At 38.1% G+C, this 136,778-nt stretch overlaps 19 protein-coding genes and 1 pseudogene across 22 annotated transcripts in view; 7 read left to right on the top strand and 13 right to left on the bottom strand.

The window, feature by feature from the left end:
• Positions 1 to 67: 67 nt before the first annotated feature.
• On the bottom strand, positions 68 to 16,269 carry LOC114541318 (the record flags this gene model as incomplete). Its single annotated transcript, XM_028561254.1, has 37 exons — positions 16,119 to 16,269; positions 15,046 to 15,112; positions 13,532 to 13,780; positions 13,272 to 13,379; positions 13,088 to 13,168; positions 12,524 to 12,976; positions 12,091 to 12,336; positions 11,670 to 11,920; positions 11,431 to 11,503; positions 10,901 to 11,221; positions 10,323 to 10,631; positions 9,844 to 10,167; positions 9,284 to 9,604; positions 8,730 to 9,065; positions 8,181 to 8,489; positions 7,667 to 7,981; positions 7,170 to 7,502; positions 6,619 to 6,924; positions 6,129 to 6,437; positions 5,922 to 6,047; positions 5,699 to 5,815; positions 5,504 to 5,620; positions 5,313 to 5,429; positions 5,123 to 5,239; positions 3,711 to 3,827; positions 3,518 to 3,634; positions 3,328 to 3,444; positions 3,138 to 3,254; positions 2,938 to 3,054; positions 2,747 to 2,863; positions 1,601 to 1,717; positions 1,413 to 1,529; positions 1,039 to 1,155; positions 846 to 962; positions 657 to 773; positions 257 to 373; positions 68 to 183 (listed from the first exon to the last, which is right to left on the bottom strand). Coding segments are annotated over exons 2-37 (6,816 nt in total), but the record flags the coding sequence as incomplete, so codon positions are not given.
• Positions 16,270 to 18,035: 1,766 nt separating this feature from the next.
• On the bottom strand, positions 18,036 to 19,978 carry LOC114541316 (proteasome subunit beta type-2-like). Its single transcript, XM_028561253.1, is given in 9 exon segments — positions 18,036 to 18,427; positions 18,430 to 18,445; positions 18,525 to 18,574; positions 18,706 to 18,775; positions 18,880 to 18,972; positions 19,045 to 19,079; positions 19,082 to 19,114; positions 19,230 to 19,352; positions 19,799 to 19,978. Coding segments are annotated over 9 exon segments (597 nt in total). The 5' UTR covers positions 19,890 to 19,978; the 3' UTR covers positions 18,036 to 18,341.
• A 54-nt stretch (positions 19,979 to 20,032) lies between these two features.
• Positions 20,033 to 26,140, top strand: LOC114541315 (probable DNA double-strand break repair Rad50 ATPase). 2 transcript variants are annotated; one of them, XM_028561251.1, is made up of 14 exons: positions 20,033 to 20,812; positions 21,546 to 21,924; positions 22,128 to 22,373; positions 22,445 to 22,672; positions 22,838 to 22,979; positions 23,092 to 23,396; positions 23,477 to 23,639; positions 23,741 to 23,878; positions 23,950 to 24,185; positions 24,280 to 24,439; positions 24,586 to 24,815; positions 25,063 to 25,263; positions 25,427 to 25,507; positions 25,743 to 26,140. In XM_028561251.1, the coding sequence occupies exons 1-14, from the start codon at positions 20,523 to 20,525 to the stop codon at positions 25,881 to 25,883; spliced, it is 2,940 nt and encodes a 979-aa protein (XP_028417052.1). In that variant the 5' UTR covers positions 20,033 to 20,522; the 3' UTR covers positions 25,884 to 26,140. The 2 variants fall into 2 exon arrangements, with proteins under 2 accessions (XP_028417052.1, XP_028417053.1); XM_028561252.1 differs by having other exon boundaries at positions 21,549 to 21,924.
• A 277-nt stretch (positions 26,141 to 26,417) lies between these two features.
• On the top strand, positions 26,418 to 30,515 carry LOC114541333. Its single transcript, XM_028561269.1, has 15 exons — positions 26,418 to 26,628; positions 26,797 to 26,836; positions 27,024 to 27,095; positions 27,214 to 27,322; positions 27,395 to 27,458; positions 27,640 to 27,733; positions 27,898 to 27,954; positions 28,026 to 28,068; positions 28,151 to 28,224; positions 28,318 to 28,691; positions 28,780 to 28,950; positions 29,101 to 29,534; positions 29,644 to 29,825; positions 29,940 to 30,169; positions 30,287 to 30,515. Exons 1-15 carry the CDS (start codon positions 26,486 to 26,488, stop codon positions 30,513 to 30,515), a joined length of 2,316 nt encoding a protein of 771 aa, XP_028417070.1. The 5' UTR covers positions 26,418 to 26,485.
• A 6,770-nt stretch (positions 30,516 to 37,285) lies between these two features.
• LOC114541341 (poly(U)-specific endoribonuclease-B-like) lies at positions 37,286 to 39,414 on the bottom strand. The gene is made up of 5 exons (XM_028561277.1): positions 39,383 to 39,414; positions 38,588 to 38,781; positions 38,267 to 38,501; positions 37,916 to 38,069; positions 37,286 to 37,659 (listed from the first exon to the last, which is right to left on the bottom strand). The coding sequence occupies exons 1-5, from the start codon at positions 39,391 to 39,393 to the stop codon at positions 37,396 to 37,398; spliced, it is 858 nt and encodes a 285-aa protein (XP_028417078.1). The 5' UTR covers positions 39,394 to 39,414; the 3' UTR covers positions 37,286 to 37,395.
• Positions 39,415 to 41,472: 2,058 nt separating this feature from the next.
• Positions 41,473 to 43,993, top strand: LOC114541340. Its single transcript, XM_028561276.1, has 7 exons — positions 41,473 to 41,520; positions 41,705 to 42,007; positions 42,139 to 42,214; positions 42,298 to 42,601; positions 42,694 to 42,748; positions 43,004 to 43,294; positions 43,393 to 43,993. Exons 2-7 carry the CDS (start codon positions 41,764 to 41,766, stop codon positions 43,686 to 43,688), a joined length of 1,266 nt encoding a protein of 421 aa, XP_028417077.1. The 5' UTR covers positions 41,473 to 41,520; positions 41,705 to 41,763; the 3' UTR covers positions 43,689 to 43,993.
• Positions 43,994 to 50,743: 6,750 nt separating this feature from the next.
• On the bottom strand, positions 50,744 to 57,057 carry LOC114541342 (mediator of DNA damage checkpoint protein 1-like). Of its 2 annotated transcripts, none has more exons than XM_028561279.1 (24): positions 56,982 to 57,057; positions 56,834 to 56,897; positions 56,690 to 56,739; positions 56,456 to 56,548; positions 56,283 to 56,384; positions 56,046 to 56,129; positions 55,859 to 55,937; positions 55,652 to 55,759; positions 55,281 to 55,563; positions 55,047 to 55,144; positions 54,321 to 54,938; positions 54,129 to 54,230; positions 53,874 to 53,920; positions 53,668 to 53,781; positions 52,764 to 53,468; positions 52,557 to 52,697; positions 52,381 to 52,446; positions 52,127 to 52,195; positions 51,901 to 52,000; positions 51,752 to 51,815; positions 51,514 to 51,605; positions 51,372 to 51,397; positions 51,131 to 51,294; positions 50,744 to 51,022 (listed from the first exon to the last, which is right to left on the bottom strand). In XM_028561279.1, exons 1-24 carry the CDS (start codon positions 57,048 to 57,050, stop codon positions 50,959 to 50,961), a joined length of 3,402 nt encoding a protein of 1,133 aa, XP_028417080.1. In that variant the 5' UTR covers positions 57,051 to 57,057; the 3' UTR covers positions 50,744 to 50,958. The 2 variants fall into 2 exon arrangements, with proteins under 2 accessions (XP_028417080.1, XP_028417079.1); XM_028561278.1 differs by having other exon boundaries at positions 52,548 to 52,697.
• Positions 57,058 to 59,634: 2,577 nt separating this feature from the next.
• LOC114541334 lies at positions 59,635 to 66,088 on the bottom strand. The gene is given in 4 exon segments (XM_028561270.1): positions 59,635 to 59,840; positions 59,843 to 60,168; positions 60,245 to 62,789; positions 62,891 to 66,088. Coding segments are annotated over 4 exon segments (6,156 nt in total). The 5' UTR covers positions 65,970 to 66,088.
• A 2,059-nt stretch (positions 66,089 to 68,147) lies between these two features.
• On the bottom strand, positions 68,148 to 72,548 carry LOC114541320 (zinc metalloproteinase nas-14-like). Its single transcript, XM_028561256.1, has 14 exons — positions 72,312 to 72,548; positions 72,121 to 72,198; positions 71,691 to 71,828; positions 71,446 to 71,566; positions 71,163 to 71,347; positions 70,851 to 71,069; positions 70,491 to 70,661; positions 70,226 to 70,405; positions 69,829 to 69,975; positions 69,294 to 69,550; positions 69,083 to 69,176; positions 68,783 to 68,922; positions 68,496 to 68,635; positions 68,148 to 68,318 (listed from the first exon to the last, which is right to left on the bottom strand). Exons 1-13 carry the CDS (start codon positions 72,388 to 72,390, stop codon positions 68,498 to 68,500), a joined length of 1,947 nt encoding a protein of 648 aa, XP_028417057.1. The 5' UTR covers positions 72,391 to 72,548; the 3' UTR covers positions 68,148 to 68,318; positions 68,496 to 68,497.
• Positions 72,549 to 78,859: 6,311 nt separating this feature from the next.
• Positions 78,860 to 84,031, bottom strand: LOC114541319 (nucleolar protein 10-like). Its single transcript, XM_028561255.1, has 23 exons — positions 83,873 to 84,031; positions 83,638 to 83,683; positions 83,431 to 83,529; positions 83,130 to 83,207; positions 83,010 to 83,047; positions 82,887 to 82,931; positions 82,702 to 82,793; positions 82,546 to 82,611; positions 82,396 to 82,456; positions 82,146 to 82,228; positions 81,956 to 82,037; positions 81,603 to 81,752; positions 81,431 to 81,497; positions 81,267 to 81,319; positions 81,100 to 81,178; positions 80,747 to 80,874; positions 80,539 to 80,637; positions 80,379 to 80,453; positions 80,179 to 80,262; positions 79,999 to 80,100; positions 79,718 to 79,911; positions 79,548 to 79,650; positions 78,860 to 79,305 (listed from the first exon to the last, which is right to left on the bottom strand). The coding sequence occupies exons 1-23, from the start codon at positions 83,936 to 83,938 to the stop codon at positions 79,171 to 79,173; spliced, it is 2,025 nt and encodes a 674-aa protein (XP_028417056.1). The 5' UTR covers positions 83,939 to 84,031; the 3' UTR covers positions 78,860 to 79,170.
• A 199-nt stretch (positions 84,032 to 84,230) lies between these two features.
• LOC114541338 (Krueppel-like factor 10) lies at positions 84,231 to 87,191 on the bottom strand. The gene is made up of 4 exons (XM_028561273.1): positions 86,951 to 87,191; positions 86,586 to 86,789; positions 85,949 to 86,336; positions 84,231 to 85,058 (listed from the first exon to the last, which is right to left on the bottom strand). Exons 1-4 carry the CDS (start codon positions 87,008 to 87,010, stop codon positions 84,631 to 84,633), a joined length of 1,080 nt encoding a protein of 359 aa, XP_028417074.1. The 5' UTR covers positions 87,011 to 87,191; the 3' UTR covers positions 84,231 to 84,630.
• A 1,593-nt stretch (positions 87,192 to 88,784) lies between these two features.
• LOC114541322 lies at positions 88,785 to 90,949 on the bottom strand. The gene is made up of 4 exons (XM_028561258.1): positions 90,824 to 90,949; positions 90,247 to 90,322; positions 89,957 to 90,137; positions 88,785 to 89,551 (listed from the first exon to the last, which is right to left on the bottom strand). The coding sequence occupies exons 1-4, from the start codon at positions 90,876 to 90,878 to the stop codon at positions 89,486 to 89,488; spliced, it is 378 nt and encodes a 125-aa protein (XP_028417059.1). The 5' UTR covers positions 90,879 to 90,949; the 3' UTR covers positions 88,785 to 89,485.
• A 753-nt stretch (positions 90,950 to 91,702) lies between these two features.
• On the bottom strand, positions 91,703 to 96,868 carry LOC114541336 (low choriolytic enzyme-like). The gene is made up of 14 exons (XM_028561271.1): positions 96,673 to 96,868; positions 96,290 to 96,343; positions 96,131 to 96,190; positions 95,891 to 95,986; positions 95,501 to 95,680; positions 95,142 to 95,180; positions 94,872 to 94,916; positions 94,525 to 94,692; positions 94,073 to 94,217; positions 93,667 to 93,860; positions 92,598 to 92,711; positions 92,190 to 92,306; positions 91,873 to 92,010; positions 91,703 to 91,719 (listed from the first exon to the last, which is right to left on the bottom strand). The coding sequence occupies exons 1-14, from the start codon at positions 96,752 to 96,754 to the stop codon at positions 91,703 to 91,705; spliced, it is 1,449 nt and encodes a 482-aa protein (XP_028417072.1). The 5' UTR covers positions 96,755 to 96,868.
• A 1,668-nt stretch (positions 96,869 to 98,536) lies between these two features.
• Positions 98,537 to 101,989, top strand: LOC114541321 (sister chromatid cohesion protein DCC1-like). The gene is made up of 12 exons (XM_028561257.1): positions 98,537 to 98,605; positions 99,037 to 99,167; positions 99,264 to 99,298; positions 99,432 to 99,569; positions 99,714 to 99,804; positions 100,035 to 100,173; positions 100,297 to 100,358; positions 100,538 to 100,620; positions 100,705 to 100,782; positions 101,128 to 101,213; positions 101,347 to 101,409; positions 101,559 to 101,989. Exons 2-12 carry the CDS (start codon positions 99,116 to 99,118, stop codon positions 101,668 to 101,670), a joined length of 939 nt encoding a protein of 312 aa, XP_028417058.1. The 5' UTR covers positions 98,537 to 98,605; positions 99,037 to 99,115; the 3' UTR covers positions 101,671 to 101,989.
• A 471-nt stretch (positions 101,990 to 102,460) lies between these two features.
• On the bottom strand, positions 102,461 to 104,573 carry LOC114541326 (eukaryotic translation initiation factor 3 subunit H-like). Its single transcript, XM_028561260.1, has 7 exons — positions 104,495 to 104,573; positions 104,008 to 104,161; positions 103,607 to 103,774; positions 103,414 to 103,513; positions 103,186 to 103,335; positions 102,966 to 103,101; positions 102,461 to 102,848 (listed from the first exon to the last, which is right to left on the bottom strand). The coding sequence occupies exons 1-7, from the start codon at positions 104,570 to 104,572 to the stop codon at positions 102,633 to 102,635; spliced, it is 1,002 nt and encodes a 333-aa protein (XP_028417061.1). The 5' UTR covers position 104,573; the 3' UTR covers positions 102,461 to 102,632.
• A 577-nt stretch (positions 104,574 to 105,150) lies between these two features.
• On the top strand, positions 105,151 to 108,074 carry LOC114541323 (annotated as a pseudogene).
• Positions 108,075 to 108,360: 286 nt separating this feature from the next.
• LOC114541324 lies at positions 108,361 to 110,162 on the bottom strand. The gene is made up of 2 exons (XM_028561259.1): positions 109,419 to 110,162; positions 108,361 to 108,881 (listed from the first exon to the last, which is right to left on the bottom strand). The coding sequence occupies exons 1-2, from the start codon at positions 109,527 to 109,529 to the stop codon at positions 108,411 to 108,413; spliced, it is 582 nt and encodes a 193-aa protein (XP_028417060.1). The 5' UTR covers positions 109,530 to 110,162; the 3' UTR covers positions 108,361 to 108,410.
• A 9,598-nt stretch (positions 110,163 to 119,760) lies between these two features.
• Positions 119,761 to 124,900, bottom strand: LOC114541339. The gene is made up of 2 exons (XM_028561275.1): positions 124,111 to 124,900; positions 119,761 to 121,957 (listed from the first exon to the last, which is right to left on the bottom strand). The coding sequence occupies exons 1-2, from the start codon at positions 124,609 to 124,611 to the stop codon at positions 121,052 to 121,054; spliced, it is 1,407 nt and encodes a 468-aa protein (XP_028417076.1). The 5' UTR covers positions 124,612 to 124,900; the 3' UTR covers positions 119,761 to 121,051.
• A 145-nt stretch (positions 124,901 to 125,045) lies between these two features.
• LOC114541329 (paired amphipathic helix protein Sin3a-like) lies at positions 125,046 to 134,625 on the top strand. 2 transcript variants are annotated; one of them, XM_028561264.1, is made up of 33 exons: positions 125,046 to 125,193; positions 125,673 to 125,838; positions 126,826 to 127,038; positions 127,194 to 127,251; positions 127,348 to 127,428; positions 127,532 to 127,638; positions 127,738 to 127,936; positions 128,086 to 128,379; positions 128,495 to 128,548; positions 128,713 to 128,799; positions 128,872 to 128,904; positions 129,030 to 129,053; positions 129,148 to 129,282; positions 129,361 to 129,439; positions 129,530 to 129,597; positions 129,713 to 129,802; positions 129,868 to 129,986; positions 130,061 to 130,179; positions 130,363 to 130,816; positions 130,986 to 131,073; positions 131,151 to 131,246; positions 131,330 to 131,395; positions 131,538 to 131,674; positions 131,833 to 131,882; positions 131,989 to 132,029; positions 132,176 to 132,238; positions 132,332 to 132,515; positions 132,733 to 132,839; positions 132,957 to 133,139; positions 133,220 to 133,303; positions 133,502 to 133,674; positions 133,839 to 133,992; positions 134,085 to 134,625. In XM_028561264.1, exons 3-33 carry the CDS (start codon positions 126,860 to 126,862, stop codon positions 134,331 to 134,333), a joined length of 3,855 nt encoding a protein of 1,284 aa, XP_028417065.1. In that variant the 5' UTR covers positions 125,046 to 125,193; positions 125,673 to 125,838; positions 126,826 to 126,859; the 3' UTR covers positions 134,334 to 134,625. The 2 variants fall into 2 exon arrangements, with proteins under 2 accessions (XP_028417065.1, XP_028417066.1); XM_028561265.1 differs by lacking the exons at positions 125,046 to 125,193; positions 125,673 to 125,838 and adding an exon at positions 126,301 to 126,403.
• Positions 134,626 to 134,927: 302 nt separating this feature from the next.
• LOC114541328 (centrosomal protein POC5-like) overlaps positions 134,928 to 136,778 on the top strand; it is a 2,744-nt gene continuing 893 nt past the window's right edge. Inside the window, exons 1-8 of the mRNA XM_028561262.1 lie at positions 134,928 to 135,259; positions 135,393 to 135,568; positions 135,658 to 135,728; positions 135,820 to 135,949; positions 136,135 to 136,203; positions 136,276 to 136,395; positions 136,526 to 136,585; positions 136,665 to 136,778. The exon at positions 136,665 to 136,778 is cut by the window's right edge and continues 103 nt beyond it. Coding sequence (XP_028417063.1) covers positions 134,959 to 135,259; positions 135,393 to 135,568; positions 135,658 to 135,728; positions 135,820 to 135,949; positions 136,135 to 136,203; positions 136,276 to 136,395; positions 136,526 to 136,585; positions 136,665 to 136,778 — 1,041 coding nt within the window. The 5' untranslated portion in view covers positions 134,928 to 134,958. The remainder of the gene's footprint in view (positions 135,260 to 135,392; positions 135,569 to 135,657; positions 135,729 to 135,819; positions 135,950 to 136,134; positions 136,204 to 136,275; positions 136,396 to 136,525; positions 136,586 to 136,664) is intronic.

The raw sequence follows: 136,778 nt of genomic DNA on the forward strand, positions 1-136,778 counted from the left end.
AACATAGTTTTAAGAGTAAGAAACGATATTTGATGTTGGAAACATTTTAGTTAAAGATTGTTCTTACTGGAACAGTTGAATCCATTTCCTGAAATCCACCATTGCATTGACACTGATAAGAACCCTCGTTGTCAGTACAAGTGGCATTTGCATCGCATGGGTTAGTCAAACATTCATTCATGTCTTAAAAATACAGTTTTAAGAGTAAGAACAGGATATTTGATGTTGGAGATATGTTAATAACGCTTGTTCTTACTGGAACAATTGAATCCACTTCCTGAAAATCCACCATTGCATTGACACTGATAAGAACCCTCGTTGTCAGTACAAGTGGCATTTGCATCGCACGGGTTAGTCATACACTCATCAATGTCTTTAAAACAAAGTTTTAAGAGTAAGAATAGGATATTTGATGTTGGAAACGAATTATTTGATGTTAGTAAAGATTCTTCTTACTGGAACAGTTGAATCCATTTCCTGAAAATCCACCATTGCATTGACACTGATAAGAACCCTCGTTGTCAGTACAAGTGGCATTTGCATCGCATGGGTTAGTCAACATTCATTCAATGTCTTTAAAACAAAGTTTTAAGAGTAAGAATAGGATATTTGATGTTGGAAACGAATTATTTGATGTTAGTAAAGATTCTTCTTACTGGAACAGTTGAATCCATTTCCTGAAAATCCACCATTGCATTGACACTGATAAGAACCCTCGTTGTCAGTACAAGTGGCATTTGCATCGCATGGGTTAGTCAAACATTCATTCATGTCTTAAAAAACAGTTTTAAGTAAGAACAGGATATTTGATGTTGGAAAGACATTGTTATAAAGATTGTTCTTACTGGAACAGTTGAATCCATTTCCTGAAAATCCACCATTGCATTGACACTGATAAGAACCCTCGTTGTCAGTACAAGTGGCATTTGCATCGCATGGGTTAGTCAAACATTCATCAATGTCTTAAAAAACATTTTAACAGTAAGAACAGGATATTTGATGTTGGAAACGATTGATGTTAGTAAAGATTCTTCTTACTGGAACAGTTGAATCCATTTCCTGAAAATCCACCATTGCATTGACACTGATAAGAACCCTCGTTGTCAGTACAAGTGGCATTTGCATCGCATGGGTTAGTCAAACATTCATTGATGTCTTAAAAAACAGTTTTAACAGTAAGACAGGATATTTGATGTTGGAAAGATGTTAGTAAAGATTCTTCTTACTGGAACAGTTGAATCCATTTCCTGAAAATCCACCATTGCATTGACACTGATAAGAACCCTCGTTGTCAGTACAAGTGGCATTTGCATCGCATGGGTTAGTCAAACATTCATCATGTCTTAAAACAAAGTTTTAAGAGTAAGAACAGGATATTTGATGTTGGAGAATGTTAGTAAGATTCTTCTTACTGGAACAGTTGAATCCATTTCCTGAAAATCCACCATTGCATTGACACTGATAAGAACCCTCGTTGTCAGTACAAGTTGCATTTGCATCGCATGGGTTAGTCAAACATTCATTCATGTCTTAAAAATACAGTTTTAAGAGTAAGAAAGGATATTTGATGTTGGAAGACATGTAATAAGCTTGTTCTTACTGGAACAGTTGAATCCATTTCCTGAAAATCCACCATTGCATTGACACTGATAAGAACCCTCGTTGTCAGTACAAGTGGCATTTGCATCGCATGGGTTAGTCATACATTCATCAATGTCTTTAAAACAAATTTTTAAAAGTAAGAATATGATATTTGATGTTGGAAACGGATTATTTGATGTTAGTAAAGCTTGTTCTTACTGGAACAGTTGAATCCATTTCCTGAAAATCCACCATTGCATTGACACTGATAAGAACCCTCGTTGTCAGTACAAGTGGCATTTGCATCGATGGGTTAGTCAATTCATCAATGTCTTTAAAAACAGTTTTAACAGTAAGAAGGATATTTGATGTTGGAAACGATTGTTATGTAAAGATTCTTCTTACTGGAACAGTTGAATCCATTTCCTGTAAAACCAGCATTGCATTGACACTGATAAGAACCCTCGTTGTCAGTACAAGTGGCATTTGCATAGCATGGGTTAGTCAAACATTCATCAATGTCTTTAAAACACAGTTTTAAGAGTAAGAATAGGATATTTGATGTTGGAGAAATGTTAATAAAGATTGTTCTTACTGGAACAGTTGAATCCATTTCCTGAAATCCACCATTGCATTGACACTGATAAGAACCCTCGTTGTCAGTACAAGTGCATTTGCATCGCATGGGTTAGTCAACATTCATCATGTCTTTAAAACAAAGTTTTAAGAGTAAGAATAGGATATTTGATGTTGGAAACGATTATATGTTAGTAAAGATTGTTCTTACTGGAACAGTTGAATCCATTTCCTGAAAATCCACCATTGCATTGACACTGATAAGAACCCTCGTTGTCAGTACAAGTGCATTTGCATCGCATGGGTTAGTCAAACATTCATCATGTCTTAAAAAAACAGTTTTAAAGTAAGAACAGGATATTTGATGTTGGAGACATTGTTAGTAAAGATTGTTCTTACTGGAACAGTTGACTCCATTTCCTGAAAATCCACCATTGCATTGACACTGATAAGAACCCTCGTTGTCAGTACAAGTGGCATTTGCATCGCATGGGTTAGTCAAACATTCATTGATGTCTTAAAAAACAGTTTTAACAGTAAGAACAGGATATTTGATGTTGGAAAGATTGTTAGTAAAGATTGTTCTTACTGGAACAGTTGAATCCATTTCCTGTAAATCCACCAATGCATTGACACTGATAAGAACCCTCGTTGTCAGTACAAGTTGCATTTGCATCGCATGGGTTAGTCAAACATTCATTCATGTCTTAAAAATACAGTTTTAAGAGTAAGAACAGGATATTTGATGTTGGAAAGATTGTTAGTAAAGATTGTTCTTACTGGAACAGTTGACTCCATTTCCTGAAAATCCACCATTGCATTGACACTGATAAGAACCCTCGTTGTCAGTACAAGTGGCATTTGCATCGCATGGGTTAGTCATACATTCATCAATGTCTTTAAAACAAAGTTTTAAGAGTAAGAATAGGATATTTGATGTTGGAAACGAATTATTTGATGTTAGTAAAGATTCTTCTTACTGGAACAGTTGAATCCATTTCCTGAAAATCCACCATTGCATTGACACTGATAAGAACCCTCGTTGTCAGTACAAGTTGCATTTGCATCGCATGGGTTAGTCAAACATTCATTCATGTCTTAAAAATATAGTTTTAAGAGTAAGAACAGGATATTTGATGTTGGAGACATGTTAATAACGCTTGTTCTTACTGGAACAGTTGACTCCATTTCCTGAAAATCCACCATCGCATTGACACTGATAAGAACCCTCGTTGTCAGTACAAGTGGCATTTGCATCGCATGGGTCAGTCAAACATTCATTGATGTCTTAAAAACACAGTTTTAAGAGTAAGAATAGGATATTTGATGTTGGAAACATTGTTGTAAAGATTGTTCTTACTGAAACAGTTGAATCCATTTCCTGAAAATCCACCATTGCATTCACACTGATAAGAACCCTCGTTGTCAGTACAAGTGGCATTTGCATCGCATGGGTCAGTCAAACATTCATTGATGTCTTAAAAACACAGTTTTAAGAGTAAGAATAGGATATTTGATGTTGGAACATTGTCAGTAAAGAAGATTGCGCTTACTGGAACAGTTTAATCCATTTCCATAAAATCCATCATTGCATTGACACTTATAAGAACCCTCGTTGTCTGTACAACTGGCATTTGCATCGCATGGGTTGTTTAAACATTCATCGATGTCTTAAAAATACAGTTTTGAAGAGTAACGCCGGTATTCTAAGACCTCACTCACACTCTCTCTCATTGAGTGGATGCTCAATCTCAATTAGTGCAACTCACCACTCAATGAGTGTCCACTCGCACTCACATAGTAAATGCTACACTCACACTCCAGCTATTCAAAGACACCACTCACACTCAAATAAGGCTCAGATTTTGAGTGAAGTGTGAGTGAGAGGAATACGTCCCTCGAGCTCCACTCAGTTATTCTAAGTTGTACTTTGTGACTCAAATATAATGATTCAAATATTGCGGAAATGTGGTCGCATCAAACACTTCATAGTTAAGCTGTTTATTTGCGCCGGAATTGTAAAAGCAAAAACGGCAGCTTCATCGTCTTGTTTCGATGATGAAGAACCACCACCATTTAACTTTCTCTCTCTTCTCCATCGCCTGTTTCGTTTTTTGGTGCGGGTCTTTAAATTTTCCCAACACGTTTTTTAACCGTTTTTAATCCCTGTTTTTTCACACCTCATCGGGAAGTGATTTGGTCGAATAAAGCTTCCTCGTTTTATTTTTCTCTTGCATGGTTTTGTAATCGTTCTTTTTACTTTCTGAAAGATCTTTTTGCTGCCGCACTAATTTGGTTGACAGCGACCTTTCCAATTGCAAGAAATATTGTCTACTATTGCCTACTATATCAGTAACGTCATACGAACGCATTGTGAAGTCTAACTACAGGATTACATGGTGTCTTTTCAGCCGGGGCTGAGTTTCAGCCCGGCAAACTGGGGCCAAAGTATTTTTCAATTACATGACAAGTTTCAGCCCGGGCTGTGTTTATGACACGTCAGAATTATTTTAAAACCAGGCTGAAATTTCAGCCCGGGCTCAGTTTGTAAAGGCTGGTAGTAGAACTATTTCAATTCTTCGAGCGCTTCAAAATCCCGAATGACAATAACTTGACCTTTAAGACACTATGACAGCACATGCATAAAAGTGCAATAAACAAACGAAAAAGCATTGTCAAGGCGAATTCTTTTGTCCGGGTTTAAGTTTATTTACGATTACATGACAACAACACTATGTTTCAGCCCAGGCTGAAGTTTCAGCCTGGGTAACTCAAGCCGGGCTGAAATTCTTGTCATGTAATCGCGTGCGCGATTTCGTTAAGATTTTATAACAACCCCGGGCTCCATGTAAAAACACTCCATGTAATCAGCCTCTTAAAGGCATTCGTCAATGTCTTAAAAATTATAGCGTTAAGACATCTGTGAGAATAGGCATAAAACATATCAGGTGAAGATTGTTCTTACCGGAACAGTTAAATCCATTTCCTGAAAATCCATCATTGCATCGACACTCATAAGAGCCCTCGTTGTCAGTACAATTGGCATTTGCATCGCATGGGTTAGTCAAACATTCATTGATGTCTTAAAAATATAGTTTTAAGAGTAAGAATAGGATATACAATGTTGGAAATATGTTAGTAAAGATTGTTCTTACTGGAACAGTTGAATCCATTTCCTGAAAATCCACCATTGCATTGACACTTATAAGAACCCTCGTTGTCAGTACAATTGGCATTTGCATCGCATGGGTTAGTCAAACATTCATTGATGTCTTAAAAATACAATTTTAACTGTAAGAATAGGATATTTGATGTTGGAAACATTGTTAGTAAAGATTGTTCTTACTGGAACAGTTAAACCCATTTCCTGAAAATCCATCATTACATCGGCACTCATAAGAACTTTCTTTGTCAGTACAAGTGGCATTTGCATGACAAGGTTTCGTTAAACATTCATCAGTGTCTAGTAATTATAATCACAAATTATTAGCCAGAAGACAGCATCTTAATTTACATGGTGTTTAAAACAATTTTGACTTACTTGTACAATTTACTCCATTGCCAGAAAATCCCGGATTACAAATGCATTCAAAAGAACCTTCGTTGTCAGAACAGTTAGCATTGGTATGACATGGGTTGTTTAAACATTCATTAATATCTACAAATTACCACAAATAAACAGAACAATAAGCTACAAAGCTGTCTATTTGAACTAAATTACAGTTGCAAATTCAACGGCTTGCAATGGAAAAAATCCAGCTTACTTGAACACGAAAGCCGGCCATCACCGGAAAATCCTGGTTTACATCGACAATCATAGGAACCGATTTTATCTATGCATTCTGCATTGACATCGCAAGAACTATTTTGCAGGCATTCATTAATAGTATCTAGAGATATAGAAGTAGATAGGATTGCGATTACAAGTATTTTAACTCTCTACAGCAGAGACTACGTGCTGGAAAACTTACCAACAACAACGGCTTCAAACAGTGGACTTGGTTGACTTGTGGCTTCATCAGAACCTTCACCATATATAACACTGACATTCCAATAATAGGTTTCATTCGCTATAACTGTAATATTCTCTACAATCTGATAACCAACTCCAGTTTCGTTATCCCAATTAGTTGAATTGAATGAGAGGACCACGCCACTTCCCGCTTGCTCGATTCTTATTTTCTTAACGCCAGCGAAGTTGCATCGTTTTGCTTTCCACGTAATTTTTGCACGAGTTGAAGAAAGATACTCGACTGATACGATAGACGGTGGATCAGGATCTAAGTGTAAATGGAATTGCTGTTGATGAAGTTATGAAAATCGTGTGGTGGAATGAAATGATTGCACTAGAACCTGTCCGGCTTGTGGTTAGTCAGATGCTAAACACTGGATGCCTTGACATGTCAATGTAATAGCAAATAAACCAACTAAGATACTATTGAAATTTTCTTCAGTGCATACCTATCAATGGTGTACGGTCCACCAAGTTTACAAAATGTTTCACATTCTCATCCAAAACAACAAGACGGAGAAGACCAGTATCCGCACATGTCAGGTTACGTTCAACCTTAACCCTCCAATAAACATCTTCACTCATCACTCCTAGATAATCCGTATAGTTCATCCATGAACTGTCTGGGTGATCCAATCTTTCAGCGTAAATTTGTGGTCTGGGATAGCCAAGAAATAGAACCTTGATTGTTTTTAGTCTTCCACGTCGTACTTTTGACCTCAAATTATTCTCTACATGTTGCACAACAATAGGCGCTGAAATTTAGGAGAAAATTAGAATCTATAAAGCTTTTCGAATATCAGTGCTCAATTGGAAATGACTTGGCTAAACTATTTAATTAGAATATTCAATGAAAGGTTTTCTGAAGGAAACGCATGTCAGTGGTCATAATAAAGTAGAAAACCTTCATAATAAGATTTAATAAACTTCTACAATAAAACTATGCATCTATGCTTGAAAACGCCTACTTGATGTGTATAAATATACTGGCGCTCAATACCTTCCACAGTCAGAGGGATTTTTCCTTCTTGAAACATCCCACCAGAGTTTATTTGACAAGTGTACACGCCACAATCGTGATAGTCGAAGTTATATAAAGTTATGGAACCATACAGATATTCTCCTTCAATCCAAGACCGTTTGTTACTGTTGTTCAAATGCGATGGTTCTCCTATCGTTTTCTTGTACCATAAGAAGGTGGATGACGTTTCCGTAGCCAAGATTTGACAGGTGATGGTCACTGTCTCATTCCTTTTCAAAAGATAACCAACTGGACGTCTCTCAGTTGCTGTACTTGACGAAGTATTTGACTTAAAACTGATGGTTATGTTATCTGAAAATATCCAAATTAATTACACTGAAAATTCAGGAAGGTAATGAAGTGGATTTTCAACTCAACAATTAATCGACTACGTTCATTGACTAATCATTTGTTGGTGCATAGATTTGAATACCATGCAAGTGTCTTCTCAATTGCAATAAAGAATCTTTACATACCAGATAAAACAGCATTATAAGAAAGCGAATCTTGACTCCATACGGGATATGACACCCGTATGATCCACTGTGTTTTGAATGTTGTGCTGAACTCAGGTCCTTTTTCAACCATCGTAATACCGACACCAGATTCGGTGTTATAACTATTGTTGGCACTCGAAGTGTTTTGATAGAGAGTAGTTCCACTTATTACATCCGTCACAGTGATGTAGATTTGTTGAGGAGGGAACATATTGCATAGACCAGCGCTCCACGTCAGTTTTATCTTTGACTGTGACTCGCTCGTCACAGAAATAATTTTTGGAGGGTCAGGATCTAAAAGTAGTTAGGATCATATACGATGCTATACGATACAATGTATCAACACCACATGCAAGTTATATCAAATACACAAAACATAACATAAATTGGGTTGCAACGTCTATAAAGGTGATCCAAAAAAAGACCACAGAGTCTAGCTGACCTTGGATTACAGTTTTTTGAAAATTCTATGAACCAGGAGGTTATACAGTACCTGTAATAATAAATGGTGAGGAGAATGAAAACCTTGACCGTGAGTAATCTGCTTGTTCCACAACAACGAGATGAGGTCCAGTATTTGAACACATGAAAGAGGGATACTGGGCAGACAGTTTTAAGTAACCATCTGCAGTAAACTCGGATTTTCTTCCTCTGAAGTTGATGTAGTTTCCTGTCCTCACATTAAGTATTTGAATTTCGGCGTTATAGATCGGAAAACCTTGAAGAATCATTGCTGCTATGTATGTGGAATTGTAAGCCGCTCCAAGAGGCATCAAAGATTGTTGTACAACCTTGACGCTTGCTAAAATTGTAGAGAATGCTCGTGTAAATATAAATATAAATGCTTGAAAGGACCTGTGGAAGAAAAGAGGCAGAATAGTAATATCACTAAATATAAAGAAAATGAAAAGAGAATTGAAGGGCTGCCATTAAAAAAGCTGTGCCAAACACACGAAGGGAAGAACGATTCACATCAGGAAATGAACAGGAATCGGAATTGAAGAAGGAAAGAAGATAGAGGAATGAAAGAAATAAGACTCACCATGCACATATAATGTTGCGTGGTCAGCTCCTTGATTATTTCCCGCAGAACCAAAGCAACTGTAAGTGCCTGAGTCCGCGTAGTCAAACTTGGAAATATTTATCACACTTGTCCATCCAAAGCCAGATGATGAAAATTCTGGATGAAATTCCTCGCTTATAACTGATTCATTTCCTCGATATGTACGCTTATTCCATGTTCTCTGAGGTGGGGTATTGGAGATTACTGTGCAAGTAAGTATTATACTTTGTTCGAGTTGAATATGGTATGCACCATCATTTCCAGGCAGCACGTAAGAATTGCCATCTTGTATTGATATTTTGACAGCAAATTCGTCTGTTGATAAAATGGAAATATATTAATTTCTCCTGCAGTTCTCTCCATTGTGATTTAGCTTGTTCGAAATGCACACTGATGATAATGAATTATGGCACAACCTATGCTGTTTTATTAGAGAATTGCAGATGTGAAGAGATTTGCATGATAAAATGAATGATAATATTTTCCGTCAATTACCAAATATATCAACTCTCGGCACTCAGTTTTCTACTCACCTGAGATCTTTGTCGAGACAGCGGCACTTTCCTGACTCCAAATCGTCCCATCTCCATCATCATAGAGAACAGCGACTGTCCACTTATACTCAGCATTCAGAGCAAACCCATTTTGAGGGACAATGAAAGAACCTTTACCAGTGCTTGCGTTCCAGGACGGGTTATTTGTTTCAAAGAGGGTCGGAGTATTTGAAGCATTAGGGTAGAATGAAACACGAACTGCTCTTACTGGTCCCCCATTACATCCGGGGGAGTACCACTCCACCAGAGCTCGGCTGGTACCGTTGTATGTTACTGTAACAGACGTGGGAGGATCTGGGTCTGAAATTATAGAATATCCTCGTATTTATTTGCCCTAAAGCAGCAACAGAGTGAAATAGCAAAAAAGGCTGATAAAACATCCCAAATGAAATTCAGTTTTATCCCAAAAACACATCCTGTCGAGAATACCCTATGTCCGTTTATGGAGTGAAAGTCCAAACATTTCATATATCTGTCTGACGGTAGTGGCCTTCAACACTGAGGTTGTGTTTACATGTTTAAACTCCGTCCTCGCTCACCTCGCAATCGCAGTGGTTTCGAAAATGGGTGCTCAGTGGTGGTGCCATTAACCGTGACCCTAAAACGATGTTCCCCAGTTTGAGCACATCTGCATCTATCATAAATTCCAGACAAAGCGATGTACTGAACTGTTGGAGAACTTGCCAGCCCGGTCCCAGTCCGTGCTGAGCTGCGTACGTACTGCCCAGTCAACCAATCTTTTCTTTCAAATATAAACTCGTCATACTCTTCGCCATGACCAAGCAAGTAAAACCCGGCGGATGAATCAAAGTTGACGATATTATCACTTAACGTAATATGGACAAGTACGGCTTCAAAATAACCTAACATAACAGAACGAAGATTAGAAAAACAAATTAAAGGGAAAATTAAGTGGGCTTTGAGATGTAAAAAATTGAAAATAGGGCATGATGGAGTTTACCACAATTAATTTATTAAAACAAGTGTATAACACGGTTGTAGAAAACTCACTGGTTACCTTGTACATTGAGTGTCACTTCCCGCTTTAGAACAACATTTCGAATTTTTGTCTCGCAGATGTATTTACCAGCCGCGTTCTTGCTGAATGGAGGAAGAATCATGGGAACATGCCAAAGATTTGCGCCTTCCGAGGAAGCATCCTCAGGAGTAGGTGATGAATAGGGTGTTGTAATTGTCATTGTTGGTTTTTCTACGGAAGTAACTAGACATGTAAGTTTGACATTTTCCCCTCGCTTCACCAACAAACCACGATTCGAATTTGGCAACCCTGAGGGTTCAACTTGGATGACGGAAGATATGAAAGAATCTGAAATTAACATAGAAACACGCTTGCTAACTATGATACGTTCACGTGCCTTTCGTCTATATGGCAGTGTAATTCAGTTGTTAGAAGACATGGTTAAATGGTTTGATACATTTGAGTGGGATGAAAAGTACAATATTGTGTGTGATCATGCAGTAAACACTACCACACTAAACTAGAGATGTAGAAATAAATCGTGGCAGCATTTTACAGAGTACTGCCTACCTAAAAACACGACTTTTGAAAGATATTTGTCTGCTTAAACCGTTTACCTGGAATGGGAAAATCGAACACCGCGCTATCATCACTGATTATAACCTCACCATTCACAACGTAGCGTGTATTTAGTTTGATTCTGAGGACCGTATTAGGGTAAAGTAGAATTGAATAAGTTACATGAGAGCTGCTCTCTGTGTTGGTTAGTAGAGTCCAGTTTGTTGAACCGTTCACGGTCCTGTCTGTTGATTCTGTTTGGTAATATACCATGGTTGTAAAAGGAAAGATGTGAGAACAACCACCATGTGACCACGTGATCTTCACGCCACCATTATCCTCGGCAGTTACATTAGAGACGTTCGGCTGAACATAAGGATCTATGTGGATAAATTGTGAATGTATGGGTAATTTTTCTTGGTTTGAAAGCAGTAAACGGAGGGTCTGTTCGTCTGACTTTTTTTGATTAACTCTAGATAGTTTGGTCAAACTGCTGCTAAATGGTTGTTCTTAGAGCCATGCTTAGATTTATTCCATTTTGGTTTATACTTCTATTGTCATATTGGGCAAAAAAGTTAAAAATTCCTACCACAAACTTGAAGACTAAGATCATCCAAAGCGATCGCCAGATTTGGTCCAGCGAAAAACGCCACTAAATTTGCCTAGAAGAAGTTAACTCGATGAAATCACTGCACGACTTGTTGTAGAAGAATACACGCTACCATACTGTGCATGCGATATATTCTCTATTGCTGTCCAAGGGAGGGGCTGAAGTCATGCATGAAGGTAACATGTCATGAAATAACTATGAAAATCAAACCAACCTACCGAGAAAGATGAATTCACTTTCATTTCAAATTGTTTATATTGCCAGTTCCTTACACCACGTGAAGTTGTGTTCCAGATTGATAAAGTTTCAGAAGCATGTTTAATAGAAGCGGACAAAACTCCTTCGTCCTGTCCGTAGATGAAAAACCAGAATCGTAAACGGAACAATTGTCCTCCAGAAAACTGAGAAATAGAAGAGGAGAGGCTGCCTCCAGGCAGTTGTCTGAATGTCAAAAATTTCGCAGTGGGATCTGAAATCATCAAAAGGAAATTGAAATTTATAGAGATTATTATACTCGGACTTGCTGATCGTGGTAGGCTTCAATGTCGTGATTGGGATCGAGCAAAGTTAAAATGAAATTCTTAAGAGGAAATAACGTCGGGCTATGTCATTTGTCTCGTAGTAATAATAATTAATTACCTTCACATTTTCCAGAAGTATGATCATAATAGGGCATATTCCCCATAAATACATTCTGATTACCAGTACTAGTTATCGCAGCACTGACATCTCCAAAACCATTACACACACTATTCTCAAAAGAACAATCTTGGCTTGTGGGCTGCACACACGTGCGTGTATTAGCGGAGTAGTCTTGAGCACACCAGGATCCTGAGGCACATGATGATGACAGACATGATGCACGACCAACACTAGATGAGGTTCCTTATGAAAGAAAGAATAAAAAAGATGAAACAGATGTTTAACCACCGACAAATGAAAGCAACAACCATTTGTTCAACTCCTCGATATTAAAAGGTACAGCATTTATCATTTATCCTTTGTTCTAACATCATTTTCTATCATTTTATAAAAAGAAGAGGAAAATCTTGTAGTTTAACAGCGAGCCTACCATTCTTATGCAGTTGTTCGACTTCTGAAGAATTAAGTGCTCGTTTCCATATCATCAGGTCATCGATGAGCAAACTTGAAAAGCTTTCACCGCTGGAAGTTTTCTCATAGCCGACTGTGATGACATCATCAAAATATCCAGGAGTTTGACTCGCATCAGAAATATTGGTTGAGACGACAAGTTTCCCGTTTTCGTAATACTCCAATCCGTCTGCCTCTTTCCACGTGGCTGTCACGAGAAAGACACCCATAGGGATGCAGCTACGTTCAATAGTCCAGCTCTTGTCCACACCTTGGTAAGTGATGAAGAATTTCCCTGCTTTAACAAAGACGTGAAAACCCGCATTGCCCATGCGCAATACGATCTCTCCTGATAAATACTGCAGCCAAAATGATACGGTTAATCCCTCTGTGCAATGTACTGGGTTTACCAAGCAAGGATCTTTAATTGTCGCTATGAAACAGAACGTTTACTGTCAAGATTATTTACATATGGAAAAATGCAAAGGATTGCCTGTGGTTGCAACCCTACGAAAACGGAACAGTAAGCACTTGCAAGGATTACCTGAAATCAGTGCTCCTGAGCCATCACGATCTAATTTTGCAACATTACCAAGGTCAACAGATTTGTAAATACGCGCATCTCCTAAAGAAGTCACAGATAAAGTTGGATTGAAGTGGATGTTATCTTGATAAAGCTAGTGATACGAAGTATACCTAAATATAATGCACACATGCCCGAGACGTACCATATCTGGTAAAATGAATACGGCTAACTTTGTCGATAAAGCGATTTCCGAATAGAATTCTGTTAAATCCCCAGTAATGTAGTAATCCATTCGTTGAGACTGTGAGATCTAGAGAAAATGGAAAACTGTATTAAAAAACAAGGAATAAAGGAATATACTTGTCGAGTGATAAACTTTATTTATTATTTATTAATTTTCTCCGCACCATTCAGCTAGTGTGCCACCCCCCGTAACCAATTATGTATTGAAATATATCTCACCTTTGCTGACACTCATATTGCAGTAAAAACCAGTTGCATCGTCACCACAATCACAATATCTCTGGCCATTATACTCTTGACAAGTCTTATTCCCAAAGCACTGATTATCATCGTTGCACTCTATAGCTTGAGAACAGTCAACTCCGATGTAACTGGCTGGACAGTTACACCTGCTCTCTCCACTCCCATCATCAGTAACACAAGAACCTCCGTTGAGACAGGCGGAAGAACACGTTGCTGACGTTGTAACTGTTGACAAGAGCGAAAAAAGAATTATAAAGAGAGGTTGATTCTGCCTCCTCCGCAGGCCCTCGTTCTTCCCATGAGGCAACTGAACGAGGGTCTGCGGAGGAGGCAGAGGTTGACTGGGGATGGCGGGTGACATTTTAGTTTAACCCTCAGTTTTCACACCTGTGTGCGCGGGTGAACTCGTAGGTCTTTGCCAATCAAGTCACTTCTTATCATTTGAAGTTATCAATTTCTATCATAGCTCCCCCAGTAAAAATACTCTCAATTTCAATCAAAGTTCATTCATTGAAGCGGGGCTGTCAAATGTGTTACATAATCGTCGCGTAAATACCAAAAATTATTAAGAGAATTCAACAATGAAATGGGTGGTTGAAATGCGTGGAAGCCCTCCTTCGAGTGCGATCTAATATGTCCCTCAAGGTCTCAAAGATATATGCCTCACACCCGCCTTAGTATAGAACGTGACGGTTGGTTACTCCAGGCATAACAAACTAGACGAATAAGATCTAGATGGATTAGTCTCTCGGTGGCAATTTCACAGCAGCATGCTCAAGCATTGAAATATCACATTAGGTGGGATGAATAGACAAGCAGAACATATATTTTATATCCTTGCTGGCGTCAGCTGTTTTTAAGTTTGGTCGATAAGAGTTTTGCTTTTCGTTTCTGCAAGAGTTCAGTTTTTAAACGATGTGGCAACAATGGCCTTGAGGGATTTTCGGTTAGGTTTATTTAGCGAACTGATTCAAACGAAGAAACAAAATTTAGGAAATAATAAATTGCTCGGCATTTTGAGTGCGTGGGAGAGTGACCGGCAGCTTTGACGTGCCTTTAGAAAACGGTAAAATCATTCAAATCCTCCGCATTGTGTTCAATTAGCTGTAAAACATGGCCAAATTGTTGCTGTTGCAAAATTTCAAAACGTCGACTTTACATATATCAGGCTAGCCACGTAGAGATATGAAAAAACTCAATTTTTGAGCATCTTAAGTATTTGTATGTCGCATTAATTCTACCTTAAAACAGCAGTTAATGTTAACACAGGGAATGTAAATATTGTTAATTCAGGATCAAGCAAAGTTCAATGACCTTCTGACAGAATATGACTTGCTATGTCACATTAAATTACACTTTACCTTTGTGACGATTCTCACTGCTTTTCCCTATTATTTGTGTTTCTTTGTAGCTGCACTTTCCCGTGCGAACATTACAATTATATATTACAAGCAGAGAAAAGAATATAAAAAATTAGCAGTCTTGCTTACCAATTATATTTGAGGATGACCACACTAGGAATAACCAGTAAAGGTTGGGCACAATCATTGCCCCGACCTGTAGAAAATATGAAGAAATTAGGTTTAATTGAGGAGATTGCAAAGTGAATGTTCAAAATTTTGTTAAAAAATGTTGTGGGATGGCGATTATCAGTTTGATTGCCGTATTACTGGATGAATGAGCGAAAGAAATTCCACTATCCCAGACCTTTCATCACACTTCGTCTTCAAGAAACTGGTAATTGGGTTACATACCAACCAGGCAAGCTAAAAATTAGCCTCACCACGGTAGGATCGAACCTGCGACCTTTGGTTTACCATGGACAAGTCTGATGCTCGACGAATGAAAGTTCCGAAATAACACCGAACCGTCTAAACCTAGTGGCCGCTCAGTTGGAGTAATCGATTGACCTGAGTAATACAATCATTGTCAATAATTGTTAGTCTTAATTTCTCCTTATACTTCAGTGAAAGAGGTTTCTCAGTGCATGATGACAGCGCGTGATAAGGAAACGACAACATATATTTCTTTACTTCTGGTCGGCTCGAAAATATACCGAAGCACTCGCAGGCTAAGTTTGAATAAAAATCATTACACATTACTTTGCAAAAGGCTATGAAGTTTCCTGAGAAGACAAAAAACAAGATTTGAAGTGCGGAAAGCATGTACGTATAGATTAAACACTCACTGTCGACAGCATTGGATATATTTAATATGTCTTATATGATCATTCTTCATTCAAATCAGTTCCCTTCACTCATATATTAAGATGATTTCAAATTCTTTCGATTGCTTTTTATCCTGAGAAGTCCTCAGACATAGAATCAGTATTTGGCAAGCAATCATGTTTACCAAATCTAGTAAATATTTACCTAACCCTATTAGTTGATGTCGAGAATTTTCAGTATCAACAAATCTTTGCTGATGGCAAAACAGTTGAAAAATAATTGGTTAAGCCTATAAAAGTCGAGTATCATCCAGAAAAGGTGGTATTTCTTCTCCAATATTGCTAAATGAATATTAGAGACGCGAGTACTTGTCGAATACTGTATGATGTACTTACAGTGAAGTTTTTAACCGATCATAATATACAATGCGGCCATTGGTAAAACTCATTGTGTCGTTTAATGAGGAATCAATTTGTACATTAAGAGGTTAATGACCACAACTGTTTTGTCAACTATAAGAGGTCGGCTGCCGCATGCCTAACACTTACTTACCAGTATTCCAGTGTCCTGAGGCTCAGTCGAGTTTAGTCGCCGAAATCGACAAGCAAGGCAAGTTTACGCTGAAAATACAAACTGTCAAGTATACAGATACAAGAACAAACAATACCGGTGATCTTCTGTGTTGTCACTCCAAGAAGTACGATTATAATATTTCGATACAACGTACCTTGGTTAAAAACGAAAATAAAAACAAAATAAGCTACCCACAACGCAATATGAAATTCGTATCGATAATCTTTAGATTGATTAAATATCGTAAGATAGATATCCTGTTGAGTAAGACAATGCCGGCTGTGAATAAATGAAATTCTCGGTCATAATAGAAACCTTGAAATACTCTCGTGATATGCTTGAAAGAACACCTGGACAAAAGAACGCTTACATCGGAATAATAAAATTGAGAAATCACGCTGTGCACAGCGATTATGTAGGTTGGAAATGATGGATAACGCAAAGTCTCTTTGTATAAACAGATTCCTAAATTCTATCTCTCATGTATGTGGTATATCCCGGTATTATACACAACGCAGGTTAGTCAGGTTTTGAAAATAGACAAGCTTGTTTATTTATTTCATTTCCAGGATTCGAAAGAGTTGTTTTTATACGTCTGCCCAATTGCATCCATGCTTATCAATCTTATACCTTCATCCAGGGTTTTTCTGCAAGGAATCTTTAATAAAATCTACTGCAAGTAAGGTGTTCTGAGGAAATGAAAAAGCCTCGATCATATAAACAAGTCCTCGCCTGCCGTACACGAAATGTCTGAGCAATATGTAATTACCGTGGGCGGCATTTGACTCAGTTGGTTCAATTCCAACCTCCAAAATGATATGACGTCATTTTCTCTTGATCAAGGCATTGAAATTATATGCTCTCAAATTAGCCCTAAAACTGAAGCTAACCCCGACCCCAGTCCTTTACCCAGAGGTTTATTATTATAATGTATAGCGCCATGTCATATTGGCGGATGGAAACAAGTGAAAATCCGGCTAAGAAGGAAAAGCATAAACTATTTCGCAGCAAAAATTCTCTCCAAACGTGATACCCGATTGAGCTGTTCGTTGTCATATTAGCCCAGATCAGAAAAAATATTGTTACATCTTCAGCAAGCTTAAATCACTAGTGAGATATCAAAATACCTCAGTCGAATTGTGCGATAAAAATCTACGTAAATGATTTACCTAAATATAGATGGCCTTGTAATAAACTTTCCACCCACTGTCCACAGATAGCATCAGTTTAAAAGAGTGGATAATTATACCTCATTATTGCGTAAAATCCATTAGTATCATTGACTGCGTAAAATAGTCAGGTTTTGGTTTTAGATGCGAGCAGAAAGATCACGACGTTATGGCCGACTGCCATTTGTTAACCGTGTTTAATACCCCACTGGTTTACGCAGAAGTCTAGGTCTAGCCTTGCTTTGAACTATATTTTCGTACTAGATTTCAACCCAATTCAGCGTAGTCTTAATCAAATAATCATGATTGTATTTCCTTGAAAGGAGGCTCCCTAAAATCCAGTTGTCAATGTCTGTGTGTGTTCAGGCTCTAGGATTGATCTAGCCCAGCATTAGCCGTAGTGTAAAGTACGGCTTATGGTCCCCTCTTTAAATCATTATACCAGATGATTTAATTAATGAAATGCAGAAATTCTTTTGAATACATCCTGACTGCAATTTTTTATAACATGTGGGCGAAGTATAAGAAGAAAATGGGTGTTATAAGTGCCAAATTAAAAAAAATACATCACACGCTAATACTTTTGATTTTATTTGTCATACAAATATGCTAACCAGTAACCATGCAACTGAAGTAGCTCTACTCAGCAATATGTGCACACAGTGTCGTTTTCAATCGTTTTAAACTATTTGAACTCTTATCCTTCATCACAGTCCAACATTAAAGACATACATTATTGTTTTTATCCATTTTGTTTTGTAAGAACACAAATTCGAATCAGAAATAGAAAGGAAACAGCATAGTGTGTACATATTCTCAGCTACAGTTATCATAAATCCGTCAGAGTGGTGAAGAACGTTTGCATCAATATTTCTATTACAATGGATCAACAGTTGATGGTTTTTCAAGATCATGAATGCCATCTCCGTCAACGTAGCGAATTATAAAACTTGGCATGTTATAAGGAATCTTTTTTGGATCTAAATGGTGTAAAAAACAAGGTTTTCAATTACTTAACATGTGTTTGGCATAAACAGACAAACAAACAATCTCTCATACCTCTGCAATGCACTTTTTAATGACATTTTGAGCTTCTTCAATCGACATATCTTCAATAAAAAGATTAATTAAGTATCAAATAAGTAAACAACTATAATAGATGAAATTTTTAAATAACTGTTTGGTAGTGTAAATACTTCATTTAAACGAAGAAATACTCAGTTTGCATGTACATAGATACCTTTCTTATAATATCTGTCTAAAATTCCCATGATGAAAAATGCCCCATAACCATGAGCAGCAAATGGTACCTGATTGAAAATAACAAATTAGCATGAAGACTAGTCAGCGGTGCTTTGCAGCCCATCACCAGTAAATCCCCTAAAGTTCATGTAATTTCCTGGCTTTCACCTACTTTTTGTTGCGATGCCAAATAATCCATGAAATATAATTCAGGTCCTGAATGCTTGTCATAACCAGCCAACAGTAAGTTTACTTGATACGGAGTCTAAGATAAGAATGACTTTAGTGATTATCTTCTTATGATGAAAATCACGTAACTAAACGCAATATATTGTACCATGCTACGGAGGTAATCTGCAAGCTCTTTTCTGTGAAATTAGCTGCTGCATGTGGTGATAATTCATATCCTAAATCAGAGAGAAATAACACTTGTTGCTTTGTAAACTAGATGGGTTAGAACTGTGACTACCACAAATTAAAAACTGGTCATGGGACAACCAAATTAATCCAACCAAGGCTTACCATTCCTCATCTTATACAGTTGAATTTTCTTCTTCATGTGCTCTGCAAACTGTACTGTATCACCTGATTCTCCAGTTACCAACATCACCAACTGATCACTTAGTTTAAACATCTTATCATAATCTAAAAGGGTTGACAATTCAAACATGCTGTAAAGATCAGTTCACACAATCCAATTTTGTTGGATCCAATAAACTTTTGATGGATGTTTTATAGTCTGTTAATGTGTAATATATACGGGCAGCAAATCAACTGCAAGCCAATGCCGTACTGCTCTATTAATACCAGACTACATTCCATACGTCAGAAGTGAATTGGACCCAACTGACCAACGAAATTGAATGGTGTGAACAAACCTTAAAAAGATGTGGGCACAATAACGCATGCAATACTAACATGCTATTTTAACAACGTTAACAACCATATATATTAATTTACAAAATATAGCTGAGTAATAGTGTTATGTCATGAGGCAGAACAATTTGTGAAAGAATATGATTTGCATACGCGTGCACACCCATTTGACACGAGAAAAGGACAACAGGTGATGATGTCTGAGTTATACTTACCATCTTTCATACGAACAATACTTCGTCCTTGATTACAATCGCTTGCAATCATCACAAAATCTTTTCCTTGAACTCCGAGTAGAAACTCCATTTTGAAATTATCTCACAACCGAGCATGCGGTCTTTGAGCCAGCGCCGCAGAACACCTGCCGTCCGGGGGGGGGAGAGCTTTGCTTCTGAGAAGTCAAGTTACTTTATATTACAAAAACATCGATATTTTCTGCAACTAAATAAAAGTGTTTGGTATGAAAAAGATTCATTTTATCATGCTGAATAATGTTTTCAGATTTCCCATCCACCGTGCACAAAACTCTGTGCAGACTGTAGGGTATTACGTTGCATCATTTTTGGTACTGAGATTCAATCTATATAATCCAAAGACCATTAATAGCTCTTCTGCAAAAGCAAAACTTATTTTGTTAAGGGAAAAGCTCGGAGAAAACTAAAATATTCGTACTTTTAGTGGTTTTAAAATAAACTTCATAGAAATGCTGCCTGAATTTTGGGTGAGCCTGCACGCCCGCAATTTAAAGTTGACTTTACCTTCGTGATCAAAGTGTAAACAAACGTGAATCCATGGAGTTGAAACGAAGCTAAAAACAAATAATTTCAGAGTCATTTATCAAACAACGGCGGGCTAAGCGCATTCGTTTATCCGCGGATAGAAACGTACGTCTGAGAAAGTTTTTTCTCGCAAAAACGCGAAATATACAGGTGGCCGAAAATGGGAGTACAACATTTAGAGATGCGAAGAATGATCGATTCTGCCTTGGGACATCCCGAGAAAGGAATTGTCAATTTAAACATTCTCCACTCACTTCTTCACGAAATACTTAATCATCTGGACAAAAAGACATCGAATAACGACGCTGCAGGTTCTGGAAAAGACGAAATCGATTTTTTATCGGAAAGGAAACCGTATCAATCGGACGCAAATATAGACCCCGCGAAGAACGGTGAAGAGACCTCAAACGGGAGTATTGGGATGACAGGAAGCAAAGAAAATCTTTCGAGGTAATGGTACAGTTGTATGATTTATTAAAGAAATATCGTTAGTGCATGGTTACAGGTTTAAGGTATTTGTAGCGCTGCGATGTAAAAATGCGCGCCTAAATGTAGATGAATATAAACAACGATAAAGTTAATTGAATCCTAATTGCGTATTACTATCTACACTCTAATTGTCAGAGTATTTCTTATCATTTTGTTTTGGTAAAAGTTGAGATATTTCGCAGTGTTGGGGGTGGCTGGAAAAAGCTTTAAATAAAACCCCTTAGTGTCTTAACGACATTAAATATTTACAACTAAGTACTGCCATTTGCATTAGTTTAAAACTTCTTTCCTCAAACGGCTTATTTACGAATAATTAGGTTTATTAAGCGATGTCTTTTGCAATTTTAAGTGCCATCTTTATTGACTTGTGGCTTAAGTTTGGATATTTCGGCGTGCTGAAGGATTTGCAACACAAAAGATAGTGCATTCTGTAATAAATTTTTAATGATATGTTTTATTAAGCATGCATGGTTTAATAATCGTTGTTTATGCCAGGTGAAATTGAACCATCTGTAAGCTATTGTGTCTGCAATAACCAGACAGTCACATGCAATCACAGTGCAACATGTTTTTGTTGTATTCTGTTGTCTGTACTGTTTTTACATTCCTCTACGCATGACACTTTAATAATTTAGTTATAGCTGTTAATATCATGCACAAGATGTTATATATAACCCCCTTTTAATCCACACAGCAGTGAATCATTGAATGAGTTTGAAGCAAGACTGGCCTCCATTGAAGCAAAGCTTAGTACCTTAGAAAATCTGTCAGTAGACAAATCCTTTCTTGCGCAAAGTGCAAACTCAGATGATAGCCATACTACAGCTCAGGATAAAAAAGAAAATGCATTAGCTATGATGTGGAAATACATGAAAATACAGAAAAGAGTTCAAGCGACTGAAGAAGCAGTTGAGAAAGTCATGAACATTCTGAATGATGTGATTGAGGATGTTGGGCAACTAAAGAATGTTAAGTCCAATCTTGAGGAGTTACGCAAGGAACAAATGAAAATGTCAGGAGCGTTCGACACTTTAAAAAGTGGTGGAGAGTTGACATCAAATTCAAAAAGGAAGGTTGGTGAACTGTATTCTTAGGAATACTTTCCAGTCCATTATCATCACGATAACATATAATCAAGCCTTAATTAGATCTTAATTAATGCCACCCAAGGAGCACTAAAATGATGGTTTGCAAGGTCACCATAAATCCGTCCAATTTTCAACATAGATACACGAGATATCACTTGTGTAATTTCATCTCTCAATCTTTTCAAAAGTTGGATCATTCGGACGAGGTTGCATTCAAGAGTGATCTTGCACCGTTTGTCACATGGACAGCTCTGGAACAAGCTTTGAACAAAAGAGAAGTTGAAGCAAAAGGGGTTGTAACAGCAGATGATGGTGGAGAAGAACATGTGATGCTGGAGAGACCAGACACTGAACCCGTAACACCGAGTTCACGCGATGTTCCTGTGGATCATGAACCCCCGACGACTGCAATGAGTCCAAAGGAGGATACCAAGGTAAAGACGGTGAATCAGGCAAACAAGAATCTTCCAAAAATATCTGACAGGTAAATAATTTCTTGTCTTAGCATACAGGTGAAAACCCCGATGAATCAAAGCCGTTCGTTGCAAAAGAGGCACCGTTGTCGTCGAAAGAAAACAGTCTTAGTGAAATATCCTTAAATCTTGATGAGAATATGATCTCGCAGGAAGAAACCAAGGACGCTATCACAACTGATAAACCTTCACCGGAATTGCTGAACCAGTTAAACAGGATTGGTGAACTGCCGAAACAGTACGATGATGTAGCCGTCCAGGTCAGCTTCATCTTTTGAAATGTGTTTTGTAAAAGAACATTTTGTCCCTTGTATAGTCTAAGAAGTTTACGGCGACTTATTTTAAGTGGCCGGCTATTTTTGCTGCCCAGAGACGCTTTTAACTTACTCAGTAAATCCAACAATGGACTTAATATTTCATTATAGGTATCCATGATGTCTGAATTACAAACAAAGCTTGCTAGTGATGTGCATAAAGTTGAAGTAGATATTCTGCCAAGAAAAGTCGACAAGGAAGACCTACAGTTACCCGAAAATCTGGTCGAGCAAATTAGCATGCTAAAACAAGGTTGGTTTTATCTCGACGTCGCATGAAAGCCCATGCAGAAACGTAGTAGTCAAACGATTAGAAATCAACTTTTCAAAAGGATCACAAAAGCATGAATTCGCTTCTATTTCAGGTCTTGATATGTTAAACACAAACCAAGATCTGAAGATGTTGGCAACTATCAAAGAAACTTCAATAAAAAATAAAGAAAACATCGACAACATAAGAGGTGAACTGTCAATGCTCTCGCAGCATCTCAAAAGACTTGACCAGCTCCGTGAAGTTAAGCCACAGGAAGATAACGTTCCCAGCTATGATCGGGAGGTATTGAATTCTGTCCGGGAGAAGTTGAACAGCGTTGAACAAGACCAAGAGAAAATGGTTTTGAAGAGTAAAGAAGATATTGATAAGATTCTCGAGAATTTAGATGAAAAACAAGTACGTTGTTTGAGCGTGTACTGAGTTAATTGATATCAAAATTATGAGTTTTATGATGCAGTTGTCAATCGTTTTTACAGCGAACAATTGATGGTTTATTCCAATATGTTGAGCGACTACAAGAGAGGAAAGCAGATCGTGAAAACGTGGCCAACGAGATGGACATCAAAGCTGACAAGCACGCTTTGGAAGGCAAAGTCAACCAAAGCACTTTTGATGAAACTTTCCAAATGTTCGATAGAGGTACGTTGAGAGCTGAGAAGCAAGATTATCGAGTGACGATGTGATAAACCGCAAGTGTTGAATGATTTACGAGATGATTGACCATAGATTTTCTTCACCAGGTTTACAGGAAGCGTTGCAAAAGATGGAAGATTATATGAACGAAGAAATGGCGCTCAAAGACACTCTTTCGAGGATTTCGCGGGAGATGGAAGGAAAGATCGACAATGATTCTCTACAAATGATGAAAAATTACTTTGGTAGGTCTTCTAAAAGCATCAGTATGTGCCGAAGCTTGGAAAGAATACGAAAATCTCATTTTTCTTTTCAGAGAAACAAATCAAAGATGTTCAGGATTCACGTGATAAGATTGTGCGCGAAACACGCGTGGACGCAACCGCAAATGCTGCCGGAGTCCGCCGTAAACTTCCGATTCATTATCATTGCATCTCATGCAACAGGCCGGTGGAGTTGGCGGTTCGTGATTCGGAACCAACTTTACCTGAGAGCGAGAGTTTGCCTCTTAGAAGAATGAAAATTCCTTTTACCTCGTACGACGTAGAACAGGTATGAAGAATGTCAACGTGCAAGCCGATTAGCATCTCGTGATAATTACATGTATAATTTGCCAAACAAGAATACAATATATATGATATTTTAGTTACGTCAAAAGTCAATGAAGAATGGTCAAAATGCAGAGGAAAGCACCGCAGCTATACGAGATCTTGTATCAGGAAGACCTTGTGGTGGTAGTCATACTCTCATCAACTCCCACCTCAGAAAGTCCACGAAAGTTCATCAGTATAATCAAGCTATGTCAGGTACATGAGTTATATATACCATACAGTTCTTACAGTACTATACCCATGCCACTGTATACTGTCTCATGCCCGACTATCGCCTAGCATACCACATAACACCATAGTGTTTTCTAGACTCACTAAATTAATTTATCATCTTACCGCAGTTCGAGAAGATTCACGCTATGTTCCAAAACTTGTGCGTGAAGTCTCCGTACTTGACTTTTTGCGTGGTTCTGATGGTCATTATTACAAAGGACGTTCAAAACAGCTGCTGCCTGCAATCCCGAGACGTGCTAAGTATCCTAGTAACGCTGACGTGAGCCCGGACACGGGCTCATATGTAGCCAGCGGCCCGTTACAAGACGAGCCATCTCAAACAACTGACAGAGAGAAGGTACATGCTGTACTGCTGAACATTGACTTTAGTAAATCGTCGAAAAAATACTTGAATGATCTTGCACTTGAATTAGATCAAACTTCCGGATAATTCCTTCCCTCAATGGGTAAAAGGCTGACTAGAAACCCAAAGATATACTGTACACAATTCATTGTATATATTTACATCACCGAACAACGATTCCCAGCTTGTCGTACTCTTCATACAAACATATTCTATTTCTTTATTTGACTGAATTTCATAGACAGGAACACATTATTTTGAACGTACGCCGTCACCCCCCGTTCAGGACAATCTGTCGTCATCCTATCCTGAAATATCGGATCCAAAGTCCACTCATATCCAGGGTCAACGTTACAGCTCGGACGACATCAACTTGCCCTCAAATACTGCGCTTAACAGAGAGTCGTTGAAGATATTTCGTCGAAAACGTGGACAAGAAAAGGTACGGAAAAAGCGAAGTAAATCCGCTTTGTTTTGAATGGAAAAAAGTGTTTATTGAGTCGCTATGTTAGGGCATGAGTGACGTAGGTTTCTCGAGAACGCAAGTAGGGAAAACAGAATTAGATTATCTGGATTAAGAGTTAAACCAAAATGCATGTTTACAGGATTCGAGACGAGAGCGTTGCTGGGATGGTCAGTTGACAAAAGAAGAAGGCACTGAATCAAACGAGTCAACGAGTCCAAAGGTAGAATATTATTGTAAAGTTGGATTTTGTCTCTCTAAAGGTGTACAAAATGATGCAGAAATACGCCATTAAATATCGCGTCCTCTGAATTGGATTAAAGTTGGTTGGGTAATTTAAGTGTGGATTGGGATCGGGATTATGGATCTGGATTATGGATCTGGAATACTTTGATTCACAGTAGAGCGATGAAAGGATCTCACTTGATTGTTCAACGATTTCTTTCGTATCATTTTAGAGTATGAAAAGAACAACACCGCTTGGAGAAGAACAGCCTCGAATATCTTCGCCTGCAGGATCACCTCAAAAACCGCAAGGCATACACAACGATACAACAGGGGATATATCTAGGGTAAAAGACAGTGACAAGGAGCATTAAGCGACGTCTGTTTTAAGCTGACTGCGTCACGCTGCTGTGCCTGACGACAGTAGAAAATAAACGCAAAAAAAGTGGTTTATTTAAGTTATTTAAGGTTGTAACATGGCTACCCTGTATTTCAGGCAGTTTCTGTGTTGTCAACGACAGTGTAAATATAAAAGTATTAAACATCTTCATAGTTCAAGCGATAACATTTGCCAAAAGTTGTGAGACTGTAGCATTGAACTAAAATAGATATATAGTTCAATGGACTGTTAACAAACAAGTTGTATATTATAGATGTTTGTTAATATATTCAAAGTATTTATCAGCATTCCGCATCTTGAATCGTGGTTTTTATGTTTAACTGCTAGAAATCAAAGTGTCCCTTAAGGACCGGCAAACAGAAATAGAAAAAAGAAAGTGAATATGGTGTAATAATAGGATGGGAAACGGGTGACGGGAGTTCTGAATTTGTGCTTGTATCCGCCTGTATGCAGGTTTAATCACCTGAGCTTCGTTGCTATGCAACAACTCTAAAAACAATATGGCGGCCTTATTTGTCAACATTTTGCGATAATTCGAATATTTTTATGGAAAATTACATTTAAAACCATCCAATAATGCCGATAAATCGTGTACCAGTTGTCCACAAGTTTGGAATCATTTCTCAAACGCAAAGAGTGGATTTAGAGAAGCGGATTGCAAAGAAAGCCTACATCGAAACACGACGAAAGTTCGAAGCTCAGCAACGTCCGGAACAGAAGTACTATCATTTTATACCTTTAAGATGTTATGCTTGTATTTTCGTTTATTGAGCATTGAGATGCAAGCCACTATAATATTCGAGAAGATGGGATACTCACAGAGCTCCTTACTGCTTTTATCTTTAGCTTTGTCACGATTAGAAACTTCTTTCTTTATTTTTTACCAGACCTCTTCCATTCGAGGTGACGGAAGAGTTTGTCTACAAGGTAGGAGTTAAAAAACATGCGTATCATACAATGTGGTGTCAGATCTCGTTCCATATATGCGCGAGTTTGTCCATACTTGCATGATGAGTTCAAATCAGCCAAAACTGTATATCCATCTGGACTATGCAGTGACGTATTGTATAGCATGAGCAGTAATAATTCCTCTATGCTGCTGTTTTGGATTTAGTTTAATGACAGTAATCAAGAGGAGAGAGAAAAGCTCGAGGATACAGCTATGAAAATGCTAAAACGATTGCAGGTAGTTTATAGTAAATATCGCTGGTTTACGGCCGGTGCGATGAAACGTTGTCCTATGGAAATATGACGTACTGAGCCAAATCCTTCACATCTGAAAGTGAACAATTCTCATTCTCTAGAGATTGGCTGGCCTTAGACAAGCTGGCGAAGCTGATCACGTTGATCTTCCAAGAGCCTGGGTTGATTTGGCATTGCTTTCGCAATGTCGCAGCTCCAAACTAGAGGAAGGTCTGCATTTCTGTGTTGTAAAAGCATCACGACGTAAAACAGCAATCTCTGACTTCTAACTCTTTCCTTTAGCGTGTATAGAAAGTCTTATAGCTTCGCTTGATCAGGCCGTAATGAACGAGGAACAGATTTTGAGGTGAATAAGGTTGCGTTAATTTGATTCAGGCATGTAAGTTTTCAAATCCATTGCCATCCAGATAACGCAAGTGCTCATGTTAACTGTACGGCGGTGGAATCATGGAATGCACGTATAATAACATAGCAATAATAAATTTTAACTTCTGATCTCTCTGTCTTTTCTGCATTTTATTGAACAGTTTATTTTACCTCGCTAAAAGTGGCGTGCATTGGCTAAAGAAGAATACAGGAAATTCATCCGTATTACGAAGCAACGAAATTTTACTTCTCAAGGTAGTCAATCATAAAATACACCCGTGACTATTCTTAAGTTATATTCACCTCCACTTTATTATGTTATTTCGCTCTCAACTTGATCAACTGCAAACCTTCCTAAGCTCAAGAGAGAGCGTGCAATCAAATTCAATTTTCCTACTGATACATATTTCAAATTCCAGATGACTAGATTGGTATTCATCCGACTCTACTGTCACTATCTCCTGGATCAGTTACAGGTGAAACTCTTGATTGTCAATTTAAGAAACACCAAAATTTCTGTAGTTTTTAATGTGTTTTCTATTTACAGGGATACGAAGATCAACAAACGTCTCTGGCACAATATTTAAGAGGTAGATCGATTACAAAATATTTGTGAAAAAATCACGTTATTTAAGAATGCACTAAGCTTGTATACAATTCTCTGATTCTCAGGTTTCTCGGAAAAAGCTTTAGCGTTTGACCAGTTTCCAGGAGCATATCTTTCAGTTCGCATAATTGACGAGGCCGTAAGTTAATTAATTTGGAAGCTTTGTATTTATGTGACATAATTTGTCCTTCAACACGATTTAAAAGTAAAACAATTAAACAATTTTCCCCAGGGTCGTATCATATGCAGTATGATCAAAAATTCTAAGAAAGAGGGTTTATCTCAAGACGAATCAAGGATTGATCCGGCTCGGAAAGGAGACCCACAAGACGCGACGATGAAAATGAATGATAGTAGTCAAATGAACAGAGAGAGCATGACTAAAACAAAGTTTGATAAAGTTTCTAATCACGGTGTTTCTGCAGAAGAACCAGTTTCTGTAGCGGAAGATCTGAAAGATGATGAAACTGACTATGATAAAGGCATCTCTATTTTTCTTCAGTGCACTCTTAATGTTTGGCACGTTGTCAATCATGATGTCAGTTCACTTAGTGAGGTTTTGTGCGACTTACTTGAGAGTGCCACGCGATTACTTCAGGAAGAATGGTTAGTTTTACTCAGCAATGTCGTTTAGACAAGCATTCATCACAAGATGATCCTAATATATACCTAAATCCACTTTATTAAAATCTAGGTTGGAAGTAGTCTTGGCATTTTATTTTCTCGCGGACGCCAGTTGTAAAAACGTGCGTGTTCTGAAAGCCTTCCAATGCCTCATGTCACAGGAATTCTCACCGGTGATAATACCGTTTGAAAAAGCCCCTCATTTATGTGAAACCTGTTACTCCAGTTTACCCACCAGTCCGTAAGTAATCACTCGACTGTTTGCATGCTATAAACGGAAGTGTAAAAATTTGCAGCTTCTGATATTGCTCTCGTTTGGCTGTGGAATGAAATGGACGAGACAGCTCTCAACCCTTTTAACTTTATCAATCAAAGCTTTTCTCCATTGTAGAGATAAAAAGGCACGTAATTCAACTGCATTTCGGGATAGTCTTCTAAGGAATGAACGCGTGTCAGATGAAGAACAAAACACAAGATCGAGTTTGGTGGAAACCTTGCAAGAATTTGTTGGTTTAGATTTAACTCAGGAACAGTTTACGACAGAAAACATTGAGTCATATAAAACTCACGACTCGGCACTTTACAGCAGGCATCGGGGAAGTGCTGGCAAAGATATTCCTGTTTCCTCTTTCACAATGGCTACCCGACCAAAAAGACGTCATGGCTGGCCTTGGGAACTGGTTTACACATTTTGTGAATGTCTGACAACAGTTTGTTTGAACGGAAAATGCGCAGAAGTACAGAAAATCTCGATTGTAGGCACAGAGGAGAGAAATAGACGTGAAGTGAAACCAAACTGCGGCTTGATTGGATTTCTACAATATGGTAAGTGACTTTGGGAAGGTTTCCCGGTTTCCCAATGAACACAAACCACACACATTTTGACCCAAACTCATGGCTTAAGAGGAAAATAAATATATTTTTATCATTTTAGATGACAACAAGGAGAGCTGGAAAGTCCGTTACGGGGCCGTGAAGAGCCTGGTACAGATATGTCGTTACTATAGAAATGACGCCACTAAGGATGGCGTGACCAACGCTGCTTGGTCTTCACTAATGCAACGTCAAACTACTGAGAGCGAACTGCGTGTTCTTGAGGCAATGAAAATAGCAAAGGTAATGTATGTTGCCTTCCGACACGTATGAAACTGGGCTGTTCTGTTGCCACTGTTGTGTTTTTGGACATGACAAATCAAGAATATAAAATTTACCAGCATATGTTGACTACAGGCTGAAACGGAGCTTGCAAGAAAGTTTACCAAAGATGACATACCTTCATCACTGTGGACCACCCGACTTGCATCAGCTTTAACACAGATCCCTCAATATCAAGTTATTCCCGCTCAAACACATACACCACACGTTCATCCGACACGCTCGCAGCAACGTCGAACTGAGACAACAAGCAGAAAGATCCAACCACCAGGTCATCCTGAGGGACATAAAAAACCGACATTGAGGTAACGAAAAATGAAAATCTTTAAGTGTGCATCATATGCCAACATTGAAAGGCTATTGTATAGCAGAAACAGTGAAAAGTGAAACACTATGTGTTATATTTTCTCCATTTTTTATAGGCAAGACATAAATCTTTCGAACGCCTGTTTTGAGCCCAGAGCAGATTACAACACCCGGCAGAATCTTGAACTACGAGCGGTGATCGAGGAACAATGGAAAAAGAAACTTCTGGAAGATATAGAGAATGAAACTAAAACAAATATTGAACAGTTAGATAAAGAACGAGAACAAGAACTCGAATCAAAACGAACTAAAAACCAAGAAAAAATAGGGATTACAAATAAATAAACTGAATATAAAATCAATCTATCTCTCTTTTGTCTATGGTATATTGTCGAAGACCATGCATATGTCAATGCGTGCTGCTACTCGTGCCCTCTCCTACTCAACGCCCCCCCTGACTACTCACCCCCCCCCCCGCTGACTGTTTGAAAACTCGCAGGGAATGCCAGGTGATTTATCCAGACTGTTGATCGACAGTTCTCGGGCTGAAGGCACTAACGAGAATGCAGAGTTGACTGTCTGAATGTCTTTGTTGCTGTTTTACTGCTGTAAGGTTGATGAAAATGCTGATAATAAATGTTTGATGTTTATGAATGGTCTCTGCTATTGTTTCTTTCAGAGATTCAGCGATGCAGAGACTGGGGAGAGTATTCAGGGGTAATTAAGGTGGTTTTTAGTTGTTATAATTTTTTTTTCGAACCATATCCGGTCCATACATGTTTAATACCAGTATTTGTTTTGTTTGTAAAAGAAAAATTTGGAAAGCACGCCAAAAAAAAAAGTTGGAAAGAACGTAAAAACACGCAAAAGAGATCATCCAGCTCTATGCCACAATCTAACCGGTGATATTACAACCAGCTGCGATATACCAGCATAGATTACAACTACGAAAGGTGCAAGGACAGTTGCTATAGGAAGAACTCCCCCCCATAACTCACATCTTAACGGCCGCCTAAGGGGGAGATGCACTACGGCCCCCAGACCATGATGTATGTGCACCTAACCGTTACGTCTCAGTGAGAAACAGAGTGGGCTGTATGCCACACGCCTAGCGCGTCATAGACGAATCAGCTACAGTGGCAAGCCTTGAGAGCGAAGATAAATTTAACGTATTTAAGCTTTTCCTGGTCTCGGGAGGCGGTCTCTAACAAGTATATGTATAGAAAACGACTAATAATGCACATGCTTGGAAATGTCAAGATTTAAACGCCTGAACGTTTTTGAAGTGATTTTAGCGAGAAATTTGATATTCTTTTAGAAATTTTAGTGTTTTCCGGCGGACTCAACCATGGTCGAATACGTCATTTTCCGGCGAACTCGACCATGGTCGATTAACTTTCGAATGAAATAATTAGTTGGTTGTTTTTGTTTTACAAAATATTTAATGAAATATTCATCGTTTCCGAAGAAAAACAATAATTGTTTAGAAATTGCTAGTGCTTCGTTGTTCTCATTCCAAGGAGAACAAAGCAAAAACATGGGATTATTAGGAGGACTAACACTGTGAAGATCACTCGACCATGGTCGAATACGCCATTTTCCGGCGAACTCAACCATGGTCGAATACGCCATTTTCCGACGAACTCGACCATGGTTGAATTACTTGAATACGCTATTTTCCGGCGGACTCGACCATGGTCGAAAAAGACGTTTTCGGGCGGACTTGACCAAAAACGCCGGAAAACAGCGTACAGGCACTAACGAAAAGGCACTAACGAGAAGGCACTAACGAAAAGGCACTAACGAGAATGCAGAGTTGACTATCTGAATGTCTTTTTTGCTGTTTTACTGCTTCAAGGTTCATGAAAATGCTGATAATAAATGTTTGATGTTTATGAATGATCTCTGCTATTGTTTCTTTCAGAGATTCAGCGATGCAGAGACTGTGGAGAGTATTCAGGGGTAATTAAGGTGGTTTTTAGTCGTTATAATTTTTTTTTCGAACCATATCCGGTTCATATATGTTTAATACCAGTATTTGTTTTGTTTGTAAAAGAAAAATTTGGAAAGCACGGCAAAAAAAAAAGTTGGAAAGAACGTAAAAACACGCAAAAGAGATCATCCAGCTCTATGCCACAATCTAACCGGTGATATTACAACCAGCTGCGATATACCAGCATAGATTACAACTACGAAAGGTGCAAGGACAGTTGCTATAGGAAGAACTCCCCCCCATAACTCACATCTTAACGGCCGTCTAAGGGGGAGATGCACTACGGCCCCCAGACCATGATGTATGTGCACCTAACCGTTACGTCTCAGTGAGAAACAGAGTGGGCTGTATGCCACACGCCTAGCGTCATAGACGAATCAGCTACAGTGGCAAGCCTTGAGAGCGAAGATAAATTTAACGTATTTAAGCTTTTCCTGGTCTCGGGAGGCGGTCCCTAACAAGTAAATGCATAGAAAACGACTAATAAAGCACACGCTTGGAAATGACAAGATTTAAACGCCTAAACGTTTTTTAAGTGTTTTTAGCGAGAAATTTTAGTGTTTTGATATTCTTTTAGGGTTTTGAAACAATCCCTGTCTCAGTCACAGTTGATATAATTTGTGCATCTAAAATAAATACGAGTAAGTTTCTGACGAATTATAGTCATGTCCACACATACATTTAATTAACAACAAGTTTAGTACAAACTAAGTCATCAATAATGATCGTCTTCTTACAACCAACTGATTAACAAACTGGAGATGTCCAAATTCATTTGAGTCGATGACTGAAATCACACGTCATTAAATTTAAGTGTGATAAATATTAACTGTAGCATGATTGGTTGTGGAGCCAGTGCACTTGCAAACAAACCGTAACGTGACGGAACACACAGGAACATGGAGAGTAAATTCGTCATAATCATGATGACTCATTTCTTGCCAAACCGCCTTGCCTCCAACGCCAACCCCCAGCTTATTCTTCCCTGAGGTCGGATTGCTGAAAGCAAACGTAATGGTTGTACCATTGATGTCATAACTGGTGTAGCCACTGCAGCCAGCCAGGGAGTTGTCTCTTTCGTAACTTAAGATATCCATATGTCTGCCATCTGCTACATTCTGAGGCCATTTATACGTGTCTGCTAAGCGACCACTATCAAACCAATCACCCTTAAATTTCATTGCAAAACCAGACTGATTTTCAACAGTCAACCGCACAGTATGTTGCTTTACCATTATAAAAACCCGAGCTTTTTATTTTTCGCAGCAAAGTGAAGCAATTTTATTATAAAACTGATATTTCAATAAACAAAGCCAGCTTCGAATTTGTTTGTGTGGACTTTAGAAGTCACTCGAGTCAGTCAACCGTAAGCCTCGTGTTACACGTTTCTCGGTAAAACCGGATGTGAACTACAATTAGCATTAGGAGAATTTCAGAGACGAGTCTGCTACTCTGCTTAGTAGCTAGTACACAGTGAACTGTACTAATGTGAGCATCTCTTGCAGACAATATAAGCAGACAATATAAGCTGAATCTATAAAACCTTGGGAAAACCCAATGTAATCTAAATTTAAAGTTTGGCCAAGGTTTACAGCATGTCAGAATTGCTCATTTTTACAGGCGATGTTTTGCTTGTAGTAATATCCCCACATATGTTTGCATTCTTCTAAACAGTGGCAGTCTGTGGCACCATTCAGAACTGCCCTCGGTTTCGTAAACAGTTCATGGTTATCGACAACTGAACCTCGCATCATTGAATCATACTCAAAGAAGCTCGCAAATATTGCTTTTAAGATCATGCATTATAAGTGCACAAACAACGATAATTTACATAACCACAACAGGTACCATAGGCATAGCTATATCTGCCAGCCTGTAGTGTCAAAGTAGCATTCATGAAACACCAGTCTGTCAAGCGCTATTAACAAGACTGCAGTTTAAAACAATAATTTTAAAACTAATTTTTGTTTCAATTGCAATATAGTTTGAGCCTTGAGGGGAAACAGGACAACAAGGTTTTTGTCGTACTGCATCAATGGTTTTACTGGAGATCGCGATATTTGGAGCACTTACTTCTGTGTATGTTGCCGTGCAAGCGTACTTCTGTCGACAACCAGAGATACCAAACGGAGTTCAGAATATCTTCCACGAAGACGGGGAGGAGGCATGGCAATACGCCATGTACAACAAATACACAATCTGGTGAATAACTTCACGAACTAGAATACGTTTTTGCTTTGGCTCCCTGAGAGTTTGGGGAGCTTTAATTACTCCTTTAGAATTGGGATTAAATAAACCACCCGTCTGTTTTCAGACGCTTTAAGAGCTGAGTTCAGTATTTGAATATTTGAACACAGAGAAAAGTTGTGAAACATTTTCGTGTGCAATGATATAGTTGCTAATCATAGTTCAATAATTATAATATTATGTAGTTCAGTTCTTATAATAATATTATCATATTCGTGTATAATGATTTATACTATCTATGCAAAGTGCACATCTTCAGTACAATGGCTATTGTGAGTATTGTCGGTGATCATTGATGAATAACGTGTGCTTTGTTATTTTGAATAGCTTTGAATAAATTTTCTTCGTCATTTAAAATAACAAATGAATAATACATCGCGGATGTCGGAACCAGGCTTAAGATCTACTTGTCAGTGATGTGTAAGTTTGTACAGGGGAGATTTTTCAGTGTTATAGTTGCCATGAGAACACTTCGAAAGGATCTTTCCAGGAATGTCTTCCTGTGTAGATATTCTCGTATTCTCATTCAGGAATTACGGGATGTCGGACTTTGCATTGAGACTCATTGCACAGTCCGACATTCGAAAGTCCTCTAATTTCACCGTCACTTCTTCATTTTTATGGCGAGTTGCGGCCAAAAAGCTCAGAGCGAAATACCCTATTGGTAAAACTGTATATGATAGGATTTATGGCAGAATTAGCGAGGATCAGCGAGACAGCAATGATTTCATACTCTGGATAATTTAAAGCCTTAAAACCATGTGCGATTGCTCGGATCCACAGAGGAGTGTAGCAAGCGTATAAACTTATCATAACACAGAAGAACATCTTAGCCACTTTCTTCTGCACGCCATGGTGCCACATTCTGTGATTGACCGCGGCGGTGCCGACTCTCTTTCTTATTTTACGTAGCTCATAATAGATCGCGATCCAACTGCAGATGATAGCACAGGCCACGCCGAAGCCAACAAATGCGCGAATCATTATAATGTATTTGCCAAAAACACCTGGAAACGTACATTAATGATTAACATGACAATAATGATCATCGTTTTAGTTTTATGCAGTAGACTCAAACGACACCGGCTCAGTATATTAAGATACTTATGGTCTGAGATTCGCGGTCTACTGATCATTCCTGACTTCCTGTCGTGTCCAAATAATCACGATAACTCTAAAGGCTAGTTTCCATTCAGGAAAAATCTCCTTTGGATCGGAACGGACAGGAAAATTTCCTTTGTCGGTAAGTTCTCAGGCGTCGTTTACACAAAGGAAACTTTCCTGTCCTGTCCGATCCAAAGGAGAATTTTCCTGAATGGAAACTAACCTTAACTGAACATAAATTGGACCCCAAGAATGAATTTAATGATGCAAGATACAGAATGTAGACTGATACTTTTCTCTCTCGATGAATCCTAAAATTACCATATGATCTGAATAGCACAGGAGTAATTAAGCATTTAAAAAATAATCAGTGCGAATGAATTAGTTATTTGCATTATGAAATATATAAAGTAGAAATATGATACAGGCGAGGTGATACTCGATGAATAACATAATTATTTAAATCATTCAAATGCTTAATCCTAAAATTATACTTTGGCAGAAACCAGAGCTAGAGTAACTAAGAGAGAGAGCTAGAATAACTAAGAGAGAGAGCTAGAATAACTAAGAGAGAGAGCTAGAATAACTAAGAGAGAGAGCTAGAATAACTAAGAGAGAGAGCTAGAATAACTAAGAGAGAGAGCTAGAATAACTAAGAGAGAGAGCTAGAATAACTAAGAGAGAGAGCTAGAATAACTAAGAGAGAGAGCTAGAATAACTAAGAGAGAGAGCTAGAATAACTAAGAGAGAGAGCTAGAATAACTAAGAGAGAGAGCTAGAATAACTAAGAGAGAGAGCTAGAATAACTAAGAGAGAGAGCTAGAGTAAATGAGTAATTTTTATTTTCTGCGGCATGCGAACATGAATATATTAATATCCCCACCCCAAAGAATCAGAAGTGTCAGAAGATCTGAAAACCATCTACATGTAATTCTTTTGAAAAACTGTGAAATCAAATAATATAAGTAGCGAAATGGTTTGTTCCATTACCTGGAAGAAATGGAAACCAGATCCATGTTGAGGCATAGATCCAGGTAAAACAGATCCACTTGTACACTCGTGTACGGTATAGGGTAGTTTTATAACTCTGCGGCCATTTTATCGAAATAAAACGATCCACACTCGCTCCTAGCACGGTCCATATCGAGACTGTGGAGAGAAGTGGCATAAACAGAGATTCCAATACAGCACGAAGGAATAAAACGTGGCCCAGTGCAATAAAAATATCTGTTACGATCATAAGAGGAAGAAGAAACAAGCCAACAGCCACATCTGAAACGGCCAGATTTGCAACGAGCAAATCCGGTGGTCTCCGCGTCTCACGGCCGTGAAGACGTTTTCCATAGACCAGTAGAACTAGCAAATTACCGCTGATTGATATCACTCCACAAACAACGTGGAAAAGTATTGAAATAATGAGTACAGTGTACGTGTTTTGACTCAGAGGCAGCGCGAACTTCTCGTATATGTTTGTAGAGAACATACCGAGAAAATGGTTTGTTCTACTTCAAAACAGGTGCTATTATAATGTCTGAGGGCCCAGGGATGGGGCTTGGCCTGGCTCGTTAAGAATGATGCAGATGTATTGGGATAAAACACGTGATTTAAATCTTCCGGCGACCCCTTCATTTGCCGATTACTGAATTTTAGAGTATCGAAAATTGGAGGAAACACAAAGAAGTTTCATTTTAATTTTATATTAAATATTCTTAGATTGATATAAAAACACATTTTCATTGCCACGTTGCCATTTATTAAAATATGTAATAAAATACAAACTGCGTTGATTCGACGAAGATAAAAATATGAATATCGCGCATTTATTTGAAATTTCTGTATTCTGAACTTCCACAGAAGCATTGAACGGAATATTGCATCATTTCACATAGCTTTTGGAAACGAAGAAGCGATGAAATGTTTTTCTCTGTTATTCGATCCTCGTCCAATGAAGCGATGAGTGGTTATCGTAAGATCCATGTCTTCCATCTCAAGGCTCGTACTGCCAGACGAGTCCATCAACAAACAAACTGTATACAATGCAACCTCGAATTCCGGGCTGGTTCCTATGAATGAACTCCCCATTGGTTTAACTTGATCTTTCCATTGAAACTGAATCGTAATCAAATGAGTATCCTCACTTGGTTTCTACAAAGAAAACGAAGTGAAGTTGTTAGAGAGATACTTGTCAGTCTTCACTTTTATACTGCATGTCATCATTCTGAAAAATAACACTGTCAATGCCATTGCGCGACCAAACAAAAGATCGTACTTTTAGAATACACATCTATAGATAAAATTGGGAAAAATCACCGACGTAAGTTACCAAGGTCCAAGTGGACGTACATGTATTGGTGGTGCACATCAGTATAAAGATTTCTAGAAAACAAACTATCAATCTTACCCCACGACATCCTCGACCTCTAATATAGCCCTGGTAATCAACATTTCCTCGCTTCTCTTGAAGATAAAACTGAATCCAGTTATGAAAGCCGATTACTTCCTTCGCTCGACTTTCCCCAACAAAAACGTGTTCAAATCCAGATGAATCTTTATTTCTAACCACATAAAATGATGAAAAATAATACAATTAACATACTCTACAATGATCTACATGGCCAAAAATGCAAAAAAATCCTTCACAGTTTAATAATTAATACTGTTGATAAAAAACATCATGTTGTGTACTTTTTTAATTGCCTATTTCAATCACATATGTATTTCTGTGTTTTTGCTGAATAATCTGTATGATTACCTATTTCCTTTGGTTCTTGAGTACAGCTCAAACCAGATCTGATAAAGCTGATGCTTAAAACCTGGAACATCTGGTGGAGATTTTTTATACTTGGCTAATACTTCATGGGCAATTTTCATTGGTTCAGTTTGCATGATGAGATCAATAAACCTTCGATTCTCATTGATTTCCTCCTGGGTGACAATTTCTGCAAGGCCTGTGTCACGTTCATAGTTATCCAGTAATGCAATAAAGGCTGTGTAAAAGTAATATTTCATCTTTTCAGTTATACACATAGTGTTTTTATTCACGTACAAATTCATGATAAATAGATTAGATCACCTTTATATGTAGGCCTTTCAAAAACATCAGGTTTCACCCAGCTAAAAAGTGGGTTTTCAGCTCGATCTGTTCTTTGGTAACTCTTAGTGTACCCCTGAAGGTCAAGGTCATAATCAACACCCGGGGTCAGTCTATTTTTATCAGCATTCCAGAGTCTGGTGGCAATTTGGGAAGCCTGTGGATGTGGTTTGAATCTAAAGTATTTGGGATATTTGAGGATATTTATTTTTGAAATGGCTTACAAGCATATGTGCACACAAAAGCAATGCATAGACAGCAAATATCAATTGTTCCAGTATTCTAAGCTATCATACACATATGTCACCTAGATTAGGATCAAAGATTAGATAAAATCAAGGTTTTAATTTGGGTCAAAGTGTTAAGTACATCATGTGTAAAGTGATAGAACTTAGAAGACCATATAGCAAACAATATATGATTTATATAAAGAAAAATTTTCCACAGTATTAAATTAATATATAATATATGTGATTAATACAGAAGGTTCTATCTAAAATCATAAAATCTAGATCATTCCAAACATTTATAAAGCAATGTTTAAAACAATCGCTAGTACAAACTAAAATATTATCAGAATATACTATAAAATAAACAAAACTACAGATGCAACGTGTCACTATAGATATTAAAATTTATGAAAGATGTCATTGTAATCTTTATATGCACTCGGTAGACTAATAATTAATATTCTTACAACAATCAACACAATATTATAGTAACAATTCATTTCTAACGATTTATATGGAAAATAAACCGTTTCACAATCGTACTTACTCTGAAGCCATTCCGTAGTGGTTTATATTGATACTAAATTTGGAGAAAATGGTAGTTATTTGATCAGTGCACAATCAGTGTAATCAGACACACGAATTGACACAAATGTGGCAAATCACTGAGTGTAGCAAATTAGGCGAATCCAAAGACCAAACAACGCCTGTTGTCGAGCCTGCGATATATTGCAAGTTCCAGTGAGATACGTCGTATAAGGTGCTTGAATGCAATATTTCGTTTCAATTAACTACGTAGGGGTGTGGCATATACGACATCACCAGTGACTAACCACCTCATCAGAGATTGAAAAAATGTTTCAAGTTCACACGTTAGTATCATTAATTAAATGTTAAATTGCCTGTGATCATTTTTTCCATAGAGCGCAGGCAGATACCTGGACGTAGAATATCGCCGATTAATACTTCCATACGTGGAAGTCTCACAAACGTTGAAACCGGAATAAAGCCTTTGTCACAACCGGTAACTCATTACAGACACCGCCGCCTATTGCCTAATATATTGTTTCACCATGAACCTATGACGTCACATGAAACTCATAAGCAAATATAATTGTATTACAATATTTCTCACTCTTTAGCGAGTTTTTTTTCACATTTTTATTGGGATTTATATATAGTTGCATAAGTTGAAAGATGTTTTCGCGTTGTTGCAGATGGTACTCAACATGGATGGTTGTAATATACTTGATCACCTATATCCAAGGTAGTTAGTAGACTGTTAGTTTACTTCGTACGCTAGAGCGAAGTATATGAATATCCGCTTTCTTTGGATGAGATAATGCTATATACAAAATTTACTTCAAATATAAAAGATATCTAATTGTAATGTCCTTACATAATATCAATTACAAACACAATAAAAGTGGAACTGTGATAACATAGAAAAAAAAACGTTACAATGCATGTATGATTAATGGTAAATAATTTCTTGACAATATGTTGACCAATATATTAGTCAAGTGCTCGAGAATTCGTCTCTGTGAATGAATCCGACTGGAGATTCGTAATAAAAGAGCTTGTCACAACAAAGCTTCATGGAAGTCGGAATTCGTTCGAGGTCGAAAAAAAAATACAAGATCGTTTATCAACCTATTGCTACACTATAACAATCTAATTAATCAACATGGGTTTTGCTGCACTTCCGTTATCATGCTTGTTAGGTTTGGAACAAATATTAAATAAATTTCACTATTAAGCATCGCTGCTATACATTTGCAAAACTACCAATGACATGGGATTAATCGCTATAGACTCTTGTCTAAAACTAACGCATCGGCTTAATACCCGAAAGTATGGTAAATTTACCCGCTAGCGCTTTGAAATGTTGCGATAGGTATCTATACCACCTGTAGTCTGGTATACTATAGATGCTGGTTGATTAATGTTTATCGTTCTGTCTGTTCACCTCGTTAAAACTATCTTGAGAAAAGTAACCACATTTGTTGCTAAAGCGAGTACGTAACACAGATTAACCCCCACCAAATTGAAGGTAAATTCAAAACTCTTTATCAAGATTTTCCAATATTTGCAACCTTTTCAAGTTTTTAGTTGAAATCACAGGAAAAAGTTTCGTTAAATATTAAGGTTGAAACTCCAGCTTGCTAATTATTTTTCACGAAAATAATGAATGAAAACAGAAATGAGATATTTTTCTGTACTACAGTACTGTTTTTTGGTATTACTTTTTATGCTGTGTTTCAGGTGTTGCTGGTTTCTTTGTGAAACATGTGAAGACAGGAAAGTGTATCTATGACACAGCACAAATACATTCAAACCGCTCGAGCTGGGGCAGCGTATCTTTTCTTGAACTCTCCCACAACTGTCTGGATCCAGCTGCTCAGTTTCGGTTTCGTGATAATGGCGCTATGTTGAATTTGAAACGACAAGGATGTCTTGCTATATATAATAAGGATCATGAAGATGAAATGTTTTACGTCTACGTTCCGCCAAACAAAGGAGCTATAGAATCATCTGCCTGTGCTGACCACCGGGTTATAAAACAAACCTCTTGGGGAGGTTTACGTGGGAAATTTAATTCTGCAGACAGGTGTGCAGACCCTGATGGATACCTAAAAACGACCACAAGCTGTGAAGACGGGAAGAATAAACGTTTTAATTTTGGTAAATTTCTTTCCTGCCGGTACGATCTTTCTGCTTGATAGAGTTGTCTGAGAAATGTATTCAACAGTAAAGAGAAGAAGTGCTCAGAACCTAATTATATATTCTCAAACCAAGTGGACATGCAAACTCACTGCATCTTTTTAAGTTTCGATCGCGATTAACATTTCGTGTTATCCTTATCAAGGTTCAGTGACATGTTATGGAAAAACAACAGAGAATGTCACTTGTCCTAAAGATCAGTTCATGGTGGTCAAGACTGCATCTTACCGTGGATTGTCTGACTCAAAGACATGTGGTTTGAGTGATGATTATAGTTGTACAGTTGATGTAACATGTCTTGTTAAGAAACAATGTGATGGTCAACATGAGTGTAAAATAACTGTGGATGAAACCTTGTTCTCTGATGATCTGTGTCTTGGATGGAGAAAATATCTTTACTTTGAATATCAATGTGATTACACTGTCAGGTCTTTTACGAAGCCGTGTGGTAAGAGATAACAATCATAACATTCACGTTCATAATTCTATTGTGTAATTCATTGTATGTTGATGAAGAGTTTTATCAGAAGATATTACACCGGGTAAACTGTTCTAATTGTAATTTTTATTCATATTTAGAACAACCAGAGGTGACCACAACTCGAACATCCACAACATTAACTTTCACATTGCAGATTCCTCCTGGAAATTTTTCGTACGTTTTTGCTTTGTCAGTCTTTGAAAAGTACGGTCGAAATAGTAGTTTTAATTTCAATGCTGCACTGGATTTGTTTGTAGATATTTTTACGTGGTAGCCCTGAAATTTAAGGACGAAGATCAAGAACGACGATCAACTGATAGTTATGACAACAATGAACTAGTGACGTACGCTGAGGCAAGAAGATCACCTGACCATAAACCTTATATTGCTGCTGTATTTTCATCCAGCAGTGTTGTTGAAAACAAATTCATACTTGGTGATGGTAGGAATAGAAGTGATGCAACATTAGGAAGTTCAACTACCTCTAGTAATTATTACAATGGTCCGTTGGAACCTGGTACTAGTTATAGGATCTTTCAAAGGATTATTCTGAATAAAAAGGTGTGAAAACTGAAAACTTGCAGCATTCAAAAGGATAGTAACACACATAAAACGAGACATGAACTAAACAATCCTTATCTAATTTATCACAGGACGATGTTTACTCCACAGACTGGAGTCTTGCTTTAAAAACAAATGAATACGCAGGTGAATATCTTATTAATTTATCGTCAAAAAGATTATAATTCTTACAGCGATATTATGACTCAATTGATTTTATATTAACATCTCTGAAAATACTACGAATTTTTAGTAAAAATGTATGTACTGTTATTATTATTCAGAGAATAAGGCATGACTATTCCTACTGAAAGAGAAAGCATTGAGTTTGTCTTTATTGCACTTTTTTATGAGGCGTTTTGAAACGTTTTTATATCAATTTTCCCGTGTTCGTTTTCCAAGGCGGTCCTCGTGAGTTAACCAACATGTCCAGTGGTGACGTAATGGCAAAGGAAGGTGATCTTGTCAACTTGTTGTGTTCTGCTCAAGGTGAACCACCGATTACTCTCAGTTGGGAAAAAGATCAGAAGCCACTGAAAAGTTTTGTGGAGAAAGACGTGCCTTATCGTAGTTCTCTGCTCGTTGCATCAATGAAAGACCAATCAAGTTTTGGAAAATACATTTGTCATATCAAAGATCGATTTCAAAGCACTGCCACTTATACAATTTCAGTCGAAAAATTAAAAGAAACAGGTAAACTATACATGAATAGAAAAATATGTTTATATTCATTTTGCGAAAATAATTAAACTTTTTTTCCTCTAACACAATAATCACGGCTTGCATTTCAGGAAATTATGTTGCTGGAATTATAGTGTTATCAATCCTGCTTTTCATTTCACTTTTAATCATTGCTTTTCTGATTTATTGTAATCGCGCCAAATCATTAAACTCTGAGACAAACGTGGAGAAGAAACCAACCAACGACGAAAACGTAATCGATGATCCAGGGAATTATGATGAGATAAATGATGAGCAGGCGACTTACACTTCTCTCAAGTGGACTGGGAAGGAAGAAAATGACGATGCTCAATACACTCATCTAAATGAAGTACCCATGAGTACTATCAATGTAAAAACTGAATGAAGGGGAAACTGGAAGCTCTCAGGACTCTGAGCTCCCAGGTTTTCAATTATACGCTATGTGTTTTTGAGTTTAGAAACTAGAAATAAAATACAGTTAGTGTTCTTAGCTTTCAACTCCTACTCGTAGGGAGTGGTGGTAATTGAAAGAACTCTGCGACAATGGTTGCTAAAGTTCTAACAGCTTAAATAACTTTTAAAGATAAACAGTTTAACACCGAGAAAATTTCTTTTAATTTGAATATCTGTAATTGTACAGACCTATACATTTTTATACAGTCGACAGGATATAATAAACTGAGTGGTAACACTCGTCTTATTCAATCATTATTAGATGTCGTCTTCATTGAGAGATCGTGGATCTTAAGTTGTCCACTGACACAATGGTGTTATCTTAATAATTACACTGTAATTCTACATCATTGCTATTAATAGGCGTATTCATAATAAACCATTACTTTGACTATGGCCACTTTGACTTCAAGAACTATGCATTTAAGTATATTGTTATTTTCATCTGTATAGGACGGAAAATGGAGTTTCACTGCTTTATTCTTAACGAAATACTGTATTTTAATTCAAAATACGACCGGTTTCCCATTTTAGCCGCTCAGTCCCTTTAAAGGAAAGCGCTCTTAGCCTTAGACCACTTGAATGTATGACGTTATATGAAATACAATAATACGAGTTAATATTGTAGCTACGCCTATAATATAATCCACGCTTAAGCGAGTTTTTATTTTCACATTCCTATTGGGATTTTTATGTGGATTGCATTAGTTGAAAAATGTTTTCGCATTGTTGCAGATGGTACTCGACATGTATGGTCGTAGTGTACCTGATCACCTGCATTCAAGGTAGGACTGCTAGTTTACCTTGTATAAACTTAGCTTAACTTCGTAACTTATCGATTTTCTTTCGCTGCGACAGTGCTTCATGCAAAATATACTTTTATGGATAATTTCCTTACAAAATTATTAAGTGATATTTGTGAAAAAATGTGTAAAATATAACTCGGAATTAAAAGAAACGGCACAGTATTTATGTTGACTTATATATGGTCAATACCAATGTATTATATGGTAGTTAGGTATAGCTTGCTAGTTGCTTCCGCGCTAAATGCTCAAGGATTCGTCCCTGTGACGTGCTGTGAATCACGGCCGCCGATGATTCGTGATTAAAGAGCTGATTGTCACAACAAAGCTTCAGTTGGTTTGGGAATTTATAGAAATCGGAATTCATACGAGGTCAAGAAAAAAACAAGATCGTCTATTGATCTATCGCGACACTAACAAAATTTATTTAATCAAGATGGTGATTTCTCATTTCTGCAGCACTTCCGTTATCACGTTTGTTTTGTTTTTTTTACTGAATTTCACTACGTGGATTTTACTTGCAGCTGTAAATTTGCAAAACTATGAATGGCAATGATTTATTCAATCTCGTCAAAACCAATGTTTCTTAAAACCCGGAAGTATGGTAAAATACTTCCGGGTTTTAAGAAGTTGCGATTGGTAGGCTAGTAGCTTTGCCACCTCGGTACTGTTTTTTCTTTTGTATAACTACAATCGTAGCTAAAGTGAGTTGCTTAAACTAAATTTACCACTCGTCCACTCCCAAATTGAATGTAAATAAAAAATTTTAATCGATATTTTCCAATATTTCCCACCTTTTCAAGAATTCTTCAAGGAAATTAATGTCCAGCAAATAATCCAGCAATCAAGTTTATGAAATTCCCCCGTGTTAATTAGTTCTCATAAAGCCATGATGAAAGTGATGAATGATAACAGAAATTAGGTATTTAGTTTGAAAAACTGAACCGCATACACAATTATTTACTCAATAAAACGAAATCTGCATAAAGTATATTTTGTTTTGCTTCAAATTAGGTTGTACAAAACATATAAACTCCCAGAAGTTCAGAAATGTCAAGGTCATCAAACTAATGTTAATAATAATAACTAACAATCATAATAAATAATAATATTATAGTGATTAGTGAATGATGATTTCATCTGTTGTTTTTTGGGGGGAGGGCACATTGTGTTTTATATTTATCTGTACGAGTCACTTTCTTTTTTATATAGTTCTACCTTTTTGTGCTGTGTTTCAGGTGTTGCTGGTTTTTTTGTGAAACATGTCAAGACAAGACAGTGTATCTATACAGCACGAATACAATCAGACGGCTCGGACTGGGGCAGCATATCTTTTCTTGAACTCTCCAACAACTGTCTGGATCCAGCTGCTCAGTTTCGGTTTCGTGATAATGGCGCCATGTTGAATTTGAAAAGACAAGGATGTCTTGCTATCTATAAGAAGTATAGGTTTCCTGAAATGTTTTACGTCTACGTTCCTAATACCCCAGGAGCTATAGAAGTATCTGCCTGTGCTGACCGCCGGGTTATAAAACAAACCTCTTGGGGAGGTTTACGTGGATTTTATAATTCTGCAGCCAGGTGTGCAGACCCTGATGGATACATAAAAACAGTCAGAAGCTGTGTAGACGAGGAGAATAAACGTTTTATTTTTGGTAAGTTTCTTTTCCGCCGGTACGATTTTTCTGCCTGATAGGGGTTGTCTGAGACTGAGAAGAATATTTGAAAGTATACATGTTAGAGAGAATAATAAGCGGTCTCATAGAGAACCACACACAGTCACTGCATTCTTTACTTTAAGGTTCAGTGACATGTTATGGAAAAACGACAGAGAATGTCACTTGTCCTAAAGATCAGTTCATGGTGGTCAAGACTGCATCTTACCGTGGATTGTCTGACTCAAAGACATGTGGTTTGAGTGATGATTATAGTTGTACAGTTGATGTAACATGTCTTGTTAAGAAACAATGTGATGGTCAACATGAGTGTAAAATAACTGTGGATGAAACCTTGTTCTCTGATGATCTGTGTCCTGGGTTGAACAAATATCTTTACTTTGAATATCAATGTATTGATACTTCCACGTCTTTTACGAAACCGTGTGGTAAGAGCTAAAAAAACATCATGATTCTATTGTTTAGGCTTGGTTCACACTATGTCTTAAGAATGGAGGATCCATTGTATTATTTTCCGATAGACAAAGTATTTTGAATTCAAACAAAAGGTCGCCGATTCTTAAGACAAGTGTGAGCCAGGCTTTAATCTATCGTATGCTGAATAAACATTTTTATTTCATATCGTTCTACAATAGTTGAATCTGTCTCATTGACTTCGTCAACTTCACCAAACGAAGGCTTTCTGACCGTCACTATCGATAATAAGGACGAAATTGTCTGCAGCGAAGTTTTAAAATCTCAGGCCAAGAATATCGTGTGCCATCAGCTGGGCTACTGGAAAACACTTAAAGAAGTTTCGACTGTTTCGGGGAAGAGTAAAGAAGACGTGTTTCAAGGAAGTATTGACTGTAATGGAGGAGAAGCAGCTTTATCACAATGTCAAACAACAAGAAGTTCTGCCAACGATTGCAAGGAACTGTCATACGTGACATGTAGGTTGATGTAGCATAGATAACGAAACAGACAACTTTTTCGACAACAGAAAACGTTGTTTATTGGGTCTTGTTTTAACGCTTTGAAAACGCAGTGATCTTTTGCACACACAAATCTTATTCTTGGCAATTCCTGATTTCCAGGTGCAGTTTGCGAGAATCCTCTGTTAGAATACAAAGATTATTTTCCCGACTCCTGCTTCACTGCATCAGGTTCACTGAGCGGTCACAATCCAGCTAAAGCACGGATATCTAGTGGTAGTTCTTGGTGTGCTCCAGTGGCAAATACAAACATTATCTTCAAGTTGACTTAGGAAGACTTTATGTTGTATATTATGTGGCGACATTTGGTGATAGAACTAACAGCAAGTGGGTGACTTCGTATCATCTGAATTACTCGGTTGATATGATACAATGGAAACAAGCTTCAAACCAAACTGAAAAAGTAAGCTCTAAAAATCACTACATTTTATGTTTAAAACTGATTCCGAATACGTCCAGATTTCAGCTTCAATTTCTATTGTTGTTAATTAATAATCCTTTTACTTTATAAACTGTGAAGTAGTTAGCGGAATCTAGCTCTCAGTCTGTTGCTCTACTAAAATTGCGACGCCGATTATTTTTTATTTTCTTGCAGATATTTCGTGGCAATAGAAATGCTAATAATCATGTTGTCAGACAATCTGTGGACGATAATATTGAACTAAAAGCCTTGAGATTTATTCCGCTTGATTCAGTGGTTCAGCCGTGTATGAGAGTGCAGATTTGTGGAAAGTGTAAGCCAATTTTTGCAACTGTACTTATATCATAATTCATAAACACAGATCAATAATGGCTGATCTTAATTAACCTTAACTCTCACCAGGGCTGCTCTCACCCTACCATTTGTTTGTTAAAGTTTTCTTGATTTATATTTTAGCCATAAAGCCAGGAAGACCATACAACTTGACAGTCAACAAGATCACGTCCAGAAGCGCAGAAGTGTCTTGGTTGGATCCCGTGGTTTCTTCCAAGAATCCTGTTACCAGGTTTTGGATAATACTGAAACATGGCGGTGCTCGAGTCATAAACAAGGTTATAACATTTAGTGGTGAAAACAAGTTCTCAATGAAGGATCTGACTCCATTTAAGAACTATGAGGTTTCAGTGGCTCTTGAAAACAGTAAAGGATCTGGTGAACGTGTTAAGATAGCTTTTAGGACTGGTGAAGAAGGTAAGATCATAATACATCATTAGCATCCCACCTTCTTTATTATTGCCGCCTTTATCACTGTCAATATATTTAGACAGTATTGTTCATGCGTATATATTGTTCGTGCTTAGCTCCAGAAGGTCCTCCACTGAACGTCAAAGTCACTGCAGAAAGTTCATCCTCATTATCAGTCACGTGGGATCCTCCTGAAGAAGAGAAAAGAAATGGCATCATTATCGGTTACACTGTGTGTGTTTTACAGTCAAGAAATGAGCCCTGCCTTCAAACATTCACGACAAGTGCAGGAAAATGGGTCATAAGCAATTTAAATCCATTAACCAAATATTACGTTCGTGTCCTCGCTATTACCAGTGTCGGTCAGGGAAGTTACAGCAAGAGTGAAGAAACGTTTACAAATGGAAGTAAGTGTTCATTGTTCGATTATTTCTGCTTATTTATCAGAAGATATTACACTCAATTGACAGGTTCTTTGCAAATAGTTCTTCAGGGTAAATTGTTCTAATTGTCATTTTTATTCGTATTTAGAACAACCAGAGGTGACCACAACTCGAACATCCACAACATTAACTTCCACATTGCAGATTCCTCCTGGAAATTTTTCGTACGTTTTTGCTTTTTCAGTCTTAGCTCAAAGTACTCAAAGTACGGTCGAATTAGTGGTTTTAATTTCAATGCTGTACTGGATTTGTTTGTAGATATTTTTACGTGGTGGCTTTGAAATTAAAGGATGAAGGCCAAGAACTAAGATCAACTGGTAGTTATGACAACAATGAACTAGTGACGTATGCTGAGGCAAGAAGATCACCTGACCATAAACCTTATATTGCTGCTGTATTTTCATCCAGCAGTGTTGTTGAAAACAAATTCATACTTGGTGATGGTAGGAATAGAAGTGATGCAACATTAGGAAGTTCAACTACCTCTAGTAATTATTACAATGGTCCGTTGGAACCTGGTACTAGTTATAGGATCTTTCAAAGGATTATTCTGAATAAAAAGGTGTGAAAACTTGCAGCATTCAAAAGGATAGTAGCACACATAAAACGGAACATGAACTAAACAATCCTTATCTAATTTATCACAGGACGATGTTTACTCCACAGACTGGAGTCTTGCTTTAAAAACAAATGAATACGCAGGTGAATACCTTATTAATTTATCCTACCGATTATAATTCCTACTGAGCATTGAGTTTCTCCTTATTGCGCTTTTTTATGACAGAAACGTTTTGTGTTAATTTCCCCGTGTTCTTTTTCCCCAGGCAGTCCTCGTGTGTTAACCAACATGTCCAGTGGTGACGAAATGGCAAAGGAAGGTGATCTTGTCAACCTGCTGTGTTCTGCTCAAGGTGAACCACCAATTACTTTCAGCTGGGAAAAAGATCAGAAGCCACTGAAAAGTTTTGTGGAGAAAGACGTGCCTCATCGTAGTTCTTTGCTGGTTGCATCAATGAAGGACCAATCAAGTTTTGGAAAATACATTTGTCATATCAAAGATCGATTTCAAGGCACTACCACTTATACAATTTCAGTCGAAAAATTAAAAGAAACAGGTAAACTACATGAATAGAAAAATATGTTTATATTCATTTTGCGGAAAGAATTAAACTTTTTTTTCTCTAACACAATAATCACGGCTTTATACATTTCAGGAAATTATGTTGCTGGAATTATAGTGTTATCAATCCTGCTTTTTATTTCACTTTTGATCATCGCTTTTCTGATTTATCGATATCGCGCCAAATCATTAAACTCTGAGACAAACGTGGAGAACAAACCAACCAACGAGAAAAATTATTGATGATGGGAATTATGAACAGATAAATGACGGCAGGCCGCGGCGACTTACACTTCTCTCAAGTGGACTGGGAAGGAAGAAAATGACGATGCTCAATATACTCATCTAAATGAAGTACCCATGAGTACTATCAATGTAAAAACTGAATGAAGGGGAAACTGGAATGTGATGCTCTGAGCTCCCAGGTTTTCAACTATACAGCGCTATGTGTTTTTGAGTTTAGAAACTAGAAATCAAATATAGTTAGTGTTCTTAGCTTTCAACTCCTACTCGTAGGGAGTGGTGGTAATTGAAAGAACACTGCGACAATGCTTGCTAAAGTTATAACAACTTAAATAACTTCTAAAGATGAACAGTTTAACACCGAGAAAATTTCATTTTATTTGAATATGTGTAATTGTACAGACCTATACATTTTTATACAGTCGACAGGATATAATAAACTGAGAGGTAACACTCTTCTTATTCAATCATTATTAGATGTCGTCTTCATTGAGACGTTGTGGATCTTAAGTTGTTCACTGACACAATGGTGTTACCTTAATAATTACACCGTAATTCTACATCATTGCTATTAATAGGCGTATTCATAATAAACCATTACTTTGACTATGGCCACTTTGACTTCAACACCATATCAGTGACAGCAAAGCCAATTTTGCCAGAAAACGACCCCTAGCCACGAAGGTATCCGGGTAAAAACTCCTACGAATTCTTCACCTCCTTGACAGAATCAATGACAGCATCTATACTGTATTGTCTGATCTGATTTGATACGAGTTCACTTTAGAGACTTCTGTCTTCGTTTTGACGGCTTTGTTTCTGTATTCAACGGTAATTCATATCTGATATCGCTTGAGTGAACGAAAACATGATTTAAGCGATAGGATTCTTTGATAACCCACCTGTACGTCAACTTGAAAAGAATTAAAATATACAGACAAAAAGGATACGGTTCTAGATCAAGCTGCTGTTTAAGAATGCCAGTCAGAAGCAGCTCAGCAGTGTATGCCTTCCTTATTTTCGCTTTTATACATAAGTTTTTATCCTCCTCACATGACAACACGATGACGTTGTCATTCTTAGCGTCACGTGTCGTTGGCATCCTTGTTAAAACCTGAAGTCGAGGCATTATTTGCATGTTCAAATAAAGACACAAAAATAGCAAAATACGTGCATAAGTAGTTTCCTCACCTCCCCTTTGGCACTTTTAATTATTTCTGCAAAAATGATTTACGAAAATCAAGTTACATTTCCTGTTATGAAAACGTTTTAGCGCTGAGCTACTTTGAGCTGTCGCTTGCTTCAGGTTTACAAGGTTATTTAGTTCTCGTACCTTTCATTTCCGGAGGGGATGGACGAACATTGGGAGTGACATGAATTTTGTAACCATCCAGAAGTGAATCATCCCGGGCGAGTTTAAGAGATCTGAAACACGGGAACACATCAGTAACTTTAGGAGTTTCTTTAAGGATTTCTTTTACGTTTTAGAAACGGAAGAAAACACCTCCTGATGATGGAAATATTTCACATGTATGATAGCGTAAGATTAATATTCTAGGTACAAAACGAACCTTTCCATAGAAAAACTAAATTTTTGCTGGGCATCGTCGTCTTTTAAGATGTAGCTTTCGGAATCTATAAGATGAAACACAGTACTTCAGATGAAGTGGCTCAATGCTTCAAAACATTTTACCAGAACAAAAAAGTGCCCGGCGATTACCAGCAAACGACTTTCTTTTCTTCGAAGCCTCCAACCAACACATATCCACGACTGGTATTCCTCGTGATATTGCACACAAGAGTTTCACTGTACGTCGAACCTAGAAATGAATCTCTATTAGCCTTTCTCACGATAACGAATGTGCCGCCATTTTTGGGGTTTATTTACGGTACAGGGAAGGGTAGAAGCGCTAACATGTTTGTAAGAAGCAGCTTTGTTGAATTACCTTATCAGTGACCAAATGCGTACAGTCCTCAAGATGTTCAACAACTTTCCCGCCAAGTGCTTGTACAATCTAAACAAACCGAATTCACGAACGGCTGTGGATCATTCAAGGAAAGAATAACGCATAATTTTATAGCAGCATTTCCACTAAACGTTTCTGCCTAAACTAGTATGTCCTAGATATTACGAGAGAGATATTAGCTATTCCAAGGGTCATCCTGAACAATTCAGTTATTAAAAATTATTGTTATTTACCTTGTTCGCCTTGTTGAATGCACTATCTTGCAATCCCGTGAAAACAATTTTCACATCAGCGGAATCCTGTATCGAAATAAAACTTGGTCACTAAAAGATGTCCCTCCTTTCACGAGTAAATATCTCAGAAAAACCGTCCGCTTCCTACACGATGTAAAGCTACCTACATCAAGTACCTCGCTGTTTTCTTTCATTTGTTTCTTTCCTTTTCTTCCCGAACGAGAAACTTTACTGCTCGCGTTGGACGAAGTTGACGCGGTCGATGATGAACGTTTCACTAAAGAACTCGTTGGCGGTAAAATATCTTCTGTATCGAACTGATAAAAAAAAACTATTAGAACGATTAAAAACAAGAAAAATATGAACAAAAACAGTCTAGCTACCTTCATTCCGTCATTCTCGGGCGAGATGACCTCTGTTCTGGTATTTCTACGACTCTTCTTTGCAGTTCCTTTCTTTTGCTGTTCGTTTTCCGACGACTTTCTTTTTCTCGCAGGTGTCCGAGGCTGTATCTTTTTAGGTTCATCAACCACAATGTCTTCATTGACATCTACACCCTGAACATCTTCAAATTTCGACCCAACTTTCCTTCTTGAGGTCTTCGCTGTAGCTTGTCTTCCTTTCTTACCACTTGTTTTGCTTTCACTTGCTTCAGGAGTCCCAGTATCTGTCAAATCCTGCCCTAGTGATGTCCTTTCTTCCGAGGCGTGTTGACCCGGCGTATCTTTGTTACTAACTTTTCTCTCATCCTTTTCGATATCTTTGATTTCTTTACCTCGACCTTTCTTGGTGTGTTTTACCCCAGTGTCCTCTTTCTCACTCACTGTATGTTTCTCATCATCAATAGTTTCATCTCTTTCATCTTCCTCAATGTCTAACTCTTGTTTTTTCCTGCTTCTTCCTTTTCTCACAGGCTTCGCATCTTCCTTCTTACTATCACTTTTACCCTCTGATCCATCGTTGCTCTCAAGTTCTCCCTTACGTCCCTTTCTACTGCGTCGTGCCACCCCTTTTCCCTCCCTCATTATTTTACACTTCGGGACGAAATCGTCATTTTCCGCCGACGGGTCAAGTAACGAAGTCTGCAGCTATAAATTGAAAAGCATACAACATAGCTTTAGTTTATTTGTATTGATGATTGATTGATTTCCTAAAGGTTTATCTGTTAATTTAGACTGGAAGCATTCCTTTATTGCATGGAAATAGTTTGTGTTTGTAAAAAAACTTTTAGTTTTAACACATGACGATAAGGAATCAGGTTTTAACACATATTCAGGTTAGACAGACCTTTACATCGCTTATTTCATCTTCCGGGAGTTCAACGCGGCATCGTTTTCCTGTACTCAAGGTTTTCCCCCCCTCGATTACGACGGATGATTTTCTAACTGCTGGCGTCGACGTCTAAAGTTGGAGAATATCTATAAACATGGTTGTAAATGTGGCCTAATATTCTGGTCATTGCTGTATAGGAGATCATAGCAATCATAACTTACTTCTGGTTTGACCACCTCTTTCGTTGACATAAAATCACTGTCACTTTCTGTAAATACGAAAACAGTTACAGTAAAAAAGAAAATGAAACGTTAAAGTACCATAAATAAGACACCATATGTCTTTGTCCAGTGGCCACAACTCTCCCACAATATTAAATAGATGTACATACTGCAACTAAGCAGTCGTCCATTGCCGTCACAGTTTGGGTCAGTATCAACGAGTGACACTCTCTACAAGTGCCTTGATGGTCATACCTGATAGTAATCCCAGGAAACGAGACACATTTAATGAATTGTCAGGGTCGGAAGACTCGCTCGTTTCTTCTACGTACTTCTGTGTCGGCTGAAAATCCATCTCTGTCAAACAATCATTTCAATTTTAACGTAAGTTTCAGGACATACATTACTAGCACTTGGACATAACTCAATCGTTCAAATAATCCCTACCATCGTTATACTCTTCCTTTGCACCACCACCATCGCAAATGTCTTTATGCAAATCCTGCGTATTCATTGCACCAGGCACCTTAAAGACACTCTTGGTTGGAGCAGCCAGTTTGGGAATTTCCAAATCACTTTCAACTCCATAGGCCTGCGTTTCCGCCATCTCGTCTTCAGTACCGGCCGTGTCGGTATCAAGCAACCCGTAGGCCTGGGTTGGCATATCATCATATTCATCTTGAGGTAAAACATACGCTTGAGTCTCTTCCAGCGTACTACAATTCGGTATTGTGTCCTCAGATGTCACATTACCGGAATCCCTACCATACGACTTTTTATCATCAGAGACTTTATTCTCCGGATTTCCGCCTTCCGAGATTTTATCCTCGGAGAATTTGTTCTCAGGTCCTTGATTTTTACAGTTCGGTATTGTATCCTCTGGTGTTTCCCTCGCCGTTGTTTTCGGCGTATTTTCTGTGGTGAGTTTTTCGTCATTCTTGTCTGATTCTAAATACTCAGGAGACTCTGGTATCTCCATCGGCTCATAAAGTTGTGTCGCCAAAAGATCGTCAAATGCTTCGTCTTGTTTTGGAAGTGGACATGAAGGTCTTGGGCTTTCTTTATCTGTAATAATATACGTACAACACTTTTGTCAAGATTCAAAATCATGCAATCGAGTTTTAAAGTGGATGACGTACAATTTCGAGTATCGATTTCGGCTATACACTGTACCTGGAGTGTTGTCAAACAAAAGTTTGTTCCTCACTTTTTCACATTCACCAGACGTTTCTGACTTTGCGCTGTCGTTTTGGGAAACGTCAATCGACTCCCTAAAGAAAAAGATTATTATAGCCAATACCCAGGCAGGATTTACAACGAGAGATCAGAGAATATCAGCAATCAAAATGAAAACATAATATACGATAACAAAGAGTTTCACCACACAACTTAATAAGATCACTTTACCGTGTAGTATCGGCCGGACTCTCCAAGGTCGACAGACCATAAGCTAGTGTGTTTCCTGCAGACACTCGTCTTGAAGTGTCAACTTTTACATCCACAGATCTTTTTAGTTTAAATGGCGACTCAGTGCTGTTGGTTTGAGGAAAAGGTGTCTCAGGAATGACGTCTGGTTCCTGCGTGTTTGGTATGGTATTGTAAGGCATCGTAGTTTCTAAAGTTGAGTCATTTGCAGTGGCCTCAGCGGAATATTCGACTGTCTTTTCTTTACTGAATAATGGCTTGGTATCTACTCAATAAGGAATCATAAAACAATTAGCTTACCCAGATTATTACTCCGCACAAGCCAATAAAAAGGAAACCATGTGTTTACTCACTACATGAAGTGTTATTGCTATTATCATTAGTTTCACTTTCATCATCTGTTTTATCATCATCTGTCTCATCATCATCTGTTTCCGCACAGAAAAGTGTAGAATGTTCACCTGAAGTTTAAAAGAGGAATGATGATGATGACATTTGAACATTTCTACCTTTTCATCTCATTTATTCATATACTTATATTCATATTTAAGGTACAGTACCTGGATTTTCATAATCGTACTCTAGTGTAGGTTGGTCAAGATATTTCTCCAAGGATTCTTTCCGTGGTTCTTCCTTGAGCTAAATCATTAATACATTATACGTGACGAATATAAACTTTTTAGCAGCCATCATAGTAAGGCAAAGCTTGCATAAATTTAGATGATTAAAAAGTATAAAAGAACGAACCTCTTCATCTTCATCTTCTATGGATTCTGGCATCATTGACTCAGATGCAGTTTCTGATCCAGAATCAGCAATTTCCTTTTCAACCTATCAATTAAGAATCATTACTTGACATTCAACAGTACCAACGTCACAGGTCTGACAACTAATAACTAACAGTGGACCTAAAATTTGCAAGTAAAATGCAGTTGCAGTGAATTCAATAAACAGTGGTATATGTTAGATAGACTATAAACATACCACATCCTCAGTCTGTGCAAGTAAATACTGACATTTAACATCAGCAAACATCAGTTCAACTTCATTAACCAGTTCATAGAATGCTTGAGGCTTTAGGAACATCTGTGAAGACAAAGATTAAGATATGGTGAGGATGTTGGTGTTTCCTCTGGACAAACATAAGGTTTACTAACCTGATTTCGCCGTGTTTTGTTGCGACTATTATAGTCACATATCAAGTGGTTCTTTCCATGCACATCAATACAAGCATGTTTCTTTGACACAGCCTGTTAAATATCACAATGATTACGTGCAGATATATTAATTATCATTGGGTAATCAATAAAGTAAGTAGTAGAACTTTACGTAAGAGAGTCAGAGAGAATCAGATGTTAGGTAAAGCTGTGTCAGTTATTTTACTTATTTACCTGCAGTGGTAATGTGATATCACAATTGTGCCTTCCAACTACGTTTTCACCTGCATTGAAAATGCAAATTATGTTATATTAAAGAGAACATGCACGTCTTTCCTCTAATTCTCTTCTACAAAGTCTAAAGAGTCTGCACTCTACCTTCATAAACTGGAAACAGGGTCTCTGGAAAACTCCCCACAGCAAAAACTTTTAAAAATGCAACCTATTAAGAATTTGAGAAGAGGATGGTTTGTTGGTGGTCAACTTTCTAATCGCCTCCTGCCCGATCCATTCATTCAATACACACCGTTTTCTTCGTTCCACTGTGATTAATGTCTTCCTCATCCAAATCTTCAAGAATCTGAGTAGCATCCATTCAAAAATCAAACAGAAAATATAGTTTTTCGACGTAAATATTGTAAAGTGTAAACAAATTGAAAATTGTCACATGGACTACAGTTAGAGATACGTCATGTAAATTTTTTGAATTGGCGAAATATGTGTAATTTATGCCGCGCGAAAAGCCTGAAGATCGGTGGCAAAATAAATTCTACATAAAATTATTAAAATATATTTGATGAAAATAGCTAAATACAATGCCTTAACAAGCATTTGATCCTTGGTAGACTATAATATATTATGCAAGAGAGTTCATGCAACATTGAACGTTAAAAATCTCTATTTTCTGTTAAGGTATGATTCCAAGTATTTATCCATATCTTTTCTTCTATCTAACTCTCTATTAACTGTCTCTCGTAACTGACCCAAAACTTCATGCAAGTCATTTGACCTAGGCTCATTAGTTGGCCCTTGCTGTCTGTGGTCAATATACGGCACCCGGTTCTGCAGGAGCGGAAACCCGAGAGGACTTTGAATCCCTAGTTGAGTTCTTTCCCGTATAGGGGTTCCGTAAGATATAGGACTTTGTATTCCCAGTTGTGATCGTTCCCGCATTGGGGTTCCGTATGGGTATTCGGTGTATGCTGGTGGATTGGCGTAGCTATTTGGGGATGCTGTAGGTACTTCCGATGGGGTGAGAGTGTGTCTGACATTATACGTATTATTGACTGTGGTCTGTGAATAATTTGGGGTTTGTAACGGAGTTGAATAAGCACTCGGAGATGGGCTGTTTGGTGTGTTGTTTGATGGTGAAGAAGGAGAGTTACCAAGTGAAGAAGCTGGAGTATTGTTTAAAGGTTTAGGAACCGGAGGTAACCGAAGTGTACCAACTTCGGGCGGTGTCGGAAGTCGTAATCTGTTACGACGTGGTATCGGGTCATCTTCTTCATCAAACGCACCCCATGTGTCGTTAGGTACCGAGAGAGGCGATGGTTTACGAGTCGCTTGAATCATTTCCACCGGTGGTCGTCCGTCTACTTCCGATTGATGATCCGGAATAGCTTCACTGGACGGCGCAACTTCACGTTTGATCACGGGTATCTCGTGCATTTCAATAGCAGAATTTGCTAGCTGTCTCTCCCTAGGCTTCCGATCAGGTTTGGCTGCCAAGTGTACCGCGGCATCGCTGTACAGCGGCGGTGTAGGAACTAATACAGGCTCAGGCTCGACAACATCGCGCGTCGAAGTTGGCTTATCGCTCTGAATTGGACCCGAGGACAGGTCAGCTGTCAGGCTTGATTTTGAAGGCGAGACTCTCTTATCAAGGAAGATCTCGGGTAGGTCGATTGCGTGATTGCTTCCATGGTAACCGTCGTTTATGATTGTTGTTGATGCGCTGTTGTACAGAGAAGCATTGCTGCGGCTTATCCTTTCAGTGACATGAATCTCATTGTCTGGTGAGTCGGCTAAAATAACTTCCTGCTTTTTGCTCTCGTACGGAAATACAACACAACGACAAATGAAGAATATAAATGAAAACAACAAAAATATCAAAAGAACGACTATAGGAACAATGTACAGTTTCCATCTATCCTTTTCACCACCTTTCACCACATTTACAAGAACTCCGGGTTTTGCCTGGCATTTTTCTTCAGATATATTCACTAACACGAACGTAGGTAAAAGTACGGCCTTGAATCCTGTTAAGGCGCTGCCATTGCTGTGCGTCATTTTCTCGGAAAGCGACTGAAGCGTCGCATTCACTTTGAAGCAAACACCACAGGTTCTTGCATGGCTCCAAACAATACTAAACGAATTGTTGCCTTCTGATGTCGTAGAAAGATCGTAAAAGTTTGTGTCAGTTAACCAAGTTTGAAAATACATTTCCAATTTTTGAAGAAATCTTTGATTTATATCCTCTTTATTCCCTGCGTAAACAACTTCAGAGAAAACTTTATAACTGAGCAGGTTTGGGCGGCATCTTTGTTCTAGGAATACCTCGAAAATATCAACGGCTTCGTTACCATGTTGATCACGGGCAACCAATCGAAACGAGTTTTCCAAGCGTTTTCCACCAATAAGACACCTGATATAACCAGACTGACGTTATCACATTTCAACCAATAAGAAGCTGGAACGGTGACTTTGTTAGTAAGCTGCATTTTCAACGAGAGATTCAAGGCGTTGCCATCTTCGCTATCCACAAATGCATCCTTCAGAAGGGCATATGTCAATAAGCCACCAGAGTAAGCGAATATTCTACCAATTGGTCTAAGAAGTCTAGGGGCGATTTCTCTGCCTCGATTCTACACAGACCATACTTTTCCAAGGTAATAAAATTGGGAACAAAATATGGAAGCATAGATTGAGAAAAGGTCCGATCCACATCGCCTGTGTTCAAGTTAAACTTCTCGCTAATTATCCTAATTTGGTTTGAATCGCACGAATTCGCAGCAACCGAGCAGTTTGTCCATGTCACAGATAACCTCGAATTACTGGCTGAAGTCTTTCTGCAATACTTAGTCACCATTATCGATCTCATCTCGGCTTTTAAGAATAACGCAAGCTTCTCAACGAAGTGCTTCAAGTGATACACATCAGCAATGCTTTCTGCGACATAACTAGACATTTATCAACACTCCGTAATGGACATCTGGAGTTCTATCACCAAAGATAATCTCCAGCCTCATTGTCGCAAACTTTCCCTGTGAATCCCCTGCTATCAAGATGTACACCTCCCTGGTCGTAGTACTTGAATTACTGGAATTGCTCATAGCAGGAAACCCGTACAAGGTCTGGTTTTCCTGCTTCAGTTGAATCCACGAATCGGTGTGATTTCAAGCGAGTGGATTGTTTTTAACGAAAGTGTCAGGTTTCTTGTTCCGCCATCTTCAGTGTCATGAAAGAAATCAGACGGTATTTGAAACTGCCACACTCCGCAAAAGTTTTTAATCGTTAGCTGGTAAAGAGAGTGTTTAGCTTTAGGCTGATGGTTAGTATCATCCACACACGATCCAAATCTTTGCTCAAACACAAATTGCACGTCGAAGTTTGGGCGGAAAGCTTCCCTAAGTTGTTCTGATATCTTTCCATCGTTCCTTAAACGCTTTGAAATCTCTGTGATTCCTAATATGTCACAGCCGCTGGGGTCCAGACTGCAGTTATTCCAAGTGAAGAAAGATGTTGTAGAATTTACACCAGAGCGTAGAAACGAATGTCGCGAATTAATGCTCAGTTCCACCCATGAAACCTGCTAGAGCTGGCAATATAATCCTCATTTGATCAACAGAACGGCTCATATTTCCAAACTTTGCTTGTAATACCAACGTGACTTCGTATGTACTCTGTGGTATCTCACCTTTGTGGAAAATCTTTATTGGTAAATTCGTGCTCAACCCGTATTTGTCCCTGGCGTTTATTAAAAACTCGTACCCAGATTTCGGTTGGGATTTGAAAGCATCCACATTCGGGTACGCTACGATAGTTTGAGAATGGTCCAGTGTAATCCAGTAGTTGTCGCTCAGAGGAGTAGATGTTGAGGACAATAAAGATAGAGTCAAGTTTGGAGTGTACCCGTCTTCTTTATCAAAGAATGTGTTGTAGGGAATGGGGTATTTTAAAAGGCTGCTACACAGGGTTATATTGAGTCGTTCCAACTGATGCAACACCGTAGGTCGTTGGTTCAAACACGGTCCACGCATCTCGTCTTCCACGCTATCCACGATTAACGCCGGCGCAAGAGATTGGATGAATCTTGGATGTGGTAAGGTTCCGCTATGAATCGTCGCTTGTCGGATTCTTTCGATGTTCTGATAATCACACGGCGAGTAACGAAGAGAGCAGTATGACCACACAACTTTCAACAATGATTGTGAAATCTTGGTAAACTCTGCAACACGAATTTCATTTCTCATTGAGCCATCAAGATAGCGCTCAGTTGCCTCGACAAATTCGATTGTTTTTAAAACTAGATTTTCTTTCGAGAGAGCCAATGAAGGGACTTGAACAATAGCACTTGTCCTGTAGCTGTCCCGAAGAATTGTATCCTTCACTGACACAATCAAATCTATGGATGCGTTTCTTCCATGCGAGTCTACCGCAGTCAGCTTAAAGATTGATCCACCATCAGGCTGGTTTGCAACAGCATTTAATGTTGGAACAGCATAAATTATTTGCGAGAGATAATCGAAATATACCCACTCTGAATTTTGAGGTAAAACACTTTCCAAATTCAGACTCAAGTTTCTGGTGTTGCCGTCTTCGTCATGAAACGTATCCTCCGGTATTTGAAATTTCAATATTTCACAAATTGTTATGTCAATAGTAGGAATCACCTTGGTGACTCTTGGCGGGTTATTTGGAGGATTCAGACAAGGCCCGTGTCTTTGAATGTACGATTCTTGAACAACGAATTCCGGTAGGAATCTTGCAGTAAACTCGCTTTTGAGGTTCTTTAAAGAATCTTCAAATGTATTTGTTACTCCAGAAATTACCGAGAAATCACAGACACTTTGACTGACATTTGAGGTCGAGTTAATAAAACCAGCCTGGAATTTCGCAGGATAACCTGAGGATCTCACATAGCTCGCAACTTGCATCCCACGAAAGGCTCCAAAACCATTTAATTTCTCCTGGAAATTTATAAGATGTTTGACGTCAGGTGAGGATGAGCTAAGATAACTCGTGAAGGTCAAATATAATTCAAAGTTTTGTGATATAATATTGTTTTCAAGATTTATATTAAAGAGACTACTGGCTGTCTTTCCACCACTATCTGTTGCTAGTAAGACAAATCTCATGGAAATTGAACTAGGACTTATGTCCCTTTTCACGACACGAGAATTTGTCCTCAAATCACTCTCTGTGAAAATCCCATACAACACTTGCAGGGATTGGTCGAGCTGTAAAGATGAGTTTCTTAGAACCACTTTGTTATCCTCATCCAACAATGTCAGAGTTAGGTTCCTGGTGTCCCCATCTTCTGCGTCTGAAAACACATTTCTTGGAACTTCGTAATGAAAAACTGTTGGAATTGTGGTGACGTTTAAACTCAGAGTTGGAACGACCACCATTGGTAAAGAGTTTAGTGCATCTGCGCAAGATCCCAGCCTCTGTTCAAACACCATCAATATTTCAAACTCCGGAAGCAATGCCCGTCCGAATTCGGCATTTGGATGATTATTGTCGGAGCGCGCCTTCTCGGAAATTTCGTGCAGACGCGGCAGATCACAATTCTCGTAATCCAGTTCTGAAACACTCCAGGATAGGATATCAGTAGATGGTACACCAGAACCTCGTTCGTATGATAAGACGTCAAGGCTGATATTTCCACCAAAATAACTTGCTGCTTTAAAAAGAAAAAGTCTCATGATATCGACATGAAAAACGATGGACGAGAAATTACTTCTAAATATTACGTTCATTTTAAAACCAATGTTTTGAAGCCTCGAAGTGAGCTCTACAGTGAAACTTGCGTTCGCTTTCAAGCCATAGCTGTCTTCAGCTTTCAGAAGGAATGTGTAGTTCTCGTTTGACTTTATTTTATTTGTAACAACTCCGTATAGTTCGTCCGTGGTGTCATTAAATTGCAACCAACTTTCCGGTGGTAGAATATTCCCAGATGAACTGAACATGGTAAGACTGAGGTTAGATGTGAATCCGTCTTCTGCATCATAAAATGTTCTTACTGGTAGAACGATGGAAAAGAATCCGTGTGTTGGAATGACAAAATGTGGGATTGGATGAAGAAGAATCGGCGGTGTGTTGGAACAAGATCCTAAAACGATGAAATAAATTAGTCTTTTTAACCAAATCCATGTAAATAAGTCACAATTGTTATGAAGTCATAAGTGTTATGAAGTTACTTGCAATATTTACCTGTTTTGTATTCCGTTACACCTAATATTAGAAAATCTGGCTCCATCGCTCTGGTAAAGTTTTTACTTGGTTGAAAGTTATGGCGAGGCTTCGTAGAATTCATTCTCTCTCCTACAATTTCACTGCTGTTTTCTTGGATCAACAAATGGCGCCTGATTTCCTGGAGTTCTGCGAAATTACATTCAAGTCCACGAAAGACCATTTCTGATATTCCAACCTTTAAAGTCGTATTGCCCTTGAAGTAACTCGTGACAATAATATGAGAGTTTCCTAAGAAAGCCTTTACCTTGTCTAGAAATTTTAATACTAAGTCAATATCTTGATGTTTCTGGCTGGTATTGTAAGCCATATTGAATTCCATCACGAAATTCACAGCATCAAAGGTGTCATTAACAATGATACGTATGGTAGCATTTGCCGTGTTGGAGTGGCTATCCATAGCAACGATGTTTATGTCGTAGCCGTCGGTTGGTTGTTCCTTAGCAACAATTGACGTTGGCAAGGCATAGAGCTGTTGAGTCGTTGCGTCAAATTGAATCCATGAAGACCTGTTAAACGGTTTGAAAAACTGATCTAGAGCAGTCACCGAGAGATTCTTTGTATACCCGTCTTCTTTGTCATAAAACAAGTTAGCTGGCAGCTGGAATCGTAGTGCTTGATAGAGAAGGATATTTAGAGATTTCACAGGTGATAACAGGACTGGTGGAGTATTTGAGAATATATGACTACACGTTTCCAGGAATTCTAATCTGATCTCTTGCACAAGAAAATATGGTAGCAAAGCTTCGGAAAACGATTGAGTCACTCCACCTTCGGGATTGGTAATTTGCTTGAATCTGTCTCGGATCATTTTGTGATCACATGTGTTAAAATTAGCGCTTTGATTGGTCCAAGAAACGGTGACGTCAGCTGGATACGTCTTTGAAATATTGTAGGAGATTACTCGAATACGATCTGTATCTTCACCGAGAAATAGACTTAGTTTTTTCAGAAATTCAATAACGTGGTTCACGCACGGCAGTGAGGCGTCAATATAACTGCGGAGATTTGCGGAAATACGATAATTATAAGGTTGAGCTGTCGCTGGAAGATAAACAACTACAACAGAACTTGCAATTCTTCCGCCACTGTCTTGACCAACAAGCACGTAACGGTACCCGTCACTGGGCTGTGCCTGAAGGGCAGCTTCATCAGGCAATCCATATATGGCTTGTCTACCAGTGTCAAACACGATCCACGAGTCAGCAGAGAGCGGTTCAAGCGAAGACAACAACAAAGACAATTTCAGGTTTCTTGTATTTCCATCTTCAAGATCATTGAAAGTGAGCACTGGAACTTTATATTCAAAATACGTCAGATTTAAACGTAAATTATGCACAGGAATAAGAACATTTGGTGGTTCATTGGCGCCTTCCTTGCAATGTCCTTGTCTTTCCTCAAAGATGAATTGAACCTCAAACTCTGGCATCATGATCATCTCAAATTCATCCTTAACCTGGCCATCGGCAGCTTTCAGTTTCTGTGATATGTTTGCAATAGCGAGCGAGTCGCATGGCTTGAGTCGTAGTCCTGCTAGAGACCACTTAAATACAGTGACGGTATTTTCTCGGGAATACGACAAAACACGAACCTCATCCGATGTCACGCCGTCAAAGTATAAACTCAATTTTTGAATAATGTTGAGTATTTCTTCGATTTGGGTTGAAAACGAGTGAAGACGCTTTAGAAAAAGTGAGATTTGGTAGTTGGAGGTAGGCAATGGTTGCAAGACAGTTATTGTGACGGAAGCATTGGCTTCAAGTCTACCAGAATCAGTAGCGATAATGTAAAATTGTTCAAAGACAAGGCCAGAGTGTTTACGTGCTTCGTCGAGAACAATTACACCCTCTATGGTTTTCGCAGTGTCGTTCAGCATGATCCAAGTTTCTGAAGGTGATCGTGAAGCACTCGTGTAACGAATGCTAAGCGAAAGATTTCGAGCATCCCCGTCTTCTTTGTCGTGGAAAAGATCACGTGGGATGGCGTAACTGAACCTCTCACAACAAGTGATATTCAGACGTATATCCTCCCCTCTGGCCACTGGTGCTTCGTTTAAACACATTCCTAACTTTTTAGCACGAGCATCGAGCAAGACATTAGGAACTAGGGCGATAACAAAATGTGGATTTAGGAAGCTCTCATCAATTCTGATTAAATTTAAAGTTTTCTCTACTCGTCTGACATCACACACGTCTGTAACGGCTTTACAATCACTCCATGTTAGCTGTGTTTTTGTTGAAGTTTGGTTAAGATTTAAAATTTTCATAGTTGACTTGTCACCATTGTACAAATACCCGATGATATCTTCAAAAAGCCGCACGAGATTGAACTGGGTCAAAGCGTCTCTAACTTCTATTGAAATTTCTTGACCCGATGGGGTGTGGTCATCGTGTACCGTCAAAGTTAGACTTGCGTTTACCTCACGACCGCTGCTGTCAACTGCTGACAATATGTATTCGAAATCAACTCGCGTAAGGTTATTGGCAAAAATTTCCGGAGAGACTGGTATACCGTACACAATATTACGAGTGGGATCGAAGCTGACCCAGGAGTCAATCGAGAGTTCACGGAAACTCTCCGTAAGCAGCCGTAAGGTCAGGTTGTTGCCATCTTCTTTATCCCAAAACGTATCCTTTGGGATCTTGTAGTACAAGTATTGACAAGAGGTGATGTTGAGTGTTGCTAAGGGACGCTGTACGACTGGATCAGTATTTACAGCCAGAGAAGTTGAGTGGGTAGTTTTTAGAACAACTTCGCTTTTTGATGGTGATATATTAATATGAACCAGGCTGGTTCTTGTAGATATACGATATAGAGTAGAAGAGATGGACATCCCGTGTAGCGGATTTGTTGAATTGAAGCGTGGAGTGGTATTAATAACAACTGGGTGTGGAGACGCTGCGTTTATTGAAGTGGAAATTCCCAGAGATGAAACAAAGGATGGTTTCTCTTGGTCAATTGCTGATAGCACAGACGATGATGGCGTTGTAGTTGTGACGTTAGTTATTTGAACTGATAGTGAACTAGCTCTTACCAACATGCTATGATGAATAAGGGAGGCAGTAGTACTTCGGTGTGCATCAAAATAAGCGGAAGATGCAACGATACTTCTGTGTACACCCAACAAACATGAAGTGCTGTCGTTTCCATTTAAAACTCTCCAAGAAAACACGGGATAGTCAAGGACAGTTGTATTGAGTCTCGCAGTTATATCTGACGTCGTAGTAAACACATTCAAATCACATCCTTCAAGCCACGAGATTTTGAACAGAGGCCCGGAATAACTCGTATTTGCTTCAAACTTTTCCAATATATCACAGCCATTATGACTGATGTTTTTTGGTTCATATTCATGCTTGAAATAAAGCGAGGCAGTGCGATTAGCAGAAAGATCAAATTCTGTTACAAACCACTGAAAAAGTTCAATCCTTTGTGTCGAATTCAATTGGGTCGCGTTCACAGAAAGAGATACTTGTGTCGCAATGAAATTTGCGTTGTTATTACAGTAGGAGAGGTTTTGGCTTCGTACAACATTGATTTGAAAATTCTGTGCGCCAAGTAGTTCGTTTTCATTGGTCGATGTTTTATTGCATCGCATTGCAACAACAAATAACTGGTAGGAACCAACATCAGAAGACAATGGTATTCCCGTTAATGAATAATCTTCATCGTCGTAGGTGAGCCATTTGGGAAGGTTCTGAGAGCCAACTGCAGATACCTTAAAACAATTTAGAAAACGCGACGTTAACTAGGAGACTTTACACATGACATGGAAGAAATAGACTTTTCCAACAACTAGGGACCAGAAATTTTTAAGAAAACTATTCACAGTTTTCTTATTTTCACCGTAGTGAGAAAATCTTATTTTTTTGCGTGCATGGTCGTTTAAAATGAATTAAACTACAAGTACATGGATGATAAAAAACAAGATTTATGCGTAATTAAATTGAAAGCAAAAATTGAAATGCCACGTTACATATTTAACGACGACCAAACTACACTGATATAGTTAACCAGAAATCATGTTAATCAACTTGGCAGGTAGTCCCAGGTACCGGTCACTTTGACAGTCCTTTTACTACGATTTACAACGCGAGTCTACACATTTTTGCTTTAAAACAGAGGAAAAACTGAATGGATTATAATAAAAAATAGATAGACAGTTGTCAGAATGTTTGCATACATAGCTATCGCATGTACGAAACCCATACTCCAAAAGCGTAACTATATAAGTATTGAATGTTTCTGTTTAATCAGATAGCTTGTAAACAATATACCTGATTCAGCGTCTACACTTTAGGAAATAAAGTTAATTCTGAAGTTGCTTGTTGCTTCAGCTCAATTCAATAAAAATTGCAAAACATTATAAAGAAGTTGTATATTTCTTGTCTTTTCTGTGCTTTATCTCATAAAATGTTTTAGCATATTCTTGAATCGAAAATTATGCAAAAGGTGCGAAATAACAGAGAAACTTGATTTGAGCAGAATACGAGTTCAATTCCTAAGTCCATTTCATTTTTATCTATCTAAAAAATACGTCGGTCATTTCATATATGGCATAATTACTTACATCGTTATACAAATTGGTTAAATTACTTATATTATACAACGTACGATTAGAATGACATGTCCTGACTTACCAAGAATCGTATATTGTAATCACGTAGACTTGACGATGCAATAGTAGTTCGATAGAACTGGCCTGTGTATGCATTAGGAACCTTCACCTCTGGCCAGATACTCGAGAATTGCTGTCCTTCAATTTTGCCATTATCCAAATAATATCCTGTGGTTGGGCGATTGCATTCTTGCCAATACAGTACGATGAAAATAGACAATATATTCCGGAAACTGATCATTGCGGATAAACAATTAAATTCACTTCGGAAAACGAGAAGTCAGCCTGCATTTTAAGAAGCAAAGCCACAGGGAAGCTTAGAACATACTTCCGTAGACTGTGTTTAATACGATATTGGCTCTCATTGCTGGCAATCAAACTTTTATTTCGTCGATTCAATTTTTGTTGATTAATATGTAGCGGTATTGAAAAGCGTCAATATATTTTGCATACTCATTTGCAAATCAGTGAAGATGTAGTATTCACTATATTTAGAAATGCCATCATATATACCTGTCAAAGAAAAATATTTTGCAGTCGTACGAAGAATATGTAATATATATAAATCACATGCGATATTTGTGAGAATATTCTAACATATTTATTGAAGTTTTTCACACCTACAATTCCATATTTATCTATATTCTATTATATCTGTATTTTATTTTTTAGAATTAAATCATTTTTACTTGGAATAAACTATTAAACAATGAAATTTATACTTTTCATGATTCATCTTTTTCGAGTGTTCAACTGCATGACAAGACGTTTCTAAAACGAATAAATAAAGGAAACATTATACAAAGGCTATTTCATTTTCTCAATAGTTGTGTAAATTCTAGATTATTCCGGCAAAAAATATATTAAGCATTTACTTAATTTCTTCTACTACAAGAAGTTAAGAAAAGAGTTTTACTCCAGCAACAAACTTGGGACTTATCCACTTACGTCTACAGCAGTTCATATGCTTGAAATGCCCATTCTTTTCCAACACCATGCCAACATTCATTACTACGGCCATCCCTGTTGTAAATATCTTTAGCTTTATCCGAGGACCAGCATTCGCCATAAAACTCCACACCAAATACCTTTTAGGACATAATTTGTTTGAAAAAAAAATGATAAAGAAAAATATACTTGTCGTGGACGTCATTGAGCTCCATCGCGCAATGGACGAATATCACTCAGACTTATTGTTGATGCCGAATTTTTCCATTGCAACTATAAACACAAACCTTGTAGCCATTCTCCTTAGCTGCTTTCGCACAGTCTACGATAGTCTTACTCATATCAAACCAATCTATATTACTCCGAATGTTTTTAAAATGATCATCAAGAGGTCGTGTATCATCACGATAGCAACCAAGATTCCTCACTGAAAAATACGGTTGAATTGATTACCATTTTCCGGCCGACTCGACCATGGTCGAATACGCCATTTTCCGGCCGACTCGACCATGGTCGAATACGCCATTTTCCGGCGGACTCGAACATAGTCGAATACGCCATTTTCCGGCTTATATAATATGACTTACTCGGAGTATCGCTGCATGAATCATGTATAAAAGTAATGTCATCAATGGCTATATCACTACGGAAGTTCATACCACGAACACCTTCGATAATCACCTGTGAAGAGCGGTAAAAGAAATATGAAAAAGTGGCGTAATGGAGCGAGACTTTGACACTCGAGTTCACCGCCCAGAGGACTGTCTCTCCTGTATAAATTACGTTAGTTTTACATACATGATAGTCACTGGTGCTACTCAAATCTAAATGAACTGTTTGCCACTGTTTCCCTTGATCTCCTACTTTAGAAAACACCAACTTCTTTCCTTCAGCGTTACTTAGGTAGATATTCAGGGATCCCATACCACTTCCGTACATATTATAGGAGAGTATAAAGCAAATTGATTGGTTGGATCCTGAGAATGTTTTACTGATCAAGCGTGCCTTGTGCCCCGTCCTGGCTGGCGAAGATGATTCGATGAATAAATAGTGGCCTAGAAAATTTATATTTGCTGTGTTGATGGTGGATAAACACTAATGCATTTCGACTCTGGTATTAATCAGTTTCACTGCGTGTTTTGGGGGAATCAGAAGAAAGTTAGCTTAGGGAGAAGTTAAGAAGAAATATTGGCGAAATAAAACTGACTTATACGAATTACAGGAACGACTAAAACTATTTGCATATTTTATTAATTCAATAAGTGCGGTTGAAAAACGTTATAAAAGTCTTCTATGAAGAAAGGAAATGCAAGTAAATAGAGCAGTTCCTCACCCCCACCACTTGTGTGATCTGCCACAGGTCCAGTTTGTGAGCTGGGTGTCGGCCCTTGACTACGTTTCCAGTCCAAGTTATCACTGACATCTTGCGTCCAACCGCAAAAACCATTTGCATCCACTTCAAACTCACAATCATCGGGTCCTTCCACAGAACAAAAATAATTTTTCTATTTTAAAACACCTTTAATTTTTCTTACCCACCCTTCCCCTGGCAAATGTAGAAAACGCTTCCTTCTTCAAGGGAAAAGCAGATTTATTATTGCTATTCGAGACCAACAACCTCCATTGATAGTAATCTTTGTCAATAGTGATGAAGTCCAACTCAAGGAAAGCTCAGGTGAAACTTATTGAAATCCGCAATTAAACAACAAAACAGGTGTCCAGGATCCTACCTAAGCCACAAGACTGGAATACGCACGGATTCTCCTCCTTCCCATCGCCGACGCAATTTTTTCCGCCATTCCTTGGCACGGGATCATCACATGTGCGCGCACGTGACCTGGTCCCAGGTCCACATCGCGTGCTACATGAACTCCACGATGACCATCTTCCCCAGTGTCCAGCAATCGGAGCTGTCAAACGTTTGAACGTGGAATGAGGTGACTTCATGGGAAAACATTAAGCTATCCATTAACTCAAATACAACCTACTACCCACCATTACACTCCACCACGCTACACACGACAATCTCCTCTTCCACTCCATGAGAAATTGTACCAGGGCAATCTTTAGAAGGATTTGACGAGGTACAAAACCTCTCTCGTTTCTTCTTACAGCCGGCATCACAAGGGGTGAACGTTGACCAGGAACTCCAGCCGACATTCGTCGCTACAAGGAAAGAGAAAATGCAACTGCAGCTATCTCTTCTGATTACAAAAAAATTAAACCATCAACAACAAGAATTGCTTTGTGTAGAAAATGAAAAATGAAATGGGCAAAACGTGTCTGAAGTTTGCAATTGTTAAAGTGCAGCTGTAGTTTAGAACATGAATATCATCATGCAAGAGAGATACGCACAGTTACAATCATACAAGTCATTAACTTCGTCAATATCTAGTTGAGAAAAACCATTTCTTTGCCCCAATTTGAGATCCGTTTGTACTATCGAGCGAATGGTGTCCATGCCGTTCTTCGAGAAATACGAGTTTCCATAATGCATCAAGGACTGAAAGTCGTACGGTTTGTCTTGATGGTCGACTGTGAAATAATTTTCCTTCATAAAATTGTGCTCCTTTCCTAATAAAACAATGTCGTTGATCAAACAAATAGAGAAAACGTAAAGTTTCGCACCCAAAATGCCAAATGACGCAGAGAATGTAATAAAAAAACCTTCTCGGATGTTTTCCCAAAAAATTTCGACGTAATTATTCCGATCAGCTCTCGATTGTTCGTGCCAGAAACCCAGGGCATGAAGTAACTCATGCATAACAGTAGCTGTCATGTTACAGCCAGCACCAAGAGACAGTTTCTGGGGACCTGACATCCAGTAATTTTGACCAACCGATGACCAGCAACTAAACAATGTAAAAATGTTTCAATATTCATATTCCCCTCTTTAACTTTCTACGAGATTGTTAAAGATTGTCTCAAGTGCAGGCAAGAATGCACGTACCCTTTTTCTTTAACAAATTGGATCCAGTTTTTTTCATTCGTATGAGAAACAAACTGGACACAAGTGTGCCGGTGAAATTCATCAATAGCTTTTAAAATTGTCGGTCCGTACCAACTGTCAACTGAAGAGAAGAATAATTTCAGTAGAGCATGCAGCTATCTTGATGTGGCCACATGTACCCGTTCAGACAAAAATAAAAATTAGGTTTTAGAAGAACTTGGCTCGATTTTGAGAAGTTGACGTACTTAACTCCTGGGTTATCTCATACGGTACTTTTTTGTTTTGCCATAAAAACTTCCTTGACCTGCGAGCATTCCTTTTTGTTACCGTATTTTCCTCTTTATGGAGGACGATGTCACTTTCAAAAAGATCAAGATCATTTTCTACAAAATAAGTTTCGAAATCAATCTTTTAAAAAAGATTTAGAAACTCTTGTTGGTTTTGGCTACCATAGCAAGGTCCATGGACATGCGACAAATCCCAATAAAAACACGTTAAAATTAATCATTAATTACTAATTATCTGAGATATACACTTTTTATTATATTTTATTAAATATTTTTAAAACGCAACCTGGTTGGCAAGGCAGTTAAGACGGTGATGTAACTGTTTCATTCTCTAGATCTCGTAGCACAATATCTTAGTGAGATTACAATTTTACACTGGAAACCAAACCTTCATTAACGATCGCTATTTCAGTCATGACATCCGTTCCACCATCATCTTCGAAAGTATTGGAGTTGGAATTGCTACCTACACGATTCGAAAAAAAAAATTCTGACCGTTTATTGATACAGGTCAAACACTAACCTTTTGAATTCAGAAATATAAAAACGGAAACAGTTAATCGTGTGTGAACAACGTACTTGCATCGGGCAATGGTCCGCCAATTGATAACGGGGAAAACACGAGGAATAATAAAACCACAAATATAATTTTAGCCATTTTTGTGGAACCAATTAAGCAGAGCGACTTTTCTTCAACCCAACAGACTAACTATGCTTTAGTAAAAGCCGCTAAACCAGCCGCACTTTTAAAGGACACACTATATATAGGGAAATTTCCTTTTTAATTACAAGAACAAATAATACTTTCGAAACATGCTAATGTTGACTTACAAATTCAAGGATTTCTGTTATAGTTCCCACGGTATGACATCTGATATATTACAAAGGATGTACAATAGAACATTAATTACTAAGATAAACGACTTAATACATACTTCAAGAGTCAACGGCTAACTACGTTTCATGTATATATATGAGAAAAACAAACACGTTTGAAAATCATATTTCTTAAATTGCCATGTTCTTAAATTGTGAATTGGCGGTAAGAAAAGACGAAACTGATGCCGTTTACAAAACCAGAGAGATGTATAAAAGAAAGAATTGTCGGGATATTTCTATTCATCAAATTGCATGCCATTGTTTCGTTTAATTAGTGGAAGAACTAGGCACAAATTATTCGTTCAACAGAGACAAACCGCAGTGGGTTGTAATATGCCGCGAACTGCCTCCTGGCGCTATAAATGTTATCCGACTCGCTGGAACTTCGCTGGATGATTCAAGTCAAACGACCGTCGCTAAATATTCTTCATCCTTCGGCATGGCCATGATTAAACTTCAAAATTTTAAAGTTAAAATAGCTCCCAATAATTCTAAATTTGATATATCGTCGTTTTAGCTTTTTAAATAATTTTTCGATGTATAAAAAGATAACTCTCTGGGCCAGTTGATAACTTTTACCGCCTTTCAAAAACAAGATTTAAGTTTTCGTTGATTTTTACTCAGTGTTCTGGGAATTGAACCCAGAGGCCAGGAGATGTAAATATGATGGATTTGTCGCATCCAAGCTACTAGAATGAATTCAAGTTAACATGAAACCGTAAAATCATAAAGCTATAGCATGCATTAACGATCACTTTGGCCCCAAACATGGACACTGTTTTTTTAAGGAGGGAAACCGGAGTACCCGGAGAAAAACCCTCCACCGAAATCGAAAAGCCGGAGTTCCGAAACCTACGGGGACCCCCCTGTACTCAATTATTTACAGAAGTTTACATGTTTTATTATTTTATTACTAATTAGATATCTATTTACACACTACAGCCTGAAAAAAGAAGAAACAATATGTTATTAAAAAAAGCCGCTGCATTGAAGATTTTAAACCGCCATATTTGAAGGTTGAAATGGGAATTACGCGCGCAATGTCCGTCGTGTGTCAGATAAAACCCAGATGTGGATTCTCAATCATGCGCTTAACCTAACTTAACCTATGGTGCATCCTATATCGCACCCTGGTGATCCTCCACAAACTGGGTTGTCATGCGCCTATACAATTGTTCAAAGTAAAGTCAAACTCCCATCCAACCTTCCCAGAACCAACATTTTAAATCTAAAAATGTCGTTCTTTTTGCATGATAGCGCGTCGCGCATACTTTAACGAACTTTCATCTCAACGTTAACACAAAGCCTCGTATACTCCGGTTGAAATTTTTTTTCGTTAAAGTATTCAAGTACCATGTATCGACACATTGTGATTTTCATTTTTTTATTTCATTTCATTTTTCGCCGCGAGCGCTGCATTTTAACGGTCTGAATGAATCCGGATCATGCACGAATGTCGTTGTCGGCCGAAACAGATTACGAATTGCGTCAATTGTTTTAATCGTCTCGTCAGTAGTTCCTAAGTCAGACCGTGCGAACTCCACTTACTCCGGCGAGGATTTAAAGACAAAAATCTTCATCCGAAAGTGCGCAGCGTGCAGCTGAAAACACTCCGTTCCATATTATTAAAGAACACTACAGAACAGGTGCCTCAGCGCGAGAGATCATTACAACATGGTACTTAGCGCCAACACAACAGTTTTTCTAATAGAAAAACGCTGCTAACGGCGCTTATAACGTGTACGCCATAAGCTAGTTTTCACTTTTTAAATTTCAAGCGAAAAATATCTCGGAGCATAAACGTTAACCGAACGCGTGCACTACGATACCGCTCGTCTGACTGAAAATCAAGAACAACCATGCAACCTGGATTTTTGCAAACCAGTTTTCAAACGATTGCAGCTGTGCTTGGTCTTCCTCAGGCGTTCCTGGTGGTTTGAAAAGACTGCGCTGCGCGCGCTGCTTTTAAAGAGTCGTCGCTGATTGCCAAATTGGAATCAGAATTTGCCAACTCTTTTTGCGCGAACGAAATTCAAAGTTGCATCATCAAATTTTGTAGTTTTGCACATTTTTATTTTTTTAAATTTTTGAAAATTGCCATCATTACGATGGTCATATACTGAAATACATGCAGCTTATGTTTTTTAATCAATTATGCCAAACTTAGTTGAGGTATAACATGCAACTAATTCAAACCTCGTGCATGCAACCGAGGAACCATGCAACCTAACGATTAGTCCTCAACTTTTAGTGTGAATGGTCGTTATTATTCATTCACTTCACTTGAGAGATTTTATTTTGAAATATCATGCACAAAGAAATTTCCTGATAGCCATTTGACTATCCCTTAGCAATGCGCCATCAATTGCATCTACGCACGAGTGGATATTTTACAAACGAACAACTGTACAATTCAACTGTACTTGTTATAACTGAAAAGCCGCGTTCAGTTTCCGAATAGTAATCAAACGGACAGTTCAAAATTTATCATGCAATGCCAAAGAGTGAGGATCGGTCATTCAAGTGCGTAAAATACATTTGACTAAAACCACCAGGAGATCTCGAACCCAGACTCAATAAAAGCCTATTTGATAGCATGCACAATGCAAACTTAACTGGAATTTCTGGATTCGAGATTGAACTACAGTAGCTATAGTATGCAACATAATATGAACCTGAAAGCAGACATCATCTTTATCTGTCGTCGCAGGCGTCTTTGGCGTCGTCGTACGGAGGTGGTCGTCGTCATCGGTGTAGTCGTCACATCGGTGCTCGTTTATCGGTCGTCGCCACGAGATCTTCGTCGGTCGTCGTCAACACATCAGTCATCAACATCAGTTTCGTCTTTACAATCCAATGAACACTCGAAGCGTGGACAAATCATGTACAGTTTGTTCTTATGAACCAGCTACCGTTCTGTCGTTTTCAGAGGAACCCCTCAGCTCGTTTTTGAAAGTTCAGTTCGTGTTTCAAGCTTCGGTTCGTTCTCAGGACCATATTTCGTGTATACCAGATATCAGTTTTGGATCTTTAGTTCATTTCTTTTCAAACAGAATATGATAATGTCTATCAACAGCCACTCTGGCGTAGGAAGGCGATCCAGTCGCGGCTCGGTGCGGTTTTTTGCTGGACCTGTTTTTCTCTTTCATCATGACTTGGTACGTGATATGTTAAGATTGGATTTAAAGGCAATCACAATTCGCACGCAAATGCATAATTTAGCCTACATTTTTGTTGAAAATGTTAATCGAAATATCGTATACTCAAGATTTAATTCTTTTCAACTTTCATGTTTGTTGAAGAGACACAGACATTCCCACATATAGTCTGGGAACAACTCCAAATTCTACAATCGTTGCTCAAGATTTTAAACATTTTTTATGCAAGCTTTATCATGTATACTTGCGATTTTTTTCATTTTAAACCGATGCAGACTAAAGCATTATATACTGTAAACTCCTTGCAAAGATCATTTTTCATGCCCCTAAGTTTAGGCGCTCACGAGAGCGGAAGGTTTTGCCTATAGCTTCAACACAGAAATACGAATGAGGGGCCCCTTTCATCCGTATTTCCTTTGTTAGAAGCGACCAGTTAAATCCAACTGGTTGGAAAGCTTATACTGTATGTTTGAAAATTGAAACTCAAGGAAAGCAGACAGAATATTACGCGATAGTCTAGCATCACATTTCATGCATGTTCGTATCAAAATGCCAAACAAGAAGTGAAAATGTTCCCGTTAGAAACGACTCGCGTTTTGAGTGAGATCCAACCCTTAGCATATAGCAAAGTGTGAAAATAAACTGCACGATATGACCGTGAGCATATAGCAAGGTCTGGAAGCAAGTGTATAACACGACCGTGAGCATATAGCAAGGTCTGGAAGCAAGTGTACAACACGACCGTGAGCATATAGCAAGGTCTGAAAACAAGTCCATAACACGACTGTAATTATTACGAAAGACCTGAAAACAAGTTTGAAATTTGACCATATGCATATAGCTTGGTCCTACAGCGAGTCTAAAACGTGACCATGACCAGAGCATATAGCAAAGGTCTGGGAACGATGCCAATCAAAAGGACATCTCCAAAGACTCAAACAAGCAAGACTTCAATTTGGCAAGTTTATGAAAATCATTTCATCGGTGTACACTGAAGACCTTCTGCTCAAATAACAAATACTTTCGAGGTTCCAGATGTGCTCCTGAAGTACGAACCTTCGTAAACACTCCAGTGACTTCACAGTTCAGTTGCTTGCACCAAAACACGCTCCGGACGCTCGGCTGAGCTGCCGACTCTCCCCAAATGGCAATCGGGCCCGCAGGCCTCCCGAAAGATGCACACACGAAGGGCGGCGCCTCCCCCCACATGAACACAACTGACACCCGGGGAAAATCAACATCACAGTCGGACATTCAAAGCATACTCCGGTGCAGGCGACTAAACTGTGAAGTCACTCGAATATTCACAAAAATTCCTACTTCAAGAGCACAACTGAAACCTTAAAAACATTTAGAATTTGCACAAAAGGCCAACAATGCACACAAATAAAATAATCTCCATGCCCTCACCCCAATGAAGTCCCAACATGCTATCGTCTATTTCTTTGCCCTTCAAAATGGCTCATGCAATTTTTTAATCAGAAACGTTTTCCGCATTTGCGCGCACTTAGGGATTGCCTTTAGTCACCTTTCTTTCTTTCTTTTTTCCTTCCTTTTCTTTCTTTTGAAGATAGCGAACGTTTCTTTCTAAAATTAACAAATGAGACTTCGATGAGTGAAGAAATTTGGAAGCCAACTGATTTTAAATATATTAAACATCATCATGAAAGGCCAGCGTTAGACCATGCAATACGAGATTTCTAGACAAACACTAATTACAGGGAGCTTACAGTGGCAAAACAGTGAGAAAATCTGTCTATGTGGTGATGTGCTGGTAACCAGCAAAGCTGTTGTTTGTTCACAGAGAGCTACATGGTAAAATCATTTGCATAAACTCACCTTACACGTGGTCACATTCCCTCAAAATTTTTCGCTTTTTTTCCAGGATTTTGATCTAAAATGATACGAAATACAAACATGAGTTACAGGAAGCTTAGGGTGGCAAAACTCGTTCAATATTTAGAAGATTTAGCTGCCGAAAAAGCGGACAAAATCCGTCCATATGGTGGCTATTGTTTGCCGTTTGAAATTCAACAAAGCGCATTGGTACATTTAGAAATTGGTTGCTTTAAATAATTACCTGTAAAGGCGTAGTCATCAACGGCGCTAACAAGATAGACGACTTGTTAGTTGACCATGAAACGTTCGCACGTAGACTTTTTTCAGACTTTAGATTTTTTCAAAAAACGTTGGGCAAAGCGTCTTACCGCAACAAGAAGATGTTTAAGAATGACGTTTGGTTTGGCGTGAAAGCACACCCATCTCGATGCTCCAAATTTCCTTCAACAGACGTCATCAAATTCCCTGGGTTCTGATTGGTTGGTGAAGTCGAAGAATGCATGCTATTGTTTTCAACAGGAAAAGCATTTGAGTGATTTGCATATTTTGAAAAGATTTCAAAAGAAGGAATTCGAGATTCGTTTCTGTTAAGCTGTCAACAAGGTCGTGCAGATAAGGCCACTATTTCATATACGAAAAAATCGTTTTCGTTTGGGTAACTTCGAACCTAGTTTCGCTTGCTAACTAGTTTTATTATTCCTCGCACGATCAGAATGAATTTTAACCCCCGATTTATGTTTTAGGATTCATTAACTCTATGCAAATCAGTCTGTCAAATTACAGCCGTTGTATTAAGGTAAATTTGCATATGAATGATATAAGTTTTTTACTCACATGCATTACGCAGCGTTTAACGCTACACTGACTTTGGCCACGTACACGTAATTCACCTCACCAAAACCAAGCTTCGTTTACACTACGCAAACTCAAACCAGGGTCGACCGTCGATTTGATTGCCTTATCGTTCTATCTAACCCGGGTTCGAACAAGAACGAATGCACCTTTAAAGCAGGGCTTAAACTAACCTGGGTAAAGTGTGCTTAAACCTAAACTGAAAACTAACCCAGGCTTGAGTTAACTAGGGCTCGTTTGCGTCGTGTAGAGGGGGCTTAAATGTTGGACAGTTCTAACACATATACCCATTCCCATGTAATCATGTACACACTCGCACTGCCTCAAACGGACATTTTGATCAGAAAAAACACACACATTAAAACAATATGTTTCATTCTTTCATTATATTCTTCGGCTGTACAAATAAATTAGTACACAGGCTTTCCATCTGTGCTAATATAAGCTACTCCGACAGTAAAAATGAGAAGAAATTTACAATGTAAAACATTTCTTTAAATTTAAAACGTTTCATTTTTAGTCCTTGCAATAAGAACGTTACTTCAAACCAGTCCAAACTATTAAAAATAATATATTTTTCGGCTACAAAGTGTTCCTTCACTTCGAACAAAGTCGGCTTGGTAATGTTCCTCGTACTTCTTCATACATGCAATGACGTTATGTCATGACGTAATGTTCTCTGGCGTTGTATGACGTCACACAGCACGTGATCACCTCACTCTCTTTCCTCTCCAGTAGACAGCACGTTTCTCTTTCGGCAAAATAGATTTGGCTGAGCGACGAAGTTTTTGCCTCTCGTTCCTGTGAGCCTTTGCGACGTTTTCCTCCGCAATCTCTTGTTGGTTCTGATGGAAAGAATGTTTTAATCAAGAAACAGACTGAAAAATCTGATTAATGATAGACATTGAAGATAGATGTGAACGAGCGAGTAGTTATGAAAGGTCCACGGTACAAGTGCTCTCATTTGAACATCCGTAATTTATCTACTCGTTCACATCTATCAAAAGGATAGAATCGCAAGAGCGAATTATTCGCATCGTTAAAAGTACTGAAAACAAGACAAAACATCACAATTCAAAGTCTCTACCTTGCCAATTTTGAATACGATTTCTTTGCCACCAAACGAGGAACCGCTGGATTTTATAATGCTCGTGTCCAATCCCTCATTCAATCGATCTCCTAGGGAAACACTGAAAGATAAAAATAAGATGTGACACTTGTGATGCAGTTTAATCATCGTAGCAGCACGATACTAACTTTTTCTTTCGCTTGTCATCCTCTGGTTGTTTCACGGATGTGAATTCCTCGCCAGATTTCAGTTCATAAAACTTAGGCTTCCTGTTGGAGCCCTGTTTATCTCTCTGCTGTTTCTTGTACTCCAGTCTCCATTCATAATCATCATCAGAACTAGACTCATCCACGTCGCTTGCAACACCTTCAACTTCACCATCCTAAAACGAAGTATTCAAGTACACGTACTTACGAAAGGCAAACAAAGTTTTTCAAAAATTTAAATGTACAAATCTTGTAATATTTACCGAAATCTCGTTGAAATCTTCCAACCTTTTGTCCAGTTCGTTCTTCTTCTCTTTCCTTTCTTTATCTCGTTTTGAAATTATAGGATGAAGTAGTTGGTATTGCTGAAATGAATCCAGTTGATACAGAGGTCAACGTGATGAGTTGAAAAAAACGCGAAAAAATTCACTGACATGACGTACCTCACTGTCCTCATCCACTTCGAAATCTGGGTTGGTAAATATGGCGGCAAAACGTTCATCGCCAAGAGGATTGCTGACGTCAACCTATTTCACGAGGCAGAAAAAAAGTCGTTCAAACTCAGAGATGATTAACTCGTGTTACATAAAGTAGCTAGAGAAACAATAGTGAAGGTGCCACTATCTGATATATCTCGCCTTACTTTTCCAACGATTTTTTTCTCTGACACTTCGTCCAATAGCTTCTCTGCGAGTTGACGATTGACTTTTGGCAACTTCTAAATAGATGAACAAGAAAAATATTGCAATACAGTACGTAGATGGTCCTCGTTTTGACACGTTTTACTTGACATACAACACTACCTTAGCAACAACCCTGTTTTCTCGTTCCTCGTCGATTTTCTTCTTTATCAAATTCTTGCGGTAGTCCTCGTAAGCGAACGGCTCTGCAATGGCCTTGGCCTGAAAGTTTACGCACATAATAAACATTCACGGGTGCCTCAATAAAGGAAAATATTCTTTCAAAACTGACAAAAAATGCGAGCAAATGAATAATATGAAACTAGGTTACCTTATGGTACAATCGTATATCAATGAAGAAGCCATGCATATAAGCTCGAAGAAGATTTGTACCAACTAAATGTGACAATCCTAGACTTGTCAAGTCTTGCTTCGTTACAAATTTGTAATCGTCATACACTAAAACGTTTAATTGAAGAAACGTATACGTTAGTCTACCAGCATATAGACCATATTATGAGGCTTTGGTTATTGCAAGCGCAGGAAAAAGAAGAATCGTATAGATATCGATTTATTTAACGTCAGCGGATTAGATTAAAAGGTTAGAAATAAAGTTAAAACTGGGGTGAGTTAGGATTATTTTTAGGATTAACTATATTAATAAATCCATATTCAATACGATACCCGCAGGCTGAGAATCTTCCTCTAACTCTTCAGTTAAACTGTCAAGAAATGAGCACCATCTTGGGGCTGGGCCCAGAGACTGGAACAAAAACCATTACATGAACGATGCAAGTGGTCGAGGAACAAACAAATGATACAATAAACTACATTATGAACTGATCACATACCGGAACATAATAGACGAGCATTTTTGGAGCTTCCGTTGCCATAAATATCAAACCTGTATTTAGATTTGGAGTCAATAGATTAGAATGACTATCTTTGCTGATAGTTTTACTTCAGATCTTTCAGCAAGATCTCTCAGCACATTCCATTCAAAAAGCAAACCCACCTGAGTTTGGGTATGAACACAAATTATTTATGTTAGTGCCAGGTTCAATAGCTGTGAATGGTTTCCCCTAAAAAAATAAGCGCTCTCTTAGTACGCCGATTCTCCTAACGTTCTAAAAAAGACACATGTATGTCATGTAGCTTATTTTGATTCTTCTAACATCACAACTTACTGAGTCTCTGTGCCAAATTTTAAGAATTTTAGAGTCAGTTGAAAGGACCATATTCACATCATTTTGAAATGCCAAACTGTTGATTGGCAGACCATATTGATGGTCCTTTACCAGAACAGGTTTATCAGAACGTATGTCATACAATAATACCTGGAAATGGATGAACTCTGGAATTTAATAGCAGCCAAAAGAATGATTTGTACATGAACATATGATGAGTTATTTTTAATGATAGAATTTGGAAAGATTTGGTCAGGGTGAGCAAGTGGGTAGAGCATTTCATTGAGCAAGGTCTTGAATAGCCCAAAGCTTAAAGCTTAGTAGATAACAAATAGTATCTGATTTAAACCTACATGTCCAGTGCTGGTACCCACGCCAAGAAGAAGACCATTACAGTATTTCATACTTGTTACTTCTGGTATCCGAGTTGAACCACTAGAAACAATTCAAATAATTTTTGCAGAAGGTGTTTAATAGAGAGGTTGGTTTGGCATTTATCCTCTTGAGAGAGAGATGCAGAATGACATGGGAGAATAAACACACCTTTCTAATCCTAAGTTATTTGTGGCGACATCAACTTTACCGACCCGAGTCCTTGAACGTGGGTCCCAACATTCCACATGGCCCTTGGAAGGAAACAAAAGGCTTATGCAATCAGAATTCGTAATAATACCTGTACATATTGAACAATAGGAAAACCCTAACAACAACAGATTGACTAAAAAAAACACTAAAAAATTGAATTAACTACTGCTGGTTCTCTGATGGTGCTTTTTTATTTGTTTAAACTTACTTGAGCAGTACCGACTGCAAGCAGTTGATGGGCAGGGTTAATGTCACAACAGTTGATGGATCTATACAGAAGTTTCACATTGCATTTTTCTAACTTTTGAATAAAATATGAAAACACTATTAATCCACAAAACAGCTGTATGTAACTTACTCTGATTCTGTTTGCAATGAATTTAAGAATCTTCCTTGTTCCAAATTTAGTCGATAGACTTCTGAACTGAAAATTCCAGATTTTATCAATAGATATAAATTATATACTCACAGATACAATTTTGTTATTAACTCAACTATATCATTGGATTCGTACCTTTCTCCAACTAAATATAAATCACATGAAGGATAATGGTACACAAGATCCCTGCCAAACTTTGGAATTCTTGTTCTGTAGTAACGTCCATACTAATACAAATTATATTTATTAGATATATCAAATGATATGTCAAATGATCAGGTTATAAATGTAACCAAACTGTTATAACTGAAACCACATACCTGTGCATGAAACTCAACATATCTGTCACAATTCAGAAATGCAATCTAATGGAGAATAAAATATTAAAAATTTGAGGCACATTTACCACAAGCTCATGGATCAAAAATCATTTTGATTTTTACCTTGGAGTAGTCATCTGACAAGACTTGAAATCTAACAACTATAAGAAAATATTTTGCTCAATTATGTATGCAACAAATAGATGTTAGATGTAGAATTTTTAAACCATTTGTTATACATACTATCAGAGTCCAAACAACGCTCAAACTTCATGGACATTTGAGATAAATCATAGCACCTAACACGTGGTTTATAGCAGCCTTAAAGAAATTAGAAGATTACATAAGCTGACAGGATAAGAATTACATCCTTGCAATTTTGCATGTCAAGATCAGTTTGTATACACCACAAACTCATTGCAAAACCTTTGGTCTTTTAAACCAATCTTTGCACCAATAAAGGCCGTACTTATGACATACTAGCTCACAATACAATATTGTATATGTGTAAATAGGTTTGAACATGTGTGGTTGTAGTAGTTACCAGATGCAAGAATATAATTTCCATCTTGTGATATTTCTATATTGGTTGAAGCTGTGGGCATTTCAAAATCCTGAATGAGTTCAATTCGTCTCCGTATATCTAAATAGAAGAAAATAAGAAATCATTAATTGTAAATAATATGTCTAAATAATAATATAAATAATGGCTGTATAAAATTATATATAATTACAGCCATTTGCAACTGACCTACATCTTCCTTTTGGAGAAGCCTTCTCCGTCTTTCAGACAGCCACTACAGAGAGAAAAAAGGGCACAACTATAGAATACCGAATACCCTGCACTTGAGGAGAAGCAGATGGTGGGCCAGCTTTTTCTTTCAAGCATAAAGCATTCCGCGCACATAAAGGTTTAAACTGAGGTTAAAAAAGTTTTAAACTGTGGAAATGTGTTGCCTGCCTGGCAGTAAAAAACGACATCTTACCTCTGGTAGACTTTTTCCAGCAGAGAGATTATAGATCTTGACATCGTTAGGTTGGGAAACCTGCATTTTCCAAAAAACAAAAACCTAAACAAAACAGTTTCACATCAAACCAAAAGCAATATTGCAGAACACTTGGTTTTCACCACTTGGGCCGCCATATTGAATTCCAACCCGTAGAAGTCTGGGACCGGGCCTACTTAGCTATATAAAGGACAGGACAAATAAAGGGTGACAAAAGGGCATCTGAAGGGTATCAGAAGGCCAACTAAAGGGTGACAAAAAAGCATCTGAAGGGTATCAGAAAGACACGTGGACAACAAGAAAAAGACAACTAAAGGATGAAGGACAAAGTCCTATGTTTTGCATTTCTACACATTTTTTCTCCAACATGTATTGTCATGCCAATATATTCAATAAATATGAGTATTTATCACAAAAAGATATCCTATACTACAATAGCAAGTCTAGACTATCAAAATCTATCTAAATACACAGGCTTGGAGCTATATAATGCTTAAAATAGATGAATTTACACTGTTAAATTATATAACCTTTGTATAACAACTCGAAGCTCCAAAGGATTTTAAAACCACAGCATTATGAACTATATTTATGTTCTCTCAGCAAACCACATTAGTAGTTTCTAAATGCTGTACTTGATATGTTTATTCCATCGCAACCTTGAATGTCAAAGTTCTGTTTGACCGGACAAAACTGCTTAGAAAAGACACTCCTTTTCAACACCCACAACTGTCATTCTACGTGGATGCTGAAACTGTACTTGATGTCACAGAGGTGGACGATTGTCCTCCGAATTCAGAAGAACTTGCCATCACTGCGTCCAAAGATGAATTTGGTGACGTCAATGAATATACTGGCTGACATGTTGGTGGTAAGATTGGCTGTAACATGCCATCGTCTGTTCGGGGAAGGTTGCCAGGCAACAATGAAGCTGCAGCAACTTGATTAAGTTTATTTATTTCAACTTGCCAACCTGGGAGTTTCTTTGCCGCTAAATGACGTCTTGCATGTTTTGTGAGATGATCTGACCTCATGAAGCGCCGTCGACACAGCGGACATTCAAATTTCTTTTCACCTGTGTGCGTTCTTCTGTGACGAGTAAGCTCATCTGACCTTGCAAACTTTCGATCACACGACTCCCAAGTGCAAACAAATGGTTTCTCACCTAAAACAAGCATCAAAATAATTATTATTGTGACTAAATTAGTCAATAACAACACAGGATGGTGAAAATCATCCTATTTCAGTACTAAGAATGACATTGGGGCCTTCAGCTCAAATGAAACTCAAGAACCTGATTATGCAATCAAATATGTTTATTGTTAATTTGAATGGTGAAACTGACACATCCGATGAGACATTTAATCCATAAGTATTATAAGTATTTAATATATAAGCATTCATTAGGCATTAATTTAAGATTTTTTCATGAAAGTGTAATGCAATTTAAGAAGGTCGACCAATGCTATTACAATAATAATACTCAAACACGCAAACGAAAGACTTTACGTACGTAATTCTTTTACGTAGATGTTGAAAGCAGATTTATTTAGAAGTTATTAATAAACATGTGACTCTTGAGAGGGTACAAGGTTCAATCGCTAAGGTCAAGGTGCGTGACGACAAAAACACTGAACACTACATGGGCACGTGAAAGGCAAGATTAGGGGCGTGCATTAGGCGTAAAACAGAGGTAAAAAGTAGGCGGAAAATGCATAAAAAACGGCCGCGAAACCTTCAAAAAGTATGCTACACGTTCTTTTCGTTCAAACCTGAAGTATTGACTGCAATTCATGAGCATAATTGCCATAAATAGAGACTAACGAAGGTTATTAATACATGGACAAAGCATGCAAATTTAACGCCCTGTAATTATTGAAACGCGCCGGGGAATGCTGCAATTTTCTACGAAATACTTTTACCGTTCGGTATTTTCATGGCTAAATAGAGATATGTCAATTTCAGAAACGGACAATGTTCGAAAAGAGCAAAAAATCGGTTTTCGAATATTGTCAATTTCAGACACAGTATTATTCTATCATTTTAATTATATACCTGTGTGGGTTCGTAAATGCGCTTTGAGATGGGAACTTTTGAAATACGTTTTGTCGCAGTTTTCATAGGTACAGACGTAGTTACGTTTTCTGCTATCGTTGTTTTCAGGAGTGGTTTTTTGGGCGGCGTTTGGGACGACGGATGGAGCAATATTTCTTTCACCAGCGCTCGTTGTTGCCGCGGATGTTACATTTATATTTGCGTTACTTGTCGGGACAGCAATAGGACAAATAATCATGATTGGCCCTTGGTTTCCAGTATTAGGTAAATTAAGACGATTCCCCGATAAAAGCTTGCTAAAATCGACCAAACTTTGTGGCGGCAGCCCGAAAACACCAACAGGATTTGGCAGAGTATTTTGACTTGGAAGAACCGACGAATTTTCGACCTAAAAAGATAAAGTCAAGGTTTGCTTTACTATTGAAATAAAAAAAGAAAAAGAGGGTAAACTTTTTTTAGGGATTTGCATATTTTAGCTTTTAAAATCGACCACTCGGCAAGCGCCCGAAGATTTTGAGTATTATGTAAAGGGAACTTCGGGCTGACCGAGGTTGGATTATATTTGAGTAAACGGAGGCGTTTATTGAGTTCATTTGTTGAGAACTTTGTTAAAAAAAAATGAGCAAAATTAGAATACCTGGTCGTGGTTGAGTTGAGTGTTGTTTATAGGTTGAATTGGTTCCAGAACGGAGAATAGAGGGTCGTTTATTGTGGGAGATATAGAATGGTCGGGACTCGGAGGCGACCACTGACTCATCGCTAGTAAAGATTGAACAGCCGTAATATCCCTCTCAGTTTTCACTTGAACTTTTCTTGCTTCAGACTCGGTCACAGCTTCATTCTGTTTGAAGAAAATATAGTAAATCGTCGGTAGTACACAAAACGCAATAGGCATTTTAGAATTCGATATGCAAGCGCAGATTTTTGCAATTTAAGCGAAGTTTTTCGTCAGGAAAGCCGTCGAACACGAGAGCGATAAAATTCAGTATCCTGTCTACTTACTTCGCTGTCTCGGTTAGAAGAAGTCGGTGTCGAAGGCGGAGAGAGAGGCAGAGCATCCATTCTCGAAGGGAGTTTAGCATGAAAATATACAACTTTGACAAGGTAGTCAAAAATAGCACGAATTCATTGTTATGATCACGTTGTGCCATCTTTCTGTCCATGCACTCTGTGGGCGGGTACGGGGACGGGCCAATCAACATCGAGAATTTAAATGCTCGGCCAATCAGCGCGCAGAGAGTACATGTGAAGAACGCGTGAAGGGGAAATTATATGTAAGATGCTAGTTACGGACTTTGATCGCATATAGTGCAAGTTATTTCCGTTCATGATCTGAGCACGCGTATTAGACTCAGGCCCAAAATTAATAAAACAGATCAAATTTCACATAATAAACAGATGTTTTTTATATTAGCACCTGCCCATCGACTCAATTTTGCAAAGTGCCGTAGTTTTCGCACAACGATTCAACTTAAAAAGAAATAGCATTTCGTTTTTATAAATTTCAAAATTCTAAACTGTTGCAAAATAGGTCGCAAAGGTGGTATTTAGCGTCAAAATGTCTCTATTCTGTTGCAAATGTTGCAAGAATTCATTCATAAACCGTCTCAAGAGTATTCTAGTAAAATTGCGTGCTAAAATGTCACGAAACATTCAGAAATGTTGCAGAAATGTACAAAAAGGTTTCTCAAAAGCCGCAAACTCCCTAAGGACAAAATGATACGAAAAATACACGCAAGACGCGCGCGCGAGTAGTTTATTTAGTCATAATTCAGCGTTCACTAAATCCTAAATACAAAAATTGAATCTCTGCGATTAAGTTAGGATTAGTTACCCCTAATCATAAATTTAATCAAAGATCCAATCCAATTTTAACCCTAATCATAACCTAATCTCTGGCCCATTTCCTCTACTTCGTAGAGGGCCATTTCATCATAAAGCCTGCTTTTATATCCTCTGAGTCAACTCAAAATTGAAAAACATTAGAAAAAAGGCACAAGACTTTCCTTGTTCACTTGGCATACCTAAGTTACCGAGAAAATACAAATAAATACTAAAATTTATAAAAAAAATGTGAATCTCGACAACCACAAGTGCCTTAAATATTGCTATTAGGAATCATAAATGCTTGTTGCTGTACGGCACAGAACATAGAAACAGATACAATTATAATTTGATTAATAATCACCAAAGCACTGTACTGTACAGACAACATATGTTTTATATTTGTTCATGACATGTCATCGTCTTTGACGATTGTTTTTAGATTAAATACATTCATTTTTAATAACGAACACTTTAAACAAATTTATACAAATAAAACTGATCGATACACTGATAGATTTTGTATCAAGTTTTAAGATAACAAAGATACCTACAAATACTCTAAAAACATGCAAACTAGCACGTGTCAAATGAATAATAACATTGTTGTGTTTAGTACAAGTTAGTATGAAATTTTTATCGATTTCAGACCGGTTTAGTGTGCTGTTCCAGTTTTGAAATCGCGCTATTCGTTGTAATATAGTTTTCAAGTATTCACATACCTGTGAATGTACAAACAATCGTCGTACCTTCCCCTTAAAAATCTGATGCAATTCGACTGAATGTTTTGAAACTAAAGTTAAATTCAAAATGGTGGGCGAAGCAACGTGTAGGGATTTATTTCCGGCCGGCTAGTCACACCCTTTCCCTTGCCCAGGCCGTGCCTGGTGCCCATCCCTCGACGAAACACGGAAATAAATAAAAGGAATGGACCGAGATTGCAACATGACACTGGATTGCAAATCATTATGACGTTTCACAACTTTATTTAACCATTAAACTAAGGTATTACTTTGCAATTAGCCCTAATTATACTAGTCCACGTATAGGACCCAAGTGCCTCATTGGAATCTGCATTCAGCTACTTATTGAAGTCAAAACCACCCCAAGCACCCCCGCGCGTTGTCTTTTTCTAGTTGATCTGTATATAGCGCCTGAATGCGATGTTAATTTCCAGTACAGAACGTGGGTACGAGGCCGGATTGTAGATATAACGCACTTTACAGACAACGGCAGGACAGAATCATAGGCTAACCACCAACTATAATATAACCACCATTTCTTGAGATAGGAAAATAAAAATAACTCTGTGCCCTCCTTAATCTACTGTACACAAGGCTCTTCCCAATATTTGTTAAACAACAGACTCAGAAAGTACAGATAATACTAATTTAATTACGGAATAACTGAACTTATGATGTAACTCTGATTACTGATCTACAACCCGTTATAGGGTACGATCTGGACATTCAACTTGTGAACCAGGGTATCAGTTTCGCTATGGTTTACAGCTGAGGCATGTAGGTGCATATAGTTGCAGGCATAAAATATATGATACATGCATGTTAGTTCTGAACACTACTCTTGTTGTGGTGATTACATCACAATGTGCTGGTAATTTATCTACGATCACACTTGCCAATTCAGTTTATGTGTGCGTATGTGCTTCTTGTGCAGTAATTACGATATATAGGAGTATTCATTCAGAATCCTTCATGCCAATGGGAAATAAATTTTCCTCGAAATGACACTTGGTCCTCTTCTGGCATTTGTATAAACCTAGTAAATAAGAATACATTATATTGTTAATAAAAGGATTTCAGGGAGATTTTGGCCACGTTCAATTCGCCAGTCTAATTTGGGACCGTACTCGAAATCAGTTCAGGGGGCGGTTGTATCAAGCCCGTTTAACTTACACGGTGGTTAAGTTCACTGAAATAGAAAGCAAGTCTATCGTTCTATTTAAGAGGCAAACTAAGCATTTTTTAACCTTAATACAAAGATACTGTTTACAACTATATATTCAGGGCAAAAAATTCAAGTTGACTCATTCAAGAGTGATGTAAGAGTGTTATCTAATTTTGACTTATCCGCCTTTTAAGCCAAACAAGCTTGATACAACCGGTCCCATGCATGTGTTTACATGGTAAAACGGATAAACCGATAATAAAGATGATTTCTTACTCCTCTAGTGACGCTGACTCTTCCCGGGCCAGACCATCCAATAAAAGCAAATGATGCGTTGCGGAAGTAAACTCGTCGTCCAAAAACACGAAGCCTGTACAAATAACGGCGAAGAATGCGTAAAGAGCGACGATCTCTTGGCGTGGACCACGTTCCTTTTACTGTTCCGAGGATCAATTTCCTGTGAACACAACAACAATCGTGATGCTATAGAATCACCTTACTTTCTCAAATAGTTGTGTACTACTGGGCCACTTCTCTTCATACGCAAAATAAAATCGGCAACTTACTTAGGTTTGCTCGATAACATGGGTAGATAGTCTACCAAGTTTGTTGACATCTCGTTTATTGTTTCTTCTATTTCCCCTGAAAGTAGCAGTTTAATCATTCTATTTTAAAGTATTCAGCAATGTGATTTATAACGAGTTGTCCGGCTACCTTTGATGATTGATGGCAAGAAGGTTGTCATAGAAGAGTTTTATACAACCGGCCCCAGCTCATTCACGTTAGCTTTGGCACACGAAAAGTTCGACATCTAAAACGGGCCTTACGCCTGTATTCTAAAAGCTCACTCACACTCAAACTCATTGAGTGGGAGATCTTAATCTTCTCATAATGTTTCAATGGCGGTATTTCAAGCCGAATAGGAGCTTGATTTTCAGTGATTAACCTTATATCTTTCCATCTATTCAGAGAAAACTTTCTCATTGACCAGCATTAACAAAATTTATATGTCACGCTCAATGAGTGTGAGTGTGAGTGAGCTTTTTGAATACAGGCGTTAGATTACATTTGACAAACTTAGTTATTCTAGTCAAAGAGATTTTGCGAGAAAGTGTATGTGACGTCTTTGTTTAAATGTTCTACCTGTAACTCCGTCAAGAATTGTTAAACAGGCGCCTTTAGGATTCGGACATGACATTACAGCATCGTTAACTTTGATTACTGCTTCCGTTGTGTCGCAATTTGTCACCCCTGGATCATAGCAACCTACACTTTTGATGAACACACGAACACCTTAAAAAAGAACGAGACAAATAATGACTGATCTGTACCGTGCATATAGCGCATAACTTATAGTATATGAGAGCGACATTCAGCGATGTATTTCTTCTTGATCATTGAGGGGTCATTCTAAAACTCACAAGTACAAATGTCCCTAAATTTCAGCAAAACATTTTCTAAATTTCGGTACAATTCGTCTATATTTTCCGGATTCAAATTTTTCTGGATGTGCAGTTCTCCCCCTGCCTCCCCTTGCCTCCCCTTGCCTCCCCGGCTCCCCAATGGCTCCCTTCCCGCCCCACACGCTTCTTTCTGTCACATATGTTTAGGAACGTACTTTACTGAAAATGGCCCGAATGGCCGTTCCGGTAAAAAAGGCAGAAAATTATTTATATCCGGTAGCTGGAGTAGACAAAGAAAAAAGACAAATGATTTTGCCCATCAACTAAAAAGAAGTGAAGGTTGGCAAATAGCGATTGAGTTTGTCGTCTGATGTGTAAATATCATGCAGGATCTAACGATTATCTAGTACGACTGCAAGATTTTTTCAGTTTATTATCCGCCACTGCAGGTATTTTTTGGTCTTTGTCTTGCATACGAAACCTTCATTCGCAACATTTGTATTTTACTGTGACTATTATCTCGTATTCTTACTAGCTTTTGTTGCGGTGGCAGCATAGTATTATTCAGGTTAGTACAGGACTTCTACATTCCTTTTTTAGTGAAACTGATTCCTACAGCTCAAGGAACGGCAAGATCTATTGCAAGGTCATAGATAAAAGATGGACGAATGGAAAGTGTCCCAAGGCAGCCATTTTACCACCGATGAGCTGTATAGCTCAACTGTGATCTTACTGGCAAGTGTTTATTGCGTGATATTCGTCATTTCTGCTGTAGAAAAAGCGAAGTACCTGATTCAATCTCGATAGTTGGTGGAGGTGAGGTTGAGGGTGTTGTCGGAGGTGAGGTTGAGGGTGTTGTCGGAGGTGTGGTTGAGGGTGTTGTCGGAGGTGAGGTTGAGGGTGTTGTCGGAGGTGGCGCTGTTGTTCCTATAATGGAACAAACATAAATTATTAGATTTATTCATTATAAGTATATATAGCAAGTAGCAGACCAATTTGGGAGAAGGAGGGGGTTTGTTACCTGTAGTTCTTTTTGTTATTTCATGCCATATTGCCTGTATGCCATGATAATGCATGTATGCCATGATTTTGCTTGTAGCACTTACCTGGAGTTTTACAGCCATAAAAAATGTTAATTTCTTCGGCATCTTTAGCAGACAATCCGCCGTAAACCAGTTGGCCAAGTTGACCTTCAGGATCATTTTTCCTTATAATAGTGGGTTCTGAAAAGGATTTATGCTGCATTTTAAATTTTTAAACTGGACTTAAAAAGATCAAATACTTGAATCTGGATTCCTGGGGCTGGTTGTAAAAAACTCTTAACTACATTTTAAGTAGCTAAATCGTAGTTAACTAGAAAATACATGATTCTGATTGGCCAATTCTGCCACCGCTAACTATAGTTAAAAGTTAACTACCTTTTTATACAACCGGCTCCTGCTATATTTATAAACTATATTTTTTCTAATTATTTGAAATAAGTATTTTTTTTGTTACGATTAATCTTTCCTTACGTCCGTTTACGCTGAATGCTGTCTTCCCATAGTGCATCACGCTTTCATAATCATATTCCACACCAAGGTTTGTAGTTTTTTCTGAACCATGTTTCTGAAAGTTATTCTCTACACCTAAGTAATTTTGATAAAAGTTTCATTATCTTTGCTATTTAACTGTTTGTGTGAAAGTTGATATTAGAGCAAGACGCTATATTGTTTTTCTTATGGATCATTGATGACGGTAGCTAACCTCAGGCATATTTAACTGATATGAGCTAGCTTATAGCCACATGCATCTTTGACAAGAGGGAAGGGCTGTATGATAATTGAGAAATTGGAAACATTTTCCGTGTTTCTATACAGTCATAGAAACACGCGTGGGAGTTTGAGAGAACGATTTCAATTACAAATTCTCATGGATTTCATCGCTTCGCTCGTCAACAAAACCCCCGTGTTTCTACACAGTTATAGAAACACGCTTCTTGACCAATCAGCATGCGCGTACTATGAACGTTATATTATAACAGTATATGTTGTACTGATAAAAAATCTCACTGCCGGCTGCTTTGTTGAGAGATTACTACTTCTGTGTTGACGTCATGAGTTATCCTAAGAGACTAGAGATAATAGAGACCTTTTGATTTGACTAGGCCCAGGCTCCCGGTCGTCCTCCTCCTCCTCGTCTGGTCTGCTAAACCTCGGCGATCTCAACAGTAAACGCGTGTTTATTCTGTCAAATTTTCGGAAATATCCACGCGGCGCCTATCATGATCATTTCAGCCGAAAAATATACATAGTCAAAGCCAGGATCGTGAAAAACAATCCTCTCTATTACTTTCCCAAATAACGCGAGAAAAAGCGACTCATATTGCTTTTCAAATCACGTAATAAGGACTGAGGACTGAGGAGTGAACAACTACGACGTTTTCTCAAAATACCGAACCCCGGGAAAGGAATCAAATTCATCAATGCATTTAAATGTAGAAAAAGATGTTACAGAAAATATACTGGAGATAAGAGGCTTCGCATGCAGCTTTTAAATTCTTCAAAGAATAAATAAAAAGCATAAATCAATAACTGGTTTTACCTCGCCTGATGTTTTGCCACAAAATTGTAACATAGTCATCCCGATCTGGTCTGCTCTGTTCATGCCAAAATCCTAATGCATGGAGAAATTCGTGAACAATTGTTGATTTGAAGTTGCAACCTATACCAATGGAGATATCTTGACTTTGGCTAAAGCCACTTATGCCGGATAGTCGTCCAATGTATGAATAGCACCTGGTAATCAAAATTTTATCCATTAGTAATTAGTATTGTATTATCGTATACTGATTAGGCGGGAGTATTGCTAATGATATCCACATTTCGACTAATTTAAGCCTGGATTTAGGATTAGTCATAATTGTGGCCGCCTAAATATCTATGAAAACAACCGCAGAACACTTCATTCAATGCAATATCAGTTTTAACTGATTCATGATGCAGCTTACCCACTATCGCTGATAAGATTGACATGATAACTCTGTCTTCCCGGCGGTAGTTCTTCAAGTTTAATGCATGTTTTTGAGGCATACTCAGCTTTAGCAGCCTCGAGCTGTTGAGTATTAGATTTATGATCCCTCAGGAAAGTAGAATCTACAAAAGGAATGTAAATAATAACTGATTATTGACCTCGCTTGTTCGGTCTGTACTGTGAAATATCAGACCGAGGTTTTTTAGCATGGAATGAGTGACGAATGAGCGAGGTTCATGTAAAATACCTCGTTCTGATATTTCACAGTACAAGATCGAGCAAGTGAGGTGAATAATCTGTTTATTATATGGCTGAGCGGCATAAGACATCCGGGATACTGGTCCAGATACGGAATATACGGACATTGACTGCTTGTCAACCAATCAGAATAGAGGATTTTGAAAAGCCAAATGATAATCACGATCTTACCAATCTTATAGGGCACCAGTCCACCCGGCCATCTGTACTCCCGATTATTTACCGAGGTCGGCATGCGTTTAGTGATGTCATTTTCGGCCCCCCATGAGGCCACTTCCTGCACTCGAGAGGGATCGATAAGTATGTCTTCTTCGAAAGTGTTATGCATCAAACCAGCATCTGTAGGATATGTGAAGTATAAAGTAGGATAGGGTGAGTGATGAGCTGATGTAAAATAACTAAGGGTAATTTAAAATGGTTAATGTAAAATTTTTATCTAATATTATTGACAAATTCATTTCTACTGCGAGAAGACCTAATGATCATCATCCATTACATTAAATAACTTCTAAGCTTACTCGAATTGACTTGATATATAATATCGGACGCGGATATGTCTGGATCTAGAAAACAAAAAATATCTGTTGGATGGAAACGTCGCGCTTTTTATCTCCCCCCCCCGGCCCCCCAGGACATTACTGGACTCTAATCTCGCATAGAAAGTACTTTCCATTTAGAATGGATAACACATTAGCATAACATGTCATGATTTAGGGAAATTATGAAGCAGTGAAAATTTAAGCAGTTATCATTCTGATCCAAATAAAAAGCATGGCTATTATACTCACTATCCTCAAAATTGAAGGGATGTGGACCGTCCTTGTTAACTAAGAAAAAGACGGGAAATGTGATATTAGATGCTCATCTTTGAAATAAACTTCATAATCACCATCATCTTCACCTTGATCATCATCTTCATAATCACCATCATCTATACCCTGATCATCATCCTTATAATCACCATCATCTTCACCCTGATCATCATCTTCATAATCACCATCATCTTCACCCTGATCATCATCCTCATAATCACCATCAGCTTCACCCTGATCATCATCTTTATAATCACCATCATCACCTTGATCATCATTTTCATAATCACCATCATCTTCGCCCTGATCATCATCTTCATAATTCCCATCTTCACCTTGATCATCATCTTCATAATCACCATCAGCTTCACCCTGATTTTCATCTTCATAATCACCATCTTCACCTTGATCATCTTCATAATCACCATCATCTTCACCCTGATCGTCATTATCATCACCTCCTTGATCATCATCTTCATAATCACCATCAACTTTACCCTCATAGTCATAATCATCTAATACAAATTTGAAATATCTTAACCTAGAGCGGTACGTAGTAGAGATGCGCTGTTCTACCTAATCCTGAATCCGCCATATGCCCCTGTATGTCCCTGTATGTTACTCTATGTCACTTTACGTCACTTTATGTCACTGTATGTTATTGTATGGCTTTTGTTATAAGTCCTGAGAATGTCCTATGTAAAATGCATGTTGCAAGATTTTACCATTCTTCTTATCATCATTTGTAATGACGATGTTTCCAGGTGGATTATCACTCAATGACGCTCCACCATCATCAACGTTAACGACATGATCAGAATCTAAACGAAAAATGGAAAAATGTGATATTGCTTCCAAACGACCTGAGTTTCTTTCATTTAATGTTCTTGAGTCTCTTTCAATCTGATTTGCACAAAAATCTTTCTGAAAAGTCTATTCAAAATGTCTAACAATCCTTAGATAACCTTCGTTGTTGCTGCCGTGTTCCCTGGTCACCCATTCTTGAAATGCTTTGCTTTCATCATCTGAAAATAAATTAGAATCATTTATGTGGCGATACTCTAATCATTTTTTTAGCATTGCCGTTTCCCGTCTTCAATAAGGAGTAGAGGCTTTAAACTTACTTGCATCACGCTCGCTTAGCTCGTGATTAAAAAGACTTTTGAAGAAATTCGAATCTGGAAAAGATTAAAGATGACTGCTTGCGTAGCTATTGATTTGTCATTAATTATTTATCCAAAAACAGCTTGTGAAGACCATTTGTCATTTACAACTGACGATTCGTGCACATTCTGTATTTTAGTCAAATATATTCAAGTTTACCAAACAAGCTATGTTTTTTAAACGTTCCAATTCATGCGATTTCTGTGCATCTAAAAAACCTTTACCCTTTTTCGCAGTTAAACAAGCATCTAACAATCATTTAATTAAACACATTAATTTATGGTATAATATGATATATGTTTGCAAAAAAATGAATGCAACTGTTGAAAAACAGAAATCATACCTTTAGATGGCCTCGCCTGAACTCCGATGGAAAGAAGAACGGAGATTTGGCATAAAGCATAAAGCTTTGAAATTACTCTCATATTGCTGCAGTTCTCCTCACCAAGATGACTTGGGAATACCAGCAACCTCACTGTGTCTGTGCATTTTTATTTGTCAAAAATGTACCGGCTTGTTCAACCCACGCGAACCCTGGTGTGCCGATTGAGTTTTGAAATAAGAACCCGCACGGATTTGTAGGTCCAGAAGTGTATACACCTGTACAACCCATCTTCCATGATTTCGCTCTCCACGGTACTTTATCAGCAATGAACAAACACAAATTTGTGTAAAAAAGTACGAATTATGATATTGATGAAAACTATTCATACTTCATGTGGAAATCATAAAACATGGCTTACTCCAAGCTCTGCCGAGCTCAGGTACACCGTAATTAACAACCAAAATTTCAATAAACAATGATATCGATCATTTTTTGCGGAGGCTGCCGTCTGTTGGAGCAGGGATGCTGCTGAGTTTATTGAAAACTGTTATCAAATGCTCTTTTTTTTACTGACAAATTACGAAAGGATGAAAATGTGTTGTTAAAAGCGGTGTACGTTTTGAATATTAAACGTCGGAGTTTAATGATGCATTTATGAAAGACACGCGATGGTCGTTACTTGGGCGAAAAACGAAGTGATTTGTATTAGATGAAGTTTTGGTTTTTCATCCCCATTTTTGGACTCCAGCTAATAACCGTGATTACTGTCGCACTGACGGAGAATATCGCCTGAATAAAGAAAAGATCTTCTCAGTAAAACATTAAAAATTGGACAGGGTTTAGATCAAACCTGACCACCCTTGATTATGGTTACCCGATTTCTGGTATAAGTCGTGCTAAATTAAAACATCTCTGGAGGCAAGGTCACCCATCACCACCCCCCAAGAGCCCCACCCTGCTCCGCTTCACCTCCTCGCTCCAAATTCCGCTCTATCTAGCGCTGAATTCCGCTTGGAATACTTAGCGTCTGGTGAACTGCAAGACAATGCCTTGTGAACAGGTGATCGATGACTTACAAACAGTATGACCCAGCGTGAGTTAATTAAGATCGTGTGTTATGTTCAACAAAATTCACCCATATAGGTTAGTAGGTCACAAATTCATTCCGTAATTAGCACAAATTCCGCCCAATGCCTCAGTAAGGATTTTTTTTCATTATATGAACCGGGTTGTTCAACATATATAAATGCAAAAATGCAAATATATATATTACAATCATAACGATGCACCCATGCTGTTTACATTACAATAAAGTCGCCCACACAGTCACAAACACATAAGGATCACGTAATGTCAAGTTTTTATCAGCGTTTTTATACAAATTTATACAGTATCACGTGTACCTCGAAGCATTGATTTGGTCCCTCTGATCTTGGGTCTGCTGTGCGCAGTTAGGCATGCGCAGTTTCGGCCCAGACATCCGCTGCTCTCTGACTACTCTGGATCCAAACGCGGGAAAATGACGTATTTTTATTGGCTGATGTGCATTTGCATAAACGGTTTCCTATTGGTCAATCAGGCCAGTCACTATCAAATTTGCGCGATAATATGTTATTATATGTATTTATATATTTTGAAAATTTATCCAAGATGGCTGCGACAAGGTGCGGGGTTTTTGAATTTTTAAATGAAACTTTTTACTTACGTTGGCCTTCACATTATCACCTATGAACGAAGTAATTTCTAATCAAAATTTACCGGTGTACATTACTGTTGTACAGACATTGGCATATGTACATGCGGTATAGCTTTATAACAAGTATAATTAAGTACACTAATACAGTACAACTGTGCAAGTAAAGCGCTGTGTTCTTTTAAACCTAGAACTTTAGACCAAGTAACAGATGCAGCCAATGCTGCAGGACTAAAGAAAACAAGTGGTGTCATTCAGGTGCTAAAATTCTCAGACAATCTTATGAGCGAAAATTATAAACTATTAGAGTTACCCTCTGGAGTATTGGATAGCTTTGAGGATGGTGAACGGTAGGCAGTGTATTGTATTGTAATCAATGTTATTTTGAGATCCAGTGTAGGTGCAGATGTACTGACTTGTGGGTAGTCTGTGGATGTCTTGCAAATCATTCTTCACATATTCTCCAAAGTCAGAGCCACAAAAGGTTTTGGGAATATGGGTATAATTGGTATTTCATTGTAGGGGTATACCATGTGGTTTTTGTCAGGGTGCCATATAGCCTCTTACTGTGCCTGCAAAGTGTTGACAAACAAAATCTGATAGATTGTCAAGAGTAAAAACTTATCACAATAAGCCATTGCTTTAAACGTCATGGTTCTGCATAATTTTGAATTATTTTAATTTGCAAGGATTGTTATACGTGGTGATGTACAGGATGATGCTGTGTTGTGTACGGAGAATGACACCTTTGATCTAAAGCTTGCTGACATGTCCAATACAATGCTACTGACTTCAAACACACTCTTACCTACAATGCAAGGTAAATGCAATTTCATTAAAATATGATAATATCCATCCATCCGTATTAATATCTATAATCCCAGCAACATCTAGCACCTGTTTCTTTTACTCCTAGAATTTGATTCCTCAGAAGTCCTAAAAGAAAGTGAGGTTGGAGTAAAACTAAAATAATCACATCAATTTTAAAATAACTACAGTGAAATGTTCCAGCATAGATTCCTATAGCTGAACATCTATAACCAACAAGATATGTACAAATCATTATATTTTGTCTGTTTTTCAGATATGTGGATGTGTATCAATGTATTATGAATTAAGACACTGTCAGGCAAAACTACAAGGATTGAAGAAACTGTTAGAAGAGACATCCTACAGGGGAGAGACATTTGAAAAACAAGTGAAAGATGGATTATTTGTCAGAGTGGGTACCTACAATTTTAGGGATTGCAAATAATGACATACTGTATTGTATATTATTAATAGTTTTTATGGGGGAAATCTATTCATTATATTGACTTTGAACAAAAAAAATAATAGACATTCACCAAATTTGATGATTTTCTAGTATACGCTTGAGGATTTACGCGAGAGAGTCCAGGCCAGTGAAAATGAGCTAAGAAACGGATTAAGGGAGATGGAAGCACTTGAAATAAATGGTCAGTGACACGTACAAAAAACAAGCGTTGTTTACTCTGAGTAATTCATTATACATAATTTCACTTCACTCTCTGAGATTTGATATACCTGTGTTCTGATTTATGTCGTTTGTGAGACGTGTGTTCACCTTTTCCCTATCAAACACCTGGATTTCCTACCAATTCTGTTCACCCTGCTGTAATAAAAGAGAGGAAAACATGTTTATTGAGGGTGGTTTATTTACACACAGGCTACTGGCGGATATTGGAGACAGAATATCGTGAAAAAGTCGTGGTCGCCATCCTTAATTTACTGGATGAAAACTCCTGGAGTTATGATCGTGTACCCATGAAAGAAACATGCGACGTTTTGGAAGAACTGGAACCCAGGTAATTGAAACAGAGGCTAGGTTCACTGCTCATTCAACCCAGTCAAAATTCTCAGTAATCATAACTTACAACAAAGCAGCAACAACTATGTTTAGTCTTTTAGTCCAATGCGTACTTTCACAGATTTGTAATTTCCCATTGCCTGAAGTGCTATGGAGAGGTAGTCTCAATGGAAACAGAAGAAGGTAACTGACACCCGTGCACACGATACGATTGTCTATAATCAAAATATTGTTTGACTTTTCAAAGAATCCGCTCATACATACCAACACCTCGAATACAATCACGCTTACACAGGGTCTTTTGTCGTTTACCAGAAACGAGATACAATCACGCTTACACAGCATCTTTTGTCGTTTACCAGGTAACGAGGAAACTTACTATAAACTATCAGAAGCCAAAGTTTGTACATTTTATGCGGAGTTTCTTTTACGACCAGCAGGAAGGGTTGGTACAAACTACAGTTTTACAGTAATTTTCTCTCAGAATACTTCTCAGATTTACATATAACGAGCTGTTTAAAATGTCTAGTTCAACTATTATGAGTTTATGGAAGCCTGGAAACAGACGGTCCCTGAGGGAATGCACGTGGACGACACTCATCTTCAGGTAGTTGGCCATTCATGGTATATTCATATCAGACACTCACTTAGGGCGCTTTCGACTGTTTCCAGCTTGAAAGATTGTGATTTAGACCAGGAGTTTCTTTCCTCCAATACAGTACTAAAATTTGGTTGTATTAATTTCGAGTTTTTAATTTCAAGTCGAGTAAAAAGTGCACGTAATCACTGTTCGCAAAAAGTCGAGTCTAGACTGCAAGTCTTTTATTCGAGTATTTGGCGTCTCTGCGGCTAGCTTGTAGTCTGTAGATTGTCACGATTTGTGGTAAACCGTATTAGGAATATCTTGCCCTCAATATGAAATACGTCTCTTCATATCGTACCTCTGTGATAGGGTATTGCTCTAAGCGATATGGCGTCATCACCAGCTGTCATATGGCATTTTCCAAAGGATAATCTTCCCTCGGATCCGGCCATGAGGTAGGATTAGTGTATCTCCGGTACCCTCAGTCACTATGACATTCAGTATGCTAGAACCATGGCTAACAATAGTCCTCTCTCCCCCACCCTCCCGCATTGCTTCTGTCCTGATTCTCAATGTTTCTCGTCAAAGATTTAATAAGCTGTTCAAGACCAGAGAAAAATGGACGTTAGATGACATCCAGCCATACTTAGCGTAAGTTTCAGTGTAAACCAAACTTCTATCTGTTGACAGTATCAGTTTCCAAGTCTTCTATAGCCAACATGCACAAAATTTCATACCGTAGAGTCTCAAAATAAACCAGATCATTTTTTTTGAATAACATTTGTTTTCGTTTCATTCAGAGATTTGGAATCGCCTGGTCAGTCATTGAAAGCTTTATTACTGAAATATGCCCGCTGTTCAACAGACGCGACTGGAAATAAAGTTTACAACTCAAAGCGACCACTGAACTGAATGGTTAGATAACGCAAAAGTAAAAAATACAAAATCGGAAGGAAGATCCGAAGATAATCCCACGATTCCATGTGGAACTAACGTGAATGTTGGTAGAAAAAAAAACAAGTGGACAGTAATACTAAAACCTTCGGCTTCACTCGATTGGCAAAGAAACATGTTTATTATACATGTACATACTGATATAGCAACTAGTTCGCAGGGATAAGGTTGAGAATATTGAAGAAATATGAAGGCAGGGACTGGGTTGAGTATTGAATGGGATTACGACGTAGCAGGAAGAGATATTGACGTCATTATCTGTGACATTACCATCAGATATAACCATGGATATAACGGATTTATTCAACAGTGTTATAACCACTGGATATAACGGATTTATTCAACAGTGTTATAACCACTGGATATAACGGATTTATTCAACAGTGTTATAACCACTGGATATAACGGATTTATTCAACGTGTTATACCACTGGATATAACGGATTTATTCAACGGTTATAACCACTGGATATAACGGATTTATTCAACGGCGTTATAACCACTGGATATAACGGATTTATTCAACGGCGTTATAACCACTGGATATAACGGATTTATTCAACGCGTTATAACCACTGGATATAACGGATTTATTCAACGGCGTTATAACCACTGGATATAACGGATTTATTCAACGGCGTTATAACCACTGGATATAACGGATTTATTCAACGGCGTTATAACCACTGGATATAACGGATTTATTCAGCAGCGTTTCAAACGCCACATCTGAATATTTTTTAAATGAATATACTAAATGCCATAGTTGTTATCTTTTTTATTTATTTATTAGTTGCCTGTACACCCAATGACCCTTTCTGTGGCAGTTTACCTGTTTTTGAAGGAGAATTGCTTGTTCCAGAAAAGACGTTTTAAATAAATCAATCCAATGTTTTTTCTCAGTAAATTTCTCTCGGAGATCATTGAGCTGCATCTTGGAGTGCCTCAGAAAGGAAAAGTTTAGCAAAACTTTCTGAAGCAAACCCATTGATTTCATTACAATAATTTTCTGCCTGTCCAGACAACAACAAGTTATCCAGTCGAGAGGGAACTTGCAGTGGCTTGAATAATTTTGACAGGTCCTCCTCAGGTAATGGTCGTTCTCCTCGTTCTTTGCGCGCTTGGTTTTCCGCTTTCTAAACAGAACAAGAAACAAATTGTTAGCCGGAATTTTCCATTGCAAATGTCACTTAAAATCCTGTCATACCAGTATCATTTTTCATTCGTAGCAAAATCATCACATATCTCCTTACCCTTTTCATAAGATAGGCATCTTTCTGCTGCTGTTGCCTAGCTGAGTTGCGTTGATAGTTATGGAATTTCTGTGTGTCTTGGCCTAGTTCATCCACAGTCTCCATTAAGAGTTGAACATTCTTTTCAATAAAGTTCCTGCATTGGTTTAAATCAAACAAAATCATACAAATTTGTTATAATTGTGCATTTGGCTGCATTAAAAGCCAATAGTCAACTAACCCTCTCGCCAAAGACAAGAAATCGTTTTGTTCTGGTTCCGTTGAGTTTTCATCCAATTTACACAATAGCGTGTTTACTAAGTTTGAATTCTTTATCACCAATGGTATCTCTTCAAACATTTCATCATGTTTCATACCAACTTTGTTTAAACTATAAACATAAACTATTGGTAGGTACTGGTGCATGTCCAAGATATACAATTATATTAACAGTGAATAAAATTATTACCTGCTAGGAGTGAATTCTTTTTCTGAATACAAATCCATCATTTTTTGGGAAAGTCGAAGCGCTCGGAATGACAATATACCTTGTGAAGTCTTTAATGGATCTGATATATATGATTGAAATTCAAATAACAAAAATGTATAAGATGAATGTCATCTGCTCTCTCTTGTAAAACCACAAAAGCTCCACAACTCACCATATACTAGTACCACAGATTCTGAGATAGAGTTCTGGTAACCATATTGCGAGTCAAGCAGGTTTTTATTGACAAAGGCTCCAAGGTAAATGGATTGATACCAACCAACATGTAAATGGTCAATATTTACTGATCTTAAGTTTCTCATCATTTCCATTTGATAATAGACTGGGAAGGTAATGAAATTGTGCTGTGAATGTGTGATGTGTCTTCACAAAAGTATGAGGAATGAATGGGGTGAAATGGAATGAAGGTGGAGAGTGGAAGGAAGGGGTGTAAATGTGAAAAAGTGCAAGGGGTGTAAATTTGAAACAAGGGAAGGGTAGGAGGGGGCTGGTTAAGAAGGAAATGGTGGTACAGAAGAACTGAAAAAGTTTTATCAAATTTCCATTTTGACTTACTATCCTCTTCATCATTTTCTTCAGAGTTTTGAGAGAAGGGAAAACAGTTTGTAATTTCAAGTTTACTTCCTTCAACCAAACCCAACAACACTCCTTGAACAACATCACCTTCTGCCCCTTCTTCCTGACAATGTTGAATTATCTTAAGAACAACCTACAGGTTACAAACGTCCAATGAATATAATGATAAGCTTTCTGTTTTCTGTACTTTGTACAACATTTTTAAATTAAATTTCCCTCAATATGGTTATCATCTACACAACCAGGCTCATTCTATCAAATGAATTCATCTTTGATCATTGAAATGAAAAAAAACATGTAAAGTTGTAAACATCTCTATATAACACGTAATGCATTTAAAACACGTGTGAATTATGACGGAAATCAGAACCTTGTATCATCAACTTATATCCAAACGCGTGAGGCATAATTCATTCCGGCCTTTCCCTACATTTATACTTATGCTTTGTGGTGTTTTTTTACATACCAAACCTTCCAAATTGACAGATTCAATCCTTTGTCTTGCAGGCATTGCTCGACTAGAACTTCGCTCTTTGCTCGCCATATTGGAACAGACACTTGAGGGACAATCATGTGTCAAAGATGAATAGAAAGGACTGAAGATGGATAGATTTGGATGTGGATATCTACAAATAGGTACAGTTGGGAGTAAAGATAAATAGATATGTATATGAGTGATCCAGACAGTTCAATTTACTATTTAGTAACTCTAAGATTCCTGACTATGAGCCTACATTGACACAGTATGAAAAATACGACTATTTTGGGGCAAAGACAAAGACAAAATGTTATATAGTATAACATAACGATCAGATATGAATGGGGGTCCAAGATTGATGGAGAGGTTCAAAACGGATACTTTGACTACTTCGATCTTAATCTGTCCATCGATGACCCTCTTCTTCACGCGGTATGTCCCCTGGTGGTCGAGTGGTCGCCCACCTAAATTGTTCACTTCAGACATCCGCAAACTAGTTTCAGACTGAATATAATCTGTCGGAAAAATATTGTCAAATTATTCAGAAATTAAAGTTGATTCACAGAAGATTGTGATCAAGCATGAAATTATTACGACGTCGTTGCTTCCTCTAGGCTATGTATGATCAGTTTGATCACGACATGCCAACATTCATACATTTCTGAGCAGAGTAGATTATTAAAACTTTTATATTATGGGCGGCGTTGTCTCAACGCCAAGGCGTCGTATAAAGTGGACTAAAAGTTTTCCATTCCTGAGAATCATACGTGAAAATGAGAATGGGGAAAATGGTCAGGAGAATAACGTTGAAGCAAATCCTGGTCGAAGAACAGCCGAAGAAAGGCTGTTGTACGTTGCTTTGTACAACTACAAGGCAAGAACGGCCGAAGATCTCAGCTTTAATAAGGGGGAAAAAATGGAAATTATCAATAACAAAGAAGGTGGCTGGTGGCAAGCAAAATCATTGGTTTCTGGTGAATCGGATACGTACCAAGTAATTATATCGCTCCAGTAACGTCATTACAAACAGAGGAGTAAGTTGAAATGTGTTTGTTTTTTAACACCAAGTATTGCATTTTAAACTGGTTTCGCCCACTGGGAATGTACGTCAATATACAAACACTCGTAATATGAATGAAGCATTTCGTCATAAAGTTGTGATCAAGTACAGCGATCACTTGCACGGTGTTTGTCTCGATCTGAAACTCGTAGTTTGCTACATTTGTACGAAACTCGAAATTCCTAATTTGCTACATTTGTAATGTTCGATTTTCATTTTCCCTTCCCATGGCCATATAACCAAGTGAATTTGAGTGAATGGGCTTGGTTTAAGATAATAATTTCAGTTCAATGTTCCGGTGTAATTGTGGTCTTTCTCTTCGTGAATATAATGCGATGATCAACACTTATTTCTTATCCGATCTCCTGAAAGAATCTAAAGTATTTAAATCGCATGTTTTATTTTGCAAGTCAGAACCTCAATAAGATCAATATGACTCGAAGTTACAAAATATGAGCGAACGTTTTGCTGGGTTTTGTCTTGTGGTTGGAAAAAGATATCGAATTTTATGTGTTATGAAAATATGACAATAATATAAAATATGCATTTATATATGCATTTATGAAAAAATAATCAGGCATACGGAAATCTTTCAACTGGGTAGTTTCTAAGCGATCTTTGATGTTGTCCTAATATTTCGTTCGTATCTATGCAAGATATTGATAGGCAAAAAGTATCGTTGGTAGACATTATTAATATGGCATAATAAAATATCTTGAAATCATCAGGAAATAAACGAAATATTTTTTACATATATGTCGTAAATATTATTCGATGCCATTGTATGCCTTTATAATTTGGCAGTCAGCCATCACTTAATTGTGGTGTGTTTAGGTTATGACCAAATATTGAGGATGTTCATATGAAGGCCAATACATTATTATGTATCATACATTTCAAATTCAAGAGTGTTCTTATAGAGGTCAAATGATAAATGCTATCAGTGCTGTTTTATCAACAAGAAAAGTTTCGTTTTGTTAGATAAAATGTAATGCTATTAAAGTCAGGTGTTATGTTATCAATTTATAAAGGTTCCAATATTTTTATATTTAGATGGTTTTTTGGACCGATGAAGCGAAGTGATGCTGAAAAGTTGTTGATCAACCACGGGGAGCAAGGTTCATTCCTCATCAGGGAAAGTGAAACGCAACAAGGTGGTTATTCCCTATCCCTACGTGATGGTGAAAGCATCAAACATTATCGAATTCGTACTCTTGATCAAGGTGGTTATTTCATCGCGAGAAATGAGGTGTTCACTACATTAAAGGAACTGGTAGATTTCTACAAAATCAATGCAAGTGGCCTGTGTGCACAGCTTCATCAACCTTGCCCTCATATTGACACTCCTACCACCATTGGCTTGTCCCATGATACAAACGACAAGTGGGAAATCCCACGTGACCAAATCCGTCTTCTCAATAAGCTAGGACAAGGTCAGTTTGGAGAGGTTTGGCAGGGGTTATGGAATGAAACCACAGCAGTTGCTGTAAAAACCTTAAAGTCTGGTTCAAAAGCAACTCAGGAAACTGCTAATGCATTTTTACAGGAAGCACAAATCATGAAAAAACTCAAACATGTAAAACTTGTTCAACTTTTTGCTGTTTGTACAAAGGGTGATCCAATTTACATTATCACTGAACTTATGACCAATGGAAGTTTGTTGGAGTTTCTTCAAAATGATCATAATCGGAGGATAAGTCTGCCAATTTTGATTGACATGGGTGCCCAAGTCGCCAAAGGCATGGCATATTTAGAAGAATGTCAATATATTCATCGTGATCTTGCTGCGAGAAATGTTTTAGTTGGTGAGAAAAATATTGTAAAAATTGCTGATTTTGGTCTAAGCCGTATTATCAATAATGATGAATATATCGCGCATGAGGGTGCAAAGTTCCCCATCAAATGGACTGCACCTGAAGCTGCACTATTTCATAAGTTTACTATAAAATCTGATGTGTGGTCGTTTGGGATTCTACTTACTGAGCTGGTAACCCGAGGGCGTATTCCATATGCTGGAATGACAAATTCTGAGGTTTTGGGAAAGGTTGAAGCTGGATATCGTATGGAGCAGATGAAAGACTGCCCTAATGCTTTGTATCAAATCATGTTGGAATGTTGGAAGGCAGTTCCGGATGAACGACCAACATTTGAGACACTGCAATGGCAACTTGAGGACTTCTTCACAACTGAGGCAACTGACTATTCAGATGCACAGTGACATTTTAATCTAATACTAACAAGCGGATATGACTGTAAAAAAAGGAGACTTGCGATCCTTGCAACTTCACAATCCTTACTGTTATGAAAAGACTCAAATAGTCCACAGGTAGTTTAAACTATGCTGGGTATCAGTGCATTTACTGCATGTCACAGGAAAGCAAATGGTCGATAACTTCAGTAATATTTTGCTGATGAGCATAGAGGTTACTATGAGGACTACTACCAATGAAAAAAGGTCAAGTATTTTTCCACTCAGGTACCAAACAAATAGTTTTTTGTGTGTGCTTTTTTATTTACCATTACATGATTTACGTGAAATAACTATGCAGAATGTCGACACTTTGCAACTAGTATTTAATAATCAAACTCTACATTGTTACTGTATTATAGAATAACCTGCAATATATATATTTTGCTCCTAGTAATTTACAACTTAATATAATATGCAGCTAATATCAATGCTTTATAGTGTTAGTGGAGCTCTAACTAATAATTTATATGAATCATACGTCTTAATTGACAGAAGCTTGGGAAATATATCCAACTGTAGTTGTATGAACATTTGAAAATAAAAATTTTAAACGAAGACTGCCTGTTCCTGTGGTTTTCACTATCTTTTCCTGATCAATTGGGTAAAGTCCTGATCATAATCTTACAGAATAACACAACAGCCGGAATTATTTCTGCTTGGGGGGTGTAGTATATTGTAGGTTGTGGTGGTGGTGCTTGAATAGCTGGTCTATATGCCGGTGCAGCGCACATTCGTCTTGAGAGCATCATAGCCATTGGTTGTTCGTAGTAGTATTGTAACCATTCTCTGGTACAAGTCATTATCTTAGCTACGCGTCTCCGCTGCCCGCCGATTATCACATCTCCAGCCACCAGCATGGAGCTCTTAACGGCAGAGAGCTCAAGGAACCTGTTGCGGGAACCGAAGCTACTGTTGTCATAAAAAAAGACCTGATCTTTGAGGACATCTGGTGAAAATAGGATGCAAAGCGCCATCAACTCCGTCATCTCATCTGGTGTTAAATGATTGTAGGTGGTGGCATGTTGGGTAAGCCGATATGGAACATTTTGTTGCAAATCTAAAACCTAAACACAGTTTGAAAATCAAAACTAAATTAAAGCAAGTTTTGTGGGGGTTTTGCTAGTTCTTTGTTAATATTTTGAAGTGTTTCCTATATAGGAATACGAGAATATAGATTCTTAGATTCTTAGAGATTGTCAATTAACGTGCAGTGTTGAAACTCATATTCCGGCTGACCTTTAAAAATTCCGCACTTCTGGCTATAACTATCAGTGCTTACAACGTATTGGCTTTTTCTATTTTGTAGAGCCATCGATCTTGATAGATTCGAAGATATAAAATAAGTCGACGGTGCAAGATTTGTTTGCTGGATTAAGCCCGAATACTAGTGTTTGTTTCTTTGTTTTTATTGAATATTTTAGAAATGACCTCATCTCTATACCGTGGATACAAAGTGATAGTTTTATTCCCACAAATGGACCGAACTGAGTGGTTGACTCATCAGTAGGATGCGGACAGTTGTGAAAACTAATCCGAAATCTTTTCTAGAAGAAAAACGGCCCGTCAAGCAAACACGGAAGTGTTTTAACTCGTCCACTTACGGAGCAAACGCAGCTCAAATAGTACATCAGCTTCGCTCTCGGGTCGTTTTGCACGAAAGTTGCGCTACCAAATTCCTTCACACCAATTTGGGATCTTTCCAAGAGAGCCATCTTTATTTAATCAAAAATTATTTGTACAAAGTCACGAACAATTTACTCTGTCTGTATGTTGGTTAAGCCTTGGCTTAGATTACTTAAACAACATGATATATTAGGAATATATTAGAAAGTACTCAGGTTTCGTGTCACGAGGTCAGGACATGCACTGTTCTTAGAACTGTTTACAAAGAACATATTTTATGAGTGTATTGTAGTAATTTCCGTTCAATGTTGTCTGGGTGTGTGTGGAAAAAATGAACTAAGTTCACTGGTAGAATATCGTGAATTTCTTGCATGATCATCTGTCTAACGGTCTGGTATCATATATACTTAGCGACTGTGGAATCTATACCACACGTTAAAAGCCATATATAATCCAATTTCTGGTTCTCTGAAATTCATCTCACTGAAGCTTGTACCTGAACTAGTGTATAGCTGTGAAACAAGTAAATTTCAAGGTTAGGTTTAGTTTCTATAATTACAAAATTTGGTTAACGTTTTCTCAAGCTAATCTTAAACAGTTAAACTCTATGCATTCCTCATGAATTTGCTCGTTAAGCTGACTTAGTTCCCACTCAGGAAAATTCTCCTTTGGATCGGACAGGACAGGAAAGTTTCCTTTGTATGAACGCCGCCTGAGAACTTACCGATAAAGGAAATTTTCCTGTCCGTTCCGATCCAAAGGAGATTTTTCCTGAGTGGAAACTAGCCTTAAAGTCCATTGTCTATAGACCCAGAGACACTGACCTTTTAATGGATTATCTGGTATAGGTCAGTGCCCCCGAGACAACTCATGTTAGCTCGGAATTTCGAATGCGGCTACAGCTGCATTGCAAATCAATTTACAATCAAACATACATGCACTAATGTAGAAAGCAGTTAAGACCTGCATGAAACTGCCTCATATCCGTAAAGATTACTTTCAAATATGTACGACATCGTCAACAGATTGATAATGTTTATTTTAAACTGTTTCAGTAACAAAGATATGATCTTGTACCAGAAGTACGAGTATTAAGAGAGTATTCATTTTCAATATTTCCGCAGATGCCTTGGCTAAATGTTTATTAACAATATCGCGTAAGTCTTTTATGTCCTCCTCAAGCTTCAGTCTTTTCTTTTTCTCTGTGTTTAAATCATTTCTTACACGAATGTCCATGTTTGTAATCATCTCTATTTTGGCTGCAAGAGCAGAGATATTTGTATCGCGCCTGCTTCCAACAACTTCGAAATTATTTTTTGTTTTCGACAAATCATCTTTAATATTTCCCTGTGTTCCTTCAGATCCGTGAGTTTGTTTCCAGTTGATTTTTAACATTGTCTATTTTCGTCTCAACTTTCAAGAGTAAGGACTTCAACTGAGTCTCAGAAGCCTTGATCTTTTTCGACATATCAGCGTTGGTCTTGAGAATTGCCTTGCGGAATGTCGCTTCAAGACTGCTCCGTGTCTTGTTCAACATTGTCTCGACATCCTGCAAGTATTTCTTTCTAAAGAGCGTAGTATTTTTACTCAAAAGTTCAAGTTCTTTCTTAACCATATCGATTTTTGAATTGAAGATACCAGAACGGTATTTGACTGTTAAATGTAGAGTGGTGTTGTGGTGGGCCAAGTCATCCAAAGCTTTATTGAACTCAGTACTGGTTTTATTAACATAGTCCCAAAGTTCGTTGTTTTCCGATGTAGTTGACCCGACCAATTTGCCTAATTCGTCTTTGAGGTTTTTCACCGACGCCCGAAAAGAATTATCACTTTGAGACAAATCGTTTCGTAAGCTTTCATTAACCTTCGTCAATGCTGCGCGCGTCTGGCTAAGGTCATCCTTAATGACCGACAATGCGGTGCGCAAATGAAGCATTTTCTGCGCAGAGGATGAATTGACTCTTGATAGACGGCTTGTCAAATTATCCACAGACGAAATGAGATTTTCCACATCATGCGTTATATTCTCAAAACTGTTGTTCACGTGAGATCGTAAGACTTTGTCAGCTTCAACTTGATTTAGCATATTGCGATCGATAGACAAAAGACGAGCGTCAACTTTGCGTTTCCATGTATATTCGGAGTCGTTGATCCTGTTGTCGATCAGTGGCTGTAACTCACCGTCCCCGACATACCCTTCCTTGAGCGATTCGTATTTATTTGTGTTCATGACGGAAAGACTAAGAACGACGCTAAATAATATCGTCAGCGTAAAAAAAGCTACCACGGCAAGAATACAAAAAAATCGTCTACCAGGCTTACAGCGTCGTCGGTCACGTTCAGGTTCCTCTGGTAAAAACATAGCCACTGTGTCGCTACTATCCATTATGTTGTGTACGGGAAGGATACGAAATAAGTCAATGGCGCGCTTGTATAGTTGGATTATATTGCATGAACAGCAAGCGAGTACATCGTCATCGATTGACTTTTGAAACCTAATAATTATTTATCCACATGACAACGATATAACCTGTCACACACTAGGTTGCCTGTGGGTAGGTATGCTGCCTGAAAGCATGATGTCAGTTTGGCTTGTCAATCTCGTTCTCACGAGAATTCTTGGCGATAAAAAGGCAATGCTCAAGAAACTAGATTGCCATGTTCTCTGTTTGCCAAACTCGGAGTGTAAACTACACTCGCACTTCTGAGGACGGTTGTTCAAAAGACGATTATAGCTTAACCCTGGGCTAATATTCTTATCACCATTTTAAATCCCTTGTTTACAAATTTTGATACCTTTTTCCATAGATATTTCCGCACTGATAGATGTAATTTTTGTGATTGTATTAAAACAGCGATACAAAAGCACATAAACTATAAAACTGAGCGGAACAGTGTTCTGGGAATCCAACCCAGAAGCCAAACACTCGCGTTTTTAACAGCTAGTTCTGGCACAAATAGGATTTCTCGATGCTGTGAAAATGTGCAAGAAATCTCTTCACTATCAACGAACACGTTTTGGTTTGGCCCCAAACATGGACACTGTTTTTTAAAGCCAAACGAAAAGGAGGGAAACCGGAGTGCCCGGAGAAAAACCCTCCAAAGCAACCTGAATTTCAGGTTACCTGACCGGCGGTCCGAATTTGGTATTTTCATTTAGAAATCGTCTGCGATGATACTTCAGGTTTTACTTATAGTTGACCGTTTTAGTTCCCAGGAATTGCATACAGCTATGCAATTCTTGAGCTTCGTCATTCGAATCCTGGTGGTGGTCTAACGTGCGCAGCGCGCATATCGTTCATTGCAAAACGTGCAGCAGGCTGCCAAAATTTAATAAACTGCGCTTTGTCCGACAATGGCAACAAAAATCATTTCAATTATTCAAATACCATGCATTTTATGCTCATGCTTTTTTTGAAAAGAAATGCTTCGTGCATGCTTTTTCATCTGAAACCGATGTAGACAACAACACTCTTCTTCTACTACCCGCCCCTTCTTAAGACATGCTCCTCATGCACCGTGTATATATTTTTTATTTATAAAGTAATTTATAAACGTAATCGGGCTCAGCATGCAACTTACTCAATATGGCTAAGCAATAATGTCCCTCACCTTTTGTACAGTATAATTACCTTTGGTAAACATAGTGGCGAATTTGATTTGCTTCGTTGCTCCAGACAGTTGCGTCCTTCTTCAACAACATCTCGACGGTGTGGCGTGCAAGGAATAAAAAACATAGTAAGTGTGTCAAATACAAAGCCTCTTTTATAAAGAGGTTCACTTTTATAGGCAAGAGGTTACTATACAATATTAACCTGCAGTTAAACACTATATCCCCAGGTCCCCTCCTCCCCCATATTATAAACGTGTTGTTATGCAATGTAATATATCAATGTAATATATCAATGTAATATATCAATGTAATATAGTAGCTAGGTAAATTTTACTTCTTATAGAAACTTTAAATTAGTCAAAATGATTAGATTAAGTTTATTTCCTCATGCTAGATAAACAGATCTTCAGGGATTAAAATACAATCCCAAGAATTAATACAAGTAAGCAAAATTGAAGAGTGTTGGTGTGTAATCATCAAATAGTAATTTTTTCTTCGTTTGAAAGTTTATTCATTCGAATTTCAGACTAAAGTATAATTTTTGTTGCCATTGACGGACGGTCTTTCGAAATGGTCGCATTGTAACAGGCTGAACAGAGAAACTTATATAATCATATAAGTACTCGCGATTACTTCGTATTAATCTAAAATTAGGCTAATACGAATTCGATAATATTTTCTCGTTGCGCGCGCGTCGCGTCGCTCATGCTAATTGCGCTTTCTTACTTTCATTTCAACGCCATCATGCATCTTCCGCAGCTGTTAAGTCGTTCACACGCAAGTGACAAAACTAGGAATGTTTCATCGAGAAACCTCGAAAACGCCCTCATTGGAGCTGTGAGAAATTTGCTGTTATTATGCATTGTTGAAAAGGGTGAATGTCACTTGATGTGTGAATTACTAGGTTAGACCACCAGGTGGATCCGAAAATAAATCATGCACTACATTAAGCATGCATTACTCTAATAAGTATATCTATAGTATATACCTCAACCAGCTTCTACTTGTACACCCGTCGCGTCGTCCATTCTCTGATTCTGCGACAATCCTCCATTATGGGATCCTGCGACGATCGTTCATCATCTGATCCTGCGGCGATAATTCATCATCTGATTCTGCGACAATCCTCCATCATCTGATCCTGCGGCGATCATCAGTCATCTGATCCTGCGACGATCATCCATCATCTGATCCTGCGACGATCATCCATCATCTGATTCTGCGACAATCCTCCATCATCTGATCCTGCGACGATCCATCATCATCTGGTCTATTAACGGCATACAAAAATTACAATATCATTAATTTCCAAAAGAGAAATGTCACTTGTGTAGAAAGCATCAGAATAGAAATTATCAAAACCCGATTATAGACCTCCAACATCTCCTACGCCACTCGTCCAAGGCCTTCGCATCGCGCACGCGAATACAAAATGTCATGCACGTTTTGTAGGAAATATTCATCGTTTTCTTCATGCTCCTGAGAAAACTAAAACACTCGACTATTATCTCCTTCTAGAAATACAATTTCTCATGCATTTTGAAGTTTTAAACGCTCTGTGAGCGATAGTTTTTGTTCCGGACTATTGTCGTTCAAGATGGAGAAAAATACAAGTGATTGGGGCCCCAGAATCACTTGTATTTACTCCGCATGCGCTTGACACGACCTGGTAAAAACTCATGCAAAAACAACAAGCCGAAAAGTTGAAAATCAAGGAGGTAAATAGAAGAGTGCTTAGGCATATCTCAGCTAAACAAGCCAAATGCCATGCAATTTTACTCATGCATATTTCACCGAAATCAAATCGAGTTGTATTTGCGTGCATAATGTCCCAAGGCAGCTCCGACACTCCGACGATTCTTTCATTCTAAAGAAAAGAAAACCTCGGTAAAACAAAAAAAGACTGACGTATAAGGCCAAGTCGAAGCACAGTAAGTGTTATTTCAAGTCACAAATGCAAAATACACATGTATTAATATAACAATACCTATTATTCGCTGCGAGCAAGCGTTTGTGTTTCCCCTTCCCCATCTTTCGGCGCCGTAGCTCGTTCTGTGATAAAATAAGCAAGGAAAAACAAAATCAAGCTAACAGCTCACTCGCATTTTATATTTTGAATCGAAATATACAAGATATAGCAGTGAAAATCAACTAGAAATATGCCTCAAGGCGCTAATCTCTTCTGGCTCTATCAATTATGCAACACGACGATGAATTTAATTTGCAAAGCCAAAGATCAAGCCAACGTGTTCTTCTGTTAACCATGACCATGTACCTGAGCAAGATTCTTCCATCTTTTCCCTAAACTTCGTCCTTCTTGAAGACTACGAAGTCCTACCAAGTCTGAATTCTAGTTTCCACTCGAATTCGACCTTCTTTTATTGCCTCAAAGAACATTCCAACGAACAATGCAGTTTTCCTGTTTCCATGCATTTTAATTTTAACGTAGTGAAACGAAGCGTATTCCTTTGTTTTAAACCCATCAATTGCTGTGCTTTGCTACGATCTCAGCCGGACCAGTGACTACGATACGGTTGAAGTAGAATTCACTCCAATAACGGCAGAAAATAAAAGCTTCTCAATAGATTAACTATTGTTTTAAATGCGTTCGTCGTATGGAGCAAGACGTTTGAAACAGGCTACTGAAAACTGCTATAAGGCACGTTCATGAAAGGTTATGTAACTTCAGAGAAGATGTGTATTGGGGCTTGCGTGGTAGTAGCACCTTGTGTAGTCGTGTTGATATTCTTTGATAGTTGCCATTCTAGCAAAGTTAAGATTTGGCTAAAAGTTTAGCAATGCAACCCTGTATAATTTATGTTAGTATATTCGCATCATGTCTAGCGTGTTCATCGGTTCACTAGTTCTTTTTGGTTCTACCTGTATAAAATAAAATTTCTGATCTCAGGAGGAGTAGAGATTGACTAAAACATCACCAGGAGATTTAATCTGTTTGACTCAAATTGTCTGCTCACACAGTGAGACAGACCCCTTCGCAACATTTGTTGATAGCAAAAACATTTTATTAACTGAGAAAAAAATTAGAATATATACAACACAGAACATTATTTATGAGTATTAAAAGTATTCTTAATTATGTATCTTTTATGTCTCTCGTAATTTAACATTACATGCATTATTTATCTCTAAAGTGATCTAATATTTAATAACCTAAAAATCATGTTATTTACATATGCCAAGACATGAAGACCACAATGAACAACGCCTATAAACTATCAGCCAATCAAGCTCTAGGTCCCTGTGGAGCTCCTGTAGTTTTATTGTACAGCCTGATTAAAGCATGTATCCTAGTATCACACAGACAAACAAGAAAATGAGTCTAACATCTGCTCTCAGGATTCTGTTTGCTCCATTTTTAACGCCAGTAACTTCCCGTTTTAAATCATCAATCTCTTTTTGTTGCTTGTTAATCTTAGTCGAGTCCAGTCTTCGATTTCGCTCCAGGTTATCAATCCTTCGTTTCATACTTTCCATCTTTGCCACCCGATCAGCATTGCTTGCGTCATATTTCCTGTGTTCTTCTTGGAACTTTGCTTTGGTTTCGGCGAAATCCTTTTTCATTTTTTTCTGTTTGTCGAGAAGATTGTTTACGTGTGTTTTAAGATCATTTTTAATTCCGTTCACACTGGCATTTATCTTTTTAATGGACGCACGTACGGACCCAACTGAATCTTTAACTACTCGAAGCTCTTTGTGAAGAATCTCGCTAGCTCGTGAGATTTCGTTTACGATGTTCTGTTGTAGTTTCACCCTCGTTTGGTTCAGCTCGTTGCGAATATTCTTTAAGGTTTTGGCCGTATCATTATGAAACTTCGTTTGCTTTTCTTCAACGCGTTTCACTTCAGAGAGCAGAGCATCCGAATGATATGCAATTTTGAAATGAAGTGTCTCATTTTGCTGCGACAACAACTTTACGATATCATCAATCTCTGCGTCTGTTCGCTCCGAAAGACGTCTAAGTTTCGTTATGGTTTTATTCAACTCTTGTCTCAGATCATTCACAGCCGATGTAACGAATGACGTTATATCTAAATGTACGGACTTGTTCAATTGCGCCAAATCGTTTTGCAAAAGGATGATGTCATTTTGAATGGCGTTCAAACTTCCACTGAAACGAGACAACTTTGAGTCCGACGAAACATTCATTCTTGACACATCTTTGCTTAGGTTTCGGACTGTTAAAAGAAGAGCATTCAAATGATTTTGGATTTGCTTTAAGTTCGGTCTCCAATCTCCTTCAGTCATTCGTGTGGTGTTAGAGGAATTAGGAGATTTCATCTGGCGAATTTCCTCCTGAATTGTGTTCACTTGTTCTTTAGTGAACCGTCGCAAGGATTTTTCTGTGTCATTCATTACTTTCATTTGCTTTGAAATAGACGCGAAATTCTCGTCGTCATTTCGTGATTTCTGTTCTAATCTTGCTTCGAGGAATTTAACGTCTCCACGAAGATTGCTGAACTCTACGCCGAGATAGATAAAACCACCAGAGATAATAAGAATGAACAAGATGATTAGAAGTACCTTCAAGAAACATGCTTTAGAATATGATTTTTCTGATGAGTTCTTGCTTTGGAATTCGCATGGCCAGGGGCTCGGCAACGATACCTGAAACTTCTCCATATTCTCTTCTCGGGATGACTAACATCAAAATACCCAACAACCTCGGGTATATTTTGCTTAAAAATCTCTTTGCTACGTTTGCACGTGTCACACTTGTTGCCATCTGATTGGTTCAGCGTGACAGTGGGAAAGTACCTAATACGTGAGCACTGCATTATCATTATTGACATAAATGGATTTGCTGAGTATGCACAAAATGTAATTTCAAGTGTTTTCAATTCGTTCCCTGCTGAGCTTGAAAGCTATTCAGCAAGTCAGTCCTCATTCCGCTCATTCCTTCCAACCAATCTGAAATAATGATAGACGCGCCTCGCACCCCATATAGATTCATGAATTTACATCTAATGCCGACAACACCATCTTGACACGGTCTCCAAAACATGCAGGCGTGTTGCAGTCTAGCATAAACAACTTTGTGTTCAGTTGCTGCCAAATACGGTAGCCACAGCAGGTGTTGAACAGGTTTGATAAGAATGCCTTAAGTTGCAATTTTCAAAACTTGTGCTGCTTAGGTCCAAATGCTGCTTATCAGGACAGTAGACTTTACTTCGAGATCATGTTCAAAATTATTGTAGTTTTCCCGAATGTCTTCCGGGGAATATTCCTGTAAGATCTAAGATCTTGCTCATGAACTAAACAACATATATATAGACAAAAGAAGTGCTAAAAAACTCACCTGGTCATTAATCAATGAAAATTTAAAATAAACACAATGAAACAGTGTCGATCACATAAAAAAACTTTATTATAGTGTTAGACACAAAAAATTACAAATATATTAAACCTGCCATTTTAAGGACTATTTACATGAAATTAATGAAGATACTGCAACGCCTTGCTAACAGGTGTTTTATTAAGTTGATATCGGAGTTGTTTCGGATCAATTTACCTCAAAAACACAACAAGAACTTCGACGTTTCGAGCGAAGAAACTTCGTTAGGAAGGTCGAAGCCCTTGTTTTGCTTTTCAGGTAATATTATATGAATTGAGTTTTTGGTTATTTGTGATTTATTGATGAGCTTGAGAAGTCGTTTCATTGATCCAAAACAACCCGGTGGAGTGCTTCCATGCAGTAGCCTCACTGCCTTATACCGTCTTTAGATGTTTGATCAACTAAAAAGTAAAATCCGCCATATTTATACACCTTATGATTTCATCTATGTCACGCAGTACTTCTTAAACCATTGTGATTCTATATTACAATTTTTAAATATCAGTATTTATCAGTCTAATTACTCTAATATAATCAACCATAGTTTTAATTATCAATTTAGATAATTATGGAAAAGCGCGATAAACACAGTTAAAACAATGAACTTTATATTAGATCCAGTTATTGAATTCGCTCCGTTTTTTAGTTCTTCAATTCTTTTCTTGAGATCTTTAATATCTTTATTTTGCTGGGCTTCCCTCCTTGAATTCAGTATTTTTTCCTGTTCCAGGTTCGCGACCTTTTCTTTCAGTGTTTCCGTTTCCGTCTTTTGTTTGGAAATAGCAGAATCGTGTTTCCTGTCCTGTTCCTGGTAATCTTTGCTAATTTCTTCGAAATCTTTTTTCATTTTTTTCTCTTCCGTTTCAATATCGTTGATCTTTGTTTGTAAATCGTTCTCGACCGTGGCCACTTTTCGACTGAGGTTTGTAACTGAGGATCGCAAAGACGCAATGGAATTCTCAAAAACTTGAAGTGCGTCATGCCAGCTTTTGTTGGCCTCGGTGATTTTATTGTGGAAATTTACCTGTAAAATGTCGCGAGTGCTGTTCAAGTCGCCGCGAAGATTGTTCAAGCTTGTCTTAGTCTTGTTATGAAATTTCAATTGTTTTTTCTCAAGATCTTTGACTTTCGAATACAGGATATCTGAGTGATACGCTATTTTGAAGTGTAACGTTTCATTTTGTCGAGTCATGAGTTTAATAACATCCTCAATAACTTGGTTCGTTTTGTTCCAGTGTCTCCAAAGTTGAGTTACATTTGTCACGGTGGAGTTCAGCGTATCAAAATCTTTCCTCACGTCTTTGACGGTAAAAACGAAGTCGGACAGTTTTCTATGTACAGTGTTATTGTTGCATCATCTCGATGCTAAGTCTTATAAGGTCATATCTCGCCTTCTTTATATTGATGCGCAAATGATTTATTTTCGAGTCTGAAGATCTGTTCATTCTCAAAACACCTTCGCTTAGATTTCCGATCATAGAAATAACGTCATTTAAACGTTCATTCATGTCCTTAAAACTCGCACGTAACTCTGGACCGATGCTTGGTACAGTTATGTTGTCATCTGCTGTTTTTATAGGTTCCTTCGTATTGGCTGACGTTCGACTGTCTATGTACTGCCGCAAGTCGTTCTTCAACGCTGTCTGGATTCTAAATTTCGTCTTATTTGCTTCCCGTAGATTAAACTCGTTCTCTCTCTTAAGAGAATTGATTTCATCATCGTGTTCGATGTCTTTTAGAGACAGATAGCAAACAAAACCAACCAGACCAACGACAACACAAAACAGAAATCCAAAGAACACGCGTTGTACGGAACATTTACCTTCATTGCTTGATGAAGCCATCTCTACTTCCAATTTGCCCATCAAATTTTTTCAGTCTTCGTAGGGAGAGACGTATCACCAAAATACTGAACAATCTTGGCTATATTTTGCCTTTAAGTAGCCACAGCTAGCCATTTGATTGGTTCATATAGTTGAGATACAATGACAAGGGAAAGTCCCTTGAGAAGAGAGGAGGGAAATTACCTCATCACACCGCTTTGAATAAGGACTAAATTAAGGACCTTAAAAGACTAAATTAAGGACCTTAATTGAGGACCATCTTTTCGTAACATTTAACTGCAATGGACTAATGGCTATCTCAAGAAACACCATCCATTACATCATTTTGATTCACTTGTCTTTCCTTTCTAGGGACTTTCCCTTTTTACTGCGCCCTAACAATTGACCAATTAGATAACTAAACGTGTGGGTGACATAAGAAAGTAACAACAAAAACCTGGAGTTATCATAAACTGATATTCATGAATCTGACGAAGGACTATAAAACTGGAGTCTGCATAACTCATCCACTGTACGCGCTTTGCATGATGGATGTCACAATAACAATCAATAATTAAGGTAGCGTATACCTTAAGTAAAGTTCAATAAAAAATCAAATCTATACGCAGCTAAAATTAATTTCTATGTAAGACTAAACATGGGCAAAAACAATTTACTTCCGAGGTCAGAATGGATGACATTCATATACTGAATATGATCTAGTTCAATCTTTCCTTGATTGGTTCATCTTTTCTTAATATAATTTTTTTTGTTCAGCAACGAATTAAACAGATCAACTTTAATATTTCTAGAGTAAGTGAAGTCTTAAACTGAAACAATCTTTTTTCGAAAATGTGCTTGTTCATTCAACGCCAGGTATCTTTTCCCAAGAGGTTGTAAGTTTAGACTGTTTAGTTCGAAAACTTTATCGAGTTTTTCTCTGCATTCAATTGAGCTTTTTGCGTTGAAGCATCCCATCCCTCGCTCTAATTCGACGTCGCTCCCTGTCGACGAGCCTCCGTAACATCCCGATGTCGAACACTCGCTGTCACTCGTCGACCCTTCCGTGGTCTTCGTCACATGTCGTAATGTGGATAAAGATAAAGACTTTTGCCGGATGTTGGCATCTTTTGCCTGTTTGCTCACGTCAGCGTCTATTTGTGACAAAGGACGCTGTTTCCGTGCAGACTCTGATGTCCTTCGTGTGTTATTTCCTTCAACAACTTTATCCTGCCGTCCAGAATCTAAAAGTTGGCAACTCAACGATCTTCTCTCTAACCTCTGCAGAGATGCAACTCTCTTGCGAGAAACGTCGACAATCGTCGTCGATTGTGATCGGCTTGCATTCGCCTTTGGACGGACTTGTCTCGGTGTTGTGGTATCCCGGGGGGCTTCGACGTACTCGAACGATGTCTCTTGTAATCCATGAACGCCATTCTTTATCTTCTTGCTCGAATTTTGTTCATTTTTTATGGGTTTTGGAAGCGGCTCTTTCTTGCGTGTTTCAAAGCTCTTCTCTCGCTCTTGTTTTGTTCGCGTTTTTCCATTGATGAGAGTATCCTTGTTAGGACAACAAGGGTTTGTTAGGGATTTCTCAGGCGAGTCTTCGTGTTCCTCGTTTGCTCCGAATATACCCCCTTGTGCAGCGGCGATTACCTTGAGATCTTGGATATGTTGGTTAAGTGATGTCAGCTGTGTTAACAATGCCTGATCTTGCTTGCGTAGCGACATCTATGAGAGGTAGAAATATAGACAAATTAATAACCTTAAACTGACACGTTAATAAACAAAGAGGATAGATAAAGCAAGTGGTATATTTTAATGAACTAGCTGATAAAAACGAAGAGAATGATATGGTTCTCAGAACGATTAGATCATTAGTAAATGAATATGGTCATATATTTGAAATCATCTTTACCTAAATTTACCTCTCGCCGTTCAAACGTACATTGCTCAATAAAAAAAGTATTTTTTGGTGTTGTTTTTAGGAAATGATTCGTGTCTCTGTTTGCCTTAAGTACATTCATTTCATTGTCTAAAGTCAACACTCAAAGGGCATCCCGTGACGAATTGTTTTTGCAAAGCTGTATTTTAATATCACAAAAAAAATAATTCAACACGCAATTCTCATGGTCATGTAGGCACAGATCAGTAATGCAACTTTGAATTTACCGTCCAACTACGTGCAAGAGAGTAAATGATAAAATAATTGAAGTAAATTTTATGAAAATGAATCTTTCTATCAAAGTTTACGCAGACAAACATGTCTTTAATGTGTAAAAAAAGTCTGGGTGTGGAAACATATATTTGCCAAATATCGCATGCCGGGAAGGTTAAAGATGGTTTAATTGTTACAAGACCTTGTCATCGCCAATTATTGTCTCATCTCTTCCATATGGACGTCATAAAAACTAGGCGTATACAGTCATTTAGTTTGGAAAACCATTTTAATAGCAAAGACAAAATTCCGAATCGAGCAGAGAATCCGTTCGATAACGAATTCTAATAGCACTGAATTACAGTATCGAGCATGGATTAGCGCGAAAAACGTCGTTGATAGTTGCATTATAGGTTCTTTTCTCATAACATTTGAGTACATATTCATGACTGCGTAACAGCGATAATTCACTTACAGTATTACTGTAAATACTGCATCAAACTTAAGAACGAACACAATCTCCTTCAATCAACAGTGGCAATTTCACTCCATGCAGCTCAGTGAATCTCAATTAACTATTTTTTACCCTTCTTCAGCTAGAGTTAGAGATCGGAGACAATGGTAAAACGAGCAAAGCCTGCCTGTGGTTTCGCTTGCTGCCAACGGATTAGCCGGTAATGTAGGAATGTACACAAATATATAAATTAAACCTTTCATTGTCAATCCCGACATGCATACATTTATTTTCCATTTGCCAAACACTTATTAATCGTGCTTCCTGATCGAGTTAAAGGTTTGGCTGGAAATGATTGAAGAGAGCACTTTCCCTCCTTTGTTATTTCACAAAAATGAAGCTATGCCAGGTACAACAATTTTGCAAAAATATCGTAAAACAGCAACAGTCAGCACACTGGAAACATGGAGCTTCTAAGTCAAAGTCGTTCTGAAGTATTTCTACCTGGGCATCTATGTAACGCATGCGTGACAAACACGTTTAAAAGGAGATGTTTCGTTCTTATCTTTCAACACAGATTGCCTTTTTATCTTTCCATATATAAGAATCACGTTTTATCGATTTTTCACGAGTAATTTCCTGCTAACAGCTTTTCTAGGTCATAACGATCGAATATCAAGGATAATGACCTGATGTGCTAAAATATGCAAACGTTGAGAACAAGCAGATATATAAGTACATCGAATAGGATCATCCTCAATCCTATCTTCCTAATTTAGATTACCCAACCTATATTCAGCAGCTTATATCAGGTGTGGCTATCGAGTCTTATTAAACGATAATACTTAATGAAGCTTTTAGGAAAGCCGTCAGAAAATAGACACCATAAACGCCAGCCGAATCTAGGCATTCGAATATCTTTGAAAAACCCACCGGATCTCAGTGACCTCAAATTACCAAACTTAACTGTAGTGATTAGTGTTTGTTGTGACTCGAGGCTACGTTGTTGACATTAGAAGCACTAAGGTATGACTACAACGCTCCACTTCTGAGTTCTGACCAAAGACGTGTGTTTGAAATCAACCGCGCACGTTAGCATCTTGAATACCCCGGCTATTATCCGTAGTAAAATTGATTTAAGCTCATGCGGAAACCGCCACGGCTTGATGGCTATCATTTTATCACTACCAACCCATAATAAACGCTAAATTGCAATAAAATATGCCTTCATTAGCGGGTTCTTTGAAATTAAAAATGAAAGAGCTTTCTTACCATTTCACGTCTCAACGTAGCGATACATCGCCCCAAACGTTTTCCGGGATCTTGTGACTGATCAACTGCTGTTTTTTCATCGACACTCCGACGATCTCGTTCCGTTCTTTTACTTTCGACTGTAAATTCGGGAAAGAAGTCCGATTGCGGCCTGGCGGTATTTACTTTTCTTTGAGATGCGTCTCGTCTTCGTACAACCGGTTTCACCAACCCTTCGTCTCTTCGTTCTTCAAAAACATCCAGCGAAATATCACGAACATAGTTCTTCCTACGCAAGCAAACTTCTGATCGGCTTCTTTCTAGACCCAATGATCTCTGCGTCTTCTTTGTGTCCTGTGTATTATTCACGCCACATCGAGCGACATTGTTTGTAGAACTAAACCCGAGGCTTGTACTTTTTGCTTTTGATCTCTTCAGCAACAATCGTTCTTCCACTTCCTTCAACGGAACAATGGTTTGCGATATTGTTCTTCTCACAACTACAAAATTCCCGGCAGCCATTTTTGAATGAAGGGTTTCTTCAGCCGTCTTCGCGTGGTCCTTGCTCTACATCAAAGTTGTTCAAACGCCGGCTTAGCTCTTGTCAATATTTGAACGTACGTTTGCTAAAGGCTGATGGATCTGTGAAGTCTAGCACCGTGTCATCATCACTTTGCGATGAATTTTTAATTAAATCACTGGCTGTTTGTCAGGTGTCAGCACATTCAGTCAAGTACGGACAAAAGTATTATGTGATATCGCGGCTATTAACCTACTCTTGACGAATCTCCACACAATAGTCGCTTAAATATCACCGTGATTTTAATGACTGTGTCTATTAAATGTGATATTGTTTCACGGACGGCGTTTTCTTTTATTGTGGGCGGATTAAAACAAATCTAATTTAAGCTGACTCAGCTATGACAGAAATGGTTTCATATTTCACTTTTAGGTGGCGTTATTCCGGCATGCCACTTGACTGTTTTGTAGTGTGATAGATGAACCAGTGAATTCTAACACAACATTTTAGATTTCGTTCTTTTGGAGTTTACGAAGATGAACAGAATGTCGGTATTTCTCATTTCTCTATCATCGTCATGAAAGGTAAAGAGAAGAAACATCAAAGTTGATGAGCTTCTTGTCCATAACTGCATAGAAAAGAGTTCATTGCTCACGTTTGTATAAAAAGATAAGCAAACTCTCCGGAAAAACATGAAACAACACTCTTCCCCTGGAACATTTCGAGTGGATTAGGGAAAAGAAAGATAGCATTCATTTATTTATTTATTTATAATTATATAAAAGGGTATTAAGGGATCGTTGCCCCGAAGTACAGGACCAATGAGATGACAAATAAGCTACGTTATAAGGATTCTATTCTGTATGGAGGAAGACTTCGGAGTGAAGTAAAAATTCACAGTTTAAACTTAACTCTCTCTGTCTGTGACCACCATGGACCAGTGGTCACCACTGACTTTCCGATGACCACTGAGCTATATAGCTCAGTGAGTAATGTTTCCACAAAGGACCATTCTATTTTTAAATTTTTTTTTAATTCGTTTCCTTTTTGACGGCGGAAACAGCGGAAATATTCTCGACGCGCGAATGTTTTGAAAATATCTACGGAGCAATCTGATTGGTCAAATGGCTATTTCGACGAGATTACTTCCGGTATTGTTCCTGACGTCATGTTGTGATGGATCTTCGCTTTGAGAGAAGTAAAAATTTCTGAAGATATCTTGGCCTTTGGTGAGTAATCTCTCGATTTCTTTGCAATCATAGCAAATAATTTGCATTTTTTTCTTGAAAATAAAATGCTGAATGATTTTTCCAGCGAAATCTGCGCTTATTTCCTTAAATCATTTTCGTAAACGTTAAGAATTCTTTATCGACCTGCGTTCTGTTGTCTTGCATTTTTTGCATTTCATGCAAAATTCTGATGTTTATATAGGCATATTTTCCAGTAAACTATGCCTGTATTCTCTCAGGGAATCTTGTATTTTTTAGCTAATCACACAAAACGGGATATCCATGCACTTACTGCTCGTTCTTGCTCAATTTTTTTCGAGGTTTGAGAAATATCACGACGTATGTAAATACGACTTTTATCCACTCGATTCGCGGAATCGTTCAGCATTTGTGGTCAAAAGCTTCCTTTTATATACCTTAGGACTATTAATATTCGCTTACAACGATGCAAACACAACAATTCTACCCAGATCTAAGATTTAACATTGTTGCTTTGAAAAAAAAGAATGTAACGTAGAATAGTATTCAAAATTACACCGCTTCACTTCCTGTCAACATCAATACGGTTTGTAAATTTCAAACCTTGTTCAAATCCTTTTCTTAACCGTATCATCTGTGAACGTTGTTTCCTAACTATGTAGTTAAATGATTGAGTAAGGTTTCCTTTCTATGTTACTGCTTGTGCAGAAGTGAAAACTCGTGGGGGATACGTAAAATATTCACGGATATTTACTTTTCTAACACACAGAATATGCCTACTTCAGTTTTCAAACATGATAGGAATTTGCCAACATATTTGACACTTTATAGTACATGTCATAACAGATGTTTTAAGGATATTTCTGCCCCCAAGTGTACAGTACAGATATGCAAAACAATGCAATATTTACTTGATATACAATATTACCTTCCCATTTTGCAACTTTCCCTAACATTCCTGCTGTGTCTCGCAGACCTGTAGGCTGTAACGGTTTCGTTTGTTGGCAGGTGTGCAAGCATCAGGGCCATGTGATTGGATAAGATGAAAAGAACTCGAGAAGAGCACGAGAAAGTTTACGGTCAACACAGGGCATTTTCGCATCCAGTTTTAGCACCAGCTCCAGTTGGCCTTCCTGGTAATTTTGATCCAATACAAGAAAATATTGCTGTATCCATGGGACAGTATCAGTCTAATCCACAGATACCTCCTCAAAATTATCCGTAAGTTATCTTTATACTTTTACTATAGCTTGAGATCAAGAATGGAGAGTGTTGTGTTTTGAAGAGACGCCTTTGTCTGTCATACTAAAATACTTTGTGTCATACTCTGTCACACCAATTTACTCTGTGTGCGATTGATTGTTCTTATTCTCTAGGGTTGCAGGACCTGCTGGTCCAGGACAAGGTCATAGTCCATTGCCTTCTCATCCACAGGTAAAAACAATACATGAAAATTTAATTTCAAGTGATTCATCTTGTTGAGAAATGAACTGTTAATCAGTTATATGATATGAAATGTTTTATTTCTAGGCTCACATTCACCCGCCTGGAGCACAAGCTCATATGCAGGGACCAGGGGGCCCCGGGCAGCAACAATTTCAACGACTAAAGGTCAGTCAAATGAGTGATCAACATCAACATTCTACCAAGTGCTGATTACTGCTTTAGGAAACATGCCAATGTTCCTAAACCACCATTTCCATCTTTGCTTCAGGTTGAAGATGCTTTGTCCTACCTTGATCAAGTGAAAATGCAGTTTGGTAATCAACCTCAAGTGTACAACGACTTCTTGGATATCATGAAAGAATTTAAATCGCAAAGGTGCTTACAGATATGCTCAGAGTTTTACAATAACATCAAAAGGATGTCCTTGAACTGTTATAACTAATCATCTCATATATTTTTTTCTTTTTCTCAAAGTATCGACACACCAGGTGTAATCAGCCGTGTCTCAAACCTCTTCAAAGGTCATCCTGAATTGATTGTTGGTTTTAACACCTTCCTTCCTCCTGGCTATAAAATAGAAGTTCACCCTAATGATGCAAACTCTATATCTTACACAACCCCACATCAAACAACTTTACAGAAGACGTCATTGACTGGTCAGTCTGTGCATACGGTAGGTGCTGTACTTAGGAAATGCTGGTGCATTTACGGGGGTGTCATTTGAGGGATGTCGTTGAGGGGTATTATTTGAGGGGTATTATTTGAGGGGTGTGACAAGATGTGGGGAGAGTAATTTATAGTTTGTCATCTTTTGGAAAATAGATCAGCCTGACGGGCAATCATGGTGCTCATAATGTATCCCATGTTCCATCCTTCCCACTCCATCCTTCGTCACAACAACCACAGCAACAGCAAGCCTCTCAACAACCACCCACAACTCATGTCCAGCAACAGCAGTCCCAGCACCAGCAGTTGTCAACATTATCGCAACATGCAACGTCTCAACAACAGGGGAAACTTCCAACCAACAATCTTCCACAACCACAGCAGCCAATAACGCATCAGAATCAACAACAACCAAGAGGTCTTCATTCACCTCCAACAAATCAAAATCAGGTATGTACAGAGTTGTATAACATTGCTATCTGTCTGTGCATGTCACCATCATTACTTGGTCCACTATTAGAACTACCACTGCTGTGTTTTGACCTGTATCATCATTGATTTTCAGCCTCAACAACCAGTTGAATTCAACCATGCAATCAATTATGTAAATAAAATAAAGGTATGTAGATAAATGGGTAAAAAACTTTATTACTGTGTCAAAAATATCTAGCCAGTTACAGCAATAACCTACTAATTTATGACGCTAGGCATGTGCATCATTCACCAGCTGTTTAGGGCTTCAGGAGACAACAATGAAGACTTGTTTTCATTGTTTATTTCTAGACTCGCTTCCAAGGACAGCCAGATACATACAAGGCTTTCTTGGAAATACTGCACACATATCAGAAAGAACAGAAGAACATCAAAGATGTATGTTTGCTAGAATTTTAATAATAAAAAGAAAATCCAAGTCTAAAATAACATCTATGATTGTTGATATAGGCTGCCTCGCAAGGAGGAATCATAGACCCAGACGTATGTATACAGAATCATCTTAAATCTGTTTTCCTACGTATTTGATGCTTGAGGATTGCTGAAATAAATTTACTTAACTTAGCATATATCTGGCTACGGCATTGAATCTTTTCCTTTATTTTCAGGGACCACATATCACGGAGCAAGAGGTTGGTTGTCAAAGACACTGCTTAGAAATGCTTAACTGAAATCAAATTGTTTAGTGCAATATGAAGTAATATAATGCATTCCTGTTGCATTTAGATGTATGTGCGTGAAGCAAAACTTGCAAACGATGTTTACAAACAAGTTGCAAAACTGTTCAAGAATCAAGAAGATCTACTTCAAGAATTCAGTCAGTTTCTTCCAGATGCTAATGGTGCTCAATTGAGTGGATTGGTGCGTTTCTTTTCCAAGAATTTGCCAGCAATATTTCTTTTTCCCCCGTTCTTCATGTTACAATAATTCTCTCCGCAGAGTGCTCTTTCGAAGCGAGCTCACCATCAGATTTCAAATTTTACGTCATCGTATGGTCCGCCGAGTAAAAAACAAGCATGTAAGTCGAGATCTTGTCAAATCATAGCTCAAATATTCCGTCTGTAGTTGAAACGATTCGTAATTAACATACCTGGTTTGTTTACTGTAGTGAGTTCAAACTCTGTGAAGAGAAATCTTGGCCAGATACGAAGGTCATCCACCTCTCTCCAGGGCAAGGTAAGGCTGACGAAAATGAAAGGTTTTGTCGTTTCGCTGCTTGTAAAGTTTCCCAAAATTCGCGAGGATGTCCAGGCATTAAGTTGAAAGACGTTATAACTATGTTTTTGTTTAGGTGAAGTCAAAGTCATCTGGAATAAAGGAGATAAGTTTATCTGATCCAACTAGTTTTGGTTCCGTTGCAGAGTTCGCTTTCTTTGACAAGGTATCCCACGTTTAACATCACGATTTCTAGTCCAGGACAGCTTCTTAAACTGTCTGTTTTTCCAGGTGAGGAAGGCACTGCGCAGTCAAAAAGTTTACGAAGATTTCCTCCGTTGTCTCAAGTTGTTCAATCAAGAAGTCATCTCCAGAGCTGATTTAGTTCAACTGGTGTCCTCTTTCTTAGGGTACGTGCATGTAAAGATGTTCTTGAACCTCTTATGATTTTAGTGTTTAAATAATAATACGTTGCCTTTTGCAGGAAATTTCCCGAGTTGTTCAAATGGTTCAAGGAATTTCTCGGCTACAAAGATTCGAGTCCGATGGAGACTCCAGGTTTTAAAGAGCGCACCTCGGGAGAGCTAGCCCATCTTGAGATTGGTAAGGACATATGATAAACTGCCGGACGAGAATTGGCCGTGTCCAACGGTTGATTCGCGCAATAATTGGCCGAGAACATTGGCCAATCAGAAACATGTTTTATGAAGGTCAATAACCTGTGTTATGAAGGTCTATAACCCGTTTTATGAAGGTCTATAACCGAGCGATGTCTGTCTTGTGTAGATTACTCATCTTGCAAACGTTGTGGCACAAGCTATCGAGCACTTCCCAAGAGTTATACTCAACCAAAATGCAGCGGACGTACCGCCTTATGCCGCGAGGTCCTCAACGACACCTGGGTGTCTTTCCCGAGCTGGTCCGAAGACACGACATTCCTGGGAACGAAGAAGACGCAATACGAAGAGTACATCTTCCGTTGCGAGGATGAAAGATTCGAGTTGGATGGAATTCTCGAGGTGAATTTGTCGACGATACGCGTCCTTGAGGCGGTGCAGAAGAAACTGAATCATATGACATCGGAAGAGCAGCAGAAGTTCCGGCTGGATAGCTCACTTGGTGGAATGTCTGAAGTTATTCATAAAAAGGCAATTCAAAGGATCTATGGCGATAAAGCCCCGGATATTATTGATGGCTTGAAGAAGACACCTGCTGTTGCTGTTCCGCTGGTGTTGAAGAGGTATGGTTTCAAAAAAAACTTGTCTCGAACGCATGTCGATAAAAACGTTTGCCTGCATGTGATTCTTGTCACGAGCTGTTTCAATACGATGGACGCTTTTGTTGATGTTCTTTGAAATCAGATTGTTCATGCAGACATTCAACATCTAAACTACGATGTATTTTGTCAGGTTGAAGATCAAGGAGGAGGAATGGAGGGCAGCTCAGCGTCTGTATAATAAAACATGGAGAGATCAAAATGAAAAGTATTATTTGAAGGTAATCTATCATTGCTTCTCATCTGACTCCAGGCTCCTCTTCCCTGTCATGATTGTTAATATCATTTGTATTCTTAGTCGCTGGACTACCAAGGAATGACGTTCAAACAAAATGACCTCAAAGCGATGCGATCCAAGAGTTTGGTGACAGAAATTGAAAATATATATGACGAGGTAAGAGCGTGGGTCTCTTGCTGAAGCAATGATGATATCCCACGAATTAAGGCAAAATAATTTACTCCGATATTTCACATCAGAAACAAGAGCAAGCGGCAGAAGGCAATGCTGATCTCAGTGGACCACACATGATTTTTACATACAAGGTATGTATGTGGTTGGAACGGCGACATAATAGTCTGTCTTTGAAGACCTTTTAACTGCAGTGAGACCACTTGTACTTGCTTGTCAAGAGGAAAGACAACCAGCAATGCTAGTAATGTCTCTAACAGATCACTTTCGTCGTAGGATAAATCGATTCTTGACGACGCTGCTGGTCTTATTGTGCACCACATGAAACGTCAGACTGGAATACACAAAGAAGACAAGTCAAAGATCAAATCTTTGCTCAGCATTTTTGTTCCAGATTTATTCTTTGCACCAAGGTTCGTACGAAGCATGAGAGAAGCGATAACTCCAGCGATAATGGTCCAGTGTACCTTAGTTACTAAAGAAAATAGCTGGCATTGTTGTGGTTTTCGTCTATCAAAGATGTTATGAACCCGTTTATCATAAAGTATTTAAACTTTTCACTTCTTTTTAGAGGGGAATTGAGTGATGACGAAGACTCTGTTAAAGACAGCAATGGCAATGGTAGCATTTCTCGTTGTTTTTTTAATTGTAACTACTGGGCATAGTCATTTCGCCTAATTTCCATCGATGTGAAGAAAAGTGACATTGAATATTTTTGTTGTTTTAGGAAGAGCTGAGCTTTCCAACGGACTGCCCGAAGCTGAGTCGGTAAGTTGACCTAAGTAGGGCTAGTTTTGAAACAGCCTCTTTGATCTACGAAGAAAATTTCAAGACTGCAACGAGGTTGGATCTGAGTGATCTTACTGGGATTTTTTTTCAAGGCAATACATGACTGACATTCGTTGTGTTTTCAGGATGATGCGTATAACCTGTATTTCGTGAACAACAACTGGTATATCTTTCTAAGACTTCATCAGGTCAGCACCATGTCATCATCTTCTAGTTACCCCTATAGTAACGGCTGTTTTTTATGCAGAATACTTCATGTAAATTCTCACTTGCATTGACAGATGTTATGCGAACGGTTGTTGAAAATGTACCAGCGGTCTGTCGAGATCGCCGAGGGTGAAGCTTCCGATAAGAAGCAAAGAAAAGAATCAACCGCTGTCGCGTTACGTCTGAAGGCTCCAACGGATATTGACGTTGAAGAATACTACCCAGCATTCCTTGATATGGTGCGAAATCTTTTAGACGGTGAGCTTTGATACTTTCTATAACATACATATACATGTCTTCTCTGGGTTTGTTGTCCACAGTTTCCATATATCAAATACGATGTTTCCTTAGAAAATATTGTTGGCTTAGGATTGTAGAAAGTTTGAAGTTACCTAGTATGTTCTCAGCATGGAGTTCGGTACTGAACAGACTGCACAAGTAAATTTGCATTGATGTTTCATTTCTTCTTATCCAGGCAATATGGAAATGAGCAGTTTTGAGGATACGTGCAGAGAAATGTTTGGTGTACATGCTTACATCGTCTTCACCATTGATAAGCTAGTACAGAATATCGTACGACAGGTAACATGAATTTTAAAACAAAACTAAATCTATAAATATGTTCGTTTTGTGCTGCACTAACTTGATGCTGAACAACTCTATCAGTTCTAAAGTATTCTTCGTTTTATTCGCCTCCAGCTTCAGACCATTGTTGTTGAAGAGACTTGTGTTCAAGTCAAGGAACTTTACCAGCAAGAGCAAACACGCGAAGGGGCTGGGGGAAACTCTGCTACCCAGGTTCTTCGCCAAGAAGAGGAGATGTCGTATCAAAAGAAAGCTGAAACGTTGTTGAACGACGAGTGTTGTTATAAGTTTATCGTGGTGAGTGCACGCTGTAATATGAATTGTTAAATGTTATTTCTCAGGCACAAAATGTTGATTTTTATCTTTCCTTGTGATAGCACAAAGACAAGACAATTATCACGATTAGTATTGAGCTGATTGAGACGGAAGACACCCATTCTGAAGATATGTTGGTGATCGGGGTTCGTTGATTTTCATTCCTTACAAATAATAGTAAAACTTTAACAGGAATGGTGCTTGAAACAGGGATGATACTAGATAAACAGGGATGATACTAGATAAACACGGATGATACTAGATAAACAGGAATGATACGAGATAAACAGGAATGATACTAGATAAACAGGGATGGTACAAAAAGTTCTTTCATCATTTTATAGAAGTGGAATGATTACGTGGACAAATATGTCATTAATCAAGAGATACCACCGGAGGTCACGGAACGGTTGAAAGTAAAACCAATATTTTTGCCAAGAACTGCGAAGCATAAACGCTCAAAGACAGCGACAGATGGTGAACGAACTGGCGTAGAAAGTGATGAACGTGGATGCAGGTACTAAACCAGACTGAGCCTTTTCTTTAAACGTTGCATTTCGTCTCTCAGAAGGCGACGAAAACAGTGGATTACCAGTTCAATGCTTTTTTTTGCAAAGTCCTCTCTGTGTTTAAGCAACTGTCATCGAGACTAAAATATGAGAAATTCTTTTTTACTCGCAGTCCATCGGCTGGCGAGGGCGAGGAGATGCCTCCTGATATCGTAAACGAAGATGGTATGGAATGCAAGATCTCTTCCAATTCCTATAAACTAGAGTTTGTCGCAGGTGGACTGAATTTCTTCTACAGGAAAAAGTCGTTGCCAAGAGCAAGACAGGTTTGTTGATCTGTCAATATTTGCCTATATTCTATACCTTCATGAATTTCAAACAATGTACAAAGTTTAACCTGGAGTTCTCTGCGCTTCAGAACTACCCGAAGGTCACTCGAAAGTTAACGGAGAATTTCCAACGATGGCTTGAAAGTTGGGCGATGGATAACGTATCACGTGAGCAAAAAAGCACGTGTGACCAGTGGTTGGTTGGGCACTCCGAGGGTCTGCAACAGTGTACCACGGCGAAGACAATTGTGCGGGACAATTTTAAGAGCTACACAAAATATCTTGTTGAATGGCCAGCTCCGCCTGTTCCTTCGTCTAATTCTACTCAAGCTCAGTAAACTCTGTCTGCATATGTAAAATATAGATTTGTATAGATCCTTTTAGATTTCGCTTGAGTGTATACAATACAGGAGAAGAGCGGTTTTGATAAGTTATAGTTTAGTCGCTAGAGGCAACTGCACGTTTCCTTGCAAGTCATTTATTTGAATAGCGCTCAAGCAAATTTGAAGGTGTCTATTGATAATAATGTACAGTTTGCTTGCCTTAGCGTACGATTGAATTGCCTGCGAAATTGTTGACTCAATTCTGTTGTTTGAATTGTCGTGCGCCTGTTATGTATAATTATCGCTTCCTGGATAAAATATTTACAAGAACATCGTGTTTGCAGTGCTGTTTTTTGGGGTTGGGGCAGATGGTACACTGAGGTGTACCACACGGTATATATGGTAATAGTATAGTACCAAAGTACACCAAAATTCGTGCATAAATTTAACATAAATTAAGATTTTCAAGTTTGCAAAGGATTGTGGTGTAATTTGAGGAACGTCGCATTCAACCAATCAGAGCGCAGTATTCGAAATTTGATTTAAAACTTGAAACATTACTTTTGATCATCAAAGAAGCTGTAAAGTTTATCGTTTTGAAAAGTGTTTTATAAAGATCTGACAATTGTTAATGTGATAAATGTCGACCAGCAGTGAGGTTTCGTCTGTGCCCGAGCTACCGGTGGAATCTGTTGGCAGTTCGGTGTCAACTTCGTTACAAAAGGAGTACGAGGAATTGCTACGCTATGCTGTAGTCACTCCAAAAGTCATTGTACCACAAATGAAAAAACATATAAGTAAAGTAGCTGAATCTACAGCAACTGAAACAAGTAGAGGCTCTTATGAACAGGATACTGAGGATGTACAGCAAGAGGTTACTGGTTTGCCAACCACTCCGATGAGGGCTGATGCTGCCCTATATAAAAATCATGGATCAACTGGTTTGTAGATTATAAATAAAATAAGCACCTATAAATTAACTCAAGGTTGAACTGTATTTCAGCTATGATTTTTAGTCAAATTGGTGTTTATTTTATTGTGTTTTTATTTTGAAATTTCAAACCATCTCTGCAGATAATTCATCAGAAGTGAAAGAAACTGACAATTCCTTCACCTCAAGTCAGTCAACAACACCAGATAACAGTATGAATGATAGTCCAAGAATGATTTCACCAACTGTTGATACTGATCTTGTGAGAATGGAATCACAATTGGATTCATGGTGTTTGGATTTAAAAAGAAATATTCTTGTTAGTTCTACATCTTTTCATCTTTTGATATAATTATTAAAATTGTGAAAAAGCAATAAATTGTGAATTTTACACTAATTATTTTTAAGGCTGAGTTTGCTCAATCAAAGATGGCACTTTTGGAAAATCATAAACAGGCACTAAGGGCAGAGAAACAAAGGTAGCTTACAATTACAAATTACAATATCTGTATAATTGTAGTTGTGATTGAAAATGATATCAAACTAATATTTGATTCAACTAAATTTTAGGCATGCAGCAGAAATGAACAAGAAGCAAAATGACATTGAAAGTCTGAAAGAGCTGTTGTACACTTATGAGAAAACAATGGAACATAAAGATAACATTATTTCCAACATGACTAAGGCCATACAAAAACAAGTGAGATGCCATTCAATGGAAAAAAGGATATCCATCATATGTATCCTAAGACCTTGGTTTTTTTTTGCTAGTCATGAACTAACTATGCATGTAGAACTAGCTATTCATGTATGCAAGTACTTAGCTTTCTAGGTGTTAAAATTTGCTCAGTGAAATCATGTAAACATTTCTAATCTTCTTTGCAGAAAGAAAGGTTTGATTTGCTACGAAGATTTAACACTTGGAAAATAAAACATGTGGATGAGAAGAAAGAGGTAAGAAAGCAGGTATCTTGGATTTTTGATAACGTTATCTGTGATTTCATTGGATATAATTATCAACTCCAGGGTTTCGGCACCAATCTTGCAAAGAAACATCGTAATCATGTGATGAAGTGTAAAATCTGGAGTGCTTGGCGTTCTCTGGTGGAGACCAGGTGGAGACAGAAAGTTGAGAAGGCTTGTCAGGTAAACCTCTGAAAACTTTATTCCTGTAGTACATCAGATTTTTTTGTGGTGCAGAGCAATCTTTTCTCCTTTGGTTAATACTGAAACAACAACACGTAATGCTTCAGGAAGTATTTCATTTCTGTTTTAGTCAAAAGCGCAGGATGTTTGTGTCAAATTGACAGACGAATACGAGGCAAAGCTCCTTGAGGTAAGTGAATGAATGTTCTTCAGATGACATAAACACGAGGTCAGTTGACCTTCAACTTCTCAATACTCTCTCCTGACAGGCAAACAAGGCACTGGATGCAGCCAGGGTCGAGGTCAGCCGGTTGCACGCAGAACGAGAGATATACGAAGAGACGATGAAGAAAGCATTTATGCGAGGAGTCTGCGCCCTCAAC

The sequence above is a fragment of the Dendronephthya gigantea genome, unplaced genomic scaffold (assembly GCF_004324835.1).
Source record: "Dendronephthya gigantea isolate DGI-Jeju-01 unplaced genomic scaffold, DenGig_1.0 000281F, whole genome shotgun sequence".
Taxonomy (NCBI): domain Eukaryota; kingdom Metazoa; phylum Cnidaria; class Anthozoa; order Malacalcyonacea; family Nephtheidae; genus Dendronephthya; species Dendronephthya gigantea.

Excerpts from the sequence above, each read along its gene's own strand:
- LOC114541322 (XM_028561258.1), bottom strand. The coding sequence starts at position 90,878 with ATGTCATGTCCGAATCCTAAAGGCGCCTGTTTAACAATTCTTGACGGA. Across the intron at positions 90,323-90,823 it reads AATTCTTGACGGAGTTACAG|GGGAAATAGAAGAAACAATA; the intron begins GTAGAACATTTA and ends TGCTACTTTCAG. Across the intron at positions 89,552-89,956 it reads GAGTCAGCGTCACTAGAGGA|GTTTATACAAATGCCAGAAG; the intron begins GTAAGAAATCAT and ends CTTATTTACTAG.
- LOC114541336 (XM_028561271.1), bottom strand. The coding sequence starts at position 96,754 with ATGAGAGTAATTTCAAAGCTTTATGCTTTATGCCAAATCTCCGTTCTT. Across the intron at positions 95,181-95,500 it reads TTATGAAGATGATGATCAAG|TTAACAAGGACGGTCCACAT; the intron begins GTGAAGATGGGA and ends TCTTTTTCTTAG. Across the intron at positions 93,861-94,072 it reads AATCTTATCAGCGATAGTGG|GTGCTATTCATACATTGGAC; the intron begins GTAAGCTGCATC and ends TTTGATTACCAG.
- LOC114541333 (XM_028561269.1), top strand. The coding sequence starts at position 26,486 with ATGCCGATAAATCGTGTACCAGTTGTCCACAAGTTTGGAATCATTTCT. Across the intron at positions 27,323-27,394 it reads CAGCTCCAAACTAGAGGAAG|CGTGTATAGAAAGTCTTATA; the intron begins GTCTGCATTTCT and ends TCTTTCCTTTAG. Across the intron at positions 28,225-28,317 it reads TTCGCATAATTGACGAGGCC|GGTCGTATCATATGCAGTAT; the intron begins GTAAGTTAATTA and ends AATTTTCCCCAG.
- LOC114541340 (XM_028561276.1), top strand. The coding sequence starts at position 41,764 with ATGGTGGTCAAGACTGCATCTTACCGTGGATTGTCTGACTCAAAGACA. Across the intron at positions 42,749-43,003 it reads AAAAACAAATGAATACGCAG|GCGGTCCTCGTGAGTTAACC; the intron begins GTGAATATCTTA and ends TCGTTTTCCAAG. Across the intron at positions 43,295-43,392 it reads CGAAAAATTAAAAGAAACAG|GAAATTATGTTGCTGGAATT; the intron begins GTAAACTATACA and ends CTTGCATTTCAG.
- LOC114541321 (XM_028561257.1), top strand. The coding sequence starts at position 99,116 with ATGTCCAATACAATGCTACTGACTTCAAACACACTCTTACCTACAATG. Across the intron at positions 100,174-100,296 it reads TTGGAAGAACTGGAACCCAG|ATTTGTAATTTCCCATTGCC; the intron begins GTAATTGAAACA and ends GTACTTTCACAG. Across the intron at positions 100,783-101,127 it reads TGGACGACACTCATCTTCAG|GGTATTGCTCTAAGCGATAT; the intron begins GTAGTTGGCCAT and ends CCTCTGTGATAG.
- LOC114541320 (XM_028561256.1), bottom strand. The coding sequence starts at position 72,390 with ATGGCTAAAATTATATTTGTGGTTTTATTATTCCTCGTGTTTTCCCCG. Across the intron at positions 70,662-70,850 it reads TGACTTGTATGATTGTAACT|CGACGAATGTCGGCTGGAGT; the intron begins GTGCGTATCTCT and ends CTTTCCTTGTAG. Across the intron at positions 69,177-69,293 it reads GTAGCACCAGTGACTATCAT|GTGATTATCGAAGGTGTTCG; the intron begins GTATGTAAAACT and ends CGCTCTTCACAG.
- LOC114541329 (XM_028561264.1), top strand. The coding sequence starts at position 126,860 with ATGAAAAGAACTCGAGAAGAGCACGAGAAAGTTTACGGTCAACACAGG. Across the intron at positions 129,054-129,147 it reads CACATATCACGGAGCAAGAG|ATGTATGTGCGTGAAGCAAA; the intron begins GTTGGTTGTCAA and ends TGTTGCATTTAG. Across the intron at positions 132,516-132,732 it reads GGTGCGAAATCTTTTAGACG|GCAATATGGAAATGAGCAGT; the intron begins GTGAGCTTTGAT and ends CTTCTTATCCAG.
- LOC114541341 (XM_028561277.1), bottom strand. Across the intron at positions 38,502-38,587 it reads TGAAAGGCCTACATATAAAG|CCTTTATTGCATTACTGGAT; the intron begins GTGATCTAATCT and ends ACTTTTACACAG. Across the intron at positions 37,660-37,915 it reads GAGGTCGAGGATGTCGTGGG|AAACCAAGTGAGGATACTCA; the intron begins GTAAGATTGATA and ends TTTTCTTTGTAG.
- LOC114541324 (XM_028561259.1), bottom strand. The coding sequence starts at position 109,529 with ATGGCTCTCTTGGAAAGATCCCAAATTGGTGTGAAGGAATTTGGTAGC. Across the intron at positions 108,882-109,418 it reads ATTTGAGCTGCGTTTGCTCC|GTTTTAGATTTGCAACAAAA; the intron begins GTAAGTGGACGA and ends AACTGTGTTTAG.
- LOC114541339 (XM_028561275.1), bottom strand. The coding sequence starts at position 124,611 with ATGGCTGCCGGGAATTTTGTAGTTGTGAGAAGAACAATATCGCAAACC. Across the intron at positions 121,958-124,110 it reads CTACGTTGAGACGTGAAATG|ATGTCGCTACGCAAGCAAGA; the intron begins GTAAGAAAGCTC and ends TACCTCTCATAG.
- LOC114541342 (XM_028561278.1), bottom strand. The coding sequence starts at position 57,050 with ATGGATGCTACTCAGATTCTTGAAGATTTGGATGAGGAAGACATTAAT. Across the intron at positions 55,564-55,651 it reads TAGCAATAACACTTCATGTA|ATACCAAGCCATTATTCAGT; the intron begins GTGAGTAAACAC and ends CTTATTGAGTAG. Across the intron at positions 52,001-52,126 it reads CGCATTTGGTCACTGATAAG|GTTCGACGTACAGTGAAACT; the intron begins GTAATTCAACAA and ends ATTCATTTCTAG.
- LOC114541319 (XM_028561255.1), bottom strand. The coding sequence starts at position 83,938 with ATGCAGGTTTCCCAACCTAACGATGTCAAGATCTATAATCTCTCTGCT. Across the intron at positions 82,038-82,145 it reads AATAACTTAGGATTAGAAAG|TGGTTCAACTCGGATACCAG; the intron begins GTGTGTTTATTC and ends AATTGTTTCTAG. Across the intron at positions 81,498-81,602 it reads AAATTTGGCACAGAGACTCA|GGGAAACCATTCACAGCTAT; the intron begins GTAAGTTGTGAT and ends TTATTTTTTTAG.
- LOC114541315 (XM_028561251.1), top strand. The coding sequence starts at position 20,523 with ATGGGAGTACAACATTTAGAGATGCGAAGAATGATCGATTCTGCCTTG. Across the intron at positions 23,640-23,740 it reads TTTCCAAATGTTCGATAGAG|GTTTACAGGAAGCGTTGCAA; the intron begins GTACGTTGAGAG and ends TTTCTTCACCAG. Across the intron at positions 24,186-24,279 it reads CCTCGTACGACGTAGAACAG|TTACGTCAAAAGTCAATGAA; the intron begins GTATGAAGAATG and ends ATGATATTTTAG.
- LOC114541338 (XM_028561273.1), bottom strand. The coding sequence starts at position 87,010 with ATGGATGCTCTGCCTCTCTCTCCGCCTTCGACACCGACTTCTTCTAAC. Across the intron at positions 86,790-86,950 it reads CTTCTAACCGAGACAGCGAA|AATGAAGCTGTGACCGAGTC; the intron begins GTAAGTAGACAG and ends TTCTTCAAACAG. Across the intron at positions 85,059-85,948 it reads GCATTTACGAACCCACACAG|GTGAGAAACCATTTGTTTGC; the intron begins GTATATAATTAA and ends TGCTTGTTTTAG.
- LOC114541326 (XM_028561260.1), bottom strand. The coding sequence starts at position 104,572 with ATGGCGAGCAAAGAGCGAAGTTCTAGTCGAGCAATGCCTGCAAGACAA. Across the intron at positions 103,336-103,413 it reads AAAGAATTCACTCCTAGCAG|TTTAAACAAAGTTGGTATGA; the intron begins GTAATAATTTTA and ends TTATGTTTATAG. Across the intron at positions 103,102-103,185 it reads TTCTTGTCTTTGGCGAGAGG|GAACTTTATTGAAAAGAATG; the intron begins GTTAGTTGACTA and ends AAACCAATGCAG.